This window comes from Nothobranchius furzeri, chromosome 3 (assembly GCF_043380555.1).
Source record: "Nothobranchius furzeri strain GRZ-AD chromosome 3, NfurGRZ-RIMD1, whole genome shotgun sequence".
In the NCBI taxonomy this organism is placed as follows: Eukaryota; Metazoa; Chordata; class Actinopteri; order Cyprinodontiformes; family Nothobranchiidae; genus Nothobranchius; species Nothobranchius furzeri.
In genome coordinates, this window is record NC_091743.1 from 78686613 (window position 1) to 78806110 (window position 119498).

The following is a 119498-nucleotide window of genomic DNA, read 5'->3' on the forward strand; positions in this document are numbered from 1 at the left end:
TCGGATGTACGCTGGAGCTGTCGGTGCAGCGATCACAACGTTTCAAAGCCCGTCTGGAGGGTCGACCCCGGTACCGTTCGGCGGCGCGTCAGCAGGTGCTCTTATTTTGAAAAGGATGTCGTCTGGTTGTTAAACGACGAAAATCTCCAGCTTCACAGTTCTTAGTTTAAAGAAGAAAACACATCTGGCCAGTCTGTGCTTATCTTTAGGATGATGGTGACTAGAACTGAAGTCAAAATGGAACTGACTTAAAAATGGCGTTGCCTTGTTTTATATCTCTGAATTGTTGAAAGTTTTAGTAAAGCGGATTGGATACTTTAAGTCAACAAGCCAGATTCTCCTGCGGCAGCCGAAAGCTCTGACTGGTTGGAACAATGTGTCATGCGTTTCTATGGAGATGAGGATCAGTATGTCTGTGCCGTAGTCCTGGTTTCATTAAACATAATTCATGACATATTTATTTCACAGATCGTTCACTTGGTTATTGTTGATCAACATCTGTTTTGCTTAATAATTTTAATCACAAATAAAGTACTTTGATTAAGTAAAGTTTCTTCTTCTCCTTCGGACTCTTCTCCTGGAATGTAAACAGTCTGAGGAACACCTGACCTTGGTTTTTCTACACGGTGTTATTGTGCACAGGGGGCAGCTGTGTGGAGCTGAAAATAATGAACTTCATAACCTTACAATTATCTGCACAATTGTTGAAGCGACAGCCGAAAAAGCTTCGATAAACAGGTGTGGACGGACAACGTCATCTGGAAAACCACTTAGTCCAACCTCAACCATTATCTTATTAAAGAAACATCTGTTGAAACGAGGTCAAGCAAGCCCATTTGCTCACTCCCCGCCGGGCCCGGCGGTAGCGGGGGAGTCCCCGCCACGGCCGCGGCGGTGCCGCCCGCCCGATGTGTCGGACAAAGTTGAAGTTTTGCTACACCCACACCTAACGTTCTTCTGATATGAAAATATTAATTTCATATTGTATGTGTACAGGTGCTGGCCAGTAAATTAGAATATCATCAAAAGGTTGAAAATATTTCAGTAATTCCATTCAAAACGTGAAACTTGTACATTATATTCATGCAATGCACACAGACCAATGTATTTCCGATGTTTATTACGTTTAATTTTGATATTTATAGGTGACAACCAATGAAAACATCAAATCTGGTATCTCAGAAAATTAGAATATTCTAAAGGCCAATGAAAAAATGTTTGTTTCTCTAATGTTGGCCAACTGAAAAGAATGAACATGAAAAGAATGTGCATGTATAGCACTCAATACTTAGTCGGGGCTCCTTTTGCCTCAATAACTGCAGTAATGCGGCGTGGCATGGACTCGATCAGTCTGTGGCACTGCTCAGGTGTTATGAGAGCCCAGGTTGCTCTGATAGTCGTCTTCAGCTCCTCTGCATTGTTGGGTCTAGCGTATTGCATCCTCCGCTTCACAATACCCCATAGATTTTCTATGGGGTTAAGGTCAGGCGAGTTTGCTGGCCAATCAAGGACAGGGATACCATGGTCCTTGAACCAGGTGCTGGTGGTTTTGGCACTGTGTGCAGGTGCCAAGTCCTGTTGAAAGGTGAAGTCTGCATCCCCATAAAGTTGGTCAGCAGCAGGAAGCATGAAGTGCTCTAAAACTTCCTGGTAGACGGCTGCATTGACCCTGGACCTCAGGAAACAGAGTGGGCCAACACCGGCAGATGACATGGCACCCCACACCATCACTGACGGTGGAAACTTTACACTGGACCTCATGCAACGTGGATTCTGTGCTTCTCCGCTCTTCCTCCAGACTCTGGGTCCTTGATTTCCAAAGGAAATGCAGAACTTGCTTTCATCAGAAAACATAACTTTGGACCACTCAGCATCAGTCCAGTCCTTTTTGTCCTTGGCCCAGGCGAGACGCTTCTTGCGCTGTTTCTTGTTCAAGAGTGGCTTGACACACGGAATGCGACACCTGAATCCCATGTCTTTCATGAGTCTCCTCGTGGTGGTTCTTGAAGCGCTGACTCCAGCTGCAGTCCACTCTTTGTGGATCTCCCCCACATTTTTGAATGGGTTTGTCGTCACAATTCTCTGCAGGGTGCGGTTATCCCTAGAGCTTGTACACTTTTTTCTACCACATTTTTTCCGTCCCTTCGCCTGTCTGTTAATGTGCTTGGACACAGAGCTCTGCGAACAGCCAGCTTCTTTAGCAATCACCTTTTGTGTCTTGCCCTCCTTGTGCAAGGTGTCAATGATTGTCTTTTGGACAGCTGTTAAGTCAGAAGTCTTCCCCATGATTGTGGTGCCTTCAAAACAAGACTGAGGGACCTTTTAAAGGCCTTTGCAGGTGTTTTGAGTAAATCAGCTGATTAGAGTGGCAGCAGGTGTCTTCTATATTCAGCCTTTTCAGAATATTCTAATTTTTTGAGATACCAAATTTGGAGTTTTCATTAGTTGTCACTTATGAATATCAAAAGTAAACGTAATAAACATCGGAAATACATTGGTCTGTGTGCATTGCATGAATATAATGTACAAGTTTCACGTTTTGAATGGAATTACTGAAATATTTTCAACCTTTTGATGATATTCTAATTTACTGGCCAGCACCTGTACTTAAAACTTGAAACAAAGTTAATAAAAAGGCTGCAATCATACTCCAAAAAAACGGTAAAAAAAATCTTACATTCTTCATCTTCACAGTGAGACTCAACAGGTGTAGAAGCCAGTCCCGCCCCCGTGGTGTCAACAGGTGCCTGTCGTGGCTGCAGATATTGTCTCACTGCATCTGGACACGACGATTCAAAAGTAAAATTAATTGGTTAAAGTTATGAGATACTGTATTGTGTATGTAAACAGCTAGCGAGGGTCCGTCCGTGGACTGTGCGTGGCAGGAGAGGCAGTTAGCTACAAGGGAAACGCACAAAGTTTCTTTGCCAAATTTATAAAGTCAACATACCTCTGCTTTGTGCCTGTTTTTTTTCTTCCTCCTTCCTTCGCTTTCGGAATGCTGATCCCGATGGCTTAGGTGTTATTTTCATTGTAAAAGATATCAAAAGTTTAAACGCGACAACAGGATGTCCTTCTACAGTGCTACCCACGCACGTGATCTACGGCACCCTTAACGGTCAAATGCATCGGAGCGGTGGCCCAAGCGGGAGCTCGTCATGCAGCCAGATCATTAGAATTTAAATATTGATGTTTTAATTTCATGTCATTTCAGAGGGGAATTTTGAGCATATAGAGAGTGCATTTCATATTGCAAACATAAATTTAATACACTTAAAAAAAAATTTTTTTTAATTTTGCGCCTGTGTCGCCTGTCGGCAAAGCCGGCCCTGACCAAGTGCACTTTGCTGAGACCGCAGGCAGGGCGACTATTCGGATTGGGCCTTTAATGTCTATGCAGCAAACAGCTGTTCTGTAAAGTTCTGGTTCTGTCTGACTGGTTAGGGGTTCTGCTGCAGAGTTGAACCAGCTTCCACCGGTTCCACTGGAGCAGGCGTTCATCCAGCGGCCGCTAGGGGGCGGACGATAAGAGAATTTGACACGACCAAAAACATCGCAAAGAAGAAGGCGGAAGTGACGAATTGCCAGTCATGTTTGCTTCTGCGTGTGGTTTTGGGTTTTACCGGAACGTGTGTGAAGCATATATGTAAAGGTGGGCTGATTCTATAGAACTGAACATAACTCGTGCAGCGGTTCGGTTGTTCAGGACCGACCGAACTGGAGAGGAGAGGATGCTGAGTGACGGTGAAGCCGCGGAGCTCCGGTCCTTCCTGACCATCGGGACCCGTCCGGATGTCAAGGCCGTGGCTACAGAGTCGCTGCTGGGTCTGTCTGCTCACAGGTGAGTCGCTGCTGGATCCGCAGCTCACCTGAGCATAACAGCAGCTTGCTGATGCCAGTGACGTCACACTGGCGTATCGGTGCACGTGTAATAGGTCTGTAGAGCAGTCGCTACACCACACTAGGGTCTCCGTCTGGACCTAGACCATGACCTAGACCCATAACAACAAAACCTGCTGTAACCCATACCGAGCTGGCAGGGTCGTAGCAAGCTTTGGACATTTCATATTAAAAAGCATCAGTCTGGTGCGTTTAGAGAAAAAAGTAGAGCTACAGGCTGGTGAGAATAATAATAATAATAATAATATTAATAATAACAATAATAAAGCCCTTCATTGTCTCTTATTGAGGAAATTCTGGTGCACCGGCAGCAAAGTTACAGGTAAGTTAAGAAAAACAGATTCACACAAAGAAAAATAAGAATAGAATAGAGATTGTATATTATTTATAGCAAGGATGTTGTAATGACACAAATATATTGTATAAGATGTTATAATAGCAGCATGAGACTAGAGATGAAAACATGTACAATCATCCAGTGTTGGACTCAGATTCTGTGCCACTGAGGCAAAAACTGAAAAGGGATTATTGCTTTGATCAATGTGCAAATATATGTGTTCATAAAGACTGTACAAAGAACAGCAGACAAACAACTGCATGATAAAGTATCTCTACATGTTCACGGTATTCTAATATTATGTATATGTGATTGATTATATATCCTGTCCTGTCTTTAATCCACTTTGAACACCGACTACAGCGAAGTCCTCTGATGTATCCATGCTGCTCAGTACTGCGCTAGCCTAACCTGGAGAGGTAGTGTGTTCCAAAGTTTTGGGGCACAGATAGAAAAAGGCCCGCAGATCTTCTAACATGCCTTAGGGACGGTGAGGAGGAGCTGATCTGCAGGTCTAGGAGCACGAGGAGGGTGGTAGAAATGAAGGAGTTTGCTCAGATAGGGAGGTGCCTTACTGTCCAGCAATTTGAATGCAAGAATGGGCAACCAATGGGGTGATTTAAGAATAAGTCAGCTCCAGTCAGAAACCTTGCTGCTGAGTCCTGGACGAGCTGAAGTTTGGACAGAGCAGCTTTACTGATGCTGTACAAGCAGGAGTTGGAGTGGTCCAGCTGGGATGTGATGAAGGTGTGAATCACTGACTCTAGAAGACAGACACTCAGGTTGGGCTTTAATTTAGAAAACAAGGAGGTTGAAGCAGGACTTGACTGAGCATTCATTTTCAGAACCGGGTCCATTTTTACTCCATGGTTGGAAACCGTAGAGGTGACGTTAGGAGGGAGAGAATGGAGGTTAGGTGGCTGGTGAAGAACATTTTATGTTATTTATTTTATCCAAAGTGACGTACAATACTTAACCTATAGGGCAGCGGTTCCCAAACTTATTTAGCCACGCACCCCCTTCTGTGTCCCAGCCCCCACATCAGGGCATGGCTATATATATATATATATATATATATATATATATATATATATATATATATCAGACGTCGAGCTAAACAGTCACTCGACAGACAGGGTTAAAAAAATATGACGACCTTTTTCCCCATCACTTTCATTTTTTAAATAGTAATTAATAAACATTTGATACCATTACAATTTCCTTTGATTTAATTTTAAATAAATATTTAGAGTGCCCAGGTAGCACACAATGCAATTTAATGGTTTTCTTAAATTAGGAACGTTTAACCTGTGCGGCCAGAGCGCTCTCCTTCCTTCTGCTCTGCGTAAACCTGAACTGGCCACCTACTTGTGCGTAATCAAATGTCTATAGGGGAAAATATGGAAAAGATATAGCCATGAGGTTCACTTTTGCCTCAGACCGACTTGTTGCTTTTTTATGGTGTGGCTGAATCTGCGATCCGCTGCCACGTGGACTGGAATAACAAATGCTGCAGTAACATGAGTTGTGATCAGGTTCGAAGTCACTGGCTGGAGCGGACCGACTTTAATACGTCATCCCAAAATAGAAGCTAATATCTTAATTTGACCTGGAATGAAAAATGTTGTTATAAAACCTCTTAAAAGTTTTTATGTTTTTGTGCCCACTTATGTTTTCTTAGGCCCACCCACAAATGAGTTTCTGGCTACGCTAATGGTGACATATGACAGACTTCTCTGAGCTGCGCAGCCATTACACTTTTCACCTCGCGCACCCCCCTAGCGGCAGCTCTCGTACCCCCAGGGGTGCGTGCACCACACTTAGGGAATCCCTGCTATAGGGCATGTTGTGATCTGTGGAGGAAACCGGAGTGCCCAGAGGAAACCCATGCATGGTAAATGGTAAATGGCCTGTATTTGATATAGCGCCTTCTAGAGTCCTGGAACCCCCCAAGGCGCTTTACAACACAATCAGTCATTTACCCATTCACACACACATTCGCACCCTGGTGGGGATGAGCTACAATGTAGCTATAGCTGCCCTGGGGCGCACTGACAGAAGCGAGGCTGCCGAGCACTGGCACCACCGGTCCCTCAGACCACCACCAGCAGGCAAGGAGTTAAGTGTCCTGCCCAAGGACACAACGACAGCGACAGACTGAGCGGGGCTCGAACCTGCAACCTTCCGATTACGGGGCAAGCACTTAACTCCTGTGCCGCGTCGCATTGTTGCATGCATGGGAAGAGCACAGCCGAGTTTTGAACCTGCAACCTTCTTGCTGCGAGGCAACAGTGCTAACAACTGCGCTGCCATGCAGCCCTTAATATCTCACCTTTCTTTATTGTTTTCTTCTAATCAGTAAACTTGACAAAAAAGCTAAACACATTGGCAAGAATAATTATTTAGACATGGCTGATGCGCTGCACTGACAGCTGGAGTTCTGCTTCCAGAGACGGGTGCCGTTTCCTCCACTCCAAACCCGAGCTGATAGCCGCGCTGGTGGAGCTGACCTCTGACCCATCTGTTGCTATAGTGAAGGACTGTTACCACATCCTCATTAACTTGTCTGCCGATGAGACGCTGCATCAGGTGAGTCTTGGTTCTGGGTCTCGGTACCTCTGTAGTTGGTTACCACCTCTCACCTGTCTTTGTGTTCTCCAGGTTATAGTGAATAAGGTCAAAGTTCTTCCACTGTTGTTGAAGAACCTTTTGGACCCAGGATACTTGTTCTCCGATCAGATCTGCACCATTCTGTCAAACCTGACCCGGCACGAGAAGACCTGCAGGACGGTGTTTGAGGTCATTCTAGCATCTTTATACAGCCACGCTGAAGTGGGCCCACTTAATGATTAACCATGTGTGATGGACATCAGCCTGTTGACCAGTAAAACCAGCCAGGACTCCAACCAAACTGGTGTTTAGTTTTTGTTTTTTTGCGGCATTTGTTCCGCCTCGCTTGGTAGTAATATTGTGGTAATTGTCAGTCTTATAAACGGAGATTGTGCCTTGGCGCAGCAGAAGGAGGTGTCTTGATGACGTAGGGAGTTAATGCTGAGCTCTGACCAGCAACTTTATTCAAAATGAAAGTAAATGCGGGCCATATGTGGGAAGGAGGATCTTAAAATCTATTCTGAATTTAACAGACAGCCAGTGTTGGGAAGCTAAGACAGGATAGATGGGTGGGATGATGTCAGCTCTCGCAAGGGTACTCTTCTGTAGTGTCCTTGGGCAAGACACTTGCCTATGTTGGTGGTGGTCAGAGGGGCTGATAGCACAAATGGCAGCCTCGCCTCTGTCAGACCGTCTCAGGGCAGCTGTGGCTACATAGTAGCTTACCAGCACCAGCAGTGTGTGAATAATGAGGGCTATAAAATGAATCCCTTATTATTGTTGTTGTTGTTGTTAATGTTGTAATTGTTGTTATTGTCTCTTTCAGGTCCTGCAGGAGGACATTGGTCTGGCTAAACTGGTGGCAATCTTCTGTGATGAAAACTACAATCAGAAAGCCAAGATGCACTACCTGGGTCCTCTCCTGTCCAACTTGACTCAGCTACCCCAGGCCAGAACCTACATGATGGACCGGGACAGGTGGCTGGACACACACACACACACACACACACACACACACACACACACACACACACACACACACACACACACACACACACACACACACACACACACACACACACACACACACACACACACACACACACACACACACCTAATGAAGCATCTATTAGATTGAACTGAGGGCTGTGTGTGCGTGCGTGTGTTTCAGGTATGTGATTCAGAGATTACTCCCCTTCACCCAGTACAAGGAATCAGTTGTGAGAAGGGGCGGAGTTATTGGGACTCTCCGTAACTGCTGCTTTGACCACAGTAAGAAACACACACACGCACGTACGCACGCACACACACACACACACACACACACACACACACACACACACACACACACACACACACACACACACACACACACACACACCTGACTCAGATTTTTGAGGATCTCCAGCAGCATCTGGGCTGCTGATCTGACTGCAGATGATCAGCTAGATGGTGCGGGGATTCCTGAGGGATGCTTAGATGATAAAATCTAGACCTACATTTACACAGTTTAGTAAAAGTTATTTGTTTACCTGACATGTTCCAGTTAGTAGCTCTAGCCATCCTCAGAGATCGCCGATGATGGTGGCGTCACGTCCTTTTATCCGCAGGCAGCAGAGGACGGTGTCGCCCTCTACTGCCCGCCTCCTCCTTGCTGATGACACAGTCCCATGCCTGATGATAAATGACCCGCACTTGTATAGCGCCTCTCAGAGTAAGGACTCCAAAGCGCTTTACACTACAGTGTATCATTCATCCATTCACACAGATTCACACACTGATGGTGATGAGCTACGATGTAGCCACAGCTGCCCTGGGGCGCTGACAGAGGCAATGTGTATGTTTCATCGTCTCTGTTTATGGTCCCGTGTCCACGTCTCCTTATCTCAGTCGCTTCTTTGATCCATCTTTTATATTTCTGTTGTTCTGTGTTTATGATCCGTGTACCGTCTCAGTCCATTATGTGGTTTCCCCTTGTGCAGTGGTCTGTTACAGCTGATGTCTTTATTGTACTTTCTGCTTCTTGTTTGGCTGCTCTTATGTGTCTTCGACTTGTTTCCCTCTCGCTCTATTTTTCATGTGTTGAAAAATAACTTTTACTAAATTGTGTAAGAAAAGAACACGTCATGTTCTTTCTGAAGATTTATATTTATTTAGAAATAATCAAGCAGCGTCATTTGGCCATCGCAGCTCAGTGCCACTCCCCCCTAGTGTTGCAACCAGGGGCGCAAGACGTCTCGTCGTCTTCCTCCACTTATCCAGGTCCGGGTCGCGGAGGCAGGATCCCAACTAGGGAGTTCCAGACCGTCCTCTCCCCAGCCACCTCCACCAGCTCCTCCGGCAGGACCCCAAGGCGTTCCCAGACCCGATTGGAGATATAACCTCTCCAACGTGTCCTGGGTCGACCAGGGGGCCTCTTGCAGGCAGGACATGCCTTAAACTCCTCACTGGGCAGGCATCCAGGAGGCATCCTAACAAGATGCCCAAACCACCTCAACTGACTCCTCTCGATATGGAGGAGCAGCGGTTCTAATCCGAGTCTCTCCTGAATGTCCGAGCTCCTCGCCCTATCCATAAGGCTGAGCCCAGCCACCCCGCGGAGAAAACTCATTTCCGCCGCTTGTATCTGCGATCTTGTTCTTTCAGTCATTACCCAATGACCAAAGGTGAGGACTGGGCGGTAGATAACCGGTAAATCAAGAGCCTTGCTTTCTGGCTCAGCTCCTTCTTCACCATAACAGACCCGTTCAGCGTCCGCATCACTGCAGGCGCTGCCCCAGTCTGCCTGTCTATCTCCTGCTTCCTCCTTCCCTCACTTGTGAACAAGATCCCGAGATACTTGATCTCCTCCACTTGAGGCAGGACCTCTCTCCCGAAATTATAACCATTTATATTTTTGTTGGGTGGTTAAAGTTTGGTTCCTGGTCCCGCCTTTTCAGCATATACGAAAACAATTTTTTTGGGCTCTTTTTAATTGCCTATTACTTTTGAGCAATTACACACAAATTTCAAGTTGATCAAGTGAAAATTGAAGGAGTTGTATGATCAAATACAGACTCTACAAACAGCCATTTTGGGGTCAAAATGGTGTTTTTGATCAAACATGGCTGACTTCTTGTTCATTTTTATGACATAGGTGCATGAGACTTTTCTGTGCAGCATGGTAAGTACTACAAGTGTACCAAATTTCATAACTCTACTATAAACATTTTTTAAAGGAGTGAGATTTTTCTTTTTCTAGAGGGCGCTGTTGAGCTATTTCTTTTGCGACATTCGCAATGGTTTTGAAATACGTACATTTCATGTACAATCTACACTCCCCTAAAGGATTATTAGGAACACCACACTAATAACGGTGTTTTACCCCCTTTGGCCTTCAGAACTGCCTTGATTCTACGTGGAGTTGATTCAACAAGGTGCTGAAAGCATTCTTTCGAAATGTTGGCCCATATTGATAGGACAGCATCTTGCAGCTGATGGAGATGTGTGGGATGCACATCCAGGGCACCAAGCTCCTGTTCCATCATATCCCAAAGATGCTCTATTGAGTTGAGATCTGGTGACTGTGGGGACCGTTGTAGTACAGTGAACTCATTGTCATGTTCAAGAAACCAATTAGAAATGATTGGAGCTTTGTGACATGGTGCATTATCCTGCTGGAAGTAGCCATCAGAGGATGGGTACATGGTGGTCATGAAGGGATGGACATGGTCAGAAACAATGCTCAGGAAGCCTGTGGCATTTTAACCATGCCCACTAAGGGGCCTAAAGTGTGCCAAGAAAACTTCCCCCACACCATTACACCACCACCACCAGCCTGCACAGTGGTAACAAGGCATGATGAATCCATGTTCTCCTTCTGTTTACGCCAAATTCTGACTCTGCCATTAGAATGTCTCAACAGAAATGGAGACTCATCAGATCAGGCATCATTTTTCCAGTCTTCAACTGTCCAATTTTGGTGAGCTCGTGCAAATTGTAGCCTCTTTCCTATTTGTAGTGGAGATGAGTGGTACTCGTTGGGGTGTTCTGCTGCTGTAGCCCATCCGCCTCAAGGTTGTGCGTGTTGTGGCTTCACAAATGCTTTGCTGCATTCCTCGGTCGTAACGAGTGGTTATTTCAGGCAAAGTTGCTCTTCTATCAGCTTGAATCGGTCAGCTCATTCTCCTCTGACCTCTAGCATCAACAAGGCATTTTCGCCACAGGACTGCCGCATACTGGATGTTTTTCCCCTTTCACACCATTCTTTGTAAACCCTAGAAATGGTTGTGGGTGAAAATCCCAGTAACTGAGCAGATTGTGAAATACTCAAACTGGCCCGTCTGGCACCAACAACCATGCCACGCTCAAAATATCTTAAATCACCTTTCTTTCCCATTCTGACATCCAGTTTGGAGTTCAGGAGATTGTCTTGACCAGGACCACACCCTTAAATGAATTGAAGCAACTGACACGTGATTGGTTGATTAGATAATTGCATTAAGGGAAGTTGAATAGGTGTTCCTAATAATCCTTTAGGTGAGTGTATATTTGTGCACAAATTGGTGATTTTGGGGGGGGATTTGTTTAGACCTCTAAAAAGCCATTTGAAGTGGCGGAAGAAAAATAATACTCAGAGCAGATACAATAGGCCTTCGCTGCTCGGGCCTGATAAAAACAAGTGGGCCCAAGGCGCTGCCCTGGGGAATACCAGGCTCATAGACTGGATCAAGGCTGCGGGTGTCCTTTGACCCTTTGCTGGGTTGTACCAAGGGTTAAAGGTAAAGCAGTTGGTGACAGGACCTGGGTCCACTGGGTGTTCCTCAGAAAGGCCAGCTATCTGATGGTGGTCCAGAGTTAATTTATCTCTTGGTGGAGCAGATGGGTCCTGTCCTGGAGATTGGGCCGACTTTGAGATGAGTAAAAATAACAAATGATGTAATTCATCCAGAATAAATTAAGCTGTCCATTTTTGGATTTTTTAGAAGTAAAAGTTTGACCTCCACCTCCTTGGAACATAGGTCCATGGTCCTCATATTAGGGTCTGATCTTCTCTGCAGCTCATCACCAGTGGTTGCTAAGTGAGGCTGTAGACATCCTGCCATTCCTGCTGCTGCCGCTGGCCGGTCCTGAGGAGCTGACGGAGGAAGAAAATGAAGGTGAGTCTGGCCAGTTAGATTTATTTTTTCAGGGGTTGATTAATCTAGTCTGACTTGACCAGAAACTTCCTGGTTTGTTTATTATCCTAAAGTGTTGAAAGTGTCATGTGAAACTTAAAAACAGGCTGAATTTTAGGACACATAAAGGATTCAAGTGCTGAAACAACTGTGAGGAAAACCAGAAGTTGCTAGTCAGACTCCCAGACTGGATAACATCCAGATGTAACAGAACAGCTCGATCAAGAAAACGACTATGCAAGCTTTGAGAAGTTTGCTCATTTCATTTCCAAGCATAGCTTGCAACCCTGTGTCATCCTTACATGCCTTAAAACCACCTTCAGAATTAACAGTAAGAGAAGCCAAACGCACAAAGATGAATGCCTTCATCACCAATGTAAACAAACATTACAACCCAACATCTGCAACTAAGTCTAACTCAGAGGAAACAAATTTAAGAGATGCACCAACACAAAACTCAAACGTGAGTAAGTGTTTTTGCTGTAGAGAAAGTCACACAATACATAAGTGCCCCAAACTCACAGGTGTTTGCTGATGGTAAGAAAAACATGTACATGAAAACAAACTGTTTCGCATGTCTGAGGAAGGGTCCTAATTCTAAAGACTGCAAGAGCAGAGCCACGTGTAGCAAATGCAAAAGGAGCCATCCAACTCCTCTACTCAAAGACCGCCCTCCAACAGACAACACTGACCACGGCACAGCAGAAGAAAATGTGACCTTATTGCAGGGCCTGAAATTCACAGCGGGATTGCGGGCATTGCGCATTATACAAATGATTCTCGCAAATTTGGGTTTTATAATGCGGGAAATTCCCGCATACAGCGAACATGAACGTAGTCGTGAGAGAAACCGCTTCCACTACACCCTTCGTGCGCTGCACTCTTCTTCTCCCCACTTATTAAAAGATGAGCTTCCTCTCTTGCTAATACACCAATGGTTGTCATTTAAGGCCTGGACCCAAACATGGACCGCTGGTTAAAACGCAAGTCTGACGTTATATTAACTGAAGGACCTGCTCCCAAAATAATGTCACAAGAAAGCCTTAGCCCCACCGCCGAGGTGGCGCTGATACTAGTGATGACACGAGTCCTTCAGACTCTCGAAGTGGTAGCGTCAGTAACGTTATTTATTTATCACCTGTATCGGCTCCTAGTTGCCGAACCCGGTGTGGTCCACCACAGAGAAAGCTGCTCTAGCATGATGACTTTAATTATTCTACAGAGTGTTGCTCAGCCTTCTGACGCTCACGCCCACAGACAGCCGGTGTGATCAGCTCTGAAAAGCGTTGATCAGAATTCGCAGATCACGGTTTTTTTATTATTATTTTTTTTCCCAGAGATCGGCCTCAGATTCTTTTTCTGGTCAGCAACCTGGGAATCAAAATAAAAACTTTGAACGATTCCGGGAAAAACTGACAGTTAGTCCCAGTTCCAGTCGATGCTCAATGCCCAACCTGGGTGATGAATCCTTTCTCTGGCTGTACGTTAATAAAACCAAAGATATGCTGATCGATGTGGAAAGTGTCGAAGAGCACAAATAGCTCAGTATCACCAGCAAACTGACATTTCAGGCATATTATCAGGCTGTCTTATGAAAGGGTGAATCAGTGTCTCTTTTGCCTGAGAAACTCTCATCCTTTGATTCTGATAAAACTGCTGACTTAGTTCTGTTGTGCTTTGACTGAGTTGGTTTTAGGGATGCAACGATACCACTTTTTTCCAAACCGATACGATACCGATACTTGGATCTGAATACTCACCGATACCGATTACCGATACCTATACTTCTACCACAAAAAATGCAATGATTTGGAATACAGATTTTATTTTCTTCTCTGCTTTCAACAGGAAAATACTGAGGTAGAATAAAAGTAAAATATATGAATAACAATAATCACAAAACTAAAATATTAGGTGAACAGAAATGACAAGTTACAGTGAAGCCATTTTCAAGCAACTGCATTGGTATCGGTTCCTGGTATCAGTTAACTTTTACCGATACCAGTATCGTATCGGTATCTGCACCGATACCAATACCAGTATCGGTATCGGTGCATCCCTAGTTGGTTTTATGCTTTTGTTTGGAATTGCTACAACCAGAGCTGACTGAATCAGACAGAGACGTGGTCCAGTATGAGCCAGTATGAGCCAGTATGAGCCCCGACACAAGAAGAGGCTGGCTGGATACCACTATGAGGTCCGGCTGCCTCTGTCTGGATGCAGTTCCACGACCCTTTATTGGTCCATATCACCTCAACACTGTGCTGTTGGCCGTACTAATTGCTTTATAAAAAACAAGTTCAACAGAACTCAAGTCTCCTGAGTGGTCATTATGTTGTGATCATGTTTGTTTTTCCTTTTTTATTGTTTTGTAATATTGTGTGTATTGGCTATTTGTCCATAAAACTTAAACAAAAACTAATCAAATACTTTCAAATGGCCCCTGGGCTACATCAAGGGTTAGGCTTTACGCACGGGTAAAAAAGGATTCAAACCAAGCAATGTCCATGCCAAAATTGCGTTTGGTAGTGGTTTATTAACTCAAGAAGCAAGATCACAGATTTTTGCGTCTTCTCTGTCTCTGTGGTAAAAAACCATGTCCCCTCGCAGCCCTCGCTGCTCCACCCACCTTGACCTATTTATACAGATAATCACCCACACCTGACCAATAAACTAATTAGCCAAAATAATAAACAAAAAGCATAATGCAAAACAAACAAAATAGCTTCAACATTGTGTTTGATCTTTACGCCTCACCCGCTGCACAGCAAATTTACTTTCTGGTACAAATAAAGCCTTTGAGTGGGGAATTGTGGAGATTTACAACAGGAGCAAAATAGTAGAGTAAAAACAACGAAACACATAAGAGAGGCTGAATATATACACGTTCTTGAAAATAACTATAAAGATTGTGGGTTTAAAAAGGAGATCGTCGTCGTCTTCCTCCGCTTATCCGGGTCCGGGTCGCGGGGGCAGCATCCCAATTAGGGAGCTCCAGGCCATCCTCTCCCCGGCCTTGTCCACCAGCTCCTCCGGCAGGACCCCAAGGCGTTCCCGGACCAGATTGGAGATGTAACCTCTCCAACGTGTCCTGGGTCGTCCCGGGGGCCTTCTGCCGGCAGGACATGCCCGAAACACCTCCCCGGGGAGGCGTCCAGGAGGCATCCTGACCAGATGCCCAAACCACCTCAACTGGCTCCTTTCGATCCGGAGGAGCAGCGGTTCTACTCCGAGTCCCTCCGGAATGTCCGAGCTCCTCACCCTATCTCTAAGGCTGAGCCCGGCCACCCTACGGAGGAAACTCATTTCGGCCGCTTGTATCCGCGATCTCGTTCTTTCGGTCATTACCCAAAGCTCATGACCATAGGTGAGGATTGGGACGTAGATCGACCGGTAAATCGAGAGCCTGGCTTTCTGGCTCAGCTCCCTCTTCCCCACGACAGATCGGCTCAGCGTCCGCATCACTGCAGACGCCGAACCAATCTGCCTGTCGATCTCCCGATCCCTCCTACCCTCACTCGTGAACAAGACCCCGAGATACTTAAACTCCTCCACTTGAGGTAGGACCTCTCCCCCGACCCGGAGGTGGCAAGCCACCCTTTTCCGGTCGAGAACCATGGTCTCAGATTTGGAGGTGCTGATCCTCATCCCAGCCGCTTCACATTCGGCCGCGAACCTACCCAGCAAGAGCTGAAGGTCAGAGCTGGATGAAGCTAGGAGGACCACATCATCCGCAAAAAGCAGAGACGAGATTCTCCTGCCACCAAACTCGACACACTCCACACCACGGCTGCGTCTAGAAATTCTGTCCATAAAAGTGATGAACAGAACCGGTGACAAAGGGCAGCCCTGGCGGAGTCCAACCCTCACTGGGAACAGGTCCGACTTACTACCGGCTATGCGGACCAAACTCACGCTCCTCTGGTAAAGGGACTGAATGGCCCTTAACAGAAAGCCACCCACCCCATACTCCTGGAGCGTCCCCCACAGGGTGCCCCTGGGGACACGGTCATAAGCCTTCTCCAAATCCACAAAGCACATGTGGATTGGTTGGGCAAACTCCCATGCCCCCTCCATCACCCTTGCAAGGGTATAGAGCTGGTCCACAGTTCCACGGCCAGGACGAAAACCACATTGCTCCTCCTCTATCTGAGATTCAACTATCGATCGGACCCTCCTCTCCAGTACCTTGGCGTAGACCTTTCCAGGGAGGCTGAGGAGTGTGATCCCCCTATAGTTGGAACACACCCTCAGGTCACCCTTCTTAAAGATGGGGACCACCACCCCGGTCTGCCACTCCCTAGGAACTGCCCCCGATGACCACGCAATGTTGTAGAGACGTGTCAACCATGACAGCCCTACAACATCCATAGCCTTGAGATACCCAGGACGAACCTCATCCGCCCCCGGGGCTCCGCCGCTGTGTAGTTGTTTGACTACCTCAGCAACTTCTGCCCCCGAGATCGGACAGTCCATCCCCAGGCCTCCCAGCTCTGGTTCCTCCTCGGAATGCGCATTGGTGGGATTGAGGAGCTCCTCAAAGTATTCCTTCCACCGTCCGACTATAGCCTCAGTTGACGTCAGCAGCTCCCCATCCCCACTGTAAACAGTGTGAGCGAGTTGCTGCCTTCCTCTCCTGAGGCGCCAGACAGTTTGCCAGAACCTCTTTGGAGCCGATCGATAGTCTTTCTCCATGGCCTCACCAAACTCCTCCCACGCCCGAGATTTTGCCTCGGCAACTGCCACTGCTGCACCCCGCTTGGCTATCCGGTACCTGTCTGCTGCCTCCGGAGACCCACAGACCATCCACACCCTGTAGGCCTCCTTCTTCAGCCTGACGGCTCCCCGAACCTCTGGTGTCCACCAGCGGGTACGGGGGTTGCCACCACGACTGGCACCGGCCACCTTACGACCACAGCTAGCAACAGCCGCCTCGACAATCGCAGAGTGGAACAAGGCCCACTCGGACTCAATGTCCCCCACTGCTCTCGGGACGTGGTCAAAGCTCTGCCGGAGGTGGGAGTTGAAGACCGTCTTGACAGGTTCTTCTGCCAGGCGTTCCCAGCAGACCCTCACTATGCGTTTGGGTCTGCCAGGTCTACGCGGCATGTTCCCTTGCCATCTGATCCAACTCACCATCAGGTGGTGATCAGTTGACAGCTCCGCCCCTCTCTTCACTCGGGTGTCCAAAACATACGGCCGCAGGTCAGATGATACGACTACAAAATCTATCATCGACCTGTGACCTAGGCTGCCCTGGTACCAAGTGTACCGGTGGGCATCCTTATGTTCGAACATGGTGTTCGTTATGGCCAAACTGCGGCTTGCACAGAAGTCCAATAACAAAACACCGCTCGAGTTCAGATTAGGTGGGCCATTCCTCCCGATCACACCCCTCCAGGTCAAGCTGTCATTGCCCACGTGAGCATTGAAGTCCCCCAGCAGGACAATGGAGTCCCCTGATGGAGCACTATCTAGCACTCGTCCCAGGGACTCCAAAAAGGGTGGGTACTCTGAACTGATATTTGGCCCATAAGCACAAACAACAGTCAGGACCCATTCCCCGACCCGAAGGCGCAAGGAAGCTACCCTCTTGTCCCCCGGGGTAAACCCCAACACACAGGCAGAGAGTCTCTGGGCTAACAAAAAGCCAACCCCAGCCCTCCGCCTCTCACCCGGAGCAACTCCAGCAAAGTAGAGTGTCCAACCCCTCTCCAGGTCTCGGGTTCCAGAGCCAATGCAATGTGTCGAGGTGAGTCCGACTATATCTAGCCGGTACCGCTCAACCTCTGCCACAAGCTCCGGCTCCTTCCCCGCCAGCGAGGTGACGTTCCATGTCCCAAAAACTAGTTTTCTTGTCCGGGGATTGGACCGCCAAGGCTCCCGCCTTGGTCTGCCACCCGATTCGCATTGCACCGGACCCTTCATGTTCCTCCTGCGGGTGGTGGGTCCACAGTTGGACGAGCCCATGTATCCGGTTCGGGCTGGGCCCGGCCGGGCCCCATGGGCGAAAGCCCGGCCACCAGGCGCTCGCTCACGGGCCCCAACCCCAGGCCTGGCTCCAGGGTGGGACCCCGGTAACCCTCCGGGCCGGGTACTCCGACTCTTCGTTTTAACCGCCATGAAAGATCCTTCGAACCGTTCTTTGTCTCACCCTTCACCTAAGACCAATTTGTCATGGGAGACCCTACCAGGGGCACTAAGTGCCCCAGACAACATAGCTCCTAGGATCATTAGGGCACTCAAACTCCTCCACCACGATAAGGTGACGGTTCAAGGAGGAGTTAAAAAGGAGATGGTGGAGGATTCCAGGGAATGGTCAACGCTGAATGGTATGAATTTGCATAGTGCCTTCTTCTACACCAGCAGCCCAGGAGGCAGAGCGGGCTGTCCACTAATCCGAAGCTTGTGACTTTTTCACTTGTAGAGTTTAGCTTCAGCTCAAACTGTACGGCTTCCCCGCAGAGCAAATCTCACGAGTCGTGCTCACTGTACGTCTGGTAGCAGCACTTCAGGAAATAGCAGTTTTTACACGTCATACTTTTTTGTGTTTTTCATGTCTGTTGTCCTTCGGGTGCTGTAGGACACACAGGGACTTATGGAGTTAGGAGGAGGAAGACGAAAGAAAGAAAGTAAATCAATAATAATTAGATTAATCAACGTTTGCAGCTAGAGTGAAACACAAAATGTGTAAATGTCTAAAAGAGCAGGGATGAACAAATGCAGAACGGTTATCAGGGTCCTGACGTCCAAAGCCAGTTCCTGCTCTAACTAGTCGGTAGCCTCCCAGTCATGGTTCTTCTCACTTGTTGCTAACTTAAAAACTAGGCTTGGCTGCTCTTTAATACATGTATATTTGATTTCACTTCAACTGTGAACTAGAAAAATTGCATTTATTGCACAAATGCTGTTTGAATGCTGGATAGCTGAAGCTGTAAGCTGAAGCTGCTGAACAGCTGAACTGAAGCTGAAATTAAGCAAAACTGTCAAAATGAGCTAAATGTCTTGAAAGATGTTGAAGCAAAAAGCACCAACAAGCAAATAAAGCACAAAAAGTAAGTGAAGAATAGAGAAAAATAATGCTAAATAGCAAAAAAAAAAACTTAAATCTGTGAACATTAAATAAAAATCTGGACAGCTAAAATGTCTAAACACCTGTTATTTCAGTAGGACTAGTTTAACAGTTTAATTTTTACATTTAGCTGAACTGTGAAATTAGCATCATATGCTGAATTCAGAAACTAATTGCTGAAGCTGAAACTAAGCAAAACAGTTAAAATGAGCTGAATGTTTTTGAAAGATTTAGAAGCAAAAAGCACAAAAAGTGAAGAACGGAGAAAACAATCCTAAACAGCAGAAAACTGAAATCTGAACATTATTTAAAAATCTGGACAGCAAAAATGTCTAAACTCTTGTTGTTTGAGTAGGACTAGTTTAACAGTTTAATTTTTATATTTAGTTGAACTGTGAAATGAGTAGCATAAGCCGAATTCAGAAACGGATTGCTGAGGCTGCTGAATAGCTGAAGTGAAGCTGAAACTAAGCTAAACTGTCAAAATGAGCTGAATGAATTTAAACATTTAGAGTGGTGAGAGACATTTTTTTAAATTTGAATTTTCTCAATCAAATGAACCGTACGACCACAGTGTTTGGAGTAGTCATGAATCATAGCTCAAAACGAAGGTATATTCGTTAGTTGTAAGCCAGCATGTGTCTCATTTCAATCGGACCTACGGTAATCTCGGGACAACGCCGGAAATGGAGCAAGGGAGGGTCACTGCTCCCATCTTTCCCCATTATAACTTTTGTGAATTTTTCTGAAAATTTCAAGTCGTACCTCAACTTCTACCTGCCATTTTAGAAAAACCGTAAAAGATATCAAAAAGCCTCTTTAATATGTTAAACAGGAAAGTCTTGTGAGTTTGTTAAACTTTGAATGAAGTCTCTGAGTTAAAAGGAACCCTATAGAGTTTGAGGTCAAAAAAGTGATAGGAATTTGCTGAAAATTGACGAATCCCATTCATTTCAATGGGAAAATTTTCGCAGAAAAAGCTTAATATCTCGAAAAATTTTAAAGATATCAATGCCAAAAGTAATAGCCGGAAAGAACTTAACAAGCTGAACGTTTTGATATAAAATTGTTGAAATAGCTCAAAATTTGAAGAAGAAGAGGAGGTTCAAAAAGTGTACGGAAGCAGAATAAGAAGAAGAAGAAAGAAAGAAAAACAGGAAAACAATAGTTTGAATGCTTAACAGCATTCAAACAATAAAACTAAAACCGTAGTAAATTTTAATTTTCAACATTTCTTAAAGAACACAGCATGCTGGGAAATCTGTTCCATTCAACCAGTAACCAGCATGCTGAAGCCTAAACACCAATGCTTCTGTTAGGATCCGTTACCCACTTGTTAGGTAATTTGATTTTATCCCATATTACCTTAAAGGACGACACACCTTTTGATAGAGAGAGAGAGTAAATTGATTATTTGTAATGTCCATGTGTGTGTGTGGCTCAACCAGCCCCCACTCTGCTTCAGCCTCAAAGCTTTCTCCTCACCTGCTCTGTATACCTGCATTCTCCAATTATCTGGTAGATAATATTTAACCTCCATAACCCTGGAACCTGAAATAAACACACATGACAACAAGGAAGACATTTTACACTGAATTAGCCAAATGAGGGGGAGATCACCATGACACATAACTCTCTCCAGAGCTAGCTGCCAGGCGACTCCCCCTTCCTCAAGAGTCTTCAGTGGTTTTATTCACCAAATGGATGGGGGGAGAAGGCGGACCTTCCCAAGCTACAGAGTTACAGAGTTCTCTCAATTAACATCTTTGCTCAACCTTTTTATGAACATACCAACACAGAGATTCATGATGTGTAATGGGCATCTTTTAGGTCTCAAAAAGGTACATTTATAAAAATACCCAACACCACTCTAGACTGAGTTGGCTTGTGTTAGCTTCCATAGTTATCAACTGAAAATGACAGTTGGGTGCTCAGCGGTGACTCTATTTTGTAATGGTTGCATCACCATGTGAGTGGGGCAGAAAGCAGTTCAGCACCAGTTTTGAACCAGAAAACTGGTGCTACAACAGTTGAAAATGAAAAAACCAGTGCCAGGTCGGGCTCTGGCACCGATCCGGCTCTGGAACCAGCTTGGTTGAAAAACAAATCCTGAGACTTCCTGGGAACAATGTGGTGGGGGTCGGGGCAGGGATAGATTTAGGAACCATGGGTGAGTGAGGATACATTCAGCTGGTATGTTGTCCATAGGTCTCCCTGTGGACCTGCAGTTCCTCCCCGAGGACAAGAGACGAGAGGAGGACCCCGACCTACGGAAGATGCTGCTGGAGGCGCTGTTGTTGGTACTGATCACACATACACACACACACACACACACACACACACACACACACACACACACACACACACACACACACACACACACGCACGCACGCACGCACACACACGCGCACACACACACACACACACACACACACACACACAATATCAAACTCAACACATCTGTCTCCCACTCAGCTGACGGCGACCAAAGCCGGCAGACGAATGCTGAAGGACAAGAATGTTTATCCAGTGATAAGGGAGTTGCACCGCTGGGAGAAAGACGCTCACGTTGCAGCAGTCTGCGAGAAACTCGTCCAGGTAGGAAGCATCTAAGGCCGTGTCCAAAGGGCCAGAGGCCTCATTTATACAACCTGGTGTAGAATCTCCACTAAAACCTTTACACTCAGCCAAAAAACAAAAATATACTAACGCAAACTAATTATCCGACATGTAAAACTCTGCTGACACCACACCTGTCCTAGAAATAAGTTCAGGTGTTTCTGGATCAAATCCCGCCCCTACACACCCGTTCTCTACCATAAATGGACAATGCAAACTACATTATGAATATTGTGCGTATAAATAAACCTGCTTACTGGTAACCATGACAACCCAGGCTCTGGGACTCAACAGGCACAGAAAACTTATTTTATTCCCATCCAGCGGCATGATGCTGCAGCATCGGTGGGCTCAGGAGCTGCAGAGCGATCAGCACCTATACATAAATTAAAAAAAATGTAAAGAATTGGTCATATGCAGCCTATTGCCAATAATCATGATACTATCAATAAAAGTGGCACAATGGTGCGCAGGGAGGGATCGCTGTCTTTTCCAAATCAAAGATACTTTATTAATCCCAGAGGGAAATTAGAGATCTACAGGGAACCATTAATGAAAACATCTAATTTAACCCCAAAGGGATTTAGGCAAGAAATATTCATCATATCAAACAAACATCAGCCCGATGGTCGGCTAATCCTCGCTAGAGGAAGCTGGTTCTGACAACTGTAAGGAAACCTGACAGCTGCACCTCTGCCCGGTTTGCTGCTGTACTGCTTCAGGTTATAGTTTGAGATAAACTGTTGCATGAGACGTGGCACAATTAATGCACCAATCAGTGATTGGAAGACATATGTAAGTAACATCTTAAAAATCCATCCATCCATTCTCTTCCACTTATCCAGAGTCGAGTCGCGGGGGCAGCAGCCTAAGCATAAAGGCCCAGACTTGCCTCTCCCCAGCCACTTTGGCATGCCCCTCCCAGATGACCGAGCTTCTCATCCTATCTCTAAGGGAGGACCCAGATGCCCTGTGGAAAAAACTCATTTTGGCCGCTTGTGTCCGCGATCTTGTTCTTTCAGCCACCACCCAAAGATTAAGTTCCGATGAAGCCAACAGGACCACATCATCTGCAAAAAGCAGAAACCTGATCTTCAGGCCACCAAAACGGATGCCTTCAACACCTTGGCTGTGCGTAGAAATCCTGTCCATAAAGGTTATGAACAGAATCTGTGACAAAAGGGAGCCTTGGTGGAGTCCAACTCTCACTGGGAACAAGCCCGACTTACTGCCGGCAGTTCGGACCAAGCTCTGACACCGGTCATACAGGGACCTAACAGCCTGGTACCCCATACTCCCGGACTACCCCCCACAGGGTCCCCCGAGGGGCACGGTCAAACGCCTTCTCCAAATCCACAAAACACATGTAGACTGGTTGGGCAAATTCCCACGCACCCTCCAGGATCCCCCTAAGGGTATAGAGCTGGCCAAAAAGACCAGATAGGACTCTTTGTTCAGCTTGACAGAAACCCTAACTGCCAGTGTCCACCAGCAGGTTCGGGGCTTGCCGCCACGACAGGCACTGATGACCCTGCGGCCACAGCCCTGGTTGTCACCTTCCTCAACTGTGGAGGCCCATTCGGACTCAATGTTCCCCACCTCTCCCAGAGTGTTTTGGAAGTTCTGTCATGGGTAGGAATTGAATCTCCTTTTGACAGGAGACTCCACCAGACATTCCTAGCAAATCCTCACAATACGTTTGGGCCTGACCAGCATCCTCCCCACCATTGGAGCCAACTCACCAGGTAGTTGTCCATTGACAGCTCCGCCCCTCTCTGCACCTGAGTGTCCAAGACATGCGGCTGCAGATGACAACCAAGTCAATCATCGATTTTCTTAAAATTATTTTATTTTATTACAGATGTAATTTGTACAGCATATGTCTGTGTGCGTGCGTGCGTGCATATGCATGTGTGTGTGTGTGTGTGTGTGTTCCCGCATTTTCCATCGAGTTGCTCTTTGGAAATACTGTGTGTGTGGAAGGTCCCTTATGTGGTTTTCCGAGCCGTTTTGTGCGTAAGCAGTTTTAGGATTGACGACCAGGTGTGTCCCTCTTGCAGAACTCACCTGTGGACACAAACCGAAGTCTTTTTGGGGATCTTGAGTCAGGCATCATGGTGCATTAAGTTAAGTCACCTTGTTTAGAGGGGGGCGGGGCATGGGGGGGTGGGGGGTGGAAATGCAACAATATGAGGTCAAAGCCAGTGATTCCTTGTGCTGCTGTCTTTGTCTTTCCAGGTACTGATTGGGGACGAGCCAGAAGAAGGGATGGACAACCTGCTAGAGGTGAACATCCCAGAGGAGGTTGAAGAGAAACTCAGAGAAGCCGATGCAAAAGAGCAGGAGGAGCTGGAGGAGGAGACCAGGAGGAGAAGGGAGGAGAGCGATGCTGAGCAAACAGAAAGAGAAGGGAGGGTGTAGGACCTTGGGTATAAAACTCGGACCCTGCCCAGGACCTCTGATCTCTGAATCTGGACTTTCCTGACATTAAAGGGTTTCTGTTCTCTGAACGTTCTGGGGGTGTTTTTTTCTTTCTTTCTAGGATTAGATCCATCAGGTACCTGAGTGGAACTGATTGAAGACATCTTGGTTCGTGTAGGCCTGGTTTGAATTTGGAGTTCTTTTAGGCAACAGTTTAGAAAGAAAACGATGGGAAAATGTGGCAGCTCTAATAAACCCAGACTCTGGTGTAAGAGCTTTCTGGCAGTACAGTCGGTGAGATGGTGAATTTAGGGGCTGAGGGAAAAATGGTTGAGTTTAGCTAGCTTCACATCCAGGATGGCAGAGGGAGCATTAGACATGGAGAAAACTACTTTAAATCTGGTCATGTGGTCAGGAGTTTCTATGCTGCAGAGAAGAGATTCTGCTGTCATGTCATAGATGACATGTCTGATTTGTGTTCATTTAATTAAAATAAAACCACAGAGATGGTCCACACATACAAACACCTTGGTGTCTGGCTCCATGACTCCCTCCCCTTCAAGCCCATGTAGATAATTTTGTGAAGAAACTCAAAAGAGACTGGGTTTCTTTTTTAGAAATAAACTGTTTTTCCTTTGAGTCAACAAAACGACTTGTTACGGCAACATTTCTGTCTGTTCTGGATCATGGAGACCTTTTGTACATGAATGCCTCAGCAGTGTCTTGGTAAGACTGATGTGGTTCATCATGCCTCGCTGAGGTTTATTACTAACCGTAGACCACTGACCCGTCATGGGGAATTGTGTTCTCCAGTGGGACGGCCTTCTTTATCCACCAGGAGGTTGGGACATTGGTACACCTTCATTTATAAGGCCATGCTTGGATTACTACCCACCTACATCTAACGTAATCTCACAGAGAAGTGGAACTTCTCACAGTCCGCGTACAAACTCACATCAATATTTCTCATAAACTGTAGTACACCGTGTGTGATTCAGGGTTTTATAGCCCCGTTCTAACCCTGGTAGCCTCAACCTGAAAAAAAAACCCAGCTAGAATATGCAGAAAGCAGACACTGTGCTAAGCTATTTATTTATCTTGTAAACAAATGTATGCACTGCACTGTCAGATATCACACTGTAGCATTGGAAAAGGCTAACAGTTATTTGTTCACAACAGTGTCAGAGGTGAAATAGACAGCTGGGTGTCCAGCAGCTTTCCTCTGCTAGGAATGTTGTGTTCTTCCCTGAATCAAAACCACTCCAAAGCAGAAAACACACTGCTCCTGATCTTGTCTTCAGAAGATGGTCACAACATCTCCATCGCCTGATTTCTCTTCTGCCACAATTGACATCCCGCTGCAACTCCAAGGTCTCATGCAGAAGACGAGACTTTTCCTTTTTAATAAAAATCTTATTTTGTCTCATTAAATATTTTTTCACAAGTTAAATACAATTATCTACATCATGTCTCTGATCTTCAGATAACTCAGAAGTTCACTCACTCGCTCTGAGAGACGGCTTCGCCTGCACACCGGATCTCCAGGAGTGTCCATGTTCCAGGGTGCAAAGACTAAACAATAGACTAACCCAAACCCAACAACACCCTCAGACAGAAACTGGTCCGTTCTAAAGACAAAACACCCAAACAGAAGCTCAGTGGCGTCGTTTATGCAATCCAGTGTAGTGAGGACTGTCCAGATGTTTACATTGGGGAAACTAAACAACAATTACACAAGAGCATGGCACAACACTGGAGAGCCACTCTTCAGATCAACACGCTGCAGTCCACCTACACCTGAAGGACAAGGGACACATTCTGGACAGAGAAGATAGATGGTGTGAGAGAGGAGAAAAAGAAGCTATCTATGTCAAACATGAAAACCCTACTTTAAATAGGGGTGGGGCTTAGATTTCACCTTTCCAGTACCTATAATGCAGCTTTGGACTTCATACCTAAGCAGCTTCAGTCTAGGTCACATCTTCCTGCATCTAATTAACAAAACGACTCATCAGGGGTAGAGAGGAGGGGTACTCAGAGTAGTTTCTGCTCGTTAAATAACAGACAGCTACAGCATATAAGCTTGACTCTCCCAGATTCCAGGCTGAACTGATAAAGCTCCCCGGATGAGAAGTGAAACGTCTTCCAAGAAACCAAAGGAGTCCAGCTGCCTTCATCTGAACCCATTGGATTACCATGACCTGTATGACTTCGAACCTTCGCCAGCATGTCAGGCTTCCTGCTTGTCAAGCAGATAATAAAGTTTATTTTGAAACAGTCATCATGACAAACATGGCGACGGAAGGAGGAGACTCGTGGATATCCTGTGACGTCGTTTTAAAGAAGAGTTTGTTTACATTGTAGTTTGTTGGTATTTCATGTCGCGATGATGGAATCGGGTCCGTTTCCAGAGGAGGTTCCGGAGAGGAGGGTGTGTGTGGTCGGTTCGGAGCTGGTAGAAAACTACACGGTAAGAACCGGACCGGCTCCGGGGTGCAGCTAGTCTGCTAGCAGCACCGACTGATCTTTTTTTATGGTGTTAGTAAGATGATTGTGTCCCAGGCCGCGCCCAACACGACTTTCATCTCTCTGTCTTCTACTGCTGACATGCTGGGACGTCCAGATTCATCCAAACGCGTAGGACCGTCTGGTCTTACGTCCGTTGTTGTAAATATTTGAGCTATACCACAAACAGACGGGTTTACCTTTGATGGACGTCGCTATTGTTCATCTGTACGTGAGTGGGCAGAAGGTGGATATATGATCAGCTGTGTGATGTTTCAGGTTTATGTGATGGATGTGACAGATGGACACCACAGATGGACGGTGAAGCATCGCTACAGCGACTTTTATGAGCTCCATGAGAAGGTAAAGATGGTTGTTACCCTCACGCTGACACAAACAACAGGAGCTTAAAAGGGAGGTCATGTCTGAATCACACAACTACAGTTTGTGTGGAAGCATTCTCATCTGGGTCATGATGAGCCTGACTCAACCCTAACAAGGAGCCTAATGTGTGTGTGCGTGCGTGCGTGTGCGTGTGTGTGTGTGTGTGTGTGTGTCTTTCCAGCTGACTGTAGAGAAAAAGGTTGACCGTCAGCTCCTTCCTCCTAAGAAGATTTTGGGAAAGAACTCGAGGTCTTTGGTGGAGCGGCGTCAGAAGGAACTGGAGCTCTACTTACAGATGCTGCTTCAACAGTTTCCAGAGGCCATGCCCACTGCACTCAACGTTTTCCTGCACTTTCACCTCTATGTGAGTCACTGACTAGTGTCAGAGTCTTTACAGCAATCCTCATACTAAGCAAGCATGCAGCGACAGTGGAGAGGAAAACCCCCCTTTAACAGGAAGAAACCTCCAGAGGATCCTGGCTTAGTATAAGCAGCCATCCACCACGACTCACTGGGGTTGGAGAAGACCACACGCACACACGCACACACGCACACACACACACACACACACACACACACACACACACACACACACACACACACACACACCAAGTAGTGTTGCTATGGTTACATTGTGATTTCTTAGTAAATATTCTATTTGGTGAGAGATAAACTTTATTGTATTTATTCTAGTGAATCTATAATTAAATGGGTAAACTAGTAGTAGCACATTCAACGTCAAAGAAAGTTAAATGTTATTATCAGGAGAGGGAGAATGTTTAAGTGGTTAGCAGCAATGTGCTAGCCGATGGCCCCGTCCATGAGGCTACCACAGCTCAGCAGAACATCATTGTAGCTTCTTCTGGGGAGAAAAACACTTAAAGAAAAAAGAGTCTCCTGTCAGAAGGAGCTTCAATTCCCACTTCCGACAGAACTTCCAAAATGTTCCGGGGGAGGCGGGGGACATTGAGTCTGAATGGACCCTGTTCCGGCACTCCATTGTTAAGGCGGCCAACCGGAGCGGTGGTCGCAGGATCGTCGGTGCCTGTCGTGGCGGCAACCGCCGAACCCGCTGGTGGACACCGGCGGTTAGGGATTGTTTCAAGCTGAAGACAGAGTCCTATCAGGTTTTTTTGGCTTGTGGGACTCCAGAGGCAGCTGATGGGTAACGGCAGTCCAAGCGGAACGCGGCTCGGGTGGTCGCCGAGGCAAAAACCCGGGCATTGGAGGAGTTTGGTGAGACCATGAAGCAAGACTTCTGCATGGCTTCGAGGAGATCCTGGTCCACCATCCGGTGCCTCAGGGGGGGGGAAAGCAGTGCGCTACCAACACTATCTATAGTGGGGACGGTGTGCTGCTGACCTCTACTCAGGACATTGTGGATCGGTGGGCAGAATACTTCGAAGACCTCCTCAATCCCACCGACACATCTTCCAGTGAGGAAGCAGAGTCTGGGGACTTTGGGTTGGCCTCTCAAATCTCTGGTGCTGAGGTTACTGAGGAGGTTAAAAAGCTCCTCTGTGGCAAGGCTTCCGGGGTGGATGAGATCCGCCCGGAGTTCCTTAAGGCTCTGGATGTTGTGGGGCTATGTTGGCTGACACGGCTCTGCAATATTGCGTGGACATTGGGGGTAGTCCCACTGGACTGGCAGACTGGGGTGGTGGTTCCCTTATTTAAAAAGGGGAAACGCAGGGTGTGTTCCAACTACAGGGGATCACACTCCTGAGCCTTCCTGGTAAGGTCTATTCAGGGGTTTTGGTGAGGAGGGTCTGTCGGATTGTTGAACCTCAGATTCAGGAGGAGCAATGTGGTTTTTGTCCTGCCGTGGAACACTGGACCAGCTCTATACCCTTAGGGGGATCCTGGAGGGTATGTGGGAATTTGCCCAATCAGTCTACATGTGTTTTGTGGATTTGGAGAAGGTGTTTGACCGTGCCCCTCGGGGGACCCTGTGGGGGGTAGTCCGGGAGTATGGGGCACCAGGCCCTCTGATACGGGTTGTTAGGTCCCTGTATGACCGGTGTCAGAGCTTGGTCCGCATTGCCGGCAGTAAGTCGGGCTCGTTCCCAGTGAGAGTTGGACTCCGCCAAGGCTGCCCTTTGACACCGATTCTGTTCATAACCTTTATGGACAGGATTTCTACGTGAAGCCAAGGTGTGGAGGACATCCGTTTTGGTGGCCTGAGCATCAGGTCTCTGCTTTTTGCAGATGATGTAGTCCTGTTGGCTTCATCTGAACGGGATCTCCAGCTTTCGCTGGAGCGGTTCACAGCTGAGTGTGAAGCAGCTGGGATGAGAACCAGCACCTTGGGGGGTGGACTACTGGCGGTTGTTAGTAGGGCCCTTTGGGGGCCTTGGCGGCGGCCATGGGTTGCTGCCTGGTGGCTGCATTGCCCCTAAGTGGGTCTGGGTGGGGGCCTGGGGGCTCGGGGTGTGGTGGTGACCGGCCCTGTGTGGGGATCTGGGCAGGGCCTTGGGGGTCGGGTCTTGACATGTATGCTGCAGGGAAGAAGGCGGGAACATGTGGCAGTGCCTGACCCGGGTTTAGTGGCTTCAGGTAGACCTTGGCTCCTCTGTGGTCCCATCATGGGGGAGGGGGAGTGTTATATATTCTGGAAGCTGTGCAAATGCAGGGATGGGAGTAGATATTCTGCTGGGGTGGGGCTGTGTTGGTTCCCTCGGACTCCATGGAGCTCTGCGATGCTGCTGCTTTGGGACCTGGCAAGATGGGCTGGGGTCTCCATGCCCTGGGTGGCATTTTGGCAACAGAGGTGCCTATTGGGGCCAGTGGGGGAGCTGGCTCCCTGGATGGCTTAGGCCAACCAGCCATTCCTCCCCATCCCCACACACATTTTTCTCCTCCTGCTCCCTCACATCATCACACAAACATGCACATAGGACCTTGGGGGATGGACAAGTCAGGGGGTGCGGGTATGGACCCCATTTCCGCATTCCTGTGGCAACCTGCCCCCCAATTTTATTTGCACATTAAACACTTCCACCAACGACATTCCACACAAACACACACTTAGGGCCTTGGGAGTGAGCACATTCAACGGCATCTGGCAAGGGGATCTTTCAGCTTCATCCCAAGTGCCGGTGCCCACTTCCAATTTTAAACTGCACTTAGACACAGAGGACTGTGGGGGGGAAGAGGGGTGGTGTAGTAGCATCAGCTGGCGTAGGCCAGACGATGCTTGCACTGCTCACCACACCTCATCAACACGCACCAACACTGTATTGGAGCAGGGGGGGGGAGACTAGGGGGTCTTAGCGCACCTCTGTTGTCGCTTGGCTTCCCGGGGCTGGAGGATAGGAGGGGGATCTGGCCGTCTGTCTGGGGTCTGGGGTGGTTGGTCACTTTGCTCGGCGTTGGGCAGGGGAGCCTGCTCATCAGCACCCCAGCAGGAAAGGTCGAACTCCGAACATTGATGGTTGTACCCTTTGTGAAGTAGTACCAGGCCCTGAGTGAATAGGGTGTGTATGGGGAGCATGAGTGGGTGTCTGGCATGCATTTTTGTATGTCTTGGGTTGTAGGTTGTATGGGAGAGCATGAGGGAGGGAGTGTGTGACTGTGTTTGTGTATGACTGTATATGTCAGGTGGGGTCTTTGACTCCTCCCCTCTCCTGGTACTTCTTTTGCTGCTACACATCTTCGCCTCCCCTTCCGCTGCCACACTTGGTGTGGAGTGTGGTGCCTTGGTCTGCCTGAGTGTTTGCGGCTCCCAGGTCAGGGGGTTTAAGATTTTTGGCATCTGCCTGATTAATCTCGGTGGCTGCCTGGTGGGATCTGAGTCCCTGGGCTCTGTTGGCTCGGGCATCTGGTCAGGATGCCTCCTGGACGCCTCCCTGGTGAGCTTTTCCGGGCACGTCCAACCGGAAGGAGGCCTAAAGGTAGACCGAGGACATGTTGGAGGGACTATGTCTCTCACCTGGCCAGGGATTACATTGGGATTCCCCCAGAGGAGCTGGCCCAAGTGGCTGGGGAGAGGGATCTGGTCACCCTATTGCTGGGTTGAACTCTCATTTGAAATAGTGTTGAAACCAGAATCGGCAGCTGTTTAAAGTTGAAATAACTTTGTCTCTTTCAGGAGATTAATGGCATCACGGCAGCGCTGGCAGAGGAGCTGTTCCATAAAGGTTAGAAACTGTCATAACAAAGGCCATCAGCCAGATGTTTTCTGCTGTAGAACCATAGATGTCCAGCCTGCTGGTTTTCCACCTAAGCCAACAAGAGTCCATCTTATATAATAATAAACTACAAGACTTAGATTCTTTAATCAGCATTCTACAACACAGACGTGACCATTAACCTGGCCCCAAACACTGAAAGAAATCAGACTTTTTGCTCAAGTCCAAAGAAAAACGCAGCCTCCCTGCGAAGGTTCTGGAGAGGGTGCTGGGATTGTGCAGGAGCTATGGAGTTCTGGTTCTGGCCAGCATTGACCAGCTGATTGTCAGATTAATCATGTTCATAATGAACATCTCTTCTTGCTGTAGGAGAACAACTGCTACAGGCGGGCGAGGTGTTTTCTCTTCATCCGTTGCAGCTTTACTCCATCTCACAGCAGCTCCGCCTCGCCAATCCCACCTGCTTCAATGGAGACGCCAAAACCGACCTGGGACACATCCTGGACTTCACCTGCAGGCTGCGCTACCTTAAGGTCACAAACCTTTGGTTAAAATACCTCACTGTCTCAGCAGGGACTGGTCTCACTGGGTCTTTCTCTCCTCATCAGATTTTTGGGACCAGAGGTCCAGTGGGAACCAGTAATATCCAGGAGAGCAGTCTGCCCTTTGACCTGTCCATCTTTAAATCACTGTTGCAATTAGAGGTAAACTCACCTGAAAACAAACACACACCGGGGGGGTGGGGGGGTGGGGGGGTACGGAGGGGGACGTAACTCAGTCTCTCTCTCCTCCGTTCCCTGAGCCGCAGGTCAATCCGGGTATCCAGTTGTTCCAGGGCTTGGAGCGATCTGGGCGGATCTCTGGCCGCCAACTCATCCTTGATTCTTTCAGACAGTCCTTATTAAAATGCATCAAATAAGGCATCATTATTCCAGCGACTGCTGGACATTAGAGCATGAAAGTCTAAAATATATTCCGTCACTGGTCTTAGCCCCTGTTTGAGGGAGAACATACCCCGAGCTGCCTCTCGTTCAGGGCGAACTGGATCAAAAACCCTCTTTAATTCCTCAGAGAATTCCTGGAATGACCCGCAGATGGCAGCATTGCTCTCCCATGCGGCTGTTCCCCACTGCTTGGCTTGACCTGACAGGAGAGAGATAGTGTAGGCTACATTGGCCCGCTCGGAGGGGAAGGACGACGGCTGCAGCTCAAATGTTAAAAGGCCAGCTGTGCTCTTTGGTGTGAGATAGTGATAGAACCTTCTACCTTAGTGCACCATTCGGTGCTTGGCTGCAGATCCATGTTAAAGGCAAGATCGTACTGTCACGGTCAGACCTAGTATCGATCAGCCGGATCCAACAACAGCCATACAACAGAGAAAGTTTTAAAATGTTTATTTACGGATTTGGTACAGCGATCTGGACCTGCTGGAGTCGGTTCCGGGCAGCGTGGCCTCCTGAAAACAGCAGCAGCGTTCTGTGGTGAGGGCTGCCGATAAAGATGATTACTCCGGTCCAGACAGGGACTAAGGCGATAGGCAGCAGAGGTTGGGCAGTAGGCGGGCAGACGGGTTTAAACGCTCAACCGACTGACAAGGCAGCAGACAATCTCGCACTGAGCAGAAGGAGCCAGGTGCTTAAAAAGGGAGCAGCACAGGTGGAATTAATAAGCTTAGATTACTGTTGCTGCAGGGAGACAGGAAAACACACAGACGTCAGGGGCCTCATTTATCAAGCTTGCTTACGCACTAAACGGGGTCGGAAAACTCCATAAGCAACTTTCCACTGAACTTTGGGATTTATGAAAATATACTTAGTGGAAAAATGTGCTCAACTTTAAGTTGACTAAGGACCTGGCTTACGCACATTTTGGACATGGAGAGCACCTGCAGTGCTGCTGCTGAGAAGGATAAAATTATGAAATCCTGCAGCATTATCACTTGTACCGCTTCATTTTCACACAGAACAAGACCCCACACACACTACCTCAATTTCTGCTTCTGTGAAATAGCGCTTCCTTGATCTGCCTTGATCTACGGCCTCCATCGCCATTGGCGGAGCGCTGCAACAAGCCGGCTTATGTATATGCATGAGATCCACAAGGCACTTTGCATTGACCATTTATGGCAGTAAGTGGGCGTGGTGAGGGCGGGATGTGACTAAAATGCAGCTGAGAAACTTTCTCGTTAGTCTCCGATTTATGAAGCGGGGATTGCGTGCAGCTGTGCGTACTCATGTTTGATAGATCACAAACCTACTTGGCATAAGTACATTTTTTTTGCTGAGCTTAAGTACGGTTTTAGTAAGGATTCTACGCAATGTTTGATAAATGAGACCCCTGGGCATGATCATGACAGGAGCACACCAACTGTCATCTGCTCAAATTTCATGTTTCTTCAGCCTGTTTTAGGTTTCGCGTGCACTGGAATAGATGTTCATTCCTGATGACGAATGGATCCTCATACTGGCAAAAGGTGTTTGAATACCTTTGTCCTTAAGAGACCTTTTTGTAGCAGCATTTTCTCTGCGTGCGTCTCTGCTGGCCAGGAGTGTTTTTTCCCCTTTTATCTGCAGAGTCGTCGACAAAGAAGCGCAGAATGTTGAGTTTGGACTGGATTCTCAGAGTTTAAGTAGGACAGCAGCTTCCATGCAACCGACTACTCCATGAGCTAAAACCGGAAGTCTCTGGGTCACGGGTTTTAACTGACTGCACATCCTGCTGTTTCAGCTCACTGAACAAATCAGTCATGTTTGTGATGAAGTCGAACTGATGTCTCTTCCAGATCAGCGACTGCAACTCTCGGCAGATCTTGGGTCTGCCAACTCTCAGGTCCAGTCTGGCCACCATGAGCATTCATCGCTCTACAGAATCCATGATGGTACATTCTCTTTGAAACTAGGTGTGACCGTTTCTCGGGATGTTTAACCTGACATGAACTTTGTAACTTTTACCCAGGTGGTCCTGGTGCCGGAGGCTAGTGAGTTTTCCCAGTGGGAGCCCGAGGGTGTGGAGTCTAGGTGTCCTGTCACAGCGGTCATTCCCATGTGGACAAACCTGACTACTCTGGACCTAAGCCATAACTGCATCAGCAACATTGACAACTCCGTGGTGAGTGCATCTGCTGCCCAGTGCAATTGTGGAAAATTTTCATGGGAACGTTGGAGACACACAATAATGGGCCATTCCCATCTATACCGGGTCGACCCGGGCCGGGTAGCCCCAGTCGGCCCCAGCCTGGCCCGGTTGATTCCACACATCCTTGTCTTAAGCCCATGTGGGCTGATTCTACCCACCAATCAGAGGCTTGCTCTAATGGAAGGTGTGAATTTGCTGTCAGCAGTGGGTGTGTTGGCCCTGGTCGGCCTGAAGCAGACCCCCTCGAGAAGAGGGCTGAGAATGAGCCTTGGTTGGCCCGGAAAAATACCAGGCTACCCAGATATATAAACAACCTACGCTACCCGGCCCGGGCCGACCCGGTACAGATGGGAATGGCCCATAAGAGAGACCAGTCAGCCTTTTGTCTTATTTATTTCCAAAGGCATAAAACACATTCAGGTCTCACTCTATGGACATGTCACAGAAATTAGCCCAGAATGGAAGAATACATACTGCTATTTAGTTCAGCACACACACACACGCACACACGCACGCACGCACGCACGCACGCACGCACGCACGCACACACACACACACACACACACACACACACACACACACACACACACACACACACACACACACCAGGGCTGTACAGTATGACATATATGTCACACGTGAGAAGAACAAAAACTCTGTGCGATAAACTATCTTTAGACATAGCACTCACGGAACATCTTTACAAATTACAACTTTTTATTACAAAAGGTCAGTTACCTGTTTTTCGTGTAAGGAAGATGTGACAGGCAAAGCCATGGCACACCACTATTCCACAGCTTAGGGACAGCATGCAAGAAGGCTTTATATCGTGCACCAGGTACAGTTAATGGTGAGAGTTCAGCGGTTCGCAAAGACCGTTGTGGGACAGAAGGATTAATGATGTCAGAGAGGATCCTGGGCAAGAAGGATCTTAAACGATAAACCAACACCCTACCTTTAAAATTCATGCAAAAGGAGACGGGCAGCCAATAGAATCCATGTAATATGTGCGCGTCTGTGAGAGTTGGTTGAGAAACTAGGTGACAAACAAGGAAACCTTTTTCAATGGGGTTAAATGGCACAACTGAAAGAAACATGACTTGATAGTGGCGTGTATGTGCAGTGTTCAAGTCAGCTCATCGTCCAGCTTCGTAACTAGACTAAAGACAAAAGACTGAAAGCTAATAGGGGCAGCAGATAGATTAGGTGCAGTATTATTGTGATTTCTTGGTTGAAATAAGTTTTATTGTTTAAGTGTAAGAAGCTTGCAGAAAGCCAGAGTTTGCTTTCTGAGAGGCAGTCCAGTAGAGTCTGAAGGGTGTTGGGTGGAGTAACAGCAAAATAAATTTGACAGTCATCTGAAGAAGAAGAAAAAGAAGACTATCTTTTCTATATCGCCTCTCAAGATAAAAATCACGAGGTGCTTCACAAAAACAAAAACAAAAAATGTAGATATAAAAAGATTTCGAAAACTATTAAAAATATGTTTACAGTGAGAAACAAAAAAATGTAAGGAAAGAGAGAGAGAAAATGATTAGGAAAAAGGGAAATCAATGGATCCTGGGAAAGGTTGAATAAGAGCAGAATAAGGAGAGGGTGATGAAGGTCCCACCAAAGCCTGAACAGGTGAGTTTAAAGGAGACCACTGAGTCCACTGATCTCAGGCTCAGGGGGAGAGAGTTCCAGAGTCTGGGGGCCACAGCAGCAAATGATCTGTCACCTTTGGTCTTTAGCCTGGTGCGTTGCACAACCAGTAGGCTTTTGTCACTGGACCTCAGGGACCTGCTGGGTGTGTAGGGACTGAGAAGATCACCCATGTAAGATGGTGCTTGTCCATGTAAGGCCCTATAGACCAGAACCAGGATCTAGAAATGAACCCTGAAGTTGACTGGCAGCCAGTGAAGCTGGAGGAGAAGCGGGGTGATGTGGGTGTGTTTGAAGGACTTGGTCAGAAGCCGAGCACAGGCATTCTGAACCACCTGTAGACGGTTCAGGGAGGTTCTGCTCAGTCACGTGAAAAGAGAGTTACAGTAGTCTAAGCATGAGGAGATGAAGGTGTGGAGAACTGTCTCAAGTTCAGAGCGGGACAGAATGGGACTCGGCTTAGCAATGTTCCTGAGATGGAAGAAGGCAGAGCGAACAAGAGAACTGACATGAGAATCCAGGCTGAGAGCTGGGTCAAAGGTCACACCAAGATTCCTGACGGAAGGTTTGGTGTGGGAAGCAAGCTGACATACTTGCTTAGTATGATGATTACTGCGAAGACACTGAGAGTAGTCAGTGACTCAATCAATCAATCAATCAATCAAGTTTTATGTATATAGTGCTTTCCACCACCCTCAAAGAGGGCCCAAGGCGCTGGACAAGAAAAGCAACAAAGATAAAAGTAGCAAGTCATAAAAACATTAAAATAAGAAATAGACATTTGTGAGAACAATAAAATGCCAATGAGATTAAATTTAGTTAAAAGAACATTTAAATGAATTAGTTAAAAGAAAGCTAAGAACAAAAGTGAGTGAGTGAGTTCAAGATGGCGCTTGTGAGGGTGCACGCAGCGAGCTGCTCGTCTTCTTCACGCAATGGAACCTGGCGTTTTATTGGCTTTTATGCACTTTTGTTGTTTCTGAGGCTTTTTCTGAACGGTGTGGCTTCTCTGGTGACTTACGATCGAGCTGCGCTGCTGAGGCTTCGTCCTCCTGTTGATATAGCGGGCGCTGCGCGCTGGGAACCTCACGGATGGCGTTGCTGTTTGTACTGCCCGTGTGCTCTCTCCCCCCCGGCCGTGATTTGTCGGCCTTCTGTCCGCCCCAGCTCGAGAAGGAAGCATCGCAGAAGACGGGGAAAGCGAGGTAGCCGGTGCGTGAGACGTCGGGCTGTGACCCAGTGGCTCCGAGATGTCAGATGGATTACTCTGCGCCCTGCCTTGTGAACTTGTCCAGCTCTGAGGGTGAGCTGGCACCGCACCAAGGCCATTCGGCTCGAGGACCTCACCAGAGTGGGTTTTGCTGGAAGAATCTGCGTGTGGTTACGGGCTCTGAGCTGGAGGAGATGGTCAATCAGATTGATAATTCAATACCACATCTTATTGATCAATTAATAAGTGTAGCTAAATCCACTACGCTACATTTTACTATTTATCTTTAACCCAGGTGAGATCCTTCTGACGCTGACTCTTGTTCAAAAAGTGGCTTGACACAAGGAATGCGACAGCTGAAATCCGTGTCTTGCATACGTCTGTGTGGTGGTTCTTGAAGCACTGACTCCAGCTGCAGTCCACTCTCGGTCTCCTCCGCATTTTCGAATGGGTTTTGTTTCAAAATCCTCTTCAGGATGCAGTTATCTCTGTTGTTGTACACTTTTTCTACCACATCTTGTCCTTCCCTTCGCCTCTCTATTAATTGGACACAGCTCTGTGAACAGCCATCTTTAGCAATTAGTTTTTGTGTATTGCCCTCCTTGTGTCAGTGGTCGTCTTTTGGACAACTGTCAAGTCAGCAGTCTTTCCCATGATTGTGTAGCCTACAGAACTAGACTGATAGACCACATAAAGGCTTTTGCAGACGTTTTGAGTTAATTAGCTGATTAAAGTTTGGCACCAGGGGTCTTCTATTTTCAACTTTTTCACAATATTCTAATATTCTGAGATACTGAATTTGGGATTTTCATTAGTTGTGAGTTAAAATCATCAACATTAACAAAATAAACATCTGAAATATATCAATCTATGTATAATGAATGACTAATGTACAAGTTTTGTTTTTTTAATGGAATTACTGAAATAATTTTTTTATGATATTCTAATTTAATGACAAGCACTTGTACAATACAGGCGAAAAGTTTGAACACACCTTCTCATTCAATGTGTTGTCTTTATTTTCATGACCATTTACATTGGGAGATTATCACTGAAGGCATCAAAACACACAGTGTAAAAGCTTGGTATTTTTGCATTTTTATGCTTGATTTGAGAAAGCTCCCCACATTGTCTGTTGTAGAAGCTAATCTCTAAAGTGGAGTTTTTGGATCTGAGCTACAACCATCTTTCCTTGGTCGAGAACCTTCAGGTATGGATCGGCTCAGTGTCTTTTGTAGTAAAACTGTTTAAAATGTTATTTTAATGTTTTTGTTTGCACCATTGGCGAAGCAAATACAACCTTTTTCGTAGTAAGGGACTCAAGTACCTCTATCTGCTCAAGTGTCAAAGAAAAACTCAAGTCTAAAAAATCCAAAGTTGATGCTAAAGCCATTTCAAAAGAGCGCCTTGACTGTGCCAACACCATATTTGTTCTATTTCTCTGTCTCAGACCTAGCATTAAGCCCGCCCAACAAACATAAGTTGTTAAAGCCAATGGTAGACCTGCAGACACTAGAATGGGGCATGGCTAGACTGAGCTGCTATGGTTGGTCTGGATCTCTAGGCTAGTTGAATGAAGTTTCTGCAGACTGAAGATCTTCTGCTGTTATTGGGTCAGTTTCTTACTTTTGGTTTTTGGTTTTAGCATCTGTACAACCTGGTCCATGTGGATCTGTCCTACAACAGCCTAAAAGCTCTGAATGCTGCTCACACCTGTCTGGGGAACATTAAAACCTTGAGCCTGGCTGGGAACCAGCTGGAGAGACTTAGTGGCCTCTCAAAGCTCTACTCTCTAGTCAACCTAGACCTCAGCCACAACCAGGTGGCCCAGGTAAGAAAATGTTCATTACACAAGTCATTAAACATGGAATTCTTTATTGTCTCTCTCGGCTCCCTTTATTTTCAGTATAAATTCATTATTCTCATATTTCTGGACCTGAAGTCTTTCATCATCGTCGTCATCATCTTTATTTATATAGCACCTTCTAACTGCCAGAAGGCAAACCAAATTGCTGTACACACATTAAAAAAGTTTGAATAAAGACAAATAAAATTTTAGAGACAGAAACCACTAGAGACTCACCAGTGTGACTTTTATTTTTTCAGCTGGAAGAAATCAAGAATATTGGATCTTTACCCTGTTTGGAGATACTGAACCTTTCCAGTAACCCTGTATGCATCATTCCGGACTACAGAACAAAGGTTTTGACACAGTTCGGAGACCGGGCTGCAGAGGTAGGCCACCATAAATGCAGTTTATGTGCTAGAATGTGCTTATGCCTGGTCCAGTTTTCTTAACCTCTTAAACCCAAAGGACCCAGTACCGGGTCCTGAACTACTTCTGGTTTCAAAGTCATTCCAAAACCATACTTACTGTTCACCAATATAAGCAAACTACACATGTACATAACGGGAAGAAGCTAGTCTAAACAATAAAAACATTGTTTTCCACCTCAGCGACACCTAATTCACACAATGAGCCTTTAAATAAACCGGAAGTAAAAAATCACTGACTCCACATATCAAGCAAAGCCTGAGGAAAACACACAACAGTGACAATAAAATACGATCCTATCCAGAAAGCCAGCCACCCAAAAATAAAGCCACGATTCTCTTCTTTCAAACAATATAAGTATCATTTCTGTACCTTACAAAAACTCACAAAGCCAGCCGCGATCAAACAGAGAACAGCACAGCTCTTTATCGGCAGTCAGCAGCCTAAAGTCTGTCTTACCTTTGCTGATTTGTGATCATAATCCGTGTTCCGGTAAAAAATCCACTCGATTCGTGTAATCCATTTTCCCACAGTCAAAACGAACTCATTCCTCACTGTTTTTGCCGTGTTTTGCTCCCTACAGGCGAGTTAGAAGTCCGCGACGCCATCTTAACCAGAAGATTGGCTCACCCCTTGAGGAGCTCCTGGTCTTGTTGTTTCAGTTTGGATACAATGAAACGCAACACCACTTGATTCTATTGGCTCAGAGCTTTAAGGCGTGGTTTGAACCACACAAATTGTCCAATGGGATCCTGAGATATCTGTAACATTTAATACATATGACCAATAAGATGTGATATTCCATACAAATATGAAATATCAATCTGATTGATCTTTGAATGTTTGATCAGAAGATTCTAGGGTTCTTTGCTTCTTCAGGGACCATAAACACACTTCGTATTAATTCAGACAGAGTCAGTATATAGTTTGTAAAATGAATTTAATTATTTTTCCTAAACTAATAATTTATACATGACAAGATATGAATAATGAGATGTGGTGTGGTGGATGTGAGGTGTTGTGATGGAAGCTAGATGTCGTAGCAACCGTTCTTTGTATCTGAGAGAAATTGTGAAATCTGGGTGTAAAAGAATTTGTTGTTTGTTATAAACTAGAGAGTTGTTTATTCATAAAACCTCATCAGACACCAGTGTGCAGGCTTACGGTACCCTTGTATGAGTTGCTCCCGGCGGTCTGGAGGTTTGCGGTCAGAGTGGTGATGTCAGTGGACGTCGAAACCACAATACTCAAACATTAGTAGCATCCTCTGAGTTCAACTTCCCCGGCCATGAGATGCAACCCAGGGTCTGCAGATTAGGTGTGAAGTAGCTCTGAAAAGAGCTGTTGTGTCTGTAAACACTTGCATCGTCGCAGAAAGGCTTTGACTGAAGGTCAAAGGAGATGGTTTCAAAAAGGCTTCTTTCCCGATTTGGCCGAATCGGGGTTCAGCTGGAAACTGAATTAATCAGGAAGTAATTCTTGTTTTATTAAGCTACTTTATGATTTCCGGGCAAGTTTGGCAAATCAGAATTTTACACATTTCTGAGTGTTTACCAACATCCCTCAGAAAGCCATGCCCTCCTCAGATACAAAGATGTTTTTAACCTTAACATGAATCTTATTGAAATGTGTATGAGTGTAAACAATGATTAACTTGTTAAATCAAACACATAGTGATTTGTGATATAAATGGATCGTTGTAAGAGCAATATTCATTTAAACTTCATTTATTTAAGCACAGATTATTCAAACTTTTAATTTAAAAAGCTTGTTTATTCATCACATATGATTATTTAAGCTTATGAGTTGTAAAAGTCATGGAGTCTTCACTTGTTCATGTTGATGTCTGGTGTCCATGCAGTGTGTCGGACCTTGGGAGAGAATGTTTGTGTGAATGTTTTGTCTAAATGGACTGTCAACTTGCGCTGAACAGAACCTTCTGGATTTGGAAGGCCAAATAGAAAGTGGATTTATGCTGTAGATGAAAGGTTATTATGTTGATCAATATATAGGTGAAAATGGACCCTTTTGGACGTTACATATCGTCGCACGTATCTCTTGTGTGCCATGTGCGCATGACGCACGAGGGAGTGTTTACCTGCAGCGCTGACTCTCTCGCTAGCATTTATTGACGAGAGGAGCTTTTCAGGTAGTTTGCTGGTTTTGTCGACATCTTATTTTTACAATGGCTGGAAAAAACAAGAAGTTTTTCACCACTAAAGAGGTCCTGGATGTGTTAGCTGATGATGGCGGCGCTAACGTGTCCGGTGGATGCATCTTCTCATGAGGATTTAGTCTGCACAGATCAGGACAGTAGTGACCTGGATTATGAAATCCCTTCTTCAGAAAGGTATGTAACCCATTTCCCTTAACTATTTTATTTGATTTGGTATAAAATTACTGATAAATTTACCAAATAATATATATTAATATATGTAGTTATTTATGTACATAATCCTGTCTACATCATCAGTTGGGCTTGTTTTAGTTTTTCAAATAAGTCTTTTTTACTCTGTTATTGTAAATGAGTACAAATTTACTATATAAACTTTGATTTTGTGTAAAATTATGGATATATTCACCAAATAATGTATATATTCTTTATTTATGTACATAATCCTGTCCAAATAAGCATATTGCTCATTTTCTCTCTTCAAATAGGTCTTTTTCTCCTTCTTATTGTAAATGAATATAATGTTATGACATAAACTTTGGTTTTTGTATAAAAATTACTAATATATTTACCAAAATATATATATTTTCTGTTATTTGTCTACATAATCCTGTCCACATCAGCATTTTAGCTTATTTTCTCTGTTCAAAAAGATCTTTTTCTCAAGTGTTGTTGTGAATGGATATGTTTTTACATCATGTTTTTTTTTCCCATGCGGCTTTACAGTGAATAGCGATGAAATGGATTAGGAGTACAAACCACCATCACCTGGACAGGTATCCTTCGCTCGGCCACAGGCATGGCCACGCCCATCTTCTTCTGCTCCAAACCCAAGGAAAGGAAAAGCCCCAAGCTCATCTTTACTAAGTGGAAACCATAAATGTGTTTGTGCAGCTCTGACAGTGAGTAATTTGTAGATAGATAAACTTTATTGTCTATCACAAACTGAGGCAGAAATTCACCTTTGACATGGCTCACCTTACAATACAATCCATATCCCATTCACACAAATGTATAAAAAGACAATTAAAAGGTATTAGAATGTTAACAGTGTAAAAAAAATAAAACTTTAAGAATTCTAAATTGTAATTGCGGTGGGAACAAATGATTTCTTATAGACAGCTTTCTTGGAACCCTGAACCTCCTTCCTGATGGAAGTAACTGAAAATGTGGGTTCGATGGATGGGTTGAGTCTGCACTGATCAGGGTAGCCTTCCTGTGCACTGCTCGCTCGTGAAGAACAGAAAGTGGGATCTGAGGTGAACCTGTAATTTTGCTGCCTAATTTAACAATGCGAGAGAGTTGTGTTTTGTGTTTAACTGTGAGAAAGTTATACCAAGCTGTAATATTGGACGTTAGAATGGATTCAATCAGTGATTTATATACAATTGTTAGGATGTCCTTGTTCACATTGAGTGCTCTTAGCTTCCTTACCACTTCTTTCCACCAGAGCCGTCAGCAGCCGTCAGCAGCGCGAGTCGGCCGCGTCTCAGGAGCAGCATGCCGCGGCCCTTACGCGCCGGTTCTATTTTCTACGCGCGATGCCTCTGAAACGGGTCGAGTTCGACATTTTTGGGGAAGGAAAGACAGGAAATCGGACGTGGAAACGGAGCGAAGCTCCCAAGATTTTCAGAATAAAGAACGTACTGCCTTCCGGTTGCTTTACTTTAAAAAAGGTTACTAACTGTGCGGCCCCGTGAGAAGTTATCACCTAGCTAGCAGTCTCCTTTGTTTTTCAGGTCCGTATTGGCGATTATAAAACAGACAGAACATAAAACACAAACATTTTGGAGCCATGTTGTAGTTCTCTCCTGCTTGTTGTTGTGTTTACTGACGAAGTCACTCGTGTGACTTCATGCTCTGTCGGTGACAGCTGCTCCCCTGCTGCTTCGCGTCTCGTGGGAAGGGCCAAGCAGCAGCTTACGCGAGCAAGACGTGCTGCTGCAGTAACGTGCTGCTGACGGCTCCGGTGGAAAGAAGGGGTTAGCAGGTGGAGTCTTTGCAGCGCTTTCTTGTAGACACCGTTGCTGTGATTTGCAAAGGACAGGTGGTCATCAATTTCTGTTCCCAGATACTGGAATGACTGAACCTGCTCCACAGGCTGACCCTGTATGCTGAGGGGTTCGAACAGGGATGTGTCTGCCTCACTGACTGCCCCACAGCACATTTCTTTAGTTTTTTAGATATTCAGCCCCAGGTGAAAGTCTTCAAATGTCTGGACCAGATTGCTGACCGCCTGCTGATATTTAGACATGTCCTCCGATGTCTTCACTGATGCCACCAGTGCCATGTCGTCTGCATACTTATAAAGGGCCATTCTCTCACTATGGCACCGGATGTTGTTTGTGTAGACTGACAAAAGCACTGGAGACAAAAAGCCTTGTGGCAGTCCAATGCTAATGACACTTTTCGTGGATTAAAATCCTCTTAAAAACACTTGTTGTGGCCTGCCTTTCAAAAAGTTGTGGCTCCATAAAAGCAGCGTTGTGTGGAGATGGAGATCTGAAAGCTGTTCCAGCAGAAGGCTGGTGTCTACTGTATTAAATGCAGAAGAAAAATCCATGAATAAGATTCTTGTGTATGGTTGTGTAGAGTCCATGTGTTTAGTGACAGCATTTAGAAGTGTGAGACTTGCATCCTCTACACCACATTTTGCCTTGTAAGCAAATTGTAGCGGATCCAGCTGGTCTGAGATAAATTTTGTCAAGTGTCCTCCCACTACCCTTTCCATGCAATTGCACAGAACTGATGTAAGGGCCACAGGTCTAAAGTCCCCCAGTTCTTTTGCATGAGCTTTCTTGGGGATCGGAATTATCACAGATTCTTTCCATTGCTCTGGAAAGAATCTGTGATAATTCACATTACATTTTCATAGCCAACTTGATTTTTATGTATGATGATGTTTCAGTTTTCTCAGTTTTCTTGATGTAAAATTCTATTTTGAATGTTGTTGTTAATAAATTTGCTCCATTAGGAGTCAAATGAATTCCTCGTTATGATTTTCCCTTATTTTGAATGGATAAATATATGTTGGGTGGATTTCCCCCCCAAATCCTCAAAAACATTATTTTTAAGTTAAAAATTAGGAAAAAAAGAACTTAAAGAAAAAAACTGAGAATTTCCAAATGGCACAAACTGTGCCAAAAGTTGCCCAAAATGGTCCATAAGAGGTCCACCTGGACTTCTATCAACTAAAACCTCTCTAACTTTTCTATACTTCCTTTTTTTCTTTATTTTTGAGTCAGCAAATGTTCAGACCCTATTCTATGGATTTCTAGATGTTTTAGGCTGCAACTAGGTATTTTAGAAGGAATTTTAACATCATAAAGTGGATTTTTTTAGGCAGAACAGATTTTCGTTCTCATTTCTGCTGTGTTCCAGATCCTTTTACTCTCAATCAGTGACATAAGTGTTGCTTTTTAGACTTTTGGAGTAATTTTTAGAGTCTTACATTTATTTGCTACCAAAACAGCTCAAATAAACCTTGTAGTTTATGAGATATACTCAAATCATTTTGGGCATATCTTTTTAAAGAAAATCTCTGAAAAATGACCTAGGGTTCAAGAGGTTAAAGTCGCTACATTTTTTATGAAGATTTTCTTTGGAAATCATGAAGTGGAAGAAGAAGCAACTTTTTATATAGCGTCTCACAAGATAAAATCATGAGACTCTTTACAAGAGCATTACTAAAAGTTTAAAAAGATTTAAAAATAAAAAAATAAAAGTCATCACAGGATCCAGAAGAGGACAGAACTGACTGAAACAACAGCATGAGGAAGTAGAGGATGAGGAGGAGGTCCCACCAAAGCCTCAACATGTGATTTTAAAGGAGACCACTGAGTCCACTGATCTCAGGCTCGGGGGGAGAGAGGTCCAGTGTCTGGGGCCACAGCAGCAGATGATCTTATGCAGTTTTCAGACCCCGATATGTGTGTAAGCAGCTTTAGAGTTGAGGCCCCTGGTGTTCAGATAATCTGGACAACTGTTGCTCAGGTACATCTTTAAGGTATTTTCTAATGTTTATTTTTTAAATAAAAAAAATTGAGAACAAGTTCTCATTCACAAACATGACCTGGCCGAGAGCCTCGGAAAATAGTACACACAGTCTGGCACTTTGAAAGATCATTGTTTTTCCTAATACCACTAATATTATTACTGTGTGTGTGTGTGTGTGTGTGTGTCATGTTGTCAGATTTGTCTGGACTTTAAGGTGACTACAGAGAAGGAGCTGGACACAGTGGAGGTGTTGAAAGCCATCCAGAAAGCTAAAGAAGCTAAAGACCGGATGAGCAGCAGTGAGACAAAGGTACCGCTGTCATGCTGACGTAGACGGCCATTACTTATGACCACCATTAGAAGCTTAGAAGTCCTCTCCTTCAGTTTTAATTAGACCTGCCTACATTTTCTTTTAGAATGTAGAGTTTACGTTTTAGTTGGGTCCTCTTTTCTTTTGCTGTTGTCAGGCTAGTGAGGCGACCAGACTTTCTGCTACTCTTCCTGTCACCTCCTCCTCCCCCAGCCCGGCCCAGCAGGCTGCCTGCCCCAGCCAAGGTAATCATGTATGCATCAGGCTGATTTTTGGAGACAGTAGTAGCGGCCATTTTTCTCATACAGTACTGTCTTTCATAAAGCAAGGTATATCAATGTGTACATTTTTTTAATACTTATTTCTTGAGAGATGAGATTTCTTGTGTAGATCCAGATGTTAAGAATCAACATTTAGAAGGTAGAACAAAGGTGACATACAGAATTGTACTGCAAGGATGTCTTGAATTACCAAATGAATACTACTTCAAAACATTTGTATAATCTAACAAGACTAGATTTGATGAAAAAAAATGCTACTTTGGAGGTCTTACTTACAGCAGAGTTTGGAACGGGTGGGAAACATTCACTGGATGCAAACTGATGTATCATAAGATCTATGGAAATATTTGGAAATGTTATTTATGTACATAAATAGATGTAACCTTGGGAAAAGTCCCAGCACAAATTTTCTGCCAATCCAAGCGGTTGATGTTCTTCTCCGGGGGTCTCATTTATCAAACATTGCATAGAATCCTTACTAAAACCGTATTTAAGCTCAGCAAAAAAAAAAAGTACTTACGCCAAGTAGGTTTGTGATCTATCAAACATGGAGTACACACAGCTGCACGCAATCTGCTTCATGAGTCGGAGACTTAACAAGAATGTTTCTCAGCTGCATTTTATGTTTATGTTTATTTATTTGGCAGACGCTTTTATCCAAAGCGACGTACAATTTTTAACTTGTAGGGCATGTTGTGATCTGTAGGGGAAACCGGAGTACCTGGAGGAAACCCACGCATGCATGGGGAGAACATGCAACTCCACGCAGAAAGGCCACAGCTGAGTTTCAAACCTGCAACCTTCTTGCTGCGAGGCAACAGTGCTAACAACTGCGCCACCATGCAGGATTTTAGTCACATCCCGCCCTCACCACGTCCACTTACTGCCATAAATAGTCAATGCAAAGTGCCTTGTGGATCTCATGCATATACATAAGCCGGCTGTTGCAGCGCTCCGCCAATGACATGGCGACCATAGATCAAGGCCGATCAAGGAGGCACAATTTCACAGAAGTAGAAATTGAGGTACCTGTGGGTGAGGTGGAGAAATGAAAGGAAGTGCTTTTGCAAAACAAGTAAGAGAAAATCCACGGAGTGGCACAGCGTTGCTGAAGCCGTCAATGTTGTGAGTTCTTCAGAGAGATCTGTGGCGGATATAAAAAAAAAAAGGTCCAATCGGGATTCAATCCCCAGACACCCAAATGAAAGTCACGCACGTTAACCAGTCAGCCAAATGGAGATCTCCCCTGTACAAGTATCAATTGGGTCACAGTGACAGGACACACACTGTCACAGGCGCATGACATTCTGTCTCAATCTATCACCCTGCTGATATTCTGTATTCTGTATGCTGTGCTTCAGGCTGTGTGAGTGTACGCGCGCGTTTGTGTGCGTGTGGGGGGTCTTGTTCTGTGTGAAAACGTAGCAGTACAAGTGATAATGCTGCAGGATTTCATCATTTTATCCTTCTCAGCAGCAGCACTGCAGGTGCTCTCCATGTCCAACATGAGCGTAAGCAAGGTCCTTAGTCAACTTAAAGTTGTGTACATTTTTCTGCTAAGTTTTCTTTCACAAATCCCAAAGTTTGCGTGGAAAGTTGCTTACACAGTTTTCCGACCCCATTTTGTGCGTAAGCAAGCTTGATAAATGAGGCTCCAGGTCTCTATTCCACAGCTGCTTAATAGAATCAAAGCCTGAGGTTTCCATAGAGCAGGGCTATTCAAGTTTGGGCCTCAAGGGCCGGTATCCAGCACGTTTTAGTGTTTTCTCTGGTCCAACACACCAGATTCAGTGTCTGAGTCACCTGTGCAGCAGCTCATCAGGCTCTGCAGACAACACATTCTCACACCCAAGGTGTCAAAATATGACGCGTGTGACCAAGCCTCAATATATGACGATTTGCGATGCCCCAGCGCATCAGGAGACGACGATCAGGGACACGCTGGTTCACGTGGCTCCGCTGGCGTCACTGTTTGACGCGCGCAGTCACACGGACATTATTCGACTATTTAACCTTCCCCTCACCCCAATTCTAACCTTAATTAAGGTCCATAAACTGTGAACTTAAGGTTAGGATTGGGGTGAGGGGAAGGTTAAGTAGTTCACAAGTAGTTCTAATGTCCGTCTCACCACTGGCGTCGGATACCTACGCTGTGGGACGCTGCATCAGCTGTTTGTCCCTGATCATCGTCTCCTGACGCGCTGGGGCGTCCTGAATCGTCATATATTGAGGCTTGGTCACGCGTCATATTTTGACGTCTTGGGTGTGAGAATGTATTGCTGCAGAAGCCTGTTGATCACCTGGGGCCTCATTTATAAAGCTTGCTTACGCACAAAACAGGATCGGAAAACTGCGTAAGCAACTTTCCACGCAAACTTTGGCATTTATAAAAAAAAACTTAGAGGAAAAATTTGCGCAACTTTAAGTTGACTAAGGACTTGACTTAAACACATTTTGGACATGGAGAGCACCTGCAGTGTTGCTGCTGAGAAGATGCAATTATGAATTCCAGCAGCATTATCACTTGTGACCCCAGCTGATTGAAATCTGGTGTGTTGAAGCAGGGTTACAACTAAAATGTGCTGGATACCGACCCTCAAGGCTCTTCTTCTTCTTCTTCTGGCTCTCGGAGGGTGCAGACGCTTTTTTCCTCCTCTCCTCCATATCTTAACCTCAAGGCCTTTGTCTGTCTCTGTGTGCTGGGTGCACGGCTGCTTCTGCATTTTTTCTGGAAACTGGAAACTGAAATCACTAAAATGGATCTCGTCGGTTGGTCACTCAACGCGATTGATAAAATTTTTTCAACGATGAGAACGGGAGAAGGGGCTCCCGGATGCCCCTCCGGGACAGACCCAGTTGGACACATCATGGACTCCTGAAAACAGTGGAACTTGATTTGTTTATCTCAGCTGTCTGTGGAGGACTCTGAAGATGTGTGGATGTTCGTGGTGTTGGTGTCAGGTTTCCTGCTGATCGGCATTGGAGGCTACCTGGCTTGCCGGAAAATTAACGAGCTGTCAAGGAATATTGACCTGATCCCTGAGCTCAGAGATGGATTGGACCACGCTGTGAATTCACAGACTCACATAATTGTCGCGATGAATCGTAAGCTTGGAACTTTTACCGAGATTCATTCATTGGCACAAAAGATGGATGCCATCAAGGATAGAGTGGAAGAATCAGCACGGATTGGGATAGTTTAATGTCCATTATTGGGATTTTGAGAGGTTGAGGACCAAGGAACTGTAAGACAGAGAGGAAATTATCTCTGTCTTGCCCCAAAACAATTTCTAATCTGAATCTGGTGCCCTTGAGCCTGCAAGGCTCCAACGAAAACTCCCCCCTCAGAAGATATGTGTCACAATCTGCTCCTGCCTCCCTGACTGATTACTGCATGCCTTTGTAATTTCTAGGCTTGATTACTGCAGCTCTCTATATGCAGGGTTGTGTCAGTCTTCACTGTGTCGCCTACAGGTTGTGCAGAACAACGCAGCCAGGTTCCTGACTGGGACCAGGAAACGGGACCACATCAGTCCAGTTCTGGTCTCCATGCACTGGCTTCCGGTTCGCTATCATTCACAATTCAGACGCCTCGTCTTTGTTTTTAATTTCTTCCAGGGTGGTGCTCCCCCCTATCTGGCCACACTCCTGGACAGACATTCCCCATCACGCGCTCCTCTGACCAAGGCCTGCTCGTTGTCCCTCGTTCTAGGTGTCGTACTCGCGGGGACCGGGCTTTCTCAGTACTAGCACCGTCACTTTGGAACCAGTTGCCACCCTCAGTTAGGCTGTCACCATCTCTGCCAGTCTTTAAGAGCCGCCTAAAAACACACCTCCTCCGCTTGGCGTTCCCTGAATGTATTTGAGTTAGGCCGTCATTTATGTTGATTTTATCTCACAGTCTTCATTGGTTCAATTTTTCCCTTGTTTTACACATTTGTATTCTACTAGAATGTTTCACCTTTTTTGTAATTTGTAATCTGTAATTTGAATTGCTTTTATTTTCTGATTTATTCACTTTATTTGACTTTCTACTGTACCATGTTCAGCGCCTTGGGCTTCCTGACAGGGTTGTGGAAGGCGCTTTATAAATAAAGCTTTGTTTGATTGATTTGATTGACTGTGTCTCTCTCCTGCCCTTAATTAGTCTTTATTGTTCTCACCTGCCCCTTGTTAATCCGCCCATGTGTTCCTGATTGTTTCCCTGAGTATTTATACCTCCCGTCTTGTTTGAGTCTTTGTCGGATCATTGTTTGTTGTCAGCGTTGTTTTTGTTCTGTCGTTCCCGCTCTGCCATTAAAACTACTTTTATTTCATCCGTGCCTGCATTCCTGCCTCCTGATCTGCTCCACCACACATGGTCCGCCGTCATCCACACCCTCAACGTGACAATATGTGGAATGTGCCGTCGCTATGGCAACTCAACTCTGTCTCCTTTCCCAGTCTGGGCGGGTCTGCGGGAAGGCCGCTGAATCGTTCCAGGGTCTCTGCAACCCTCCAACCCTCAATGCTCCTCCCCCATCCACACTAAGGTGACATGCACTGCTTATCGTGGCTGCGGGAACTGAAGTGGGGATAGTTCCAGCCCACCACACAGCCGTGTACCAAATCACCTTACGAACTGGTGAAGCAGTTGGTTGAAACCGGAGGCAAGCAAGGGTTGTTTGCGGTGGCCAAATTATCTTTTTAACCAGAATCACCATGTCAGTTATTTTTCTGCTCACCGTGATTATAGAGAAACTTTATTTGTTACGTAACGACAATGTTCGATCGGTTTATCTGACTTAGCTGTGCAATTATAACCTAACACGGCTAAATATCGACATTATTTGTATAAACACATTTCTATCAGTGAACGTTTTTGTCGTTAATGGTTTTTAGGAAGTAAACAACACTTTCTCTGGCTACTTCCAGCTTGTGAGTAGCTGACCTGCGTGTAGCTCCAGAGTCTCTTCTGCTGCTGGAAGGAGCCGCCATTATTGTTGTCGTTCCGGGCGCGGCGGCTCCCGCTCCATCACGTTCTTATACCTTGTTGCCTTTTCCTTGCATGGATGGTACTGCAGTGGATTTCAGTCTGATTTTTTTCCATTTTTCTGAACCCCATCCTGTGTTCAATCAAGTCTCCCTCGATATAATCCTCCTTGCGGAAATGTGCACCACAAATCACGGAATTGTTCGAGACTCTACTGCTGACAAAATACTGCCTTTTTACCCCAACAAATCTCACCCACGCACAGAAAGCTGGGTTTTTCTGCTTTGGGAATCAGAAAACACGATGCCCAGACAAACTGAAGTTTATACAACCCCTACATACACAAACATTCACCATATTTGAACTAGTTTACTTGGGTTTTACCTCAGCAACTGTAAATGACCGATTTAGAGCTCGTTGTCCTCTCGTTTGCCTCTGCGTTTACCTCTGGGCACGTCACGTGACTCTAAAACCGTGCGTTTTTTGGGGGGCGCTTGCTCTCAACCCTTTATTTAGTCTTTTTAAACACCTGCTCGTTATATGGAAACCTGGGAGTATAACCAAAGTAGCTTTTTTACATTAGATTATGCTTTTTTGCCATTTTAAAGAACATTACATTAAAGATGGATTTTAAGTACGGTTTTAGTAAGGATTCTACGCAATGTTTTATAAATGAGACCCCCTGCTCAATAGCCAAGTCATGGTATGTGTGACAAAATGAAAACAAATATGTTGCAAGTCTTAAATACATAAATGTTTTGCCCCACTCACTGCTAAAATAATTAAACCAATTATCAATTCAATTCAAAGATACTTTATTAATCCCAGAGGGAAATTAGAGTTTCAGTACACACAATTCTGAGATCAGACATACATACATAGACATAGACAGATGGCAAGAATTGGTGACTGTGGTCATTTGCAACCCGAGTCGCGCTACCTTAATAGAGATCAGAGAAGAAGAAGAAAATATCATTTCTATAGCGCCTCTCAAGATAAAAATCACGAGGCGCTTCACAAAAACAAAAAAAAATGTTAAAATATAAAAAAGCATTTAGAAAATGTTTAAAAATATATTTAAAATGAGCAAAAATAGGCAATTGGGATTTAAAAGAAAAAATGTTAAGAAAGAGAGAGAGTGTATATGAAAGAGGGAAATCAGTGGATCCTGAGGAAGGTGGAATAGGTGGGGAGAGCAGAATAAAGAGAGAGGTGTTGAATAAGGTCATACAAAAGCCAGCTTGAACAAGTGAGTCTTCAGCTGCTTTTTGAAGGAGACCACCGAGTCCACTGATCTCAGGCTCAGGGGGAGAGAGTTCCAGAGTCTGGGGGCCACAGCAGCAAATGATCTGTCAAGAGGGTTTATATATGAGGATTGAGTCAGGTGGAGGAAAAAAAGGCACTTCATAGTTACCCTCCACAGGGAGGGTAGCTTAGCTAAGCGAAATACACCTCAGACAGAAATGCAACAGACTTCAGACATTACACAACATAAATGCCCACTAGGTGTGGAGGTAGGGTTGGGGAATGTCCACACATCAGTGCATGCAGCTGCGATAAGCAGCACTCGTCACCTCTGTTCGGACAGGGGAGGGAGGTAATTGGGTTTAGAAAGCACAGTGACTCCTGGAACGATTCAACGGCCTTCACCGGTCTCAGTCCCGTCCAGGCTGGGATAGGGAGACAGAGTTACCATGGCAACGGCAGCATTCCACATTTCTTCTGAGGGGAAGTATTCATTTCTGCCTCTCAGGCTCAAGGGCGCCAGATTCAGATAAGAACTTGTTTTGGGGCCAGACAGAGATAATTTCATCTCTGTCTTAAAGTTCCGTTGGTCCTCAACCTCTCTCAATCCAATAATGGCGTATATTAATCTATCCCAATCTATGCTGATCCGACAACTTTCTCCTTGATCGAATCCACCTTCTGTGCCACAGTCTGAATCTCAGCCAAAGTTCCAAGCTTACGACTCATCTCGACAATTATATGAGTTTGTGCATTTGCAGCGCGGTGTAATCTGTCCCTGAGCTCCGGGATTGAGCCAATATTCCTCGACAGCTCATTAATTTTTTGGTAAGCCAGGTAACCACTCAGGCCAAAAAGCAAGAAACCTGACACCAACACCACGAGTATCCAGACGTCTTCAGAATCCTCTACAGACAGTTGAGAGAGGCAGATCAGGTTCCACTGTTTCCAGGAGTCCATGATATACCCAGCTGGCTCTGTCCCAGAGGGGCATCGAGGAGTCCCTTCTCCCATTCTCATCGTTGAAAAAAAAATTTCAATCACGTTGAGAGACCAACTGACCAGGTCCATTATTAAAAATTTCCAGTTTCCAGAAAAAATGCAGAAGTGCCGTACACCCAAAGACAGACAAAGAGCTTTGGGATAAGATAGGAAGGAGAGGAGGAAAAAAGCGTCTGTACTCTCCAAGAGCCGAGATATAGTATGAAGTTGTTTCATTTTAAATCACACTTTGATAACTGTGTGTGTGTGTGTGTGTGTGTGGGTGTGTGTGTGTGTGTGTGTGTGTGTGTGTGTGTGTGTGTACTTTTGATTCAGCGATATATAAACAATCCTTATTAATAAAGTATGAAAGGAAAAATGGAAATAATGGTCTGTGGTGATCAAAAAGAAGACATTTGAAGAATACTTTTCACGTGTCTGATCAGAACCTCCCTGAACCGTCTACAGGTGGTTCAGAATGCCTGTGCTCGGTTTCTGACCAAGTCCTCCAAACACACCCACATCACCCCGCTTCTCCTCCAGCTTCACTGGCTGCCAGTCAACTTCAGGGTTCATTTCAAGATCCTGGTTCTGGTCTATAGGGCCTTACATGGACGAGCACCATCTTACATTGGTGATCTTCTGGTTTGCCACTTACTCTTGAGAAGCTCACAGAGATTTTTGACTGTTGTTTAGAGCACATCTAGCTGGGTGCGTCTGCATGAGGTTCTACAGTGCTTCAAAGCATCACTTAATAAAAATGTGATGCTTGTGAAAGTCCTGAGATGTTTTCTCTGATGTTTGTTTTCAGACGTAACACGCAGAGAAGAGGCCACAGTCCCCTCCATTGTCCTCCTTTCTGTGGACAATCCCCAACCCTCTACATCTGACCCCATTCAGGTGCGACACAAACACACTTCCAGATTTGATTACTTCATTAAATACTAAGAGACACAATTTCAATCTGTCTGTGTTCGTTTTGGTATTTTCCATTAAAATGAAATGTGAATTTTTCACATTTCTGTACAGTTTTGTGTAGGCATGCTTAATATTTCCTTTACACAAGTTGAAAATTATTGCATCAGAAGAAAAATACAGTTATTTTAGTCGACTAAAAAAGGACTAAAACAAATTGTGACTACAGTTTAAGAAAAGTTTAGTTAAAGACTAAAACTAAAATAAAATTTCTAAATTAACACCGCACAGAAACTCACCAATACACAGTAAAGTTATTAGTTCAATTCTGATTTCATGTTAACATTGAAACATTGAAAGCTGGTGAGATGAAGAAGAACAGTGTTGACTTCATGTGTTCATCTGCAGGTAGAACAAGCTTTGCCACACTGTGGAGACCCAACAAGCAGCTCTTCTTTTTCTGCTGTCTGGTTTGTATGAACTTATTAAAGCTTTATTGTGTCCGAAATAAAAGCTGCAAAGTGTGAAAGTTGTTCAATAACACGTCAAAATAGAAATCAATTGGAAATTAAATAATTTAGAATGGTTGAACAATGGTTGTGTTCCAAACATTCACTCATTCACCCTGCAGTGACTGCACTAATCTGTGATGGTGTTTGAATTTCACTTTTCTTTCTATAACCTTGTAAACGAATCATCTGGTCCAGTAAAAGTCCTGTCTAAACATGGTCTATACCACAACAGCAGAAAATGCCTATGATGCACTGCTGCCTGAACTAGCAGTTCATGCTAATATTAATATAATGTGATTGTCTAATTAGTTATTGATCCTTGTTTAGCTGTCTGAGCTGTAAAATGTCTTGTCTGGCTGAGCTCCATTCAAACGCGTTTCAAAAGAAACATTAAAGGTGCGTGATGTAAGAATGTAATCCTGTGGTCACGTTTGGGTACTGTTGCCCGTTGCCAACCTTACTTGTCAGTTTCTCACTCCTGTTCCACGAGTTTCATGGCTGCTTCCAGCTTCAGATCAGCACCAGAAGATTTTATGAGGAGTGAAGACCAGTCATACACAGTAAGATGAAAAGTAGATGAACACATTTCACTGTATTACCCAGTTGTTGGTAAATGAAAAAGTAGCTTGAGATATTTTTAGAGCAGACTATTTGCTTCTAATTTCTGTTTGTATTGTTAGCTCAATGTTAGCCTCTAGCCTGTGGCACTTGATACTAGAGTAAAACAAAATGAGATCATGGCTTCTTAGGGATACAAGAAATAAGTATGGGTTGCTTCTGTTTACTGGCTTCAGTTCTTCAAACAACTCTGGAGCTTTTTGTCTTCTGGTTTCAATCCTGCTGAAGCGAGGGAGCAATCTAGAATGAAAGTCAGAATGTGTATTCACACAGCAGGAGAAAAGCTTGTACAAAGTTTGCTGATAACAGCTCATCAGGGATAACATGTGGCTTTAATTGATCCAGCAGGATAATCAGCACTGCTCCATAAGGGGGAGGGTGATAAGTATGCAAAGAAGCCCCAGCAAGAACAAAGGGGGAGTAATAGGGCAATTATATTAGAATAAAATCATCAGGATTTGTGACGGAGGCACACAACTCCAATAAGCATGTCAGAAGGTACACTGACAGCAGAACAGTGAACTGGTGCGTTCTCACAGTGCTTGAATCAGCTCATTACCTGTAAAGGTTGGTTTATGCTTGACGCGTCCGCGAGGTCCGCACGGCTCCGCGCGGAAAAGTTGCGTCATTTTGCGTCATTTTAACAACCACGCCCCTCCACCGCGTCTCCGCACGGCCCAAGATTTCCGCAACGCGCACCTCGGAAAATTTCTAACCACGCGGACGGTCGGACGCGGAAAAACATGGCGGACCGGCATGGCAGAGGTTCGTAAATACAGTCATTTGTATGATTCAGCTCTCAGATATCACCGTGATCAACATGTTGTTAATAATTCTTGGAGAGAAATAGCTCGCACTGTCGGAAAAGACGAGAACGCTGTTAAAAATGCTGAAATACCATGTTGTAAACAGTGATTTCTACTTCTACTATGGTGTAGTGTTGGATGCATGCCGTAGAGCTCCATGCTGCCCCGTTCAGTTTGGGAGAATATTGGCTCACCGCAGAGACAAGCCGCACGATCCATAAACGCTGCGAGTTGTGAAGCGCGTTCCATCCGCGAGCCGCATCACCGCGCGGAAAGTGAATGCGTCAAGCATAAACCAAGCTTCAGAAATTCAACAATGGTTACGTATTGTAACCCCAGTGTTGGGTAATTTTATCAATCCGAGATTACCTTAGGGAAAGTTTAAAGCACAGGGGGTTATATTAATCAATCAATCAACACCAATGTCAATCATAAACAATCAGTTTAGACTTTGCAAAGTGGAGAGAAAAATCGGTACACACCAAGACTGAAACCAGTTCGTTCTCTCATCAGACTGACGTCCTCCGAAAGCATTTATTGAAAACACAAGCACACACAAAAATGAAGCGCACACACACATTCCTTAAGCTACTATGTAGACTTTCAGGCGGGAAGCTTGTTAGTGAAGGGAGTCTAAACTCCAGGTGCACCCTAAATCAACAAAGCAATTTCTAGACTTTCTCAAGGGAGTTTTACTGATAAAGGTCGGTTGTGAGGCAAGGTCAATCCTCCCTGTAGGAACTAGTGGAGACTGGTATCTCAACAGGATGAAGCTGCGTTTTAATAAGCCACCAGATGTTTAGCAGTGAAGACATTAATATTAATTCAATAATAATATCAATTTTTACTTAACAATCCTCTCTGTAAACGCTAGGTTCATCCTCCGTAATTGACAGTGTAATAACACAACAATAACAATACTACGATTAAGGTAAATATGTTTGTAGTTGTAAAAATCAAACTCTAACACACAAAAACATCACAAAATAATTAGTGACCCCTAAAAGGCTGTAAAATACGTAACAACCTGTAACAAAAGGCTGCATCAATAGGTGGACACCTGTAACAAATGGGTGATTATAATAATGATTATAAAGACAAAATAAAACGATAAAAGATAATAAAATCAACTGAGCTGATAACTAGGACATCAATCCACAACGGTTACAGAATTTGTAGTTTATATTGTTGAAATCATAATGAAATCAGCTTTATTAGGCAATGTATTCTTTTCCGTCTTCCAGCTCCTCTTTGCTGCAGGAACGTGCACTGTACCAAAGCATTTGTCATTAGCTTGTTTACCATACTCTTCAGACAAGGGATTGCACAGCTTATAACCAAGCACATCATGACTAGGATAAAAATAACAGGTGCAAGACATTTTAACAAGAGCTGATACCAATTACCAGTAGTCAGCCAATTCATGTAGTTCCAGGATCCTCCAGTCGATTCTTTGGATTTCAGGAAGTTGCTAGAGGGGGAAAGTTGATGTAAAACGTTAATGTATGCAGCTCTAACTGTGGCAGAGTTGAGGTTAAAGGGCTTGTTCGTGGACTGGACCGTGGACTGGAAACTGTAATTTGAACAAAACAATGTCCTCTTCAGGATGGTGTTGCATTTTTGTGGTTTCGAAGTGGGGAAAGGTGATGTAGAAGAGTCCTTTGGGGTCGTCGTTGTGAGGGTCGCGGCTTTCGTCGATGGATAAGGGGCGGAAGGTCATAACAGACTTAAACTCTCTTACTTCAGCTCTGATGTCCTCGTAAGGACGGCCCTGTCCTCTGTGACCTCATGTGAGGTGCAGGCAAGCCAGGCTGCAAATTCCACATCATTTGCATGGCAGGTACAGGTAGAGAGAGCTTCTGCATTTCCAGATGTATCCTTCAGGAGTCCCCATTCCCATGACTTGAGGGGACCGCAAGAACATGTTTGTTTGTGTTCCATGTGGGGTAGAAAGGTCATCCAGTCATTACAAGGCTCATCAGGGTCACATTTATGGTGACATATCCAGGGACATCAGACCGAGTTGTCAGCCAGTGTTTCTTGGCAGGGGATTTAATCCATCCATCAGCTAGGAGAATGTCATCACAGATGTATTTGCCTAGACGAATCGTGAAGTTTAAGCATGGCGTGGAGAAACAGAAGGGGTCTTTTCCTGTGAGGCGAAGGAGATGCAACCCCTGGGAATTAGATGCGTTAGTTGATGCAGAAAAGTTGGCAGGGCGTGTCCAGTGTCTTTGTTGATGTTGAGGTGAGCAGCAGTGTGGGATGGTGCACTTCCGTCCCTTAATAGCTTGGATGGTGAGGGCGTGTAGCAAACATACAGTGTCATTCATCGAGGTGGGGATAGCTGTCATTGTGGGGTTTTTCACATAATAAAAATTCCAATTCAGGTCAGTTCATTAAGCCAATCAGAAATAATGTTTCCTATATAAGGAACCCAGCAAATTGCATCAAGTCACTGACTAGTGTCAGTAACTATACAGCAATCCTCATACCAAGCAAGCATAAAGCGACAGTGTAGAGGAAAACTCCCTTTTAACAGGAAGAAACCTCCAGAGAATCCTGGCTCAGTATAAGCAGCCATCCTCCACGACTCACTGGGGATCGAGCAGACACACACACACACACACACACACACACACACACACACACACACACACACACACACACACACACACACACACACACACACACACACACACACACACACACACACACACACACACACACACACACACACACACACCTCCCCCTTGAAAACAAGGTTGGCTGAAAAAAAAGCAAGATACCCAGATGTGAGTACAAAATACACTACCCAAGCATGTCTGTGCTGACCCAGATGTGAAAGTGCCAGTAGAATCTGGAGTTGCAATATGTAACCATTGTTCATACCTGAAGCTGCTATTTGATTCTTTTCATTTTATTTATTTTGTGCTTGAAACTTGAACTCATGCTGCTATCACATATATATGCTTTTTCAAAATGAAATGACCATCATGTAATATCTTCAGCCCATAATATACTGTCTATCTATCCATCCATTTTCTATCCTGTTAAAAGGGAGTTTTCCTCTCCACTGTCGCTGCATGCTTGCTTAGTATGAGGATTGCAGTAAAGACTCTGACACTAGTCAGTGACTCGAAGCAACCTGCTGGGTTCCTTATATAATAAACTTTTTACTGATTGGCTTAATGACCTGACCTGTATTGGAATGTTTACTGTGTGAAGGTCCTTGAGACGACTCTTGTCGCGATTTGGCAGTATACAAATTAACTGAATTGATTAGAAAATTTAATCCAGCCTCTTGGGCCTGCTCCTTTGGGGGAATCTCAAGGCGTTCCCTGGCCAGTCAAGAGACATAGTGCCTCCAGTGTGTCCTGGGTCTTCCTTTAGGTCTTCTTCTGGTTGGTCATGCCTGGAAAACCTCACCAGGGAGGAGTCAAGGAGGCATCCTAAATAGATGCCTGATGCCTCAATTGGCTCTTCTCAATGTGGAGGACCAGCAGGTCTACTCCAAACCCCTCAAAGATGACCAAGCTTCTCACCCTATCTCTAAGGGAGAGCCCAGCCACCCTGCAGAGAAAACTCATTTTGACCACTTGTATCTGTGATCTTGTTCTTTCAGTCACTACGCAAAGCTCGTGACCATAGGTGTGGGTAGGAACGTAGATTGACTGGTAAATCGAGAGACCACGACAGACTGGGCACAATGCCCACATCACTGCAGATACAGCACCAATTAGCCAATCAATCTTGCACTCCGTCTTCTGCTCACTCATGACATTATTACACTTCTCCATGTGGGGCAAGACCTCATCCCTGACACAAAGAAGGCATTCAACCTTTTTCTGACTCAAAACCATGGTCTCTGATTTAGAGGAGGTGATTCTCAGCCCATCTTCTTCACATTTGGCTATGACCCTCTTCAGCAAAAGCCAGAGATCACGTTCTGATGAAGCCAACAGGACATCATCTGCAAAAAGCAGAGACCTGATCCTCAGGTCACCAAAATGGATCCCATAAACACCTTGGCTGGCCCTAGAAATCCAACTTACTGCCGACAATGCAGACCAAGCTCTGATACCGGACATACAGAGACCTAACAGCCTGTATCAGAGGGTCTGGTACCCCATACTCCCAGAGTACCCTCCACAGGTCCAACCCCACCCCCACCCCAAGGGAAGCGGTCAAACGCCTTCTCCAATTCCACAAAACACATGTAGATTGGTTGGGTGAACTCCCACCCACCCCCCAGGATCGCCCCCTAAAGGTATAGATCTGGTCCAGTATTCCACGGCCAGGACGAAAACCACATTCCTCCTCCTCAATCCGAGGTTTGACAATCCGACGGACCCTCCTCTCCAAAACCGCTGAATAGACTTAACCAGGGAGGCTCACGATCGAGATCCCCCATTAGTTGGAACACATCCTTTGGTCTCCCTTATTCTTTGAGTGAGTGAGTGAGTGAGTGAGTGAGTGAGTGAGTGAGTGAGTGAGTGAGTGAGTGAGTGAGTGAGTGAGTGAGTGAGTGAGTGGATCAGTGAGTGAGTGAGTTCAATTAAATTCAATCCAAAGATTATTAATCCCAGACGGAAATTAGAGTTTCAGTACACACAATTCAGAGATCAGACATACATGGGCAAAGACACATGACAAGAATTGGTGACTGGTCATTCACAACCCTGAGTCACGCTACCTTAATAGAGATCAGAGGGTTACATGAGGATTGGTTCAGGTGGAGGGGAAAAAAAGGCACATCAGAGTTACCTTCCACCAGGAGAGCAGCTTTGCTCTGCAAAAAAAAAAAAAAACTCAGACAGAGATGCAACAGACTTCAGACATCACACAACATAAGTGTCCACTAGGTGGGGTGGTGGGTTTGGGACTATCCACACTTCAGTTCCTGCAGCCACTACAAGCAGCGAGTGAGTGAGTGGGGAATTCTTCCACAACTGTTTTCTCCTGTTCTTGATCCTTCAGGCCACTTGAAGCTCCCTGTGCTGCCTGCAGCGCCCCCTGGTGTCCTCTCCTTCCAATTCATCTGTTCTCTTTGTTCTCTGACAAAGACTTCATTACCAAGCTCTCCCAACTGCTCAGCTTAGCCTTGAAAGAAAAGAAGAAAAAGGAGTTGGAGAGGAAGGCTGAATCCAAAGAGGCTCAGTTTTATGTCTGTAGCACGGATGTGGGCGGTCACAGGTAATTTCTAGAAATATTCTCAGTAGTTTATGATTTATTTGTTTCTTAGATTCCCAAATATTAATTTTAATTCAAGTGTTTTTGACCGTATTTGTATACATTCTTCTTCATGATGCTTCTCCCATTCTGCTCTGTAAAAGCCTGAACTTTATTTCTTTTAGCTGCTTGGAGAGCTGAAGAATGCAGAACTTTAGAACCTCCATAAGAATTCATATAATTTTGAATGTTTTTCATCTGAAACCAGTTGTGATCTCCCTCTGATCATGTGACTGCAGTAAGATCAAGTCTGAACAGCTTCAGATTTGTTCAGTTGTTGCTGCCTACTGCTTTCCTGGTAATGGTTGATTCAGCATCGTGTGACTGAGCCATGAAAGCAGATCAGCACTGGTTTGACTCCTACTGGCTGTTGATTCTTCCTGTCATTGTGTAATTTGTTTTTTTTCCACAAATTAGATCGTAATCTGTTCACATCAGATCCAAATCACACAATCAGTTATAGTAGGGTTTAAAGAACCTTCTGCTTGGATTGAATCATCTCTCCAACTTGAATAGCCAGAAAAAGCAGGACCGACACACCCTGAAGGACCAGACTAGTTAGGGTTATGGTTAAGTAAATTAAACAGGGCATAACTAAAGGGTTATGATGACATGATAACACTAGCTCACCCTAACGAGACAGGGTGTCTCCCTCACAGAAGGAAACTGGAAGCTGGTTCCACCAGAGAGGAGCCTGAGAACTAAAAGCTCTGCCTCCTGTTTTACTTTTAGAACCTCTAGCAACCAAACCTGCCGTCTGAGAGACAAGCACTCTGCTGGGAGCATCTGTTTATCTGGAGTTTGATCTTTCAGAGCTTTGGAAGTAAAATTTGACATCCAGTTCTGGATCTTACATGAAGCTGATGATGTGATGCTTAAGCTGAAGAATCAGAACTCTGGATTAGCTGGAGAACTCTGATGGTGCTTACACATTAGGATCAGTACGGTCGGGTACGGTAACGGAATTTCATTTCATCCCTGAAGTGACTCTATTTTACTTACTGCCTCCTCTGCAGTCCAACTGGGACGGAGGTGACACTACGGAAGGGCTCCCGCATGGGTTATTCATTTTCATCCTGGATGATGTTGAGTAAGCATCTCTGTCAGTAGCACGGTGCTGCCGCCCAGTGGGACAGGGAAAAGAGAGCTGTGTGTGTGTCCTCTGAGCAGCTCTTGCCACAACTGCTCAATAGGAGGAGAGAGCAGCGAGTGTGTGTGTGTGTGTGTGTGTGTGTGTGTGTGTGTGTGTGTGTGTGTGTGTGTGTGTGTGTGTGTGTGTGTGTGTGTGTGTGTGAGAGCGGAGTTTGAGGACACACACGGCAGTGAGAGAAAAGGGAGCAAATTAATTTGTGTGTTTCAGTCTCCATCTTTGTTTATCTTAATAAGGGGGACACAATGGACTTTCCCGCACATCTTAAATGCTGCCCACGTGCTCAGGGATTTCTGTATTCCTGAGAAGTCCTTCGGAACTACATGCAAACACTACCCTCCCCGTACAAGGCCAAAATTATGCTGTCCTCCCCTGACTGTACTGACCCCGATAAGTAAGCGCCACAAGAGAACCTTGAGAACATCCTAGTCTGCAAGTAATACATGCATGGGCTAGTTTATCTGCACCACTTTGGGTCAGCATGGTCCTGATTTTATTAACAATACACAGATGAAAGAAATGTACCCATTTATAGGACGTATCCTTATCATGAAGAACTCCACGATCCCTACAGTTTTTTTTCTGGAGAAGCTCAGGTCTGAAAACCCACAACCCCCAGGTCTTCATGTCTTAAAGAGTTTCCGATTAAAACTGATCTAGTTTACGTAATTTGATCATCCACCTCTGGTTTCTGGCTGCTCCTTCATATAAGTTATAAATGAAGCTAAAATTTGTATATCACAGACAGACAGATGTTTTATATTTCTGCTTGCAGTCCGAGCTCCAAGGATGGGTATTTTGAGATGGGCCTGGATGATTCAGTGGAGGAGCCAGTCTGCTCCTCCCCGTCCTTGGTCAATGCTCATGTTGCTGAGGAGGACCTCCTGGAGGAGGTTCTTGTCCGCAGAGTTATGTGGTGCTGCTGTGTCTGGGTAGATGAAGAGGTGAAGCAAGGGGAGGCATGTCTGGTGCTAACAGACCGACTCTTAGGACTATTGACATGGTCACATGACCCTATGTCGACCAGTCAGGAAAGAGGTAAGAACCTAGTTTTACTCTGAAAATTGGAAATACATTTTATTTTTGGATGGAAGTGGTCAGGTGTGACTGAATCATCATTATCATCATCATCAGAAACAGACTGTCATGTATTCTCTTGTCTATACCATGAAAAGTTCAAAAAATCTTTCTATTTTCTCTTTTACCAGAAAAAGATTATTAATTTATTTCCTCCCAGCACCTGATCCTCAAATGAACCCAGCCCTAGGAAACCCCCAGATGCCCCAAACTCAGCTAGAGCTAATCCTAACACTTAATGTGTTTACACAAGCAGGTGTTTTGGGGGCTGCCAGCAGAGGCTTCCAGCTGTGCTCTGTCATGTAGTAGTCCCAAGTCTAAAATGGCGCCTGTGATTCCTTTATGCTACTCATTATTTTCACTTAGTCAGTCTGATTAGTTAGGTCACCAAGCTGAACTGTGATCACCACTGAGTGATTTTAAGGACGTTTTTACTCACAACGCTAGTTGGATCCATTAGTTTACCGTGTTTTATGCTACGCTAAAGCTAAAGGAGTACAAAAGGGTCAGGAGAATGACTGGGCTGGATACAAATTGTGTTTTCCCCACATATCTAACTCTGAGAAAATGTCAACAGACATTCTGTATGCTGGTGAAGGTTCTCAGTCATCCAGGTCATGGTAATCCAAAAGGTTCAGATGAAGGCAACTGGACTTCTTTGGTTTCTTGAAGACGTTTCTCTTCTCATCCGAGGAGCTTTGTCAATTCTAACTGCAATATGGGAGAGTCAAGCTGTAGCTGTCTCTTTTATTTAACGAGCAGAAACTACTCTTGAATACCCCTCCTCTCCGTCCCCTGATGAGTCGTTGGCCTCTACTGAGAGAGAGTCGTGTTGGTTAGATGCAGGAAGGTGTGACCTAGACTGAAGCTGCATAGGAATGAGATCCAAAGCTGCATTATAGGTACTGGAAAGATTAAAGCTAAAGCCTAATTTATACTTCTCCATCTGCGTCGAGATGGACACACGCTACACCGTTATGCATCCACAAGAGCCCTTGACGGGCTTGGGGAGGAAGACGGAGACATGCCCCAGATTTTAACTATCTGTTGAAAGAGACGGAGACCGCATTCTTGTGATTGGTGAGAACGCTGCCGCTTCCTGTTTTCATGATGACCGAGCTTCTCACCCTACCCGTGGACGGGAATGAGGGACAAATTTGTCCGCATTAAAAGGTCTCTGAAATACATTAAAACAATGTAAACACACTATTGTGGACGGGATTCATGACTTTTATGGTGGCAGGAAACCTCAGAATATCGTTGTGCCCTCTGTTGTCCTGGAGGGGAATTGTTTCTCAACACTCCCCAGCTGACGTTGAAGTCTGACATCAAAATGTGTCTGTCAATTCGTGTGTGTCTCTCCCTCGCGGAGCTGACGGAAAGTATGAATTAAATGTAAATTAAATTTAATGTAGGTTTTTCTCGTTTGACATAGATAGCTTCCTTTACTCCTCTCAAACCATCCATCGTCTCTGTCCAGAATGTCATCTTCAAAGTGTGTCCCTTGTCCTTCAGGTGTAGGTGGACGGCTGAGTCTTGACCTGAAGAGGTGACTCTCCAGTGTTGTGCCATGCGCTTGTGTAATTGTTCCTCACTACATTGGACTGCATAAACAACGCCACTAAGCTTTTGTTTGTCAACAGAATGTTGAATGTCAAAGGACAAAATTTCATTTTTGGGTCCAGTAACCCGTTAACTCATTTGCTGCCAGCATTTCTCACCATTTTTACTGTTTTTTTAAGAGTCACAGAACGTTGCGCGCTAGGATGATGTCGACACCAAAACAACCAAAACAAAGCGGAGACTCACCTCTTACATCAGGAAGAATCCGCGCGTTTCAAGCATTATTCGTTCTTTCATAATCAGTTGTTGAATTGTGATCAGCAGAAGCTTTTCCGGTTCACGCCTCATGGCCCAAAACGATCTCCTAACACATGGATTTTCTGCTTCTTGATCACGTGACGTGTGACGTATGCGGATGAAGATCGGCTTTAGAGCTGAGGTGTTTGTTCTCACGGAGCGGGGGCTCGTCCGACGCCCACACAATAAAAAAATGCAAATGACGACCCTAGCCTCCATCAGATTTAATTTGTTACCAGGTCTGCTCAAAAGGAACCTATCGAAATGAACTGCTATTTTAGATAGACTTTATTGAACAAAAAAGAGTAACAAACAAATACAAACAAGTTTTAGACACTTATCTAAACATCCTAGGGTGGCCATTCTGTTGGTGGAGTCCCTCAAAGGCGTCGTGTAGTTAGTTTGTGTTGTGTTGCTGTAGTGGCCCTGAGCAGGTCTGCTATCTACACTGAGCTGAAACCAGTCTAGCTGTGCAGAGCAGGTGCTGCTGGTAAAGACCTATTAGATCCAACTAACAAATGGGTCTCAGGTGAGTTATTGTGCAGCTTTTCATTTCAGAGGTAAATCTGTTTTCAGACCTGGACCAGATTCCATCAATGGAGAAGGTCCTGTCAGGCCTTCACGTGGACCTCCTGGTACCGTACTCCCAGCTCCTGCTGTCCTCCCAAGTTGACCTTCCTTACTCCTGTCTCTTCTTCGGGCTTAGAGCCAACCTCACCTGCCGGTACTGGTACATCTTCTCTGAGGCAGAGGAGCTCCGACAGACTAAAACTGAGCTGAAGGCTCTTCTCCAGGTCAGAGAATCTCATTGGTTCTGAAATAATTTATTTGTATTTAAAGGTTTGTTTTGCACCTCCTTCAGAGCAGAACTGATCCTTTGCCCTGGTTTGATCCGTTTAAAATCCTGATTCAGATCAGGAAGGTGTGTGTGTGCGTGTGTGTGTGTGTGCGTGCGTGCGTGCGTGCGTGTGTGTGTGTGTGTGTGTGTGTGTGTGAGAGAGAGAGAGAGACCTCCCTCGGGACTGCAGATGTAAAATGGCATCTGTGCCAGCATATGGAGCCTTAAGCCTGGGCCACACTGTGCGTTTTCAGCTGTAGCGCAGGACTACTTCATGCCACACTTAGAGGACTCTAGCGACATTTCGGTGAGCCAAATCGAGAGCTCGAATTTTCAATTTGAGAGCAGGATTTAATATCTTTGCTCTCCACTGTGGTAATGCTTGTACTCAAAATGTCATTTCTGTTTCATTTATACTCCGCTCTTCATCAAATCTTTGCTTCTGCACTCAGATTTAAAACTTTTTGCACAGATATTTTCTTCATGTGTGCTAAATTTCTCTTTGCATGGATCAAAACTGCTCTAAAATCTGTCCTCTGTGCCTGCATTTTTCTGCTCTCTCTCTCAAAACTTGGAAATATAATCTCCTGGCAACCGCGCGGATAATGGGAAAACTGTTTGGAACTGCATGGTGACAAACTTGGGGTGCGCTTGTTATCTTCATGTGGGCTTGCTTGTGTGGTTTGAACAGATAGCTACATCTGCTTTTCCTGCACTGAAAACAGGAAAGCATAAGAATATATTTTGCGTATCCTTCAAATGTTTCTGGTTTAAACATGTCTCAGTTTTAAAATGTTGACATGAATTCAAAGTTTGTGTGAAACATTAAATTCCTGTTTTCTGGAGGAAAAGAGGAGGCGCTTTAGAGGAAATAATCAACTCTTCAGTTCGCCATTTCCCCACCGCATCAGTTTCGTGAATAAACTTCATATTTATCGGAGTTGCCTTGCAAATTTTCCACAAGAAGGTAAGTTCAATTCAATTTTTCAATTCAAGTTTATTTATAAAGCACCAAATAAGGACCAGAGTCGTCTCAAGGACCTTCACACAGTAAACATTCCAGTACAGGTCAGGTCATTAAGCCAATCAGTAAAAAGTTTCCTACATAAGGAAGCCAGCAGGTTGCATCAAGTCACTGACAAGTGTCAGAGTCTTTACAGCAATCCTCATACTAAGCAAACATTTAGCAACAGTAGAGAGGAAAACTCCCTTTTAACAGAAGAAAATCTCCAGAGGATCCTGGCTCAGTATAGAGTAAAGCTTTACTTAAAATATCAGTGTGTAAACTGATGTAGCCACTTCACATTTGACTTCATCAAGATATCAGTGTGTTTCCCTTTTAAAAGGAGGATGGATATCGAACAGGTGATGAAACTTAATCGAACTGATGATAGTTTTCGTTGTCTTTCTTGCCCAAAGTGCTTAACATAAAAAATGCAAAATACAATGAAATGACAACTGTCAATTAAAAACATAAAATAAGCACACACACAAAAATCTGACACAAAGAGTCATAAAAACAGGAACACCCTGTCAGCCCAAGGTGTGAAAAGCTTTGGAATAAAAATAAGTCTGCAATAACTTTTTAAAAATAGCAACAGATGATGCCTTCCTAATGGTGACTGGTCACATGTTCCAACGAGTAGGCACCGCCACTGAGAAAGACCTAAAACCTCCTCTCTGTAGCCTCGCCCCAGGGATATTCAATCTAAGTTGGTCAGCCAACCTCAGTCCACAAGAAGGAACATAATGCACAAGAAGCTCAGAAAGATAGACCGGTGCAGGGCCATTTAAACATTTATAAGCAAGAACCAAAATCTTAAGTTGCACACAGATCCTAACTGGGACCCGGTGCAGAGAGGCAAGAACTGGAGTGATGTGATCAAATCTACAGGTGCCAATCAAAGGATGGCCTGCAGCATTCTGAACTAGCTGCAACCTAGTAATACACCTTTGAGTAATGCTGTGGTAAAGACTATCGTAATAGTCTAAGCGAGAAGTTACAAATGCATGTATAAGCTTCTCCAAATCGTTCTTAAGAAAAACGACTTCACCTTGTAAAGGTTTCTCATTAGAATGCGGGAGTAAGCGAATGTCCTGTTTCTGTTTACTTCAGCAAATGGAACAGAGCTCTGACCGGTAGGGTTGGGCATCATTTGGTTTTGAACGGTTCCAATTCCTTGTTTCGATTCCGGTTCCTATCGATTCCCGATTCCGATTCTTTCAAGACATGGCATGTTTTACATGAGCTAGCTAACCACAGACTTGATGAAACAATCTTAACTTCAACATGAATTTTAATTCTATGAACAATAACATCACCTTCATTTAGACAAAAACATGTTTGAGAAAAAAAGACTTGCAGCACAACCAGTGTGTTTGTTTCTGACCACAACCAAAGTCTGGAAGAAGCCTCTGGGATGAGAGGCTAAATGTCTCCAATATATCCAGAAACGTCCAGCTGTTTACAGCTAAAACTCTCAGGATGATCATGTCCAGGATGACTGAGAACCTCCACCTCCACGCTGCAGCAGCATTCAGTCAGAGCAGAAAGTGAAACTTAAATGTAGCTGGCTGCGTCTGACTGCTGACGCTCCGTGTGTGTTTTTATTTCTGCAGTGAGGCAAACTCACACCATCCAGAGTTTGTTCTTTAAAGCTTCTATTAAATCCACCGTGTTGACGTATTTTAACAAGTGTCCTCTACGCTGCAGTAGTTAAAGTTTACATGACGGAGTAAAGGTTTGGCAGACGCGTTTATTTATATTTGGCTGCTGCACGCCGGGTGGGGGGAGGGGGGACTCGGTGCTGCACACAGACAGCTGGTGTGATCAGCTCTGAAAAGCGTTGATCACAATTTGCAGATCACGTTTATTTTTCACGGAGATCGGCCGCGGATTCCTCTTCCGTCAGCGTACTAGGAATCGAAATAAAAAACTTTGAACGATTCTGGGAAAAATGAGCAGTTGGAACCGGCTCCAATCGATGCTCGATGCCCAACCCTACAGTGACCGGTCACAAGAAAATATGGGTGAAGACAAAGGACTAACATGTGGAACGTCCAAAAGGGTCAATTCTCACCTATATATTGACCAACATAGTGACCTTTCATCTACAGCATGTATAAATTGTTAGTTTAGGAAAAATAATTAAATTCATTTTATAAACTACACACTGACTCTGTCTGAATTAATACGAAGTGTGTTTATGGTCCCTGAAGAAGCAAAGAACCCTAGAATCTCCTGATTAAGCAATCAAAGATCAACCAGATTGATATTTCATATTTATATGGAATATCACATCTTATTGGTCATTATTAATATGTAATAATTGCTACACATGTGAGTGAACGGCTGTAGTTTTAGGGAAGACTTTTCGGATAAATGATATTCCAGTCTTATCGGTATGTTAGGTGACCAAGGGCAGTCTGCCTCTTGCTGCACAGTCACCTGCACACACACACTCAGGTGTTTTTCTGGGACGTCTCATTTGATACATTTTTGCTATTCCTCATACTGTTAATGAGATCACAAAGTGTTCAGCTTTACGTTTAAAAAACGTGTACATCGGTGTCACATGACCCTGTAGAAAAGCTCTTTAGATGCAGGAAACAGACCAACTTGACTACCCTTCCAGGGAAATTCACCTTACAGCCATGAGACAAGGCTAAGTCTGTCAGTATGTTTAAGTTTTTAGCTGTTAGCACGCACGCACGCACGCACGCACACACACACACACACACAGTCAGGCTGTAACTGGTGTGCAGGTTGCAGGCTCTCCTATGTCCTCTCACTGCTTTGATGCACAAATGTCAACATAACGAGATGCAGTTATTAGTTAGGGTGTTTCTACATCTTTGTTAACCAAACTGTTTATCTAAATATATGTTTACTTTATTTCTCCTGCATTCTCCAGACTGCCAACAACGACTCCGTTCCTAAATCCACTCTGGATGTTTTGATCGGACTTCATACTGGATCTTTTCAAGAGTCACCTGAACATGCTACACAAACAGGACACACTTCAGAAGTGAAACTAATCTTTTTTTTTTTTTCATTTTGATAAATAAAATCAGAATAACGACTAAATGTGTTTATTGTTGAGGGAATATTGTTTGACCCACTGTGGGACGCAGATTACTGTGACAAATCACTCAGTGATGTTAAAACATTTCACTTATCAATAAAATGGATTTTTCTACATTTTAAATTGATGTTCTGGCTCCAGAGAATACTAACATGAAAATTAGATGTGTTCCTTTTTTTGTGGGTACATTTCCAAAGTCAGCATAGGATCAAGTGATTGTTTCCTCTCATGTTGTTCACAATAACAGTGCTTAGTTGTATTTGTGGCAGAATAATCTGGTTTACAGTGAGGTTTCTTAAAATATGTTTCATCTTTTTATACCAAGTCAAATGTGGTTACATCATTGAAAATTACTGTTAATGTATAAATATATATGTTTTACTTTTATCCATAGTTTTCACTTGTTAGAATGGATGAGTGTGATTTTGCATCTAGGAACTTAGTGTTTTAATATGTACTAGCATGTTGATTTGTTGAGTTCTTTTATTTGTGTGAAAGCTCATTGTGACCATAAATAATGTTTTTTTTTCAACGTGTCTTGTCCAGATGTAAAGCAATCAGAAATGATGATGTCTGATTGCCGAAGACAAGCCTTACAATTTTAATCTTACAGGTAGAGCAGTATAGATTCAGCTGCAGATACCAACACTTTATTAGAAATGTTTTTGGTTGTTTTAAAGCCCAACGGAGACAGAAATGAAAGAGAAAGGGGAGAAGAAGAAAGCTTTCATGTCTTTTTATGTTTGAGCTGATAAATGGTAGGTTCAAAATTCCTATTTCAGCCCAAATTTATTTGTTTATTTATATATTTAACCTCTATATAACCAGATGTTGATTGAGAACTCATTCTCATTTACAACTATGATCTGGCCAAGAGGCAGCAGCAACAGACATATAATTAGCATTACACCAAAGATAGAGAAGATAAAAGATAAACAATAAAAATAAGATAAAAACATTTAGACGTACAGACAAAGGACTGTTCTCATATACAATACGTACAAGCAATCAAAACAGACTTTAAACAATCTTTAAGTTCTCAGAAGCAGTCACATTGATCAGAAACTATTGATTGCAATGAATTATTGAAGGTAGGGTGCTGTCAATTATTGCCTCCGTGCTGTTTTCTTGGTCCTCCAGGCGACACCCTCTTTTGAAGTACTTTTCTAACAGGAAGTCTGGTTGAAGTAAGTCTCCACCAATGGTGTTACTCGAACTTTCAGGTGAGCAGACTGTTGGTGCACAGCTGGCTGGAAAGGTTAGAGATGAGACTCAATTAGCTGTCATGTGAACAAAGCAAAGCGAACGAGTCAGTATGTACTGAATGTATAAAGTCTGTAGGGCCAAAGTAAAAATTTTGTTCTGACCAGCTTGAAAACCATTACATTGGCAAACAACTTCCTCTTTAAAAAGCATGTCCTGACTAAATGAAAATAGTAACATGGAGCAGGAAGCTGATAGAGCAGATGCAGCTAACTGTTGAAGCCACACAGGATAACCTGCTCAAAAATCAAGCGCACTTGAGGAGGTTTGTCTCTGCCCAGTCCCTCACCACCAGCTGGCAGGGAGGGTTAAGTGTTTTGCCCAAGAACACAACAGCAGAATTCTGTGCCTGGATCGAACTTACAACCTTCCAATTATTGGACAACCCGCTCTACCTCCTGAGCTACTGCTTCCCTTTAAAAGAGAGAAAAGCACTGCTGTTGTCACTTCTTTTATTAGAGTCATAACATGAACTCCTAAACGCAGTGGTCCGCTTGTTCACTTGTATAGTTTCCACCGTTGCTAATGTTTCTACTCTTGTTGCACTCCCATCAGTAGCTGTTCACGTCCATCCCTGAGTGTGTTTTTATTGGCCAATTGCAGACGGGTTTTTAAGCAGTGCTTAAATACTGTACGAGTCTGAATTTGGTCATGAGACGGCTCAATAAGCTTTCAAATTACCATCATGGTCATAGCTTTTTGTCACAATTCTGTTCATGACAAGGGGTTTGTCTAGGATGCACGAAAAATGCACAGTGTGGTACGGGCTTAAGACCAAGGTTCTGTTCCAAGGAAAAAGAATGGGAGTTTATGAGCCAATAAAAGTTATTTTCTGATTCTGTTTGTTATCCATCCATTTTCGGCCACTAATCTGGGGTCGGGTCGTGGGGACAGGAGCCTAAGCAGGTAGGCCCAGACTCTCCTCTTCCCAGCCACTTGGACCAGCCCCTCTGGGGGAATTCTTAGGCATTCCCTAGCCCGTCAAGAGACAATAGTCCCTCCAGCATGCCCTGGGTCTTCCTTTAAGTCTTCTACCAGTTGTACGTGCCTGGAAAGCCTCACTAAGGAGGTGTCCAAGAGACCTAACTAGATGCTTGAGCCACCTCAACTGGCTCCTTTCGATGTGGAGGCGCAGCAGGTCTGCTCCGAGCCCCTGCCGGATGACCGAGCTTCTCACCCTATCTCTAAGAGAGAGCCCAGCCACTCTGCAGAGAAAACTCATTTGGCCACTTGTATCCACAATCTCATACTTTCGGTTGCTACCCAAAGCTTGTGACCATAGGTGATGGTTGGAACGTAGATCAACCAGTAAATTGAGAGCTTTACCTTCTGACTCAGCTCTCTCTTCAGCACAGCAGATTGGTAAAACGCCCACATCACTGCAGATGCAGCACCAATCCGCCTGTCGATCTTATGCTCCATCTTTCCCTCACTCATGAACAAGACCCCGAGATACTTAAACTCATTCACTTGGGGCAGGACCTCATCCCTGATCTGGAGAAGGCATTCTACCTTTTTCCAACTAAAGACCATGGTCTTGGATTTATATAAGCTGATTCTCATCCAAGCTGCATTCGAGACTCAATCCTTAGGCCACCAAAACAGATCCCCTCAACACCTTGGCTACGCCTAGAAATCCTGTTCATAAAAGTTATGAACTGATCGGTGACAAAGGGCAGGCTTGGCGGAGTCCAACTCTCACCTGAAACGAGTTCGACTTACATGCCGGCAATGCGGACCGAGCTCTGACACCAGTCATATAGGGACCTAACAGCTTGTATCAGAGGCCCTGGTATCCCCTACTCCCAAAGTACCCTCCAAAGGGCCTCCCAAAGTCGAATGCCTTCTTCAAATCCACAAAACACATGTAGATTTGTTGGGCGAACTCCCATGCACACTCCAGGACCCTCCTAAGGGTATAGAACTGGTCCAGTGTTCCACGGCCAGGACGAAAACCACATTGCTTCTCCTGAGTCCGAGGTTCGACAATCTGTCAGACCCTCCTCTCTAGAACCCCTGAATAGACCTTACCATCCATAAACACATCCTGCACCCTTCCCCATGACGAACAAAATTGTTCATGTTAAATAGTCTCTGAAATATGTACATAAACGCAATAGTAAATACACTCTCTTGGACCGGATACGTGGCGCGATACCCCAGCAAAGCACTACGCCCTTTGTTGTCCTGGCGGGAAATTGCTTTGCAACACTCCCCCGATGACAGAGAAGTCTAAAGGGAACAGATCTCCCTCAATGCGTGTGTGTGACTCCACACTCGAGCTGACAGAGTATAAAAACAGCCTTCCCCGTCGTAAGTATGAATCAGGCTATAGTTTAAGAGTGGGCTCTACTCCATTCGTCCTTGCTAGCCTGTTGGAGAGCCCTTGTGATGATGAATAATGGGTTTTGCATGTCTTCGCACCAACGCAGACGGAGAATTATAAACTAGGCTTTAGGCTCCCCGTTTTTAGGTGCATTAATACTTCAGTACGTTTGTTGATGTCTTGCCTAAATGAATGAACCAGGATTGTGAGTTCTGCTCTGTATCCTGTTTAATGTCTCTAACTAACTAACCCTTCTGGTTTGTTTTTCTAGGCGTCGGACCTACAGAACATTCCAGAAGCCCTGGCTGCTCCTCAGCTCCTACCTCCTTCGCTCATCAGCTCCTGGGAGCAGGAGGAGAATCTGGCAGCCCAGGGAGGCTATCCTTCTCACATCATCTGCTGTTCCTCCTCAGACACCTCCTCCCTGCCCTCTGATGTGGTTTCTGAGGATCCCCACCTTCTTTCGCTCCTTTTCCTCACCCACAGACATCTTTGGGTCCTCAGGATGGACTTCAGAGACCTGGCTGTCCATCAGTCCTCCTCCTCTTCTTCCTGGGCCAAGTTGGTTCGTGTTCCCCTTGGCTCTGTGGTTCTTCATCCCAGAGACCGAGATGCTCAGATGGGGGACTGGACCAACCTCAGGTCCTGTTCTGACCCACAGCATCATCTCAGGTGACCCACCTGAAGCACACATTTAAACACTTGATTATTTTAGCTGGATTTTAATCAGAACCTTTCTAGGATTCATCACTCAGTGGAGCTGCTCCTCGGGGCTCATCGGCTGCTTCTGCTCTTCCTTCTGGCCCAGGATAAGACCTCCTTCCTGGACAGTCTCTACCAGAGGAGAGCCTCTATGGATGGTCTGAAGATGGTGGCACTGCCCCAGTTGTGCAGGTCTGGATCCCACAAAGCTGCACCAGGTAAAGACCAGCTACTGTTTCCTATCAGGTGTTGTGTTCTGCCAGCTCCTGATCTTTGTTGTGCTTGCAGGTGTATTCAAATCAAGAGACGAGTGCTGCTGCTGCAACAGGAAGTCCAGGTGCTGCAGGTACATTCTGTTGTCCACATCCACATCAAGTTAGTGGTTTTAACTCAAAATGTGAAAAGCATTTTGTTTTTTACCTTATCAACAACACCTTCAAAACACAATATTCTAAATAAAAATTATTCTGTGCGTGCGTGCGTGCGTGTGCGTGTGCGTGCGTGCGTGCGTGCGTGTGTGCGTGTGTGCGTGCGTGTGTGTGTGTGTGTGTGTGTGTGTGTGTGTGTCTGCTCTATCTTCTCCATCCCCAGTGAGTCGTGGTGGATGGCTGCTTATACTGAGCCAGGATCCTCTGGAGGTTTCTTCCTGTTAAAAGGGAGTTTTCCTCTCCACTGTCGCTGCATGCTTGCTTAGTATGAGGATTGCTGTAAAGACTCTGACACTAGTCAGTGACTCGATGCAACCTGCTGGTGTCCTTATATAGGAAACTTTTTACTGATTGACATAATGAACTGACCTGTGTTGGAATGTTTACTGTGTGAAGGTCCTTGAGACGACTCTGGTTCTGATTTGGCGCTTTAGAAATGAACTGAATTGAACTGATGATGAATTTAACGTAATTTTTTAATGTGTTTTTACTAAACAACTTTTTACTCTAATGCAAGTAAAAGTTAAACATGCTTGTCAGAATTAGAATCACAGAATTGTTTTTCAGTGTTCATATAAAACCTTTTGAGCCACGTAGCTGTGGGAGTGTCTCATGCAGAACATTTTTCAACCACATAGGAAAATGAGCATAGCAGTTGACTGCCATGACCACAGCTACTGTGCTATGGACAGAGCCCCGCACAACCACGTTAGCATAATATGATGGGGAACAAGTTGAAAGTCCACCAAAGACATTCATTAAACATCTAATATGAACAAAGTTTCAAATATGAACACATTTTGTAATTACTGTATTTATAAACTGCCAAAACATTTTTTCTCAGTTAAGTGTTAACCTTTAACGTAAAGGAGTCTGTTCGGGCAGTGGGCACTGTCACAGCAATTCATATCTGTAGCTATTGGTGTTCTCGTAGCTATGGGATGGCAGTCACAGACATTTGTGGCTACAGGCGCGCCTTCGTGGCTTTGGCTACAATCGGAGCTCGGCCTCCCTCCTCACAAGTGGGAAAGTAGCTTCTTCTGAGACATTAAATTTGTGTCTGACGTTTTTCTGCTCAGCTGGGACTCATCTGGGTCTAAACTCAAAACTGAGGGGAACCAACTATCCCATCACCTGGTGCCGGGACTGTCTCCAGGACTGAAGCTCCTGGCTGGGCTCAAACAACAGCAGCTGCTGACCTACTTCCATAGATATGTAGCTGTGGTAGGAGAATACTCTCGACCTCTAGTTCCTCTGAGCTCCACTGACATTCTCACGTCTCAGTAACTTAAAGGGGTCTCTGTTGTTTTGTCTGAACTAGTCCCACCCGGAGGAGCTGAGACACGTCTTATGGCTTTCTGTGGTTCTGTATAAATCTCCAGAAACCGAACTTACCTGCTGTCTGCTTCTGTCCAACGACTCCATCTACTTCCTGTTGGAGGACTTGCCCACGAGTCATTGCTCAGGTGATTGGTTCAAGCAGAATGGGCCTGTACCAGAAATGAATGGATATTCTACATTTTGGAACAATTTTAAGTCTTGAAGAAAATCTGGTTATGTAAGCATGGGCTGAGATAAAGGTGAGTTACTTGGTTAGTTACTGATGGGGCTGGGCAATATAAAAAAAATTGTGTTAGTTTTCAAATCAGTGAATATCAATATCCATAGATATTATTTCATTTTATTTATTTATAAAGCAGCCCAAAGTGCGGTCTCTAGTAGGAATGAATGCATTGTAAGTTGTTCTCGAGGGGCAAAAAACTCAGGTGCACCATTTCTCTGACCTTAAAGTGAGCCACATCACAGCTGAGGTTCACACGGCAGGCTTTGAAGTCTTACTTCCTGATATGTGGACATCTCTCCTCTGATTGGCTAACAGCAACACGCCGCCACCACTGACTCTGTTTGATCTGCAACGTTGATGTTTTATCTCCACAAATAACACAAGCCTGGAGGAGTTCTGCTGTGTGGTGGAGTTACTAATGCTAACTGTTAGCTTCTACTAGCCTACACCAAAAACAGCCTTCCCTGTTGTGAGTCAAGATGGGTGAGTCCATGAATGTTAAGTGACAGTGATGAAATACAGTATATCCACTAGTCAATCATCACAAGTTACCCCTGTGGTTCTTTTGCCTTATCAAAACACAAGAGACAGACAGCTTTGTCCAAACACAGCGTGGGGCATTTATTTGTACAATTCATCAATACATCACCAGCAACTCAGGGGACAGCGTCCAGCCTGGAACTAAAATAGCCTCGACTGGAACCTTCTGCAAAAGCCCTCTCTCCCTCAACACGCAGCATTAGTTATACTCGTGTTCCTGGCGCTTACTCCCACATTCCTTTGACTTCGGGAAATGTTGGGGTGCTGTTTTCACTTCCCAATATGGTCAAAGAAGTTAAGACTTACTGAAAGTTACATAAGTTGGACTGAAAAACATGATGTTGAGCTGCACGTACGCAGAAGCTGGACTGATAAACAAGATGTCAAATTGCACGTACACAGAACACTGCTTTTAGCTCCTACACCCTGTTATTATCTTTTCTTGTAAATTATAACCAAACTTTCGAGCGTTTGTGCCGCTTAGATGCCATGTTTCCTGCTCTTGTAAGCTACGCAACGTGTGTGGTGATGTCATTCGCGCTGACTGGAATTGATGATCGTTTGCAAAAGTGCCTAGGAACTGAAGCGACATTGTTTCACCACAGATAGTAGGTGACGTGTACGCTCCTTTATTACACATGGTGAAGGTTGAACGCGGCTTCGGTGACACAATCACGCATGTGTTCAACTATCGTAAGGCTCCATTTCTGACCTGCTCCCACCTATCAGAAAAATACTGGAAAATAACGTGTGTGAAACAGCGTCGGAGGATCAGTTATGCGCTTTTGCTCAGCGTGGTGTACATCTTGCAAACGAAAAATAATTTATCAGCTGCAGAGAAATTACCCCAAAATGCCTTATTGCAGGAAGTGCTCTTCAGGTGCAGCAGCAGCTCAGGAGGTTGTCCAGTAATTGGAAGGTTGCTGTTGTTTCCTTGGGCAAGACACTTAACCTGCCTTACCTGTAAACAATGTCACTGAATGTAGTTTTGGATTAAAACCTGAAATCATGAGCAGGAATGTTGGAATTAATCTGTTTCTGTCCACCAGCGTTGGAAGTCTCAGACTCTAAAGAACTGGAGGACGTGAGTCTGTGCTGCTGCCTGTCCTTCAGACTGTCTGACCTACTGGCAGTCAATGTGGGGCTGTTTGACCAATATTTTAGACTCGTAGGTGGGTGGAATCTCTTAAAATTCAATGTCATTAGAGTCCAGACTCCTCTAACTTTGTCCTTCCCTGCAGGACACTCAGCAGATCACATTGTGTGCTGCCTCAGCAGGGACAGCTATGCGACAGGCATCTTTCTACAGGAGCTGATGTCTGCTCTCAGTCTGCACCAGCAGCAGCTTCCACCTCCAGAACCATCAGATCAAGACTTCTACTCCCAGTTCACCAACACCAACACAAGTAATAAACAGCTTTTCCTCCTGTTAAATGAGTGGTTTCAAGATATTTTAAACTTTTCAGGACAAGGATAGACCCATCTAAGATAAAACATTACAGCTGCCACTTTGGAGACTTCATGCTTTTCTGAAATTCAATTCAATTCAGTTTATGTATATAGTGTAAGGTTATGTTATGTAGGCTGTTTAAGTGATGTAACTATCTAAAGTTGTATTTTAATACACTGTTAGTAGTTCACTTTTTATACACAGAAGAATAGGCTGTTTTTATCATCAGGGAGTTTAGTTAAACACTCTGTATTGACTTTGAGACAAGAAAAGAGAGAGAGATGGGATCGTTTGAGAATCTTTAATTTCTGAATTATAAATTCTAAACAATCTACCAGGACTACTCTGTGATGGATGAGAATGGATTCGGATGTTGTGTTGGTGCGTGTGTGTGTCTGGTTCAGATTCTCTAGGCTGACGTCAATGAATCTGGTCGTCTTTGTTATGACTAGATATCACGAGGCTTATAAAGTGATGACATGAGCCGCTATTTTGCCGTGTACGTACCCAGTGAGGGTCTCCCAGGTAGATCAGGAAATGCCAGGTCTGGAGACCTCGGATGTACGATGGAGCTGTTGGTGCAGCGATCACAACGTTTCAAAGCCCGTCTGGAGGGTCGACCCCGGTACCGTTCGTCGGCGTCAGCAGGTGCTCTTATTTTGAAAGGATGTCGTCTGGTTGTTAAACGACGAAAATCTCCCGCTTCACAGTTCTTAGTTTAAAGAAGAAAACACATCTGGCCAGGCTGCGTTTTTCTTTAGGATGAAGGTGAATAGAACTGAAGTCAAAATGGAACTGACTTAAAATGGCGTTGCCTTGTTTTATATCTCTGAATTGTTGATAAGTTTCAGTAAAGTGGATTGGACACTTGAAGTCAACACCAGATTCTCCTGCGGCAGCCGAAAGCTCTGATTGGTTGGAACAATGTGTCATGCGTTTCTATGGAGATGAGGATCAGTATGTCTGTGCCGTAGTCCTGTTTTCATTAAACATAATTCATGACATATTTATTTCACAGATCATTCACTTGATTATTGTTGATCAACATCTGTTGTGCTTAATAATTTTGATCACAAATAAAGTACTTTGATAAAGTAAAGTTTCTTCTTCTCCTTCGGACTCTTCTCCTGGAATGTAAACAGTCTGAGGAACACCCGACCTTGGTTTTTCTACACGGTGTTATTGTGCACAGGGGGCAGCTGTATGGAGTTGAAAACCATGAACTTCATAACCTTACATTGTCCAATCCACTTTACTCCAACTTATCAACAATTCAGAGATATAAAACAAGGCAACGCCATTTTAAGTCAGTTCCATTTTGACTTCAGTTCTAGTCACCATCATCCTAAAGATAAGCACAGACTGGCCAGATGTGTTTTCTTCTTTAAACTAAGAACTGTGAAGCGGGAGATTTTCGTCGTTTAACAACCAGACGACATCCTTTCAAAATAAGAGCACCTGCTGACGCCGACGAACGGTACCGGGGTCGACCCTCCAGACGGGCTTTGAAACGTTGTGATAGCTGCACCGACAGCTCCAGCGTACATCCGAGGTCTCCAGACCTGGCATTTCCTGATCTACCTGGGAGACCCTCACTGGGTACGTACACGGCAAAATAGCGGCTCATGTCATCACTTTATAAGCCTCGTGATATCTAGTCATAACAAAGACGACCAGATTCATTGACGTCAGCCTAGAGAATCTGAACCAGACACACACACACACACACACACGCACCAACACAACATCCGAATCCATTCTCATCCATCACAGAGTAGTCCTGGTAGATTGTTTAGAATTTATAATTCAGAAATTAAAGATTCTCAAACGATCCCATCTCTCTCTCTTTTCTTGTCTCAAAGTCAATACAGAGTGTTTAATTAAACTCCCTGATGATAAAAACAGCCTATTCTTCTGTGTATAAAAAGTGAACTACTAACAGTGTATTAAAATACAACTTTAGATAGTTACATCACTTAAATTCCGTTACAATAGCACCAAATCACAACGGTCATTAGAAGGCACTTTACAAAGTAAACACTCTAGTTGAGTTCAGTTCATTATGCCAGTTGGATTTAATTTTTTTAACCTCTCCTGTCCGGGCAGTTCAAGCATGCAGAATTGTTGATCTAGAGCAGAATCACTCTACAGCAAGAGGGATGTGGAATATTCCTTCTGTTGCGCCATAGCCTTTATTATGCTTGTGGCATGTTAGACCTGTAGGGTTTGGGAAATTGAGTGCTTTAAGAGCTCAATAAATATATTACCTCTACTTATGACCAGTAAGCTGTGATACTCTATCTAAATATAGAATCTCAACTCTGCTTGGTCTTTACGGTGTTTATCAGAAGATCTAGGATTCTTTCTTTATTAAGGAATTGTACACAATTTGTTTTGATTCAGAAAACAGTCAGGTTTATAAAAGTAAGAATTTATTTTACAAACAATTAAAACATGACAAGTTAACTAAGCATTTACTATGATGGATGGAACTAAATGTGATGTATGAACCTACGTGTGAATGCGATGTTAGTCAGAACTTCCTTATCTAGGAGAGCTGAGTTCTGGATGTAAAAGGATTTGGGTTGCGCTAAGCTACGAAGTTGATTATTATCAAAAGCACATCAGACACTATCTGTGTGTCTACTTCACCCGTTTTTGGAGACCCACTTGGTGGATCCGAAGGTCAGAGCGGTCGGCAGACCTCTGGCACCGAAGGGCTGTGGAATACCGTGGCACCGACGCTTAAGTCCAGAGATGTCTCGGGTCACGGCAGACGGATGGAACCATGCATCTGGGACTCTTAAGGAGTCTAAACAATATCAGCTTGTTCTGCAGGAACTCTTGCTGTGTCAGCTTCGCAGGTGCAAAAAGATTTTGACAACGTGTCAAAATCTTTGATGGTTAAATAGTATTTTGCTTCAGATGGCCGGTCTGAAGCTTTCTCTAGAACTGCTGAATCACCCAGAGTGGTCCAGTTTTAAGGATCTCATGTTATGATTTGCGTAACCAACCAAAGGTTGACAAGTTGAGGAATGGTTACCAAGACAACCTCAGAAACATGCCTTCTTTGATACGGAGGCTCTGACTAGGGTAAAAGACTATCTATGTGTCACGAGTGCAACTTAACCTTACTTGAGCTTGTGTGAGTGCAAATGGTGATGACCTTGCCATGTAAACAACATAACATAACATTCATTTCACACTTCAATCATTGAGCACAGATTAATGAAACATTTCATTATATTATAATTATTATAAGTAGCAATAAACAAACATTTATTTAATGATTATCTAGCTTGTAAGTTGTAGAAGAAGTTCATATCTGATTTAGGAAAACATTCATTGACTTAGCAACTGATCCGAGCTGGAGTGTTCCTTATATGGAGGCATGAAGACCTGAAAGATTGGACCTTGAGGAGAGAATGTTATTGTTGACATTTTGTTATCTGTGTTTAGAGCTGCAGGCTCTGAGCTCCAGCTGGTGGGATGGAGGCAGGCCAATTTAAAGGGAACACATGCAGTCTTGTGTCTCCTTTTTTGACCAGATGTTGAATGGTCAAACTGTACCTAAAAACTGACCATTGCTGGACGTTACAGACCACATTTGCTTATGTACCGGAGTGGACAGGCCGGGAGAAAAGAGACATTCAACACAAACAAGTAAAGAGAGAGAAGGGGAAATGAGGGGACAAAAGTACACAACAAATAGACAACAGACAACAAACACACAGATGGGACAAAACAGTGTTGTCATCATGAAAAAAAAATACAGGGCCACGCATGCCCCAGCAGCCAATAGCCTTCAGCAGATGGGCACCAATAGTCCAGCCTATAGGGCTGACCCAAGCCCAAGGAAGAAGGGGGGCTAGCCAGAGTCTGTCAGGGCACCAACCCCCAGCCAAAGGTAACCCATTAGGGGTCACCAAGCCTAGAGCCCCCAGTTTATAATAACGTTACCCCCACCGATACAGAACAGCCCAGAGCTAGACAACTGCAAACCCCAAGGGCCCACCCCAGCACCCCACAAGGGACAACATGGGGTGACCAAGCCAACATGACCCTGTTTCTGGCAGAGTGAGTGCCAATCCATAGGAATTGTGAGGCACCCTTGGCCGTGAAGATTGGGGGGCCAGACAGCGGAAGACCCTCCCCATTCAGGGAGCAGCCTCCATAGCAGCAGACACCCCAAGATGCCCAAGAGCCCAAGCCAACAGCCAGCCACCATGCACGAGCCTGGGCCTCCAGACCATACCCCAACTCGTGGGCACCCATCCCCACCTGCCCTTTCCCGCAACACCCCCAAAGCCCTACAGGTAGCTCCAGGTTTTCCAGTTGTTGTGGAATTTCTTTTAGAGACTTAATAAAATAATGAGAAAACAGTCCATGGTTCAGTCAAAATGGTTTAATTTCAATATTCCAATATCGAAATGAGGCGACCGTCACAGAGTCAGCCATCCCAAAGCATCCTCAGGAGTGAGACGTAAAATAATTTTTAAGTACTCAAAAGCAAATGTGGCTCCTCTCAATGTGGAGGAGCAGCGGGAGAAAACTCATTTTGGCCAATTGTATCACCAATCTTGTTCTTTTGGTCACTACCCAAAGCTCATGACCGTAGGTGAGGGTAGGAATGTAGGCCGACTGGTAAATCAGGAGCTTCACCCTCCGGCTCAGCTTTTTATTCACCATGACAGTTCGGTACAATGCACACATCAGTGCACCAATCCCCCTTTTGGTCTAGCTCTCCAGCTTTTTTCACTCTTGAACAAGACCCCGAGATACTTAAACTCTGTAGGGCTGACAAAAACAGCCCTTTATTTTTAGTTTTCTACCCTGACACCAGTAAAGTATTGAAAAACAGATAAATGAAGACGCGTATGATCATTTGGAACATAAGAATAAAGCTGAGACTACCCACTGCCCCCGAAGAAGTGAAAAACCGAGGTGTGTGTTCCTGAAGATCATTGTGAAGATGAAAAAGTCATATTGATTGTTTGAATTGAGGATCTTATTGCAGCCATTGTCAAATCCTCAAAAGTGTAAAGGAAATGGTGGGAGCAAATTTTTAAATTTGTTTGTTTATTGGTGGTAAGTTGGCTTCGATTGTGGGGGAGTAAACCAGTCAGACCTGACAGGCCTAAACACATTGTGAGGGTCTGCTGAGAACGTCTGGCAAAGCCTCCTGTCAGAAGGAGCTTCCATTCCCATCTCCGACAGAGTTTCGAACACATCCTGAGGGAAGCGGGAGACACTGAGTCAAAGTGGGCCATGTTCCGTGCTTCCATTGTCGAGGCGGCTGACTGGAGCTGCGGCCGCAGGGTTTTCGGTGACTGTCTCTGTGGCAACCCCCGAACCCGCTGGTGGACATCAGTGGCTAGGGATGTTGTCAAGATGAAGAAAGAGTCTTATTGGGTCTTTTTGGCTTGTGGGACTCTAGAGGCAGCTGATGGGTACTGGCAGTGCAAGCAGAATGGAAGTCATGGAGGCAAAAACCTGAGCATAGGAGGAGTTCAGTGAAACCATGGAGATGGAGATGGAAATGGAAATGTATGTTTATTTCAAAAACTCAATAAATAAAAGTAGAAAAATGTTGACAATCAACATTGTTTGAAATGGAGGAATGTTGAAGAATACAGCAATTTCCTAATGTTGTGATTCTCACACATATGGCAATGAAACCCTTCTGATTCTGAATACACTTCTAAGGCCCTACCCCCTTTACACATTTTACACTTTTATTTCCAAATAAAAACCAAGTCATCAAAACAAAGGTTGTCATCTCCAAACTATCATTAATTTCTGCATAATTTTTTCTGATTTTTACTGCTCTTCATCTATGTACACATTAAAGATTTGTTTGAATTTTCTAAAGTGTGTAGCGGTCACACTATAGTGTTGTGGGTTTTAATTTGCGACTGCAAATTAATTATGACCAATATGATGTGATGATTCCATATAAATACGAAGTGTCAATCTGATTTATCTTTGAATGTTTAATCAGAACAGTCTAGGGTTCTTTGCTTCTTGTGCGAGGATCAGATCTCTTGATGCTGCGTGACATCTGGTAGATATCAGCAGTAGTGACAGTTAGGGATGGGTACCTTTGACATTTGAATCGATCCGGTACCAATTCCCGGTACCTACGAATCGATACCAGTACTTAACGGTACCAATTTTCAATACATTTGAGTGTTTAATATTTTTAATTCTCTTTTATAATTAAATATATATTTTTCTCAATATATAACCATATTTGATAAATATCACGATAAATAACATACAGCTGTTTGTATTTTAACATCGTTCTTGTAGTTTTATAAGTTGATAATTAAACTGAAGCAAACATCTTTACTGTGAACTAAATTTACTGTGTATCTTCATTCCTTTTACCGTCCTTTTTCAATTGATTTTTCCTACTGGGAAGTTAGAATTTCCCAGGAGAAAGCGAACGCACCATTAGATGATAACATTGGTGGCATAGGAATACAGCATACCATTCAAATGCTCTCGTAATAATTAGCCGGTATAGCAGTAGTTCACGGAATGTACTTCGTGATTGCTTATCCGCACGGAGCTGTGACTGTAGCACTTTTATGCTAAGTCACGCTACTATGCACGGGTACAAGAAACGTGCGTCTGCGTCGCTAAAACAAACACAGCTTAAGACATGATGTCTGGAATATTAACCACAAAAGGTATCTCCGGTATGCACTTCGGAATTATGTCCGGAATTTGGCGTCAGATTGTAGTTTTAATCGCAGCTGATCAGGCCGGGATTAGGATTGTAGCTTTGTGATAACGCCGGAAAATATGATTTATCTGTCTTCCAGTTACACAAGCATTACATACAAGTAAAATAAAGCGATAGAATGAACACACTCACTTTTAACAACAAATTGCCATATATGCAGCTTAGTGCAGACACAGAGTTTGGTGAGAGAGAGGGGCAGCGCCCCCGAAGGCAAGCGGTTCAGCAAAACAACTGTTTAATGTATTTAATGAGTCAGAAAAAATACGAAGTGTAAAATGATTTGAATAAGACTGGTTTGGCTCGCCACTTTGTAGTGGTCACACTTTATAGCGTAACGACTGCATATTAATTATGACCAATAAGATGTGATGATTCCATATAAATCTGAAATATCATCGCTCTGATTGATCTTTGAAGTTTAATCAGAAGATTATAGTTACTTTCACTTGTTCAGGGACCATAAACACACTTTGTATTAATTCAGACAGAGTCAGGTATAGAGATCCTTTTCAAAGACAAGAGAGGAGAAATGAGTTTTGATCCGAAAAACCACAAGCTAGTCTGCTGAGAACTACGTTTGAATTACGTAATGATGAGATCGGCTTAACCTCTCAACAGATTTTTCATAAATGCTTTAAGGAACAAGTTACAGGGACACAGCCAATAATCTGTTATATCTTGAATGGAAACAACGTGATTGGTCGATGGTGATGTTTAAAACACTTTCTAAAACATCACAATGAATTCTGTTACCATTGTTGGTGTCTGTCATTTGATGTGTGTGTGTGTGTGGGGGGGGGGGGGGGGGGGGGCTTTGTATTTGTTAAGTTGTGTCCATCGGTTCTTCTTCTTCTTCAAAGCCTGTACGTGTCTTTACCACGGCCCTAAAATTGCCGTTACTATGGCTGAGACAAATGTCTGACTGGATGCTGAATGGTTTAGAGTTGGTAAACCTTAATTCTTTACTTGTCTTAGAGAGAGTCAGGCATTTTCTGAAAGGGGGAAGTGTGTGTGTGTGTGTGTGTGTGTGTGTGTGTGTGTGTGTGTGTGTGTGTGTGTGCGCGCGTGTGTGTGTGTGTGTGTGTGCGTGCGTGCGTGGGGTATTACGTATGAAAGGGAGGGCCTGTGGGAACAGTGAGGTAAGGTATCCTAACACAAGAGTTATCAATCCTAACTTGACGTAAAGTGGTGCAGATTGAATACATCATAGCAGATCATCAATATACTTCTTGATAAAAGGGACTACAATCAAGAACATCATGCGCTATTACACAACAGTCATCAATTCATTTCTTGACATATAGGGTCATTAAAGGTCATATCACAAAAGGTCATAAAACAATACACCTGTCAAGTTTGACGAAGGGTGGTTTGTGGGGAAAGGGCATAAAGGTCAAAGAACAATAGGCTGTCTAAAAGTTTGATGAAAGGTGGTTCCTTATATCTGTCTAGCAGTCTGAGATAAGGGAGGGAAAGCCTTTTGTGGGAGACCTTTGCCAGTTTATTTATGTCTGCGTTGAAGAACAGTAAGTGAGCAAAAGGTTGATTTGTGTATCTGAATTCTCCAGCTGGCGTAACCTTGACTTTGCAGCTCTGGCGTTCATGAAAGGTTACTGTGTCAATTCGATGGTGAAAATTTACCCTTTTTATTCATTACATCTTGAAATGGCTTATATTTTCACTTTGCTTTAGGTCATCTGTTAGACCATTCCATATTTAATACCTGCCACTAGGGATGTCCCGATCAGGTTTTTTTGCCCTCGAGTCTGAGTCATTTCATTTTGAGAATCTGCCGATACCGAGTCCTGATCCGATACTTTCGATACATTAAAAAAAATAAAGAAAAGGAAGAAACAGTTCCAGAATGTTCCTTATTTTTTATTTTATTACCTTTTTATTCAATTTTTTAACAACAGATCACTTCTGTGAGGCAGCTTGAACAATCAATAAATAACATAAATTCTTCACTTTTGGACTTTATTGCAAATATAAAAAGTCTAATATAAAAACAGATAGCACTTCAACTTAAAATACCTGGCAGGGGTCTACTTTGCCTCGGTCCCCAAAATGCTTAGATACGTCCCTGCGCATTGGACGGAGTTTTGAAGATGATCTGAATTGTATCAACTATATAAATACTACATGCTGATAAATTATTGCTTTATACAGGTACAAACGTGTAGTTGGATAAATCTACCTACGTTTTATTTTTTTAAGAACTTTGTTTTGTTTTCTTGGTTTTTATTTTCCTATCTTCCTGTCCTGTCTGTCTCTGATCTTCCTGCATCTCCCAGTCCTCCAGAAAATCTCCTGCCTGCTTCCTTCTTTTTCACCTCACAAGTAACTTTTTAACTAGCAGATCAAACTGATTTATTGACCGCAAAAAAAGCGGAGTGTGCGCCGCGCTGCCCGGCTGCGCCAGTGACGAGCGCTGCAGAGCGAGCGCATCCACACATCATGCTCAAATACAGACAGAACTTACCAGAGAGAAAATGAACGGACACAAATGACTGTGTTTTAATTATATATTTTTTGGTGACGACACTTAGAAACTTAGAAAATGTTACTGTGGCCGTGTGCAGAACGCAGCTGGAGTTCATGAATAATCAGCGGTCTGCCTGCCGCTCTCTGCATCTCTGCTCAAAAGAATCCCCGCTACGCTGAGTCCATGTTAATAATATAATCTAGGTAGAAACTGGATCTCTTTTGTGCTCCTTCTGGGTGTGTAAGTTAAGGGCATCAGGGGAGCCTGACAACCTTTAAGGACAACCAGGTTGCTCTACTGTAATTTGAACCCAGTATCCACTCCGGATCGGGGCTTGGATCGGGAAGTAAAGTCCGAGTCCCGATCGAGTCTGAATTCATGTGATCGGGGCCGATTTCCGATCATGTGATCGGATCGGGACATCCCTACCTGCCACTGAGATACAACAACTTTTAAATGTTGTTCTGAAAGCATGCGTTTTAAAATTTTGATTTAGCTCCTAGGTTGTACCCTCAATCCTCTTCATGAAACAATTTAATTATTTTTAGGGGAAGTTGGTTGTGTCTTGTCTTATACAGGATTTGTGTTGTGTCTCCTTTTTGTGTTCTTAATTGATTCAGTAACCTGCAATTGGGTTGTGTTTGGAGCTACACACTTGCGAGTGATGATAAAAAGGCTGCTCGTTCACAATTGTTTTGAATGCAGGCCAAACTCCATGACAGATGTGTCAGTTTATCCTCCGTTTGTCGGTGTCTAACTCTTAGTCAGCATGGCTGCACAAACATATAGGTCCTTTAAAGCCCAGAAAGTCCCACTCAGACTTGTGTTTATGTTTTTGCCTACCCCTGCAGGTAAGATGCAGAACTACGAGCTAATCCACAGCAGCAAGGTGAAGTTTATCTATCCCAGTGAGGAGGAGATGGAAGACCTGACCTTCATTGTGGCAGACAGGAAGAATTCAGCACCCCCCTCCTCCTGTAATATCCTGCTCTATTTGCTGGTGTTTCAGGTGGGAAATACTTCTGTTATTTTTTTTTTTTAGCCAAGCCAACTTTATTTGTATAGCACCTTATAACAGTATAAAACTGACCATAGTGCCTCACAAAAATAAAATAAAAACATTGAAAACAATGCACAACATAAAAACGTATAAAAACTAAAGCTTAAGAAGTAAAACTAAAAAGACTTTTAGGCTGAGTTAAAAGTCAAATTATAAAGGTCATGGTTTTCAAAAGAGATTTAAAACCACCACAAAACACATGGATCAAGCAGGACAGTCAGCCAGCCTTCACAGGTTTAAGATAAAGAAGTAAACATATAAATATAAAAATTCACTAAAATAAACTAAATCACACAAAAAGACACAGTTTAAAAATCTTAGAAAACTGAGTTGTCGGGCAGCAGCGAGCAGTCACGCCAGCATTCACCCCCACCACACCGCTATTATGGAGAATTGCTTTTATTTGAGAGGAGTCAGAGTACAACTCAAAATTTGTTTCAGTCCACAAAGTGTTATTGATCATTTTAAATGTTACATTATTCAGTCATCAATTAGGAACACAAGGATGACTAGATGTACAAGTCTCAAGTAAGTCTTAATTCATTATCCTCAAGTTTGAGTGAAGTCTCAAGTCTGATATTTCAAATTTCAAGTCATTTAAAATCTTATCGACCTTATTGATCCCAAAGCTGCTTGATAACAGCCAGTGAATAAAAATAGAAACAAAAATAGCATTCCTAGAGCTACTCGTGACTAGCCCTCAGAACCATTATATCCAGCAGGATCCAGGGAATTCGGGTACTTATCTGCCTCATTTGGGTCCAAGACAAATAGTTGATTAGGTCCATGGATCAACTTGATGTTAGCCAGGTAAAGCATGTCCAGACAGATAAGAGGAGAACCACTCCAGAGCAGATCCTAATAGGCCTACCAAGTCTCTCCACCTCTCCAGTAGCAGGTGATGGTCAACAGTGTCAAAGGCTGCAGTCAGGTCCAGCAGGACCAGAACAGAACAGTCCCCTGCATCACTGTGGGTCGGAAGGTCATTAGAGACGCTAAGAAGAGCTGTTTCAGTAGAATGAGCTCTACGAAAACCTCTCAGGTCACTGAGGTAGTCAAAAAACTCCCCGGTGACAAGGCTCTGGGGGTGGATGAGATCACCCAGAGTTCCTTTAGTCTCTGAATGTTGTGGAGATGTGTTGGCTGACGCGGCTCTGCAGTATCACGTGGACATGGGGGCAGTTCCACAGGATTGGTAGACTGGGGTGGTGGTCCCCCTATTTAAAAAGGGGGACTGCAGAGTGTGTTCCATCTACAAGGGGATCCCACTCCTGAGCCTCCCTGGTAAGGTCTATTCAGAGGTTCTGGAGTAGAGGGTTCATTGGATTGTCAAACTGATTCAGGAGTAACAATGTGGTTATATGTGCCCCTTTTTGTTTTTACTTTGAGCACATGCCTCTTCAAAAGTCTCTGCACGACCCTGCCCTTGAGTACTGTGTAGGCCTGTGTACAGTCCTCATTTTCCCCACTTGCCGCCTCATCTTCAAACTTGTGTTCTTCTTTGTCTCTAGACATAGTTTTTTTTTCTTAAGACTTGTCTGTCCTTGACAGCTGCTCATTATTTGTCAGTTTGGAATTCGCGTTCTCAATATTTTCGTAGTTTAAGGGAGATATTATCTAGTCAACTCAGTAGCTATGTTCTATGCTGCCATCTTGTTCCGCACCGTCCCGGAAGTCCTTCAACATCCATTTTCTATCAGAAGCTAACGCAGGAGATAGGTGTAGGAGACAATTTTTATATTCAGCCTGCATGAAAAACTCAGAATGACGATCATATTTCAAAGAACAGGTAAAGTGAACTTGGTCTTCAAGGTCATTCAACTAATGGGCCAGGTTGAAATTGAGAACTCTAGTTTTTATGGATTTAGTGCGTTTACATGCACATCTAAAGGCTGATTCATGCTTCTCCGTCTGCGTCAGTGTGGAGACACGCAACGCCATCATCCATCCTGGTGTAGGGCCCCGGCAGGCACGCAAGTACGTACGGAGTCGAGCCCACTTTTTTAAACATCCGTCGAACGAGACGGATAACGCAAGCTTGTGATTGGTCAGGGTACCGCTGTCGTCTACACCACCGCCATTGCACCCTCAAAAACATAAACAGAGCCGAGGATAACTAGTGGCAGACACGGAGAAGCTTGAAGAATACCTCGCGAAAAAACTCTAAAAATATGAACAATTAATTCCCCCGTGATTGGAGGAGTGAAAAGATACGCAGCAAGCGTTTTATTTGTGGACGGAAATGACAGGAAACGTGGGTTTAGAGGTGGGGAGCGCATGAAGAGGTGGAGGAGGATGAGAGACAAATTTGTCCATGTTAAAAAGGCTCGTATATACAAAAAAACAATATAAACACACTATCTTGGACCGGAAACATGACAGGGTACCACAGAACAGCGCTATGCCCTCTGCTGTCCTGCCGGGGAATTGCTTTGCATCACTCCCCAGGAGATGGAGAAGTATGAGAGCAAAACACTTCCTTCAATCTGTGCGTGTCTGTCCCTTGCGGAGCTGACGGAGAAGCATGAATCAGCCTTTAGTCAATCATAAGTAATAAACTGGAAGTCTTTATCTTAGTTTTAGAAAACCCTTCTCTCGAATGAAGTTCATTCCACTCTGCTAATGTAAGTGATGTCATGCTCCCTTTGACTTTGGTATTCTTCCGTTCAACCTATCCACCTCATAGAAATGAGTACGTAGATGCCCCATTGGGTGCTGGAGAACATAACAGCATTGCTGCCATATTGGATGGGTTCCTCACTCTCCAAACCCAACGAGTCGATGCAAAGTGGGCAACTATGCCTTTTTTGTGTTGAGCCTACAGATCATGTGGGATTACTACGTTGGATTACTATTGACTTTAATTTGTAATTATTTTTTTATTCTATTTATATTTTTATTACCATGCCATATGACTGACTTTGTAATAAAGCATAATTAAATGTGTTTTTTAGCATCGTAATTTTCATCTTGAGAGGCGTCGTATTAAAAAAATAATTTGTTCTTCTTCCTCGGTAGAAATGAATGCACTGGGGGCAAATGAGACCTTTTCAAGATGGCAGCCGACCACTATGGCAGCTTCTATAGCAGCACCAGTCCACAGGGCATCTACGTATACGATGTCTGTGATTCACCTTATTCTTATTAACTGTGAGCTTTTGCATGAAAAATGCGACCAACGTCCATTTGGTAACATTGAGACAATGTGATCCCTTCGCACTAATCCTGTTTTTATGGGCTTCTAGAAACAGAAAATGTCTGAACACTAGCTGTCACCACCGTTACACTCCTTCTGCCTACTGCACCATTGGGGTGGGAGGACGATCTTAAAATCTGGCCAAAGCTAACATAATGTAGCATTTTAGCTACTTTGTGCTACAGCTGACTTGGTATGTACTATACCGTTGGATGGAGTTGCACTTGTTACTTTGTGGTGACATTATCAGAAGACCACTTCTGTGGTCTCGTCTCATCTGGAAGAGGAGGGGTCCAGCCTGTCACAGCTCAAATGAGTGGTTTACATGCCATATCTTGGTACTTCAGCTGAATTACAACCAGTTCACCTTCAGCCAGACTAACACGTTCATATAAATAAAAAAAACGACAGTCCGTGTAAGGCCTTAATTTGGTTTTGTGATACACATGTAAACACACTGAGTGTGAAATCAGTCTAAAACATCTTTGTTGTTTCCATAGATCCATTTTTTCTTTCTTTTCTTTAGTTTCGTTTTTTTAGCCACCTCAGTTTCCCCCTCCATCTTCTGGGAAAGATGTGACTGACTACTTTTTTTCTTAGCTGCCCATGAGATTTGTGTTGGATCCCATGGGATCCAAATCCCATTGCAGGGCTCTAAGATAATGGTCATATGTTTTTTTTCCTCCAGGTTCAGATCCCTAGCCAAAGTTGTGTTCTCTCAGGCCCGTCCAGTTCTGGCTCTACCCCATCTCCTGTTCTTCAGCCCCGGACTCTGATCCTCACCAGCACTGACGTGTTACTGTTGGATGAGGACTACGTCAGCTATCCACTACCAGACTTAGCTAAAGAACCTCCATCCAGGTGAGCCATCTGGACCAGCAGTGTTCTCCTGGTGAAGGAGAACAGGCAATGGCTGACTGGTAATCAGGAGAAACGGGAGATTTCTCATTGTCCTGGCCATTAATCCGGCTTCCTCAGTGATTGCCGACGGTCATGACATGCATAATATCTAATGAGCAATCCGTGATGCAGCTCATCAGGGCATCTCCGCTCCTGATGCTTACACAACCGGAGCGAACTGGGCACAAAGACACCCCCTCCTCTCACTTTGTCGGGGTCTGGGAAAGCGCTGCAGACATCCCCCCACCCCAGAGCGCGCTACAGCACCACCGCACCTTTGTCCCCAGAGGCAAAATGGACCTAGCCGGGCCAGGAAAGGAGAGATTGAAATAGAAGAAAGCTCTGGCCACAGATGCATGTCCAGGCAGGCCTGTATGTGATCATGTTGGGAGAACCGGTTTAAGGTTGGAGTTTATCGGCCAGTTTAATAGTCGCACATCGTGCAATGCTGGGTCGTGGGGTGGGTTGAAGAGGGAGAAATAGTGGCTGTCAGGAACAGATCATGATGATCAGATCATCAGACTCATAACCTTTAGGGACGGAGAGCAGTGCTTTGGGCCAGTACCGATACCGACGCCACTTCTTAATATAACCTTTCGGCATAGCAGCACTTTTTTCTAGGGAACAGTGCGTACCGGTAAATTTTCCAGGAGATTGGTTGAAATCTCAGAGATTTCTGAAAAAAGAAATCTGTTTGTCCTCAAACACCAGTCATCCACAGTCGTGGCACGCACTCCATGAAGGGCCGCATTTTGCACAAAATGCGCATACCTGCCACAAGGCGCACTGTGAGTCACCATCAGCTCAGGCAGAGTTAGAGAAATAAAATTGTTTTCCCACACCATACACATTCCTGCAGCAGCAGCAGCAGCTGGGATGTTTGTGACCACAAAGTGCCCACTTTCAAATATAGCACACTCTTCATGGATCCACCTGCCTGTCGACACATTCAACCACTTAATCAATCAAACTTTATTTATATAACACTTTACATGCAAAGCAAGCAACACAAATTGCTTAACAGATTAAAATAACCCACATTCCCTCCATTTCCCACACTTAAAACAATTATGACAGTTTCACCCCCAATCCACAAACCATTCCCAGGCGCGCACACACACACACACACACACACACACACACACACACACACACACACACAGACACACACTCGTACACATAACACATTCAAAGACCACAGTAAACACTAGGCTGAGCCCAGAATGGACAGGTAATGAAAGACACGCCATCTGCCTCGATAGCAGCAGTTCGACGGCAGCAGCCAAGACACCAATCCAAGGTGCCCTGGGAGGGAGGGTGGCAACCCCCGCAACCCCCACCAAGGAGCGCCCCAGCCGCTGCCACCAACCACCGGTCCCGAGGCAGAGGGCTCCACAGAGGAAACACTGGAAGGATTAAAATACGTAACATGTAAAATCACAAGAGCTAATACGGATAGTAAAATATCCAATAAAATGTGATTATAGAAATAAAACAACATAAATGTGTACCACAACAGTAATTAAAATAAATAAATAAGTGAAACAAGCAATGCAATACATAGTAATCAGTTAAAAGCTAAACTAAAAAGGTGGGTCTTGAGCCTGATCTTAAAAACATGAATGTTCTCTGTGGCCCTGAGATCCTCTGGCAGCCCGTTCCAGAGGCGAGGGCCGTAATAACTAAAAGACGCCAACACTAGTTGGTCAGGTGGTGCTGCTGCCATCAATCATAGCAGGAATGCATACAGTGTCAGCTACCTTATCTTTTTTTTTTCCTCTCCCCTGCCTGAGCTGATGCTCACGGTGCTGAATGCACAGCACACCTTACAGCATTGATGCACCTTTAGCGCAGAATGCAACTCTTCTTGGAGCCGTGGATGGACTGTGGATGGCTAATATTTAAGGATGGGCAGCTATTTTTTCAGAAATCTCGGATACGACTAATAAATACCTGGAAAATTTATTGGTATGCACTGTACCCTAAAAAAACTGCCCCGGTGTGCTGAAAGGTCCAAATTAGAAATGGCAACGGTACTGGTACCGCTGCGTACCGGCCCAAAGCAATGATATCTGTACTTAAAAAGGATATGAGTCTGATGATCTGACCATCAGCTCCTGATCATCGGTTCCTGACAGCTGCTGCTATTTTCTCCCCACCCCACCCACTCCTCCACAGCATTGCACACTGTACACTGCCCATAATTCAACTGGCCTCAAAACTTACCATAAACCAGTCCTCCCAACATGATCACATACAGGCCAGACTGAACATGCACCTGTGGCCAGAGATTTATTCTTTTTCAGTTTCTCCTTTTCTGCTCCGCCTTTTATGGTCCGCCTTGGTCTATTTCACCTCTGGGGCCAAAGATGCAGCAGTGCACTGGCAGTTGGGAGGTGTGAGAGGAGGTGGTGTCTTTGTGCCCAGTTTGCACTGTTTGCGTGAGCATCAGGAGAGCGTATGCCCGGACCCTCACATGACTGATTGTTCACATTATGACTGTCAGCAATCACTGAGCAGGACAGATTAACGACCAGGCCACTGGGAAATCTCCCATTTCTCCTAATTACTAGTCAATTTGATTCAAGTTTATTTATAAAGCATCAAATCAGGACTAGAGGAATCTCAAGGACCTTTACACAGTAAACATTCCAATACAGGTCAGGTCATTAAGCCAATCAGTAACACGTTTCCTATATAAGGAAGCCAGCAGGTTGCATCGAGTCACTGACTAGTGTCAGAGTCTTTACAGCAATCCTCATACTAAGCAAGCATGCAGCGACAGTGGAGAGGAAAACTCCCTTTTAACAGGAAGAAACCTCCAGAGGATACTGGCTCAGTATAAGCAGCCATCCACCACGACTCACTGGGGATGGATAAGACTGAGCAGACTGAGCAGACCGAGCAGACAGACAGACAGACAGACCGAGCAGACAGACAGACAGACAGACAGACAGACACACACACGCACACACACACACACACACACACACACACAACATATATACCAAGTAGTGTTTCTATGGTTACACTGTGATTTCTTAGTAAATATTCTATTTAGTAATAGATCAACTTTATTGTATTTATCCTAGTGAATATATAATTAATTCAACAGGTAAACTAGTTCGCCCCTGGACTCACCCATCTTGACTCACGATGGTGAGGGCTGTTATTGATTTAGCGTGCAGGAGAGAGCAGAGTCAGTAAAAGATTTGAAGAGCTGTTAGCCAATCAGAGATGAGGTGTCCAAATATCAGAAAGACTCCAAATCCTGCCACACAGCGTCGAGCAGTGTTCGCTTTTACTCTTAATAATAATAATAATAATGCATTGAACTTATATAGCGCTTTTCTAGACACCCAAAGACGCTTTCACACACTCTCACATTCACACACTGCTAGTGATGGTAAGCTACTTGTAGCCACAGCCGCCCTGGGGAGGTCTGACAGAGGCGAGGCTGCCATTTGGCGCCGTCGGCCCCTCTGACCACCACTAACACAGGCAAGTTGGGTGAAGTGTCTTGCCCAAGGACACAACAGCAGGATATCCCTGGCGGGAGCTGGGATCGAGCCCATGACCCTCCGATCATGAGGCAACCCGCTCTACCACCTGAGCTACTGCTGCCCCCAAAAAAACTCTTGCTCACTTCTAGGTCCTGAAACAAGAGCGCTAGAGCAATTTTCCCTCAAAGATTAACTCACAAGTCTTATGGAAGTTTTTCATTGGAAAGCATGGGGTCTTTTGGATTACCATGACCTGGATGACAGAGAACCTTCATCAGCATATTTCTGTCTTTTGTATTATTTATTACAGAAGGCATAAAAATGTTGGGTCTCATTCTATGAAGGTCACAGAAATGAGCCCAGAACTGAAGAATACATGGTTTTATAGTTTATCAGTCGCACACACACATGTTAACAAAACAAAAAGAAGAGCCACCCAAGTCTCCTCTCCTGGCAGGCTGCACACAGCTGTATGAACAAACCTTGAGCACGGGAGCACGTCTACACACAGTGAGCCAATACTGAGAAAGTTGGTTACATATTGTAACTCCAGTTTCTATGAGCCTAGTCTAAAGGCAGGCATACACTGTGCGACTTTTTCACTTGTAGCACTCAGCTTCAGCTCAAACTGTACGACTTCCTCGCAGAGCAGATCTCACGAGTCATGTGCTCACACTGTACGACCCAGTTCTCGGATGCGACCTGACTGCTCACACCGTATGTCTGGTAGCAACACGTCGGACCTAAAAAAAATGCTAAAATTAACAGTTTTTTCACAACACGTTGGACTTTTTTTGTGTTGTTACTGATGTCTGTTGACCTTCGGGAGTGCTGTAGGAGGACACGGGGATTTATGGGGGTTGGATGAGGAAAACGAAAGAAAGAAAGTAAATCAGTGTTTTGTGATCAGTTTAATTTGACACGCATGCTTTCTTGACAATCCTTGTTATTGTGTGTGTAAGAAAAAGTGTAGAAATAAAAACGAACAACGTGTGTTAGTAGGGAAATAGCTGGCGAGCGGTGTTGACGCATGATTGCGCATGCGCCGTGAGCGGTTCTGGTACTTTTTGGGTCGCAGCCGCTTCAACCCTCACGAGGGATGAGCCAAATTTCAAACCCGTCAGAAGTCCCTGCGAGCTCACGATTGCAGATCGGTAGTTGGTCATGTGGTGTTAATTGCCTCTCGTAGCCCACTGTATACTACACGACGCTCAGTGCAAAACTCGCCCCAATCTTGTGGATTCTCACACGAGTGGAAAATTGGCTCAAAAAAGTGCAAAAGTTGCACAGTGTATGCCCGTCTTTAGCCCTTAAGCTAGCTGCCATTGGAATAATGTAACTCTTGTGACCAATCGCTGAAGAGCTTTGATGTACGCTCACCTACTGCGAGCACCCCATTGGTATATAAGTGGGGAGACTCCACTGTTTGTCTCCTATGGCTCTTGGTCCTATCAGAACCAGTGGGGCCATTAGCTTAAGGGCTGCGGCTAGACTCGTAGAATCTGGGGTTACAATACGTAACCAACGTTCTATTTTGTTTAGCTTTAGCCCTTAAGCTAGCTGCTTTTATAATATAATATTGCGCAGCTGGATGAGTTTATGCCACACTGGTTCAGCTCGGACCATAGGGATGCATTCATAGGAAAGACCCCCTTACTGAAGAAATACTCTCTAGATAGAGGGCTGATGCAGCCAGAGAGAGAGAGAGTGTATGGTTCACAATGTGTATTCACACAGCAGGGGAAACTCAGGAAGAGTTCTCCTGAACCACACCCAAACAGGTATAACAGGTGACCTACCCAACTCGTAGGGCAACAAGCACTGCTCCAGACAGGGGGTAGGTGACCAGTGGGTCAGAAGAAAGCCTCAGTGAAACCCAAGGAGGTAGTAATGGGGCCTTAATGAAAACCCATGAGGAAGGGCTATAGTAGTGCGTGACTCAAGGTAAACATGCCAGCATGTGACCTATGCATTTGTGGTAGGAAGCAGAAAATAAGCTTCCTGTACATCTCAATCAGCCCATCAACGCCCTAAGCACTGAGAGAGAGATGCATGCTAAATACACATCTCACGTTGAGAACGAATGAATGAACAAGAGGCAGACCAAGCTGCAGCCAGATCAACACACCATTCTTCATCACCATAGAAGGGGAAACCCTCTGATGGAATGCTTTCTCAGCTCATCAGGGAATTATTCGCTCGCATTAGTGAGTGAAATTGCTTCACACAGGCAGTGTGTGAAGGTGCTGGGCCCACAGAGGACTTCCGATGTTCTACACAAACAGACTCTATGAACATTGCATCTCCATGGTGCGTGAGATACTGCAACCAATCATTGGAACTGAGAGTGGACAGAAGTAGTCTCTTCATCAAGATTGTGGGGAGGGTGTAAATTTCATCCTGGGGGAAGGCATTTGCTCTTGTCGCTCAAACGTCTTGATACAGCCCTGGGTGTGGGACTGATTTAGATGGTAGTTGAATGAAAAGAAGCCCTGGTTATTAACGTGAATGAAGGGTGGCTCTCTGCTCCTCACACCAATGCTGAAAGCAGTCCACTTAGTGCAGGAGTGGAGGAAGCACGTGTACACTAAATCGTGCGAACTAACTCAGTCATCAGGGAGTGAAGCCTCCAAGCATTGTCACCACTAAATGTTTCCCGAGCATGGCTGTGTCTACAGCTCGCTGCTCCCACAGGAGACGAGCCAAATGCCGAAAACAAATTCCACATGTCAGTGTGTGCGACAACTAATGGGAACTTAACATTTAACTGACTTCAGCGATCAGCTAAAACCACTATCCCACTTACGGGTTGATTGTTCAGACCTCCTGTCTGAAAAGATATGTCCTTTTATTTATTTGGAATCGGCTATAATGATGCTCTTCACAATCTGCTGTACACCTAGGGACCAAGGTGTGGGGCGCATGTGGGACTATCAGGGTCAAAGGGATCTGTATCACCCGACAGTTGATTCAGAAGTCGAGGAATAAGTGAGAAAATGCATAAGAAGCATCTTAGCATCTATTCCACTAGGGTCCAATATTGTGGGCTCAGGGATAAAACACAATGGAACTGAGTGTTCTCGTGTGCGGCAAACAGGCCATGGTGGTTAGCCAAGGCTGTTCCAGGTCTGAGTGATCAGACTGGGATAGAGATGCCAAACTGACTGGAGTGGCCCTCCCGTGGACATCACTGTTTCCACGTTTAGGATACCTGGAAGGTGGACCTGAATGACAGCAAGCTCACCTGCTCAACACAGCAGTCCTGCTGAGCGCATGAGTGGGAGTGAACAAACTCCACCATGGTGGTTTATGCAGATCGCTGCTATAAGATTGATATCTTGCATGATGCATGAAGCAAGACAATTTATCATGCTTCTCACTGTCAGTGTGACCAGGATGTTCATTTACTTTGGCAGATATGTGGAGAGGCCAGTGAGATCCTAGCATAGAGAGAGCCCACAGGCTTTATGACATAGGAAAAAAAAATGCAGTGATGTCAGCATACCGTAGACGTTAAGCTCTGCAATTGCGTATTTTGGTAATATATATCCAAGCCGCACCGCTTCAAAAAAATTCCGATGGTTTCAGGGTAATAGCTGAACTCGGGAGAATCCGTAGGGGTCAAAAAACATTCCAGTCCCGTCTTGTTCTAGAGCAATGGCCAACCAATGTTTGCCGGGCTTAACAGATGGGTGCGTGTTTACAATGAAGTGGCATGGTTGCTGGAGATGTTTTGGCAACGCAGTCAGCACATCCAAGGCCAAAACACCCAGAAATACACCCCCAAGCAGGTGCGAGAGTATTTCCTGTAGCTCGTGATTATTCATTGTTTATTCAATGATAATCAACCATCACTTTCCTGTTTAAGTTTATCTCCAAAATAGAATCGTAACAGGCGTAGACGATCAACGTACAGGTATGAGGCAAAACAGAGCTGCAAATCTCATCTCCAACCTCAGGTTACCACTAGTCACAGGAGACAGTGCGTCAGTGTTCTCATCTGAGGTGAGATTGAAAACAAACAGGGTGTATCCTTATTCATATTCCATGTGGTTAATCGCCAATGGTTGGTCCTTCAAATGTCTGAACGAAGACGTAAACAGGGATGCTTTGGAGGGTATCTGTTTTCCGTCTTTGCAAAGGGCCAAATATTCCTCATGCATGTGATGGAAATTAAATGGTGACAGATCTCTTCTTCTTGTATACGCCTCATGATCAACTAAAGACTGAACTATGTATTTAGGAAATGTCCCAAAAAAAGATTCTCCAAATTGCATATCCTAGAATTTTCAGAAATGGAATAAGTTTTTATGTTGACTCTTGAGAGTGGGTAGAGAGTATTTCCCTTCAGCAGAGTGGATTCATGCCCCAGGTAAATGGCGGGGAGACCGTCACTTTTTTAACAAAGAGCAATATACCCAATAGCTTCAGCTTAAAGGTGGAATCACGTGGCCCTCATCAAACAAAATGAGTTGCTGGCCCTGGTCAGGTTAACCCTCAGATCCACAGAGTTCAGAAGAAGTATTTCGGTGAAAAATATATTGGCGTGCAGAGGCCCCATCAGGTACTCCTCCCTTGAGTTTTTTGTAAAGTTTGCTCTTTGAGTGAAACCTCTGTTACTTATATAATCAATTTCCCTCTGGGATTAATAAAGTATTTTTGAATTGAATTTGAATTGAATTGAATTGAATTTAATAAAGTAATTAGTATTTTGATTTCACAGGTCGGTCACATCTTATTTATTGACTAACACTTTGATGGATTAGCTTTATTAAAATAGAGTTCTTTGAAAAGAAAAAGAGTTCATTCTTCGTTCTTCTGTTGAGCCGAAAATAAGCAGGTTAGAAGGAATGCATGAGACCTTGAGACTATCTCTCATGCAGACTAGTCTTGAGCAAAGAAGGGGGAAAAAAACACAGTCTTCCGTTCCGTTACATTTTATATCTATATTTCAAATGTGGCGTAGATTTAGCTTGTTTATGATCTTATATTAATTAATTGGGGCACCACCCAGTCTTTGTTAGTGTGACTGGGAACACTCCAGGGGAGATTTAGATTTTGTTCAGGGTCATCAGTCTAAATTTTAACACCACAAATTAGTCTGAAAGCTGAGTTCTTGTCAGAATGCGCCGGCTATTCTTGAGATTGCTAGAAATAATCAGGCGTGATTTACGTTTTGTGAGTTTATTACAACATCAATAACATTGACAAAAGGACCAAACACAGCTTATAGTTTCATGCATGGAATTAAGAAAATTGTTAACTCAAAGCTTTATGGCAGTGATAGGAAATAACTGATCCGTAATAAAAGTGGAAATTCGGTGACACCAGGGTTATAGTAACTATTAGTAATAATTTCTGAAAGGAGAACCAAGGGAAGTTGTGTGTGTGTGTGTGTGTGTGTGGGGGGGGGGGGGACCTCGTTATGGCAGAAGAAGAAAGGGGATCTTGAAGGCTAACGTGAATATGGGATCGAAATAAAAACACGCCATAAAAATGGACTAATCTGAATTCAGTAATCGGGCTTGTCACAAAAGTCAGCCAGATGAAAATGATTCACAGACCTTTTTTCTCTCATTGCCAGAGGGTGGCCAAAGGGCTGATGTAGCTTGGAGTCCTTGCTCATGAAGAGGCTTCTGGGACTGTAAGATTTTGGCCCCGAGTTGGTCAGCGGAGTCTGTTGAGTTCAGGAGAATCTCTTTCCCCGGGAGTGGCTGGACTTTAAGGTGTCTTCATTTCAGCTGCACCGAAAATGTGGAATTCAGATCGTGGGCCCAAATTATTCCAAATGGAGCCAAATCATCAAACTGTTCCAAATTGCTCTTACTCTTAATATAAAAACTCGACGAACACGCAGACTTCCGGTTTCACGTAGGAAGTCAAAACAAAACAACAGAGTTGCTTCTAAGTTTTACCGTAACTTTTTAGAGCTAATTACTGTAAAGCGCCGGGTTCTGCTGGGCCAGATGGAAAACAGCCCGCAGGGATGTGCTTAAGGCGTCCTTTGTTTTTTTCTCCTCTGCTAACACAAGGTTTGCACTGTGGCTTTATAACCTTCTGAGTCACACCCACATGTATTTCGCTCATTAACCACTGGACACCGGATGGCACTGTGGCTCTTTCAAATAACCTCTACCTGTCATGACTTCCAATCCTTCACCCTCCTCTGCCTCTTCATTCAGTCTTTATCCAGCACACCTGGTTCCTCTCATTTAGCTCCAGCCAAGCCCTGTTTTCCCTAGCAACTTCAGTCTGCACCTTATCAACTCCATTCATCTCACCTGTTCCTGTCATCAGCTTCATCCACTTCACCTGCTCCTGACTCCTCAGCTCATCACTCACTCCTGCTCCCCCTGCTTTATATTCTCCAGTCAGCCACCAGTTCCCTGCCAGATTATTGAAAGCCCACGCAAGTAAATCTTCCAGCCATTCACCCTGCCTGATCTCAGCCTCCGGACCTCGTTTTTCTCATGATCCCTGTCTTGAACTCTGCCTGCCATCACGACACTCGCCTGTCTTCTACCACGTCTCCAGCCTGCTCCCTGTACCTGCTTGTGCCGATCTGGTTTTGACTCACGCCTGCCCTCCGACTCTGTCTCCTGCCTCGCCCTCCTCGGGTAACTCCTCATCCAAGTAAAGACTTTTAAGGAACTTTACTGTGTTTGGCGTCATTACGGGTTTTGTGAGTTCGTGACACTACCTTCTCCAAGATGGAGAGTCCATGATCTCAATTTAACACAGCTATTCATATAAAGCCTCAAAAAGTATTACTTTAGCATCAAAGCATTACTTTAAAAGTGAAAGAATAAAATTCATGTCTTAAAACTGAACAGTTTTACCATTAGCATGAATTTTAACTGGAGAATCAAAAATTGGCAGAGGTTTAACATAAAAAAACACAAAACAAGCAGTTAGGTTTGTAACTGATAAGATTTTAACTTAGAGCACCTTGATTTCTAATGGTGAACAAATCTAAACACCTTTTAACTGTGGATCAGGGTCTTGATAAAGACTAAATTCTGCAATCTTCCAGAACATGCCCTGAGAAGGTTTTACAAGCCTTCAAACCTTGGGGGAGAGTCGGGGCTTGGCAGGTTGACATGGGCCCAACCAAGTCCTGATAATGTCTGTCTTTTCGAATGCTTAAGGAGGGAAACTAACAAGTCACTTGGTAAAATTTACGTTCCTGGGAGAAAATGTAGGAGTTAACCAGATGTTCGAACTGCGGTCCAGTTTCAAAGTCCTCTTTTTGTTTTCTTCTGCTAAATGTGAGAGGAAAAACTTTGTGAAAATAGTTATGTTCTCCTTCGTGTGAATACAAACAAAGTTAATCAGAGGATATAAAATGTGGATTTCCGCTACAGTCCTGTTCCAATTTTTGTTTTGCCTATTCTGCAAATTCTGTGCGCCGATCTGGGTCATCCTCATTGAGATGCTGCAGTAGCTGGAGTTTGTAAGGGTGTTATTTGTGAGTAGCTAATATCAGCCGAAGGGATGTTGAACTAATGCCACTCTCCAGTGACATGTGGCAAGTGCTACCCTGTGGGCTTTTGCTGAATGAAGCTAGGGCAGCTGCTGATATTTCTTCATTAGTGACCGTTTTCATGCGTCCACATTTTGGCAAATCCAACACTGAACCTGTTTCACGAAAATGAGCAAGCAGTTTGCTAACTGTACCATGGGAGATGGGTGGTCTCGTAGGGTGTCTTGCATTGAAATCTGCTGCAATGACTTGGTTACTGCGTTCACCAGATATCAACACAATTTCGATCTGCTTCCTCACGTGTTAACCTCATCGACATGTCAGTGGCTGTGAACAAAGAGAAACTTGTAAATAACTCACGAAAGAATAAAATTACATTCAAACCAAGCACGCCGTTATTTTTCTTGTGAAATTCTCAATGAGTTTGATGTGACACGACTTTTTTCGTATTGAAAAACAAAAGTTGGATCCAAGATGACCAACTTCAAAATGGCCATCATGGTCACCACCTATCTTGAAAAGTTTGCCCCTTCACATATACTAATGTGCCACAAACAGGACGTTAATATCACCAACCATTCCCATTTTATTAAGGTGTATCCATATGAATGGCCCGCCTTGTAGAAGTCCCTCTTGTATTCAAAAGATAGTAAAAAATTAATAACCTGAAATGAGTTTATAAATGTCTGGATTATTTTTTTTATTTGTTTTTTACATTTCATCAAAATTTAAATTACATTTTAAAAATTAAATGTGTTCATGATCATTTAAAATGTTTAGTTAATCTTTTATGAATGACTGGTGTATCAAAATCTTATATTTAACCATTGACAGTTGTGACTTTAGAAAGTTAAACATTACCAAACGTGTTAAAAGGTGTTTGTAAATGTTTACTTTATCCTTATTTAAGCATTTGTAAATGTCAACTAAAGCACTTTGTGATTCTATGTCAGTGATAAATGCTATATAAAACAACCAGCAGCCGGCAGAGTCCCGGGAGATATCAGCGGCAAGTCCACAGGCCCGCCCGCAGCCTCCCACCCCCCAGCCGGCCGAGCCCGGGACCCAGCAAACCGGGACCCAGTGGCGACCACCCCCGCTGGGGTCCCAGCAGAGCCCAGGGAACCAGATCCCACCATGCAGCCACCGGGATTGATCAGGCAGACGCCAAAAATCTTAAACCCCCTGACCCGGGAGCCATGAACACTCAGGCAGACCAAGGGACCACACTCCACACCAGGTGTGGCAGGGGGAGGGGAGACAAAGATGTATAGCATCAAAAGAAGTCCCAGGAGAAGGGAGGAGTCGAAGGCCCCACCTGACATATACAGTCATACACAAACACAGTCACACACTCCCTCCCTCATGCTCACACATACACATACAACCAAAGACTTACAAAAATGCACGCCGGACACCCACTCATGCTCCCCATTCACACCCTATTCACTCTGGTCCCGGTACTGCTGCACATGGGGTACAACCATTACCGGTTCCCAGAGTTCGACCCTTTCTGCTGGGGTGAACAGGCTCCCCCGCCCAACGCTGAGCAATGCAACCCACCACCCCAGACCCCAACCAGATGGCCAGATCTCCCTCCTTCTATTTCTAATACTAAATAATTAAAAAGCAAATCATGATGCCATCTTTTAAACAGGCTGTATATAAAAATAAGGCATGACGTCTTCTTCCATTAAACCAGTTGTACATGAAAAAAAGGCATGATATCTTCCTTTAAACCAGGAGAGTGGATGAAATAACTTAAAGTGCAATTAAGGCCTGGTACCTTCCTTTAAACCTGAAGATTGAATGAACTAGCCCTTGTGCAGATCATCAAAAAAATCAAGAATTAAAATAAAGCAGATCTGAGCTTACAGTTACAAATTCTTTTTGATGAAAATAAGGGTGTCTACACTGTCTGGGGAGAGCATGGACCTCTTTGCAGTCACTATGTCTCCTGCTGTTGAGAAAACCCTCTCGCTAGGCACTGAAGTAGCAGGCACAGCTGGATAGTATTTTGCCATCATGACAATGTGAGGGTATTTACCCTCATTGATTTTCCACCATTCCAGTGGAGCCATGGATTGTAGAATCCTTGTTTTCAGTGGCAGGATCATGGAAACAGATGGACCAGTTTCAGTGCTCATTGGTGCGGTAACCATTTTGAGGGGTTTGAGCACCTGGAGGACCTCCTCATCCACTTTCACATCATCATCAGACAAAATCACATTGTCTCGGACATTTTTTTCAGGGTCTTGTCTGTTGGTGCAGAGTACACAGCTGCTTGCTGCTCAACATAACGCTGTTGTGACATCATGTATGAGCTTATGAGTAGGCAGCTGTAGCATTTCCTGTAGCCAGCCCCAACATAATTCTCAACTGGAGTGCCACCACATCCAGCGAATAATCCTCAGCCACCAGGAGATGTCCTCAGGGGTATACGTGAAGAGGTCCACTCAGTAGGGAGCTTGAGCTGAAAGAAGTGTGGCATAAATGGGGCCGGAACCCAAGAACATACCTTATGTTTTGAAGGTTTCCACTCACAGCCATGAGGTGGATCACAGTTGAGGTTAAGTGCATCTGGAAAGTATTCATAGAGCTTCACCTATTTCACTTTTTTGTTTATGTTACAGCCTCATTCCAAATTGGATTAATTTCATTTAACCCATAAAATGCAACACACAACACCTCATAATGATAATGTGTAAAGAGTGTCTTTGAAGTTGTTGCAAATACACTGCTCACAAAACTTAAAGGAACACTTTAAAGAAACACATTAGATACATCAGATCTCAATATGAAGTTGGATATCTATACAAATAACAACAGGGCAATGTCTTAGGAACAAAAGGATGCCATGTCTTTTAATGGAAATAAAAGTTATCAGCCTGCAGAGGGCTCAGTTGTGTAGACGCCCTAAAATTGGAGTGAAATGAAGATGTGGCAGGCTAGCCCATTATTTCAAAAACAATTTCTGCTACTCAAATTGCTTTTCAGTATCCTGTGTGGCCCCCACGAGCTTGTGTGCATGCTTGACAACGTCGGGGCATGCTCCTAATGAGACAACGGATGGTGTCTTGTGGCATCTCCTCCCAGATCTGTGTGAGGCCATCCCTGAGCTCTTGTACAGTCAGAGGAGCAACCTGGTGCCTCCTAATGGACCGAAACATAATGTCCCACAGATGTTCTATTGGGTTTAAGTCAGGGGATAGTGAAGGCCATTCAATTGTTTCAATTCCTTCATCCTCCAGGTACTGCCTGCATACTCTTGCCACATGAGGCCGGGCATTGTCGTGCATTAGGAGAAAACCAGGACCTACTGCATCAGCGTAGGGTCTGACAAAGGGTTCAAGGATTTCATCTCTATACCTTATGGCAGTCAGAGCACCATTTCCTAGGCAGTAGAGGTCTGTGCGTCCCTCCATGGATATGCCTCCCCAGACCATCACTGACCCACCACCAAACCTGTCATGTTGAACGACGTTGCAGGCAGCATAACGCTCTCCTTGTCTTCTTCAGACTCTTTCATGTCTATCACAGGTGCTCAGGGTGAACCTGCTCTCGTCTGTAAAAAGTACAGGGCACCAGTGGCAGACTTGCCAATTCTGGTGTTCTTGAGCAAATGCCAGTCGAGCTCTACGGTGCTGGGCTGTGAGCACAGGGCCCACTACAGGACGTCGGGCCCTCAGACCATCGTCATGAAGTCTGTTCCTGATTGTTTGGGTAGAGACATTCACACCAGTGGCCCTCTGGAGGTCATTCTGTTGGGCACGAGCAGTGCTCAGCCTGTTCCGCCTTGCACAAAGGAGCAGGTATCGGTCCTGCTGATGGGTTGTGGACCTTCTACGGCCCTGTCCAGCTCTCCGAGAATAACCGCCAGTCTCCTGAAATCTCCTCCATGTTCTGGAGATTGTGCTGGGAGACACATTAAACCTTCTTGCTGCAGCACATGTGGATGTGCCATCTTGGAGAAGTTGGACAACCTGTGCAACTTCTGTAGGGTTAAGGAATCACCTCAAACTGCCAGTAGAGAGCCAAAACTAGCACGAGTGGAAAACCAGCCGAAAAAGATCAAGAGGGAGAAACTTGAAATGACCTCTACATGATAAACCAGTCCTGTTTTGAGGGTTTTGTAATTGTTGCCATTTTAGTGCACCTTTCATTGAGTCCATGATCACCAATACAGCTGAAAGTGATTAACAATGCCCTCAGCTGCTTAATCAACCAGGAAATTATCAGACAGGTTTAATTGATTTCATGCCAGGCCCAATAAAAAAGTGTTCCTTTAATTCGTGTGAGCAGTGTATATTAAAAATAAAAAACGTGAGAAATCACATGTACGTAAGTATTCACAGCTTTTGACGTGAAGCTCAGAATTGAGCTGAGGTGCTTTCTGTTTCCACTGATCATCCTTGAGGCGTTTCAGCAGATTAATTGGAGTCCACCTGTGGTAAACTAAGTTGATTGGACATGACGGAAAGACACACACCTGTCTTTATAAGGCCCTTGAGTTGGCAGTGCATGTCAAAGCACAAACCAAGCATGAAGAGAAAGGAACTGTGTGTAGACCTCTGAGACAGGATTGTCTTGAGCCACAAGGCTGGGGAAGGTTACAGAAAAAATTCTGCTGCTTTAAAGGTTCCTATGAGCACAGTGGCCTCCATCATCCGTAAGTGGAAGAAGTTTAGAACTACCAAGACTCTTCCTAAAGCTGGCCAGCCTTCTAAGCTGAGTGAACGGGGGAGAAGGGCCTTGGTCAGGGAGGTGACCAATAACCTGATGGTCACTTTGTCAGAGCTCCAGCAGTCCTCTGTGGAGAGAGGATAACCTTCCAGAAGGACAACCATCTCTGCAGCAATCCACCAATCAGGCCTGTGTGGTAGAGTGGCCAGACAGAAGCCTCTCCTTAGTAAAAGGCACATGGCAGCACGCCTGGAGTTTGATAAAAGGCACCTTAAGGACTCTCAGACCATGAGAAACAAAATCGTCTGGTTTGGTGAGACAAAAATTGAGCTTTTTGAAATGAAAGCCAGGTGTTATGTTTGGAGAAAATGGCCCCGCTCATCACCAGGCCAATACCATCCCTACAGTGAAGTATGGTGGTGGCAGCATCATTCTGTGGGGATGTTTTTCAGCGGCAGGAACTGGAAGACTAGCCAGGATAGAGGGAAAGATGACTGCAGCAATGTACAGAGACATCCTGGAGGAAAAGCTGCTCCAAAGCGCTCTTGACCTCTTGGGGCGATGGTTCACCTTTCAGCAGGACAATGACCCTAGGCACACAGCCATAATATCGAAGGAGTGGCTAAAGAACAACTCGGTGAATGTCCTTGAGTGGCCCAGGCAGAGCCCAGAACTGAACCCCATTGAACATCTCTGGAGAGATCTGAAAATGGCTGTGCACCGACGCTTCCATCCAACCTGCTGGAGCTTGAGAGGCGCTGCAAAGAGGAATAGGCAAAACTGCCCAAAGATAGGTGTGGCAAGCTCGTGGCATCATACTCAACATGACTTGAGGCTGTAATTGCTGCCAAAGGTTCATCAACAAAGTACTGAGTAACGGCCGTGAATACTTATGTACATGTGATTTCTCAAGTTTTTATTTTTAATAAATTTGCAACAACTTCAGACACTTTTCGGTAGGCAGGCATACATTAAAGCTCTTCAGCAATTGGTCACAAGAGTGACGTTGTTCCAATAGCAGCTAGCTTAAGGGCTAAGACTAGACGAAATAGACAATAAGCTACTAATGCATATATACAGCTGCATGGTGGTGCAGTTGTTATCACTATTGCCTCGCAGCAAAAAGGTTGCAGGTTCGAAACCCGGCTGCGATTTTTCTGCGTGGAGTTGCATGTTCTCTCCATGCTTGCCTGGGTTTCCCCCACAGATCACAACATGCCCTAACAATTGTTTGTTGCTTTGGATAAAAGTGTCTGCCAAATAAATAAACAGAAACATACCAAAGACCTTTGCTGATGTGCAGGTAAAACAAGTGAACTTGGTCTTTATCCAAACCTTCTTCCTTCTCTCTTGTTGCAGAGAGCGCTACCAGCTCTGTGAAGCTCGGAGAATCCGGGACCTGGACCGGGTCCTTCTGGGGTATCAGACATATCCTCAGGCCCTGACTCTGGTGTTTGATGACCTGCCGGGCCCCGACCTGCTCTGCCACCTCACCATGGACCACTTTGCTTCCAGCATAGAGGAGACCTCACTCAGAGGGGGTGTGGTCAGCCAGGGACTAGAGGGGGAGGTGCACTGGTGTATTTTTGTTCCAGGAGCTGACAGCAGGGAGAGGCTGATCTCGCTTCTTGCTCGGCAGTGGGAGGGGCTCTGCAGCCGGGAGCTTCCTGTTGAGCTCACTGGCTGATTGGTCGACTGAATGATGAACAGATAATTTAGAGGCTTCAAAAGCAGCAGTGTCACATGATCACACTAAAGTACAAGGCACAGGTGTATCCCTGAACTTCTGACCTAAGACTTCCATTCCTGTTATACTGGGGAGAATAGAATGTCAGTTGGTAGGATATCTAGAAACGCTGATCCTGCTCAAATCTATTTGGTTTGTTTTATTATCTGCTAGCAGGAGGCGCTACAGTAGCTTTACAACATAGACAACCCTAACCTTTAACCCCCAGAGGTAAAACAACCTCAAAAGAGAAACACTTGTTTTTTTTACCAGTTTTCTAAGCAACCAAAAAAACGGACTCCAAGACGAAGTGATGAAGAAACAGCATTAATACACTCCACTCTGAAGCCTCTTATTCAGTTAACATTGATTTCTGGACATTCCCATTGTGAAAGTGACTTTTGTGACAAACAACTAATTCTATTCCTAAAGTGAATATATACTATCTCAGTGTTATCTGTTGGTGTTTTGTTTCATACCAATCGATTGAGAGTTGGGAAACTTCACCAACAGTGTGGAAAAGTGAGATGCTACTGAATTAAAATGAAATGTTCTCAAAAACAATCTGTTTCCTAATTTTCAGAAATTCTGCTAATTGTGCCAAAAGTGAGGCATGCCTGCATCACAAGCTCTGGCTGTTTCCCGCGGAGTTCATGATGGATGCATAAACATTTATCTGACTTGGTTTCCCTATTGATCAGCTGGCCATCTTTCATGTTCCCATGGGAGGACAAAATATACAGAAAGAATTCTATTCAGTTTATTTATATTGCGCCAAATCATGACAAGCGTCATCTCAAGGCACTTCACACAGTAAACATTCCCATACAGTTCAATTCATAAAGCCAATCGGTAAAATCAATCAAACTTTTATTTGTATTGCACTTTCCATCATCCTCAAGAGAGTCAGTGGCATTTAAACGATGCCCAATTGGCACTAAGGGACCTAAAGTGTGCCAAGAAAACATCCCCCAGACCATTACACCACCACCACCACCAGCCTGCACAGTGATAACAAGGCATGATGGATCCATGTTCTCATTCTGTTTACGCCAAATTCTGACTCTACCATTTGAATGTCTCAACAGAAATCCAGACTTATCAGACCAGGCAACATTTTTCCAGTCTTCAACTGTCCAGTTTTGGTCAGCTGGTGCAAACTGTAGCCTCTTTTTCCTATTTGTAGTGGAGATGAGTGGTACCCGGTGGGGTGTTCTGCTGTTGTAGCCAATCCGCTTCAAGGTTGTGCGTGTTGTGGCTTCACAAATGCTTTGCTGCATTCCTCGGTTGTAACGAGTGGTTATTTCAGTCAAAGTTGCTCTTCTATCAGCTTGAATCAGTCGGCCCATTCTCCTCTGACCTCTAGCATCAACAAGGCATTTTTGCCACAGGACTGCCGCATACTGGATGTTTTTCCCCTTTCACACCATTCTTTGTAAACCCTAGAAATGGTTGTGGGTGAAAATCCCAGTAACTGAGCAGATTGTGAAATACTCAGACTGGCCCATCTGGCACCAACAACCATGCCACACTGAAAATATCTTAAATCACCTTTCTTTCCCATTCTGACATTCAGTTTGGAGTTCAAGAGATTGTCTTGACCAGGACCACACCCCTATATGCATTGACGCAACAGCCATGTGATTGGTTGATTAGATAATTGCATTAAGGAGAAGTTGAGCAGGTGTTCCTAATAATCCTCTAGATGAGTGTATACCAAGTAGTGTTTCTATGGTTACATTGTGATTTCTTATTAGATATTCTATTTAGTGAGAGATAAACTTTATTGTATTTATCCTAGTGAATCTATAATTAAACGGGTAAACTAGTAGTAGCACATTCAATGTCAAAGTGAGTAAAATGTTATTATCAGGAGAGGGAGAATGTTTAAGTGGTTAGCAGCGTTAGCAGCGGTGTGCTTGCCGATAGCCCCCTCCAGAGTTGTGTCCATTCCAAACACATCTTTAGATTTGGATGGTTTGAGTTTTCTAATGATTGCATCTGTGTTTGGTTCTGTGTCATATTTAAAAACAAGACTGGGTTCTGTTGGCTGAGGTTTATGTGACTCAATATTTACAGATGGAAAACTCTGGCCAATTTGTGTGACAGATTCAACAAAGTAATGGTTAACCCTCTCAGGCTCAAAGTAAGTTTTGATAAAAGGACGAACAACTAAGTCCTTCAGGGGTACTTCTGAGTTAAAAAACGCTCATGAAATGCATATGTGGAGTAACCAGGTAGGTAGGGTTTAACGTTGCTGATCTGCAACGCCTGCCTCCAGAGGGTTAAATGTTTCAGCTACTTCAGACGGGTCCCTTAAACTGTTTCCATCTACTGCTAGCTCTATTGGTTTGTATTTTTGTCCCATTAATTTCTTTAGCTGATCCCATATTAGCTTTGAGTTACCATTTGCCTCACTGATTATGGTGAGGAAAAAGTTAGCCCTAGATTTTTTTTAACATGGATGTTACTGTGTTCCATAACATGGTAAAGTGCTGTTTATCAGTAATTTTGACTTGATAGCCTTTTTCAGGTATGAAATCACGCTCTTTCATTTTTTGCAGAATATCTGTATTAATCCAAGGAATGCTACTCTTTTTTTCCTGTGTTTAAACCGACAGGTAAATTCTTTAATAATACTTTGTAGTTTATTTGAAAGCATCATGCTCCTCTCGTTTAAATCTTCTCCGGATAGTAGAAAATTCCAATCAAAATTTTCCACTATATTTTTAAATCGCTCCTGCTCTTTATTAGTAGAGACATGAAATTGTTTTGTTGCAAATTTTCTGGCCACACGTACTAAACTGTGGTCAGAGAGACCTGTGATCATATTTAGAGTTTTTGTAAGTCTTTTGGGTTTGTTGCTAAATATTAGGTCAATCTGGGTTCTTGTTGACTGTGGTATTCTTGTTGTGTGAGGTCAAAGCGCTCTGTGATTTGCTTAAGATGTTTTCTAGCCTTTTATCTTACTATTAATGCTGAAATCCCCATTATTATTACCTCTTTATCCAAGTTGTTCCTTGCCAACATGTTTAGGAATTTGTCATAGAAATCACTATTTGAAGTGGGTGGGCGGTAGATTACAATGAGACTAAAAGACATTTGTGGTGAAAATGTTATTTTAAGTCCAATACAATATAAATCACAGTTTGCTAGATCTGTTTCCTCTGCCTGGATGCATCTTTTTATGTACACCATAACTCCACTTCCTTTAGATTTTACTCTGTCCCTTCTGTAGATTTGATACCCTGGTACCATAATTGCTGCTTGTGGTGAATTTGAATGGAGCCATGACTCTGACAAGCCCATAAAGTCTAAATTGGATGCTGTTAACACACTCAACAAAAATATTAACGCAACACCTTTGTTTCTGCTCCGATTTTTCATGAGATGGACTTAAAGATCTAAAATTCATTCCAGATACACAATATTACCATTTCTCTCTAACATTGTTCACAAATCAGTCTAAATGTGTGATAGTGAGCACTTCTGCTTTGCTGAGATAATCCATCCCACCTCACAGGTGTGCCACATCAAGATGCTGATCCAACATCATGAGTAGTGCACAGGTGTACCTTATACTGCCCACAATAAAAGGTCACCCTGGAATGTGCAGTTTTGTCTCACAGCAAAATGCCACAGATGCCACAAGCATTGAGCTAGCGTGCAATTGGCATGCTGACAGCAGGAATGTCAACCAGATCTGTTGCTCTTGTATTGAATGTTCATTTCTCCACCATAAGCCGTCTCCAAAGGCGTTTCAGAGAATATGGCAGTACATCCAACCGGCCTCACAACCGCAGACGACGTGTAACCACACCAGCCCAGGACCTTCACATCTAGCAGGTTCACCTCCAAGATGGTCTGAGACCAGCCACTCAGACAGCTACTGAAACAATTGGTTTGCATAACCAAACAATTTCTGCACAAACTGTCAGAAACCGTCTCAGGGAAGCTCAACTGCATGCTCGTCGTCCTCATCGGGGCCTTGACCTGACTCCAGCTCGTCGCCGTAACAGACTTGAGTGGGCAAATGCTCACATTCAATGGCGTCTGGCAGGTTGAAGAGGTGTTCTCTTCACGGATGAATCTAGGTTCACATTGTTCAGGACAGATAGCAGAAAAAAGGTGCATCAACAAAGTACTGAGTAATGGCTGTGAATACTTATGTACATGTGATTTCTCAAGTTTTTATTTTTAGGGTGAGCGCTTTGCTGATGTCAATGTTATGAATTGAGTGGCCCATGGTGGTGGTGGGGTTATGGTATGGGCAGGCATCTGTTATGGACGAAGAACACAGGTGCATTTTATTGATGGCATTTTGAATGCACAGAGATACCGTGATGAGATCCTGAGGCCCATTGTTGTGCCGTACATCCATGAACATCACCTCATGTTTCAGCAAGATAATGCACGGCCCCATGTTGCAAGGATCCGTACACAATTCTTGGAAGCTGAAAATGTCCCAGTTCTTGCATGGCCAGCATACTCACTGGACATGTCACCCATTGAGCATGTTTGGGATGTGCTTGACTGGCGTATACGACAGCGTGTACCAGTTCCCACTAATATCCAACAACTTCGCACAGCCATTGAAAAGGAGTGGACCAACATTCCACAGGCCACAATTGACAATCTGATAAACTCTATGCGAAGAAGATGTGTTGCACTGCGTGAGGCAAATGGTGGTCACAGCAGATACTGACCAGTTCTGAGTCCCCAGACCCCCAATAAAGCAAAAAAAAAAAAAAAAAAAACTGCACATTCCAGGGTGGCCTTTTATTGTGGGCAGTACAAGGTACACCTGTGCACTACTCATGATGTCAGATCAGCATCTTGATGTGGCACACCTGTGAGGTGGGATGGATTATCTCAGCAACGCACAGGTACTCACTATCACACATTTAGACTGATTTGTGAACAATGTTAGAGAGAAATGTAATATTGTGTATCTGGATCTGAATTTTAGATCTTTAAGTCCATCTCATGAAAAATTGGAGCAGAAACAAAGATGTTGTGTTTCTATTTTTGTTGAGTGTATATGCTGAATTTGATCACATTTCAATATGAGACTTCTTATGTTAAGGTGTCCTCCGAATAAACTCTTGGGTTTTAATTTCGGATCCCATATTGTTTTAGAGTGGTTTACTGTTTGGAAAATAGTAATTTTTCTGTTTTTTACAACAGCCGGATTTGTGGTCAACTTCCTGTTTTGACCTGTTGCTCTTCCGGGTGCAGTTACGCCATTGTTTCTTTTAGCTTTGCGCTCCTTTAGAGTGTGAGTTGGTGTCTTGTCACCTGAGCCATTCAACATTGCCGATATGTTCTGGTTGTCTGGTGCTGCTTGGGCATATAACGCGGCGACTCCCTAACTCCAGGTCAACTTCGCGGCAGACTGGGGAGGTGGAGGGGCTTGCGGCTCCTCACAGGCGGATATACCAGCGTCGGTCCCCGCCGGCTCCCTCCAACAGGTTGTCACGTTCACCGCAGATGCCGGTACCTCTGCAGCGCTCGTCAGAGAGACAGATCCACCCAGGTGGGATCTTTGCCCATTAATGTAATACAAACATGTAGAGCAGGGGTGTCAAACTCACACAGGGCCAAAATGAAACTCTGGGACGGAGTCGAGGGCCAAACTTAATATTTTTTGAAAAAGTGACAGCAAATTTGCACATTTATCAACATATAATCAATTTTGAACCTTTAAATTTGGAAACAAACATATGTCTGCATTAACACTGAATGTGGAATAACCAAATTACACACGAGCAAGTCAGTTTTAAATGAAAGGCATCAGTGGTATTCATTACTTGTGGTATAATCAGCATTTTTAAAATCTATTCAGGATTTATGTTTTCTTGTTTATTCTTTTTTTTATTTTTTATTCTCCTTTTTTTTCTCCTGTAATACGTATCATCGCTGCTGTGACATCTAGCTTTCCCAACTGAGGAACAATAAAGGGATTTTCTATTCTATTCATCTGCAGCCTTTCCACTTCCTGTTTTACTGTAGGTTAAATCTTTTCTCACGGGCCAACAACAAAATAAAAATATAATTTTATCTTAAATGAAAATGCAATATCTCACCTGTTAACTTTCATGTTTTGGAGCAGAAAAAGCATAAAATCAACATATTTAAAGCTCAGTTTGCTCCACTCGTTTACTGTGATGCTCACCTGTTCCAGCCAGATACCTGCATCATGGGGTTGATCTGAGCTGAGGAGGAGACTCCTGTTGTTTTGTTCATCTTCATCATAATAACGACAACATTAGATGACAACAGATGCTCACATAGGTTTGTGCTGCTGAACATGTCTGAGCAGCTTGACCACATTGTTGTGTGTCGGGGAGGAAACACAACGACTGCAGCCACAGAGTCATGCTGGTTTGAGCGTGTTGCTGCTCGCTGGAGTTATATCAGCTCTGTCTGGACGTTAGTTGGAAAACTTTCTCTTTCAGTCGTGAACACATTACTGAGCGGCTAGATTCTCCGTTTCTGGGCTTCAACGTCGGAAAATAGCTGAGTGAACTCGGCGCAGAGTGAGAGGAGTGTTCAGTTTGTCCGAGACAGCGGAGCTGCAGACACCGGTGTTCTGGGAATTTCTCCTACCCGGTAAACCGTCCTACCCGTTGTTCCTGAGCATGTGCGCACATGCGCACAACACAAAAAGGGAATGCTACTCCGTTGTCATATTTGCAGGAAAGTAGGTAAGTTGTAAGTATTAGTACTTTTTATTGACGTTGATACTTGATTTTTTTGGGTTAGGATTAGGGTTTGTGTCATCTAAAACACCGTAAAATTATCCTATGTGTCGGACGTTTTGCCAAAGTAGGACGTTTTCTCAGAACACCGGCAGCAGACGCTGGAAAAAACACAAAGGAGGGGGTGCGTCGGCTCCGCGCTAACGCCGCAAAGCATCATGGGAGTTGAAGTCTTTGCGGTAATCTCGCGGGCCACATAAAAATGCTCTGCGGGCCTTGTGTCTGACATATGTGATGTAGAGTGTACCTGTGAGTTTCCAGCAAGGTGCTTGCTGCATCTAGGGGAGATGCGGAGTTTGTCTTGTTTTTCTTGGTTGACCGGACCAGGGCATTGATGGATGTCTCCAGACAAGAGGAATATGGTGATTAAAAAGGCGTAGCTTGATGGCTTGGATTACAGGGATTTTGTAGTCTGATTTGGGAGATGTGAATGAATGAAAACGATGGCCACAACCCTTCTCCCGAGTCCAAAGTGTTTGTGGATTTGGTTTGTTGGATACTTGATCACAGAAAGTAGCCTTGAATCTGTGGTTTGTTTGAATTTATGTCCAGCTTGATGGTTGCCAGTATAATTTAAGGTGCTTGCAAGCAACCCATAGATGAAGAGAGCTGCCGCTACACCTGTCACACCAGATGCCGCCATCTTGCTACCCCATCAGTCAGTCTTGATTGACTTCTTCAGAACGTCATCTCCAGCTCTCGCTGGAGCGGTTTGCAGCCAAGTGTGAAACTGATGGGATGAGAATCAGCTCCTCTAAATCTGAGACCATGGTCTTGAGTCGGAAAAGGGTAGAATGCCTTTTCGAGGTCAGGGATGAGGTCCTGCCCCAAGTGGATGAGTTTAGGTATCTCGGGGTCTTGTTTACGAGTTAGCAAAAGATGGAGCTAGAGATCAAAAGGCGGATTGGTGCTGCATATGCAGTGATGCGAGCGTTGTACCAGTCTATCGTGGTGAAGAGTGAGTTGAGCTGAAATTAGATAAGGTGAGAAGCTTGGCCATCCGGGAGGGGCTCGGGGTAGATCCGCTGCTCCTCCACATCAAGGGGAGCCAGTTAAGGTGGCTCAGGCATCTTATGAAAACAACTGAGAAGCAATTAGAGTGCAAACTCTGTAAGGTGAAACTCTCATTTCACGGGAGCACATCAGCGATGCATGAGCATCTTAAGAGGAAGCACATGACAGTGGAAAACGAAGAGTCGCCTCTGTAAGTGTACCTTTTAGCTGCTAGCGTTACATGTGTAGCAACAACAGTAGTGATGGTGATTATAGGCTTAACACGTATGTATATGTCACGTATTAGCTCTAATGTTACAAACACTAATTTTTTATTTTATCCTGCTATGTTACAGTGCTAAAAGAAAGCACTCTTCTTCTACAATGGACGAGTTTCTCACAAGGTCAACCAAGTGCACACCGCAACAAGCCAACGCCCTGACCGAGGCCATTTTAAACATGTTGGTAACGAACATGAGACCCCTTTTCATGGTTGGCGATCATGGTTTTAAAGATATGATCAAGATGTTCAACCAAGAATACTATGAGAACTATCTACCAGGCCGACCACATTTCACATTGATGGAAAGGAAATATGAGACGACCTTTGAAAAGGTGTGTATCTGTGTGCGTATGTACGTGCATGTGTGCCACCGTGCCTCTAGAGGAGAGGCACACAGGTACAAATATAATGACGTGGATAGAAGAGGTTTTAGCTAAGTTGGAAATCCTGCCTTTTAAAATAAAAGCAGTAGTTCATGATAGTGGGTCAAATATGGTGGCAGCAATGAGACTGCTTGAAGAGAAACCTGCCTAGGCCTCTATCCGGTGTGCTGGACACACTTCAGCTCATAGTGAACACTGCTCTCAAAGAAACCAGCATCTGCTGAGCATTAGGTGCTGCTAGGCAGCTTGTGGAGCACATCAAAAAAAGTGAGCTGGCTAGTACAAAGCTGAAGATGAAACAGGAGCAAATGAATGTGAAAAAAATATTCACTGATCCAAGATGTCAGCACAAGATGGAACAGTACATTCTACATGATAGACCGACTCCTGGAACAGCGATGGCCTCTACCTGCCACTCTTTCAGATCCTGAGGCGACACCAAGGGGGAAGATAGACAGAGATTCAATTTAATTCAAGTTTATTTATATAGCGCCAAATCACGACAACAGTCGTCTCAAGGCACTTCACATAATAAACATTCCAATTCAGGTCAGTTCATTAAGCCAATC

The 119498-nt window shown here is 44.4% G+C and overlaps 2 protein-coding genes across 8 annotated transcripts; both read left to right on the plus strand.

Moving 5' to 3' along the window:
* Positions 1-3568: 3568 nt before the first annotated feature.
* hgh1 (HGH1 homolog (S. cerevisiae)) lies at positions 3569-24204 on the plus strand. Of its 2 annotated transcripts, none has more exons than XM_015958262.3 (9): positions 3569-3841; positions 6688-6826; positions 6899-7036; positions 7674-7825; positions 8019-8119; positions 11887-11985; positions 21284-21375; positions 21551-21673; positions 23933-24204. In XM_015958262.3, exons 1-9 carry the CDS (start codon positions 3732-3734, stop codon positions 24113-24115), a joined length of 1137 nt encoding a protein of 378 aa, XP_015813748.1. In that variant the 5' UTR covers positions 3569-3731; the 3' UTR covers positions 24116-24204. The 2 variants fall into 2 exon arrangements, with proteins under 2 accessions (XP_015813748.1, XP_070405671.1); XM_070549570.1 differs by lacking the exon at positions 23933-24204 and adding an exon at positions 23755-23880.
* A 2162-nt stretch (positions 24205-26366) lies between these two features.
* nisch (nischarin) lies at positions 26367-111073 on the plus strand. Of its 6 annotated transcripts, none has more exons than XM_054733473.2 (28): positions 26371-26585; positions 26900-26983; positions 27186-27368; positions 31095-31143; positions 31504-31667; positions 31743-31838; positions 33917-34012; positions 34090-34242; positions 38265-38333; positions 38769-38954; positions 39230-39358; positions 45764-45877; positions 46035-46122; positions 54168-54256; positions 54680-54741; positions 61188-61403; positions 63365-63627; positions 66103-66320; positions 74310-74710; positions 74780-74958; positions 75029-75086; positions 76248-76392; positions 76490-76634; positions 78322-78444; positions 78514-78678; positions 88810-88967; positions 92903-93075; positions 102989-103173. In XM_054733473.2, exons 1-28 carry the CDS (start codon positions 26502-26504, stop codon positions 103032-103034), a joined length of 3936 nt encoding a protein of 1311 aa, XP_054589448.2. In that variant the 5' UTR covers positions 26371-26501; the 3' UTR covers positions 103035-103173. The 6 variants fall into 6 exon arrangements, 5 of the variants coding, with proteins under 5 accessions (XP_054589454.2, XP_054589459.2, XP_054589464.1 ...); XM_015958261.3 differs by lacking the exon at positions 102989-103173 and adding an exon at positions 110143-111073 and having other exon boundaries at positions 26372-26585; XR_001572903.3 differs by lacking the exons at positions 76490-76634; positions 78322-78444; positions 78514-78678; ... (1 more) ...; positions 92903-93075; positions 102989-103173 and having other exon boundaries at positions 26368-26585; positions 74847-74958; positions 76248-76327.
* The last annotated feature ends 8425 nt before the right edge of the window (positions 111074-119498 follow it).

Coding starts and splice junctions, on each gene's coding strand:
- hgh1 (XM_015958262.3), top strand. CDS start 3,732: ATGCTGAGTGACGGTGAAGCCGCGGAGCTCCGGTCCTTCCTGACCATC. Junction 3,842..6,687: donor CTGGGTCTGTCTGCTCACAG/GTGAGTCGCTGC, acceptor TTCTGCTTCCAG/AGACGGGTGCCGTTTCCTCC. Junction 7,826..8,018: donor TACATGATGGACCGGGACAG/GTGGCTGGACAC, acceptor CGTGTGTTTCAG/GTATGTGATTCAGAGATTAC.
- nisch (XM_015958261.3), top strand. CDS start 26,502: ATGATGGAATCGGGTCCGTTTCCAGAGGAGGTTCCGGAGAGGAGGGTG. Junction 78,679..88,809: donor GTTCACCAACACCAACACAA/GTAATAAACAGC, acceptor CTACCCCTGCAG/GTAAGATGCAGAACTACGAG. Junction 88,968..92,902: donor TCTATTTGCTGGTGTTTCAG/GTGGGAAATACT, acceptor TTTTTCCTCCAG/GTTCAGATCCCTAGCCAAAG.